Here is a 143,658-nt window from a genome sequence, read left to right as displayed (position 1 = left end):
CTTTCTAAAGTTGGTCATACTGACAAAACCAAGGCTTGTTTAATACAGAAATGTTCCTGATAAATTCTGGAACTCCCTACAGAGCAAAAGCTTTGTATAATCCCTTAATAAGGAGCAGAAGAGCAACCCAGGATGGACGCTACCCAACTGCAAAGTTGATACAATTCAGGGATCACCCATCACGAGCGTGAAAACATGTCCGACACATTTTCCTCGCAGGAGCTCAGTGAGCACAGATGGCACCAACAACCTCTTCAACTGTTTTAAGTACGTGGAGAAAGAAACACTCCAATTTGGATAAATCCCATCAGCAGCCCAGCTGTTCAGGAAAAGCCATCGGTAGCCCCCCCCGAAAAACAGGCGGCCAAAGTCGGCGTTGACGGAAGCGATGCAGTAAGGTAGTCAGAAGGTAAGCGTGGATGTTAAAAGCTGCTACTATAAACTGCTCCACTGTGAAATCTAGTAGATGTACAGCCTGTAATTGGTTTCATAATGCTCTGCTTGCATCACGTCGAAGAAAGTAGCGGAGAATATGTAAAACCAAGTGAGGAGATGTTGGTTTCACAGTTAAATTGCTGAATTTGGTAAGATACATGTACCTCAGTCCCCTTAATATGTTAGCAAAGCAAATTTTTACACTTACTGAATCAAATTGTACACACTACACCACTTTATCCCTCAAGCTCATTTTCTGACTATGTTATGTTCACCACGAAATGCATCCCAGTTTTTCATTCACGTTTGCACTGGCATATAGCAAATATGAATTCGGGCCACACTTTGTTGTCCTTGTCATGCCTAAAACCTCACTGAAATGCACAGCACGAGTACAAGGTTTTCTATTTTAATCATGCATATTTTGTTGTAAAAAATATGAATCAGAGGTAGAGAGTATTTGGAAAAAATTGGAGTACATGATCAACACTATATAAAATGATCCATAAGAAGCTGCAAAAGTCAAAAAAGACAACATCTTCCTAATTCTGGTAAGAATATTTAGTTATTAATCCACACAACAACAACAACAAAAATCATGAATGTTAAAGAACCTTCTACACCAGTAACGTTTAGTTCATACTTTGTTAAAATCCCTATTTCTCACTCCTGTAACATTTTCTTTGGGACGTTCTCAAACTACATCATAACATGCCCGTGAAATACATTGCTTATCTACTTTACAGATGAGAAAATCAAGCAAAGCATAATTAAGTCATTCTTCTAAAGTTGCAATCATCCCTCATACAGGTATCAAAGTTACTCTACTGTAATTCTAGGAGTAAGGGAGCAAAATAGAGAAGCAAAGTTAACGTGAGTCTCCCAATCCCATAGTAGATCAGGGATAAACCTCCTTCTTGCAGGGTGCTAAGAAACTGATTTAAGATTTATCTATCAAATATGCCCACCTCTCACAAGGTTTTAGGCAGAAGGATGCGCAACTAAGACAAACGACGAGTTGCCGTCCTACAATGACGCTGGCTTCGGCACTTGCAATCAGAATGGCTAGAAAATGGTACTTAACTGCTAACTTAAGTCTGCAGAGAGAGGACAAAGGTTGTACGAGGCAGATCTGGCATTGAAGATAAGATTGTGTGACGGTGGGAAAAATCTGTTCCTTCCCAAATACTGAGCTTCTCCAATAAGATGGAGGTTAAAAACAATGCTGCAAAATAACCGATGGAGTCCGGATTGCTGCAGCAACAGACTGAAGAGATGGAACAGAACACGAAAGACAGCCAGAAAGCTGAGGAGCAGCAGCTCTGCTGAACATCTGTCGTGAACAAGATGGGAAATAGCAGGCTTAAACAGCAGCAAGGATGCTTCAGGTTAGACCTTAGGAAAAACTTCCTAGTGTAAAGGCTGGTGAAGCACTGGCAGAGGGTGCTTAAATGAGAGGTGGAGACTTTTTAAGAAGATTAAAACATCTTGCAAGAAGAACACGAGTACACGTGACCCTGCCTGAGGCCAGGAGGCAAGACGAACTGACGGCCCACAGCCCCGTCCAAGCCTACGGAGATGCGTGTGGCAGCCCTGAGCCTCTCCATGGGGCCATGCAGAAGACACTGCAGAAGAACGGAGCTCACCTAGCTGACGTAGGACAATAAAGCAGACACGCACCCAGGACACATCTGGGTACAATGACAAAATTCTAAGGCCACATAAACCTCAAAACCAGAAGCTTACTGAATTTTTCTCTCCCTTCTTTTTTACTTCCCCCCCCCCCCCCATCATTTTAATATAACTCCAGGAAATTGAAATATATATAAAATATTTTCTTACAGCTACTATATCCATACTACAGGTTTGACACTGAACTCTACAATGCCTTAAAACTCTGAAATAACTTGTCATCAGCTCCATCCACTTGTACATTTCATTTTTCTTCTTACTAGCCTTCCCACCCTGCTCCCACATTCTTGTTTTCTTTCTTTTTTTTTTTTTTCCTACACTATGGAATTATAGCAAAAAGCAAGATAAACAAAGATGATTAGATGAAAGCCACAAGCTGAAGTATGAGAGATTTACTTTATCCTTGGTATCAGCAGAGTTAAATACATCAGGGAGGAATGAGGTATATTGATAGCTGAAAGGTTTGTTCACTTCTACAGCAAATTTTCTGCTAGATCCACTTTTGAGAAAGTCAGAATGTAATAAACAGAGTTAGTCTCTGTAGGGTTATTGACAAGAAAAAGAAGAGTTATAAGTAGTATTGATTTGGGGTGAAATGTTAGAACGTGACAATCAATAGAGCTTAGTCAGGTATAAAATAGAAGGAGTCAAACAAGTCATGACAGGATTATTACAGGAGCCAAATCCTGATATCAGCTAAGGAAGAGAGGAAGCTCTAAATGGGATCCAAAATGTAAGCCGTGGATTGCTTTATAGAAAAAAATAAAAATCCTAAACTATTCATTTTCATTTTTTAATATATGAGATAGTTTTTATTTCAGCATATTGTCACTGCTGTTTTTCTAAAGCTTTTGAAACAAATTCTTTCCACCTCCATAGTATTTTCATTAAATGTCATCAAAGCTCTTTTCAAATCTCTGAGAGAAGTATGATTATCCTTATTTAACAGATAATGAGAAGATAGAAAGAGATTTGGGCTACATTTTCCAAAGCAGTCAAGTAATGCCGGGTGCCTTCTCTCTGGATACGCAAATCCATAAAACGAGAGTCCTACAGACACGAGATTTTCAAAAGTCCTGGGAAGCCACAACTTTGGTCGATGTCAACAGCTGCTTACAAGTTCTCAAACTCTGGGTCACAGGCTGGGGAGCCAAAAGCTGAGCCTTCACGGCAAGCGGTGTAAGCACAGTAAGCTCGCTCACAGATACAACAGAGCCTAAAATAGGAGGGATCCTAATTTACAGTCCTCTGTTCTAATTACAAAGCTCGTTATTTTTACCACTTGAATGTCTCAGGGTGAAAAAAAAACGAACCACCATATATTCTACCACATGAAAGATCTGTACATTTACCAGTATTTATATAGTACCTAACTTCCGAGTGCAGCCACACTGGGAAATAACAGCAATAATAACTGAGGAACAGCAATGAATATTTTTCACTGGTTATTTTAACCATGCACAATTGTTCAGTGCATTACCTTTCTGCTAGACTCTGGACCAAAAAAAAAAAAAAACCAACCCTCCTGAAAGATCCTAAAATGCCTTACAAATGGAATTTGATCTAGAATTAGTTACACTACCAAGGTGAAAGGCAGCGGTGTTAATAACGATCAACATCACACACGAATTTATTGCAGGCTGTGATGAAAACTACTACATGCAAGGGAGACATAAACCATATTTTGAAGAACCTCTTGCACTAATCAGCTAAACTAAATGCCGACAATCAAACTGCAGGATATACACGGCCTCGGGGAGGAGGGGGCCTTGGAACAGTCACATTTTTATGAATGGAGGCGTAAGAAGGAGGTTAGAGAAGGACAGGAGCTCACACAACTCTGATGGCGAGGAACGCACAGGACAGGCAGAACGGCATCGCCACGCTGAAACGGGAGCTGGCCAGGAAACCAAGGGTAACGCAGTTGCAGGGAAAAAAGCCATTGATTTCTAAAGAGGGATTCGTAGAGACTGCAACAGTTTAAAAGCTTGTTTGGCTGGATCACATTTGCAGTCACGGGATTTCTATTGGAAAATGGCATTACGGCCTCGAGACCGAAAATTAGGACTGAATCACAACAGGAGGAGGATGGACAAGACGACCTCTCGAGGTCCTCTTCAGCTGCATTTCTGCAAGTCTATGTCCAGTGACGGAAAACACGTCTGGATCGGAGCTGCTTGGGCTTAGGCATTCAAGTTAGCAAATTCTGGCGTAAGTCTTTGGCATGAGAAGAAGCCCTTGCAATTTTTATATTGGACTCTGTCTGCCATTAGTGATGCGATTCAATCATAAAATGGCTTATTCCCCCAACACAAATACATAAGACCATGCCGGAGCAGAAATGTGAAGCTGCTCTCGTTATCACAGCTAAGTTCATTTTACAGCAAAGCAGTTTACTTCAAGACTTTTCCAGCAATCCAAGTCTAATTATGGAATCAATTTAAAGCAATTTTGTAATTAAATGTACCTGCTGAAAATATCTCCCAGGCTCAATAATTTAAAACGATAGTGTAAAAATGTAATTAAAATGAAAACGGCCAAACAAGGCTGGGTCGCTCCTCCGCGAGGAGAGTGCTGAAGGACGTTGCCTTTTCAGCCCCAAATCGCCTGCTTCCTCCCACAATTTCGGCTTTCCCCAGCTGCGCGGGGACTTGGCACCGAGAGTCACCTGAGCGATGTCCGAGCGGGGCCGGCGGCGGGGGATTATTTTTAAATTAAAAAAAAAAAAAAAAAAAAAATACAACGCTGTTTGAAAACCACGCTGTACTTACACGGAGCTACTGCTCCCTAGCAGGGGCCGGGGGGGGGCTCCCCCCTCCCGGGGGTCCCCACGCCGGGTGCCGGAGGCTGCGCGCCCCGGCGGCGGGCGGGGGGGCCGGAGCGGAGCGGAGCGGCGCTGCGCGCCCCGCGGAGGGCGCCGGGCGCGGGGGGAGCAAGTTTCCCCGCTCCCCCCTCCCCGGGGCCGGGGCTGCGGGGGCGGCAGGGGGAGAGGGTGGCTGGGCCCGGGTGCCGGGCGGAGGAGGAGGAGGAGGAGGAGGGGGCCGGGGCCGCTCACTCACCGCCCGCCGCCGGCCCCGGGCCGAGGCTCAGCGCCAGCTGCAGCCACAGCGCCGCGGCCAGCGCCCGCCGCCGCGCCGCCGGGAGGGCACCGCCGCCGCTCGCCTGCTTCCCATGACACATCTTCTGCCCGCCAAAGGCATCCGGTTCGCCGCCGCCTGCAACGAGAGAGAGCCGCTCCGCCTCGCCGCCGTGCCCGGAGCTCAGCGCCGGCTCCGCGGGTCCCCCCCCCCGCCGCCCCCGCAACCCGCGGGGCCAGCCCCCGCCCCGGGGCAGGCACCCGCCCGGCCCCGCAGCTCCCCCGGCCGTGCGCCCTCGCCCTGCCCCGCCGCACCCCCCCCGCCGCCGCTGCTACCTGCGGGGCCCCCCCCCCCGCCAGCTCCGGCGGGCACCTCCGCGGCTCCTGCCGCCGCCTCCGCCGCTGCGGCTCGGCAGCCTGCCGGGGCCGGGCGGGCGCGCAGAGCCAGGCACAGCCGCGGCGCACACGCACGCAGCGGCACCGCGCAGGCACGGCTGGCCCTACCTGGGAGGGGGGCAGCGGGGAGCCGCAGCGCGCACCTGCCCGGCCCGCCCGCGGCCGCGGAGCCGAGCGGAGCCGAGCAGCGCCGCGGGGAGCCCTGCGCTGCGGGACCGCCGGCGCCCAGCGGCAGCGCGGGCAGCCCCGCCGCCGCGCACACGCATGGCAGCCGCGGGAAGGGCGGCGGCGCGGCGCGGCGCGGCTCGACACGGCACGGCACGGCACGGCACGGGTGTCCCGCCGGCTGGCAGCCGGGGCGGGGGGCTGCCGGTGGGGAGCACAGGCAGGCGCGGCGGGGCGGGGGGGGGGTGGCGTGGAGGCTCGCACTGCCCAGCTCCGTGGGAGCCGAAGCACTTCCACGAGTGGAGAAACGCGAAGTTACGGCTTGCGGGACTGGTGGCTTCTGGTCGTTTTCACTTCAAGAAAGGGGTTCACGGTGGGCAGCTCTGAGGGAGCGTCTTTACGATGCCCTCTGCTTCATGGGGTGGGTATAACGTTAGAGATGAGAGAGGGGGTTCATCGGTGCCGATGCCAGTGCCGCATCGTGCACAGGTCGCGGGAGGGGGAAGGTGTATTACAGAGCGCTCTCGCCCGTCAGCTGCCGCTGGGGAAAGGCAGTACGCCCAGGCCTGCCGGCTGAAGCAATTTGCCTGTTGGGAAGCAGCACCCGGCTGGATTTAGTCAATCTGCGAAATTCACTGCCACGAATCACTCAATCGGACACTGTCTCGTGGCTTAAACAGCTACTGTATAATTCCGTGTTTCCTGGTGCCATCCTACAGTGTGCTGAGTTAGGGGTATCGCCCCTTTACCCTCAGCCGGGCATTGCAGGCCTTCCCTTGCTCAGAGGTAGCGGGGGGTGTCCTTTAACTGAGGAGGTTGCAGAGGTGGTGGTTGTGAAGGAGATTAAGGCGTGCGGCACGCTCCTGGGACACCGCGAGGGGAAGAAAACGAGGGACAAAAGAAGGCACGTTTGTGACAAAACATACCTGGGCTCAATACAAAACCGTACCCAAAGAGACATGGGCTCCTACTAACAGCGTGTGGCAACAGCACATCCTGATGCTTCAAAGTTAATAGTCAATATTGGTAGAGGTATACATACAGCTGGAGTTGCTTTCAAGTGCCTCAGCTACCTGATGCTGTCTCCCCCGAGTTAAAACTTAAGGCTGTTCAAGAGGGATTTTAGCTCAAATCGGTGCATCATGTATCAGTTCAAAGAGCAGTGTAAGAAGCGTAGTTCTTTATCTCTTTATTCTCCCCGGGAGAAAATGGGCATCTCCACGTGAAATACAGGTCTTCCGTTAAGAAAGGAAAAGTATGTGGCTGATTTTCAGCTAAGAGAGTGTTTTATCTCTGAGATACCCTTTCTGCTCCTTTTAAACAGGAAAATCTGGAAACTATAGAGCCTTTTCACCCAAGCATCGTTTCCTCAGCAGGTGAGTTTTCACCTCCCCAGTCCAGCCCAAAGAGAGAGTTCAGGTTAGTAACAGCTCTTTCAAGCAGAGCAAATACAACACAGGCACAATTACATGATAGAGATGGTTCTTTTGAGGCAATAACCTGTTGGCTACTACAAGTGGCGGGACAGAGCAATAATGCAGCAATTGCTATTATCCATATGTAATAAGAGGATCTTTTTTTTATGTCACTGGTTTGGTAGCCTTAATTTTTGAAATCAAAATAGCAAAAGATACTGTCCCTAGTGAGCTAGTACTATTCCTGTTCTGCACCGATTAAAATGCAAGGTGCTGGCTGCTAAGTCTGTGTTCGGTGTGGATGGAGGCACTACACCCAGATGCATACTGGCCTTCAGAGGAGGAAGAGACAAATGAAATAACGTCTGTCAGTGTTAATAGGTACTACTTAACCCTGGTTACTGTAGTTTGCTCCTTTCCCCACATGTGTGTGGCTGTGCTCCTGACGCCATTCAGCCTGAGAAAGGATAACCAAGCGCTCTGGGCGTCCGTCAGCTACCCAGGGTGAGTGGGAGCACCACCGCTCCAAACAGCACCAGGAAATCAACGTTCGCTTGTGCAGCGGCTCTTCTTCAAAATCGTAATGCATTGTAAAAATTCACCTCTTGCCGAGCAGCGCGTGGATGTAGGATGTAAGATGGAGACGGCAGCCGAAGGGCTGGGGGGGCTGGTCCCCAGGGGGTAAAGGACTTTGGCAGGCATCCTTGTCAGCCAAGAGCAGGGAAGGACTCCTGCAGCCCAGGAAAGCCCAAACTGAGTCAGGAGCAGCAAAAGGTGGAGGAGGATGGAGCCTGAGGCAAGCCCGACTGCAGAGAGGCAGAGGGGAAGGCATGGCTCTGCTTCAGCTTGGACTGGTTTTTCTGGAAGGGGTAGATTGCCTGAAGGACTACAACAGCTCAGTGACCAGAACTGACATCTGTAATCAATTTTAGTGCATCCTCCTGAGCTGAAGTGGGGCCAGAGCAATGATCAACGGGCTGGACCTGAAGCTCCGAGCTGCTGTTACACGGCACAGACTGTAAAATACAGGAGGATTTGTCCCCTGACGATCCCCCCGCAGTGTTTCACAGTCACAGATTTTGTGATTTTGTGCCTTCCCACACTTGGTCGCCCCTCCGCTATTTATTTTAAGCAAGTTTACAGCCGTGCCTCAAACCTGCAGGGAATAACCCTGAACTGCCTCCAGTGGGGATAACCCCTCACCAGCACTGGCACAGATGGCCTGGAAACAAGGCAGAGAGATGATGTGACATTTTTTTTTTCTCCATATGTCCTCACAGAGCTGCCTCCATCTCCCCGCACTGCCTCTGCAGCTAAAATTGCCTCTTGTTCGCAGCCATCCCGCAGAACGAAGACGAAAAGCACCAGTGCTTATCTGCACCCACCAGAAGCAGGTTCCTGTTGTTCGGGCACATAAACACCGAGGCGGTACTGCTTCCTTGCAGCAGGTTGTGGGTGCTGCCATGTGGTCAGAGGCATTTCTGGCTGGCTTTGCCCTCGTCGAGGGAGAGGGCTTCAGCTCCCCTCCAGCTGGTGCGCACAGCAGGCTCCTGGCTGCTTCTAGCAAGTGTAGGGTGGGCATCCCAGCCAGATTTTCGCTGTTTGTGGGTTTACAGCTTATCTTTTCCCAGAGCTTCGTAAACTTCTCCACTAGTAAAACATCGTGCATATATTTGAAGTTACAGGACTTTATTTTTATCTTGCCGTACACACTCATCTATTTAATTTTTTTATTTTTATCTTCCCATGTGCACTCATTCATTTGATTATCTTATGCTGAGATCTGTGCCGGACAAAAGGCTAGATTAAAAAATGCAGCTAAATGCATCCAACCCAAAAAGTGGTTCCTCACTCCAGGCCAAGTGACAAGAGTAGTCACATTGCCTCTGCTCAGGACTAGAGGATGTGAAGACCATGCCCACCCTACGCAGCATTTGACCCCAAGTCCTTAATACAATACAATCATTTTCTCTGTGTGTGTGTGAAGGTGTAGGAAGTGCTGTTCAAAGCATCCAAGACAACACGAGAGCCTGTGCCATCGCCAGTCCACGCGGTGCTCCTGCAGTGTGAACCTGGTGGTTGGTGTTGCACGGTTGGTGCCACGGCACGGAAAAATGCTTGAGGATGCAAAGCCAGGACAAAAAGGGGACAGGGGGAGCCAAATCTGGTGTAGTCTCATTCACACTGCTTATTGGGAAGGTTTCTGGATGAAATTATTTCCAGGACTGCAGACAGGTATTGTTTCAAAGGGAACAAATTCGTTCACTCCAAAAAAGAGCTAAGGAATGAATTAACATGAGCACAGTGTGGACAATGCGGGACCAAGACCTGTGAGTGAAAATAGAGTAGACACACCCAAAGAGCTGCTCAGTATCTAAGGTAGGAGTCAGATGGAAGCAAGGCTTTTAAGTCCAAATTTGCAATACAGCTCTCCTCCCATGACTGAAGCAGCTATTTCTTAGCCTGGGATATGCCAAAATTCATTCATTCTTTTCACCTGAAGCCTTTGGACACCCAGTATTGCAGTTATTCCAGCAGTGTCCCATGCTCAGCAGCTCAAGATCCTGAGCCTGTCCTGGACCAGGAGACGCACGTGGGGCTGCGTGTGACCTGCACCGTGAGGGCACTCCTCGATGCCAGCCAGCTCAGGCTTTCCCTGAAGCAAACTGTGTGCAAACTAGGTCACAGTAATGTGGTTCTGCCCACATTTGCTGGACAATGTAACAGTTAGAGCTCTCATCCAGCAACAGGGAAACCAAATTCCTTGGTCTCAAGGAGCCTTTAATTTTCTAGCAAAAATGTAACCCAAAATGTTGGGCACTGTGTCTTTGTGTGATTAAGTATTTTTTAATTTTGTTTTACCTAGTAAGATATTTCTTCTCCATATTTTACCTGCACAAAAACAAGGTCAGAAGGAATTGTCCTACTGATGTGGCTGTTGGGTAGGTAAGTTCATCCTTTAGTTAGATTCCGGCAAGGGTGAAAAGGGTGTAGTGGTGATTGTAGCTGAGGGTAATGAGAGAATTTATTTGTGGCAGTGCGAGACTGTAAAAAAGCCATCAGGGCAGGTTAGTTGCAGTTGAATGAGTATAGGGGTGGTTGGTCCATGGGGAAAAGAACAGCTTAACGCAGAAGTCTGCAATTAATTATTTTAAAATATAAAATGGCAATGACTAGCACTGAGATTTGGCTGGCAGAACATCATTCCAGGCTGTAAGTACATATTGTTGCAATACATCCTCCAGACCTCCTGGCCACAGACCAGCTTCCTTTTTCATCAGCCACAAGGAAGAACTATTCCTTCCCAGCCCCCCAGCCCATAGGTATTGTGTTGCTAAAGACAATTCTGCATGTACAAATAAGAAAAATAATTCAAGCATCATCCAACAAAATGCAGGGGTGTGCTAAGGGGAGTTCTGCCTGCTTCGTAAGGCACAAAACTGTTAAGGGCTAAGATTTAATAACAACCTTGTCATGTCTTTATGGCAGATAATAGCCTAAGATATGTGATATTTCTTGTATTCTTAACAGGCTCAAGTTTTCAAACATTTTCGAACAAACATGTCACTCTGCTTATTTTACCCCTCTATAAATGAGATAAGCCATTCAAGCAATTTCTTCATGCCTAGAGTATGCTATATTTCAGTTTAAATTTAGAAATATTAATGAGCCTAGATTTCACAAAAATAAGGTGTGCATGGGTGACCTGGGGAGGTGTACATTATTAAACCATGTAAGAATACACAGATGCTTTTCAAAGAAAGGTTTTATCTTCTTAGGTGTTAATGTTGATGTCTTATTGTTAATATTCAGGAGAGAATGAGTTCCTGAGTATTTTCCAATCTATTTCCAAGTGTGCTTTGGTCCCTACCAGAGCACACCTGGAGACCCTCCTCTTCATTGTGACATTGCCTTTGCTTGACTCTGCAAGAGGCCACCCCCCCACACCTCTCTGGGTAGATTTGTATTGGAAATCTTGATTTCATCACTTCAGTTCATCACTGTCTAAAAAGGGCAGCTTTCTCACCTACATCTGCCTGAAGAACATGATTGCCGTCCATTCAGTAATTGCAGGGATTGCAGGAAAGCAATTATTCTAAACAGAATGCTTTAAGGTGATTGCTTAGAAGAGAGGCTTGCTTCGTAAGTGTGCTTTCAAGAACAGGTATACAATTAGACGGATAATTACTTTGATAAATTCTGAACGACTGACAATTATGATGGCTCAAGAAAAACAGCCCTAAAATAGTTGAGTCCTGATTCTGCAAATGCTAAGTGCTGGCTGCTTTCAACTCCTACCGAATTCAAATGAGAATTGAAGGCATTCTGTTTCTCACAAAGTCAGGATTTAAGAGGTGACTTTCCCTTCCTTAAACGTAATCACTCTTGTTCGAAGGGCGGGGGGGGGGGGCACTCTGAAGAAAATGACAGGAATATGGAAGAAGAACTCTTTTTCCTTCACTGAGCCATTAACACTGACAGACATAAAACGACATCTGGGACCAATACACAAACATTAATAAGCAGCCATCAGTATAGTTTTACCAGTTAGTGCTAATTACATTTCATTAGAAAAACTGGCAGCATAGGGAAGGTGGAGTTTGAACTACTTTTTTGTTTCTTACTGACCTATATAATTAATGAAAAGTTTTAATTAACGTAAAACTATACTTTGTTTTTATTTCCATCAACATAGTTTAGAGGAGATTACAGGAAAAAAATGATACCTGACTAATTGGAGAACTGGACTATACAGCACTTACTGGGAGGTCTGTTCTTCAGCTCAACACATGGAGATTTTTGTATTTTTCTGGTTATAGCCAAGTTGTACCTGCGACTAGTCCTGTGACTACATTTGGCCCTTGCTTTCCATTAGACAGTAATTTCCAGCAGAAGAATGTGAAATGAAACAATTCCAGTACCTGAAACAATTTAAATCAGTTATGAGTGCTTTTCTTTTCATCCCACTGGACTGGAAGAGGCTAGCGAATACGAGGTGCAATATGTGGTGTTTGATTTGCAAAACCAGTCTGAGCATGAATAGTATTCATCACCCTTAAGTATAAACTCATGATTAATTTTTCTATGCCCACAGCACGCTTGACACAGTTAATTTTCTTTGTATTATGACACCTGAAGTTCTGCATAAGAGGACCCAGTGTCTTTCACCTCCAGCTCACAAATTCATTACTCACTGAAGGCTGGTCTGTATAAATTAAGGTGCCTAGCCCCATCAATTTTTCCACTGGAAAAGTTCCCAAATCACAATTCCCAGCCCTTTTCACCAATTTGGCAGAGGCAGCCAACAGCAGAATGAGGAGGCACACATTTGACTTCCACCGCACCTTTGGGATGGGCAGCACAGCCCATTACATAGGGAACCACTCCGGGACAGCAAGATGCAAATTCCTTCCTACCACTGCCTGAACTTACAGCTACAAACAAGTCCCCTGGACTCAGCTCCCCCAAAGGGCACTTAAATTCAAAATTGCAATCTCCAGACCCCTGCTCAGCTGCAATTTAACTCAAAGGCACCTCACTATTTCTTAGAAAAATTTCCCAGGGGTTTGGGGGTGTGTTTCTGGGTGTGGTCTCAGCCTCAGCATCAGGGATCTTGTGCTGGCCTGGGAAGTGGTGTACCTCCGTGTGCTGGGTTGACAGGAGCATGTAAGCTAGCAAGATGCTTCCGATAAGAAGGGCCTCTTGCAAACTGGAAGGGATGTGCTTTCCCTTGTCCAAATCGAGCAGCTGAGCTTTCCACCCAGGTGCAGAAGGAATCTGCTTCCACAGCCCAGGGGAATTCAGGCTCTTGTGTCTCATGTCTCTGCAGAGTTTGTGTAGACACACTGTGTCTGCCTAGGAGCATTTAATTAACCATGTAGAAAAGTAAAAAAAATGTGCGCTACCTTTTTCCTCGCACAAAGAGCAGCTTTATACATTCCTTCAGGACGCAAGGAAAGAAGAAGGAGGAATCGGAGTGGAGTCCCCAGGAGAGAGGAGAATGAAGGAGCTGAAGCAGATGTGCTCGCACATATTCTTTGAAAGGCTATAGCATGAATAGAGCTGCTGTTTGAGAACCCTTCCAGTGCAAATACCCATACCTTTACAAATCTGAAAGCAGAATAACAGAAAAGGGTAAAATGTCACAATTCCATAACACTATACAATGGCTTTCTACGTTGTTGAGATTTTTTATATTGGGTCCTAACCAAATGCCATGCAAAGCCTTAACTTCATAACACATGGTCAAATATGAATCTGGTAAGAACTGATTTACATGCATCTTATATATTCCATATCTATGCATTTTAATGTTTCTTGATAGAGGTACAGCAGTTTGTGTTAACTTCATTTCATAGCAAAGCCATGCAAAAGCTATAAGAGGATAGTTGTGTCATTGTTACACTAGAATTTTTGTAACTTTCTTTGGCATCTGTTCTGATGCACATATTAAAAACCACAGTATCAAGTTCCTAAACTTTTAGAAAAATCCACAATGTAAAGCAACAGCCATGTAGTGTGAATTAATGCAGCCAGAAGAAAGGGACTGGAAAGAAAAACCTACTAGACAGCGCTCAGCATTAGCAGACTTTGAAGAAGCAGAGATTTGGATCTGGGCTGTTCTCATCTCTAATTTCCATGTTTATATTCTGCTTTCTTCATGCAGCCACAAAAATAACTTGATTCAGCTACAGCCACATTACCTCTGAGTTGTGCCAATTGTAACAGCTGTTCATTTGGCTCTGAGTACAGGCAACAGTTCAGGTTTGTTCAGGTTTCTCCCTGCATGTGATCCTTTTTTCCTTTTTGGTGCTGCATTTTTGTAGTTGAATATCTGTCAGCTCTTATCAGGTGAGATGATAACAAATCTAAAGCTGTCTAGAAAAACCATGATCACCATTACTGCATACTGTTGCCACCCTGAAATTCATAGCAACAACAAGATTAGCTTGAACTGAAGAGAAGACTAAATGAGATTAGGGTGGATTAGCTCTTCTCCTTTAGCAAAAAAAAAACCACAAAACAAAACAAAACAAAAAAAAAACCCAAACAAAAAGAACATCAGCAGTTCTTAAAAGGCAGGGTGCAAGAAAGTCAGGATAAGTCCACACCAGCCCTGCTGGTATGTGTCAGGGTGTGTGACTTTGGTGGTGATCCCTCCCCTCTGTAGTCCACAGAGGGGAAGCTGTGGGTTGAGAGCCACGGCAACAAAAGGCAGGAGAGGGGGGTGAGAAAAAAGGGCAGGGTTGGAACTGGGGTGAGTTACCCTGTGACAATCTGTTTGGGAAGAGAAGACATGAGAGAGAGAGAGCAAGCCCTCTATATCCTGGAGAAGGGGAGGGCAGAAGTCTGCCAATGACACTTTGTATGTGGCAACAGCATGGATTGGAAAAGCCTCTGAAACGATGCTGCCTTCCTCTTTTCTTCAGTTCCTGCCTTCTCCGCAGAAGGTCTACTGCACCCTCCAGGGACACCAGCTCCCCAGAGCAAGGGCTGAAACCCTACTTAGCTACACAGAGGAAGGAGTTCTGTCTTTTTTCTGAGTAAGATGAGTTTCAGGTATTTGGATCCTCATGGGAGTTGTCTAATTCTTCATGCTTGCTAATGAAAAGTAAATCCATCCAGGTCTAGTCTTCATCAACAGGTTAGTTGTCATAATATTAATTATTCCTTTTTATTAAGCTTTGCCCTTCTTTGTAATTAGGTGTTAAGGTTATATTATTTATATGAGGTGATTGCTTTCTTTAAAGTGTAGAACAGGAACTGAAACATAAACTAATTTCTCTGGTATAGCAATGTCAACACATTTTTGGTGCATAAAGCATCACGTATTATATACATGGATGGGACCATGTATGGTGGTGATGATGACAAGAGTTTCAGATGACAGGCTTTCAAAATCTAGTGCTAATTAGATCTTCATATGATCAGACCTTCTAGATGTCCCTGACCATTTCATTTCTCACAGTTGCCCCAGTATATTCTGTATGCTGAAGTGTATTAGTGTTTGGTCAAACCTAAGTTTCCAGAAGGGCATCCAGTTGTCTTGCGGCAGTTTGTTCAGTTAGTTACTTCCCATGTGAAAATAAGATCCACAACTATCCAACTTGAATTTGTCAACTTCAGCTCCCAAACAACGATTTCTCAGAGCCTTTTTCATCTGGACTTAAGAGTCCCTTCATAACTGTACTTTTTCCCATGAAAATACTTCACTACCACATTCGAACCACTTCATGAGATTCTTTAAGGCAAGCTCAGCAGACCAAGCTCTTTACATTTCTCACTCCAAGAGTGTAAAACAGGAGCTTGTTTGAGCAGCTCCAGGGCCACCTGGCACATGGAGAGTCTGAGCAGGGGCAGGACCCCCAGATGACAGGGACATTCCAGGCTGCCCGGTCCCAGCTGCCTGAGCTGGTGGTCCATGTGATCTGGACCTGCTCAAGCCACCACTGTGCTCCCCACTGCTGCAGCAGTAAGCAAAAAGCACTCCTGGGCAAAGATGACCTTGGCTGAGCTTGCTCCTGCCCAGGAGCAGCAAGGAGATGGGGGCTTTTGAGTCCCCACCTTTGCTAGCCACTGCCACTGACTCGGCTCTGCTGAGCTCCTGTGCAAGGGAGGGAGAAGCCTGCTCTGGGGTACAAAAGGCTTCGCTCAGTCCTGGGAGAAACGGCAGGGAGAAATGGACAGTCCTCTCTTGGAAGGTGGTTCCTTCTCTGCTTTGGAGCAACAAACTTCAGGCTTGCTTTCACTGTTGAGAAGATTGTAGTAGCCTACAACCCTTTTCAAAGGGATTACTCCATGCTGGGTGATGACAGCCACCAACCCCAGTGCTGGCTTTGTAGGGGGCTACCAGCGTCCTGCACAGTGGTAGCTCCCTACAGAGCTTCTAGTGAAAAGCCCAAACTGCCTTGTGCCCAGCCAGAAAGGAACTGAAAGAATTCACTGTCATGTTGTTTTGTCCCCTCTCCCTTCCTCACACTTCACAAATTCTCATCTATAATTGATTGTTATATGTTACCCTTTTTTATTGATTGTACATCACTGCTTATTCCTAATTGCTGCTGTCATTTTTTCACAGAGTCTGGATGGCCTTTCAGGCAACACTGTCATCTTTCTTCACACTGGAATCACAGGTTTTTGGCTATTTAATGAGCTCTTCTTGAAAGAGCTCACAGTTCTCCATCACATTTGCTCCTTCTGATCTCTTTTTTTCTCACTAGCAGTCTCACCGTTTTTTCTTCATCTTTGGGAAACTGGTCCTTCTGAAACACTAAAAATGTGTAAAAGTCTGTTCTCTTTTTGCGCATTTTGAATATTAGCAAGCAGTGAATACCGTTCCCTGGTCACCACTTAGCTTTATCTGTCACAGAATGGTCCGCAATAGATTTGGTGTGTCCACAATAGATTTTGGGTGTTCTAGGTTAGGAAGTTACCCTTGTAACTTTTAGAAAAAATGCCTTCAAAATAGTCTCAGAGGATATTGAAGTTCTTTCCATACACAAAGCTTGTGAAGAAAAGAGGAATTGTATATGTGAAATTTTGTTGCAACTGATTTGAATCCAGGAGTTCTTGTTCGGTCCATCATAGTCAAGTCAGAAATTATTTTCCTAACATTTGAGACTGTTTGGGTAGCAGGTTGTATTTCAACTAATGATTTATTATGAGTCCAAGGAAAAAAAAATATTTATGACTGCAAATGTGAGATAAATTGCAAAATTTTACCTATACCCAAAACTGAGTCACAAAACTTCAGCCTATATTTTATTCATAAGCTTCCTTCCTAATATATTATTTAGCAAACACAACATTGTCTCATTATATGTGGTCTTTGCCCCAAAGAGTGTGCAGTCTCATTTAGGCACCAAAGAATTTTTAGCAGAGGAAAGCATAACAAAGTAATTAGTTTTGAAATAAACAGACATCATTTCAGATTAGAGAGGACGCACTTTAATTAAGGCATCATCCAGAAACCTTCATCTGCAAGGCACACATTCTGCACCAGCGATGGCAAAAGATGTTATGTGAAGGGCTTCACTGAAAGCAAAAACCAGTCCTCTTAGACTGTGACAGTGAAATAATTTTACCTATGCCTAGGTCATAGGTCCATCAACAAAACACAAAGGATAGTGATTTCAAAAGCCATATGTTATGTTTAATCCTCCTTACAATATACTCAGCGCACTTCCCTGCAGTTTGATTTTGCTGGGAACTGAAACCATTAAGGTGCACGGTCCTCAGGCAGAGTTACAGCGCTGAGAATTATTCCACCACAGTTCAGTGCAATTTATCACTTCTCGTAATGCCTGAATACAGGCAGCCCATGAATGCAAATGGGAAGAATAATTTCATTAAATTATTTTTTAACTGCATAATTTTAGTAATTAAAACCTTTACTTATACTGATTCAGGAGCAAGCAGAATATTATACTAATGCACTGCACTTACTAAATTTTTAAGGTTGACTAGTAAATTTGTGGGCGATGCAAGTTGTAGTTAAAAAGCTTTGAGGAGAAAAATGGTTGAACAGCATTTTGATTAGTACAAATATATTTATGGGAATTGTCTCCCCACATTCAGTTTGGTAGGAACAGATGGGCTCTTTCACGTACCTGATTCTATGGTTATTTTGCTGTGCTTCAGATGTTTCTGAGGCACAGGTGTTTCTAGGCAACATTTACTGAATTCCCCAAGGAAAAATACCAGCATAGAAAAAGCAAAACTAAAAGCTGCCTGACCTAGGAGCTGTACTGAGTTAGCCCGTTGTCTAGTCCCTCCGTTATTCAAGGCCGAAGAAATATGCTTATTTATTTCTTTGGGCTTTTAGGTTACAATTTGCAAAAACAGTGAGAAACCCAAACTAAGCAAAGCCCAAGAGATATGTAAGGGAGCATTGAAAATAAGTTGCTCATCAAATACTAATAATCATTCAGTCATCTCCATAAGCATGCACAGGGCATGGAAAACAAATGCAACAAAGCACATGCATTACATGAAAATCCTGCTTTTATATATATTTTATCCTGCCAAAAAACCTGCATATCCCACAAAAAATACAAGTAAGGGAGCAGGGCTCTGTACAGATTTAATCACAGTGTCTGGTCCCAGGTTAGCTTAAAGGAAAAAGAGAGAAGTCATCTCTGCTTTCATAATTCATTAGAAATGTCAGTTAGACACTACAATTGGTTCAGAAGAGTGCATGACACTTTTTTCATTGCCTCTTCTCTATTTCTCTGCCAGAATGTGCTTATATCTCAGGTTCTTACAAGATTGTTAAGTTACTAGTCAGAAGAACAAACCTTTTAAAAGATTTAGAGGTTTTACCTTCTGGATTATATACCATGGTGATTTAATGCTAACATGCTGCAGTGCTGACTAGGGCAATTTCATTCATACAAATTTATGGGCTCCTCAGAATATATCCCGAATGATGATTATAATTACCTGACAAGTTGTTCTGTGAGCAGAGGACCTGATGTTGCATCTGTGTCCCTCAAGCTTCCTCCCACCCCAGGCATCCCATCTCTCTGCCTCCTGCCTGTGGCTGGGGCAGAGCTGCAAACCTCCCAGCCATTGCTGCTGGGGCCACACAAAACCTGCAATGATTTCTACGAGTAAAACCAGCATGCACAAAAGAAGAAACAACTGGTTAATTGTCCTGGTAGAGAAAGGCTTTCTTTTCCTGATGCCTTCGGAAGTCTGTTCATTCTCACTGCTATCCAAGCAAAGGCAGGTTTGCCTCAACAGCTTTAGGCACCTGTTGGAAATCAAGATCACAGGTCCTTTGTAATTCATAGGGATTTGCCTTTGACCTCAGTAGCTGAAGGATCATTATTGAAACCTTTAGGCTCTCTGCTTGCTCCTGTTTGTACTTGCACAGGTCATGTTGATGATTATACCTCCTATGCCTGATCACATATCAACATTACAAACAGAAAAGTCCCGGCTGAGAATATATAATTGACAGTTTCACTTTATCTGTGCTCTGCTGTGACTACGAGGTAACAAATGGTAAAGAAAAAGACATAACAGCAAACAGGGAGTACAGCAGGGAGGAATTCTGTTTTCTCACCCTGGAATCACTCTCTGGAGCTATGCAGCTGAAGTAAGTGGATTTACACTCAAGTAGATTAGAGCAGATTTAGTTCCTAGACTGTCACTCATATCTGCCTCTTATCTCATCATTGTCATGGTTGCACTATACTGTTTAAAGCTGTCAAGGAATGATACCTCCATTTACCACTGCCCACAGATCTGTAATTTCAGCTGTACAACAGTGAGGTTTTAGCTGCTACTGAATTTGGCATCTACTTTGGTTCTTTAAGAAAAAAGGTGTTCATAGCCCTAGCATTTTCCTAAGCAGCATCCATAGTGCTGCTCACTCACGTTAGCACTGATTTCACTTCAACTCTGATCAAGCAATATCTTGAATGGCTTTAAAGAAGGAGACATACAAAGTTGCTTCTGATCTTCCTAATAGGAGAGCAAATCAGGAACCTCTCTGTAAATGCTTAGAGTTACTCCAATGGAAAACTACCATCAAGCCAACTCCTAAGATGGGAAAGAGTAGCTAATTGCACACTACTGATGGGAAAGAGGATGATCTCACACACCTGCATGTTGCTTCTAGCAATCATAGAAAATAGGGCTGGAAAAAGCCCCAAGAGGTCCTCTGCGACATTTCTGGATCATTGATATGTGATTCTGTGATTTCAGACAGAAGCTCATGCCATTCACTGCGGATGTGGAAAACAGATTATTCCCACCATCTTTGCAGCTGCTCTCTATGTAGTAGCTGAAGACTGTTACCATGTCTTACTTCAATCTTCTCCAGAGTAACATCCCCGGTTCCTTCAGTATTTTCTTATATGTCATTTTTTTCTAGATCTTTGATCATTGTCTTTGCCACAGGTTCTAAGCTCTCACCAGTCAGTTTAGATCTTTTTGAACTATGGTGCGAGAATACAGAATACAGAATTCTGAATACAGAAACTTGAAAGCAAAATGCCAGTATACCCTACTAGGTGTGGGTGCCTTTGTAGGGAGCACGGTCCTAGGCATGTGTCTGGAAGACAGCATCATAGGTCTTCTGATCTAAGCAGCTTTCTTTTCAGCCCCTGCAGTATCTCTATCACCTCTGGTTATTACATTAAATATGCACCTGTGATAATCATTCTGGAGTCATCATAAGCTCTTATTTCTTGGTTTTCAGGTGCAATTTTTATCAATAATTCTAAAATAGAAGAGTTCCTGCACTCTGAGAAGCTAAACTGGTTAATGCACTGAGACTGTCTTTCCTTCTGGCTGAATTCTCTTGGTATTTAGACTGGCCTTGCTCTCCATTGTAAAGTTTGCTGCCAACTTTGTTTATCAGAGACTGCAATAATTAATTTCCTATTACTTTCCTGTGACAATGGCTTAACCTATTTAAGGATCTGAGGGAAGAGTCCAGCTGTGAAGAGAAAAGCAGAACCACAGTGGGCATTGCCGTTGCGGGTACCAAGGAAGTCTGAGAGTCTGCTGCCTGCTCAGAGAATCCATGACTGGGCACTTCTGTGTAAAGTGCATCTAAAAACCAAGGCTTCATGCCATGCTCAATTGCCTAGAATTACAGATTGGAAAGTTAAAGGCTGTGCATAGCCACCAGTAAAATAGAGGTTTCTATGCATAACAGAAGAAATACTTCACTACTGTACAGTATTTGTAGGAGAAATAATCTGCAATCCCATTCAAACTGCAGAAGGAGGAAATCCATTAAAAACAAATCACATTATAACGTTTATGCTTATGTCTTGCATAAATGTCTTTCTCTCTATAAAGTTTGACTCTGATGAGAAGGAAAGCTGTGGGAGGAATGATTATGTGCTTATTTTCATAGAAATGATCCACCAGTTTCTGATGAAAACAACTGAGAAGCATGCTTGAAAGATACTAGCTATGACATCAGCTTGCTACACTCATTTTTTTCTACAAATACCTAAATCTTGAGATAAATCTGAAAGTGCTTTAATCTCTTAGGAAAATGAACAAACTCAACTGTGGAATGGTAAGTTTGATACTGAAAACTCAACAAGCTATGGAACGGCACCCTTTTGTGGCAGTATTTGGGTTTATGTCTTGTTTGGGGTGCAGTCACTGAAGAATCTGATCTATCACAGCAAAGTAGATATGTCATCTTCTGCAAAGCAGTCTGACATGCATTCAGTGTGGGAGAGAAGCCAGCAAGCTGCTGATTCTCTCTCTTCACTCTCTCCCTGCTGTCTAAAACACATAGTAGCAAAAGACCCTAGCCCAAGCCCCAAAACCAAACAAAACGTGGATGTAGTTCTACATTTAACTTAAATAAGGATTTGTTTAAAACCTTACAAGGTGTCATATCCAGCAGCACTAAAAAGCCTAAAGCAGAAAACACACAAAAAAGAAATCATAACTCACATCCAGATACAAAAGGATGCTGTTATGTGTGTGCAGTTCACTAACACTTGTTCAAATAACTTCTGAAAATGCTGCCCCACATTCTACTGTGAATCCCAGCACAAAGAGTAAAAAGGTTACTTCACATATATCTCAACAATCTCATCTAGTTGGGCTTGAAGAGAATAAGGTATTTTCTAGGTATCTTGGACAGAATACCCAAAATTTAAGCCCATACAGTGTTATTAGTCATCTTGGAATATTTTAACTTTTTCCATCTTCATCTTTAATATTTTGTCTACGGTAAATAATGAAGACCTCATCCTCCCTAGTGCTGAGATCTTGGTCTTCTCCTAGATAATGCCCTGCAGATTTGCTGGACTGGGAGATAAGTCTCCAGCTTCCCATGGTGTGTATCACTGTTCCCACTGCTATGAAGATACTCACTGTGTACATGAATATTTTTGTGTGTTGTAGCAGGGAATCTGAATAGCTCAATACTCAGACCATTTCTTTCCTTTCAAAATCTGTATGGCTGAATTATATGGCACAGAACAAATCTTTTATATTTAAATAGAGTAAACAGGGAATGCCACAGTGGTATGGTGAAATGAATTTGTTTTTATAACAGGAACATTGTTTGTTACAACCATTTCAATAGAAGGATAACTGGATGAGCTTGCATGTTATTAATTCCTTTTCATTGTGGAAAAGCCTAGTGTATCAATTGATAATGTATTTCACTTTGCCTTTATATAATGAGCTTGAGTTTTCTGTAGTTGAATCCCTAAACAGCAGGGGAACTCAGTTCAGCTGAACTGGCCATGCTGAGTCATAACAATTCAAAAGTTGAGCAGGCAGAAATCTTATTATCCCCTGGCCCTCGCCATAGATAAGTCTCTCTGGGCAAAGGCTGATGAGTATGACTAAATGACAATGGAAATCATATCCCTTCAGATCCTTCTAGCTAGTTACTGCTCTAGGGATCAAGTAATGGTCCCAAACTCCAGTTTTCACATTGCCTCCTGCAATTTCAAAGCAACTAGATGTAATCTGAATGGGTAGCCCTTTTACATCATGGCATCGTGCAAATTACATCTGCTTTATCCAAGAAATTTGAAACCAGGAGGAATCATGTACTTAAAACTATCAGATTAGTGTGGCTGCATCTTCAAGGGTCATGTAGCTAACATGCAAGGCAAATTACATCAGTGGAGAAGTTCACTGTAAACCAAACACTTCAAAGTGCTCATGCCTCCTTGTGGGTGCTCAACAGGGGGGATCGGGCTCGTCTGCAGAAATCCTCTCTCCTCTCCCTTCGACACTGATCACCAGACCTAGCATGCAACCCAGCACTTATAGCAAGACTGATGTACTCCCAATGGCTTCCTTGTGGTCTGGACACTTCTATAAGCAAAACCCTAAGAAAAAAGAATCATTGACCTTGCGAAACTTCAGACACTGTGGTTGACATGTCTGGAAGATGTGGAGTAAGAGGCAGCTTTGAATAGAGTCTGGGAACAGAATCAAGTAAACCACCATCTGAACTACTCTTTATTAAGTTGGCCTACTCAAGAAGACAGGTGGCTGTTTCTAAAGGTGGGACTCTTGGGTCACATTACTCAACCCAGCAGCCTGGATGCTGCCTCTGTCACATGAAAGAGCAGAGTGGAGCACCAGCAGCTATGGACAATGGCCTGGTGTACTGGGAGAGGTCTGTACAGTACATCGTTGCAGTCCTCGCTTAGTCAGGAGTGAACCCACTCTACTCATGCTCCAAGCTGGCATAGAGGCATAGTGTTTTCTCTCAGCAGAATTTAATAATACGGGCCTATTTCATTAACCCAGGCTTCCAGACAGATCTGAACACCAGAGAAGTTATCTCATACCCACCCACACAAGAACAACTAGACATATTCTGGCCACATCAAAAGTAAGGAAAATGCTAACTCCCTCTGAAAAAGGACCTTGATCCAACACACTTATTTACCACAGAAACTAATGGTAGTTTCCTGGGCATCTGGGGTTTCACTAGGAGTCTGATTCAAGAAGTAGCCAAGAACTGCTCTTCACTTGGACATGTAATGGCAAGAGATCATGACAAAATGATATAAACATCTTTAGGAGAGGAGCTAAAGGTGTTGCTTACTAACTTTGTCTGCAAAGTGATTTTATGCTCATATCCAAGATACACAGGCATACAGAAACAGTAGAGTATTAGCAAGATCATCATTCAAACCTAATAGCTTCATGAAGCTCAGTGCAGAAGAGTAATTTCTGTGACTGAAATTTTAGATGACACAAAATGGAAGGATATGAGCAAGAAAAGAAAAGCGTAAGATTAAAAACTTCCTCCTGCTTAGCTATGCCCTCAGATTCCTCTCTGTTTAACCTTAATTAGTTGGTTAACTTCTCGTGAGTGTTCTGGGACAAGTAAGGCTAGAGGACAGATTTGGAGACTCAGATCAATCTACATTGGGGGACAATCCAAGCATCCTGATGTGGTCTGCTGAAGTTCTGAGAAGGTGTTAAGACTTTTGAGAGAAAAGAAGGTAAAAAACATTTCAAGTCTGAAGTAGACCACTGAAATCTAATTAGAAAAATGTCCCACTTCAGAAAAAGGTATTTGCCAACGCTCCAGCAGTTTCCTAAGATATCTGTGATGTCTGGCATAGTACATAGATTGCTATGCCTTGCTCCTAAAGGTCAATGACCGTTAATTAAAATTTCACTGTACACCCATCTTTTGAAGGATGTCTCCTCAGCTTGCCATCTGGAAGGTTAATAACAGACAGATTTGCAGGCCGTGCTGCAACACTCAGATCCAAAGATGAATTTCAAACACTTCTGACTGCAGCAGCTGTTCAGGTCTGTGTTTTGGGATGGTTCACAGAGAAAGGGCCCCTTCTGAAAGTTTGGGTTTAGTGTCAAGCCTTTAACAGGGACTGATTCCAGTGCTGGAGACGTTAATGTTGACGACACTAATGCTGGGCATGTAAATAATAACCAAGGGTAACATGAAAGCATAACAAGAGATTCTCTGTGGCCATCTGGGTGGAGAGAGAAACTGAGTCTCCTGGATGGACACCACCCAAGGCCGCTTTGACAAGCAAAGAGCTTCAGCCAATATTTGCTACCATCTTCCCTTACATGATGTTGAGCCTCAGGCTTGGAATTCAGGTACAAGTAATAACACAGGCAGGTTACAGCTTCTCTTTTAGCATTAGAGAGAGAAAGATTAGCCAAAGCTTCCTGAACTAGGAACTTCTGTAGCTTCTCTGTGACTCTTTCGAACGTTTTGTGGGAATTGCTGATGATACATTCACAGCTATGACACTGTAAATATGTAACCCCTGGGATGGTGTTCATAAACATGCTTAACCCAGACTCCTTTGGTGGTCTCATCTCTCTCTTTTCCAAAGAACATCCCACTTCATTATATCTTTTGGTATTAAATAACTGGTGTTTGCTTGTGCCTGGCATTTGTAAAGGCCTCAGAACCAACAAATCCTGTGCCTTAATATTGGTGTGTGGCTTTGGCTTCCTCTTACGACCTCAAAATATTTGACCATTCTTTGCATCCAAGCCACTGCCTAAGAGGTGCAGAGCAGATCAAGGACATATAACCCAGGAATGCTGTTCATGCTTGTAAAATGATGTTACATTCTGGACCCTATAATCCATGCAGGGCTGTAGTCTTTTACCACACACAGATCATCAGCCACTGAAGGGCAAAGATGCTTGATCAAGCTGAGCTGTCCCATGTGCATGGAATCTTGTTTCCTGGTAACATGTTGCAGCCCACATAATAGAAAAACAGCATCTGAAACTGTAGGCAGTGTCCCCTGGAGAGGAAAAATTTGCAGCTAGAGAAAAGGCTGTTATTTGGTACAATATTCTGGCACTGCTTAGCATTTTGATCTAGTTCTGTTTGGGAAAACATCTTGCAATGGAGAATGTCTCACCTTATCAGCAACGGACAGCAGCTGCTGCACAGGGACGGAAGGTCGTTTGGTGATCAGCTGCACTGGGAATAATTTGAAGAGATGAGACTTAATTAGTTCAGGGTAAACCAAGAAGGGATCTGATTAGCCAGAGTACTAAAAGCCAATTACTTCCAGAACACAGCTAAATGGCTTTACAAAGCTAAGAAAAGAAAGCATCTGATAGCTTTTCCAACACATGAGCTCTGATCACTAAAAAAAAGACCTCTTCTTGCCTTCCCCCAGAAAATTTAGTTCTAGATGAAGGCAGATTTGGGAGGAGTTTTGCATTTTTTTCATAAATAATTTCTTCAAGGGCTTGTGAGATTCCTAGCTACTCATGAGCAGGCTTTAATGTGGAGAAAAACTCATCACCATGAAACAGGATTTTTTTGAGAACCACTGTTAGAAGCAAAGTGGTCTTCCTTGCAAAGTCAAGTTGTCCCTTCTTCAAGTGGAGTTTGCTCTCAGGCAATCTGGCCACCTTAAGAACAGCATCAGGTCAGCCTCCCACCAGCTGGCCCCCTCCTCTTTGACAAGAAGAAACTGTCCTCTATATAAGTAAGAACACAATGATTTCCTTCCCATGGGTTGCACATTAAAATATCTAGGAACCCTGCTTGCGGTCTTAGCCCATAGCTGAAACATTAAGAATTGCATTTCTGGACATTCAAACAATTCAATAGCTTGCACAACATTTGTATAAAAACAAGAGGATGCTCAAGGCAGTCAAAGCTAAGAATGAGAGCAAGAAGTGGACCATCTGTGAGCTGGTGTGTGGCTGCCTCTGCGGCTGCTAACGCTCAATTCCAGCTGGACCTGTCAGCTCCTTTCTTGTAGGCATGCTGTCAATGCAAATTGACAGGAATCTCTGGGATTCAAGCCTCCGAACGTATTCCCTTATGCAATGCTAATTGTTCACAACAGGACAGGTATCACAGGAGAGGATGTTTGACTAATTGCATATCAAATTGCACCCAAGCCAAAAACCAGTCACAGAAGAGGCAGTATGTAATTTCAGATAGGGTGAAATCGGATCATGTGAATGCATGAACTTGGCCACTTAGGTTCTGCTTACATTCTCACTGTAAATATTCAGCAGAACTTGCAAGGCCATAAGCCGATGCTCTGCATGAATGTGAATTGCATCCATAGCATGTATGGAACTGTGTCTTGTATAATTCATGAGACTAGACAGACGGGGTCATACCAAAGGTTCGTTTAGCCCAGCACCCTGTCTCTGAGTCTGAACAGTGAACAATGTGTAGGAAAAAAGCATAAGAAATGGGATAAGCATAGCATGCTCCTTCCCCTGCTGTAACCTCTATTTACTGACAGTCACTAGTTCAGGGATTTCAGGAGGCTGTTCACACTTCCCAGAGCTTAATGGCCCATGAGAGACCTTTTTTCCCTGATTCTGTCTAATTGCTTCTTCAGCCCATTCATACCTGTGATATCCAAAACATCCTGTGGCAAGGAGGTACACAATTTAATTATGTATTGTGTACTGATGTTCTTCCTTTCATTTATTGTGATTAATAATTTCATGTGTTGCCTGCTAATTCCTGCATTATAAGAAAAAGCAAACGATCTTTCCTTACTAATTTTTGCAGTTTTCACTTCCTCCCATAGATTTCTGTATATTATTTGGAGAAAATTAAACCTTGAACTGACTCATCTCAAATATTAAGTTGATGAGAGATCACATTTGTTCGTTAACTTCTGTACCTATCTTTATAGTGGGCCTCTTCCGAATTCCAGTTACAAGAAATGGTCTCTCTGTAGTGTTCAGGTTTTGCGTACAAATTACAGCATGAACCCGCCTCCAGCATTATTATCCATTGGGCTACTGGGATTTGGAAACTCTTTGTATCTTGTCTGGTTACTATGGCCATTCTCAAAGTCTGTTATTTCTATGCTTTGTACCAGATCTGTAAGTATAAGGCTATGCTTTGGGTTGCCTTCAAAGGTATACAGCATTTCAATGAAAATCTCTCGTTGTTCAGACACAGAGGTTTCTGCAGACCCCCGGCTGTGAAGACTAAAAAGAACCTAAAAACCTTGGATCTAACAGAAAGAGAAAAACAACCCTGTCCCCCACTTTCTCCTTGTCTTCACAGGTAACACCGTGCAAAATGCTGCTATGAAGATCTCCCTCTGCAACTGCTGCACCCATCACTGGGTTCTCCATCTTATTCAGTCTCACACATATGCAGTCTCATTTTATCCCATTTACCTGTCTCCTACTAATGTACGGGACACATCCTCCCGATTGCTTGCTGTGGGCAACAGTCATTTTTTCTTTCTCAGGGGAAAGCCATATTTATACATTAATTCTCCAGCTTCCTTCCAGATATTCCCTCCCTTGCTTCTTGTTTTCAAAGCCCCTCATATGAAATGCACAATCGGTACAAAATGACAGAAAATCAGAGCACCTGTATTTTGTATTCACCCAGCACTAGCTTGAGCAGCTGTGCAAAAACACAAGCCAGGAGTATTGAGGTCCCCAGCTCTCAGCACTCTCGCACCTCTGTTTCTGTTACATAATTTTTTCCCCTTGCCATGTCTGCATTTGACTGTAAGTTCTCAAAGGTAGGAAAGGAGTGGTATTTACAGTGCTTTGTTCCTTATTCCCAGTGTCTGGGACAATTAACAAGTAAGTGTACCCTGACAGTGGCTCACTTCAAGTATGGAGAGTTACCATTCTCGTCAAGGGGAAAGGACCCAGTGCAGTTCCCAAGAGCTCAGCTTTTATAAGCCCCTTTTTAAACTGACATTTCTGTAGACAACAGAAGATTATTTGAGTCATTCCATGCAAACTGAATGAAATCTTCCTGTTGCAATGCTGCGAGTAATAGGGGGTGCATCCTTTGAGAGGAGTATTTATACCGCCCAGTATGGAAGTTAGGTTTATACTGTTGCCATGAATTAGGGGGGTTCAAGGCAACTGCCCAACAATCAGTGTGCAAGGAGGATGGCTGCAGGGGACAGCAGGCTGCAGGGAACAGTGGCTGCATAAGGACCTGTTGCCCTTCCTGCCCACCGTGCCCTGCCTACGTCTTGTCCTCGCTCTGATCTCATGGCGCTGCCCCAAGGAGACACCCAAAACTCACCAGGACATGGTCCTGGGCAACCTGCTCTAGGTGAGCCTGCTTGAGGATCTCCACAAGTCCCTTCCAACCTGCGCCCTCCTGTCTGACTCTGTGCTCTGGTTTCACCCCTAAAGCACCTCAGCTCAGCCCTGATGCCCGCTGGAAAGGATGCTGGGACAAGGGACCATCCCTAACTCCTCCCCGAGGATTCATCACAAAGCAACAGCTCCCCACTCCAGAACATCCTATGGCAGACAGAGTCAGAAGAGAGAAATGATCATTTTATTGTGGACATAAGTGTGGGGGCCCAGGAGTCACAGCAGTTCAGCCGGTGAAAATGAATCAGCACCTGCAACAACAGAGGCAGAAAGCTCTGATAAATCCATAAAGGTGGGAGGAGGCAGGGTTTTGTTCCTCTTCCTTTGGGGAACACCGTTGATGAGGAATGGTTCATGGCCCAGAAGAGAGCGCAATTGCTGGCATCGACTATGGGCTGGCTCTGGCGCCTTGTCCCCACGGGTAATGCCCCCAGAGACCTGTGCACATGCAGAGATGCACGGTGCCCTGTGCCACGCAGCAGGGCTCCATCAGGAGCCCCCGGCGAGCTGCCATGGAGTTATTTGCAGACCCCGCGCAGCACCATCCCTCACCCTCCCTTGCCAGCGACTTGGACTGACTTGGAGCAGTGTTGAGAGTTGGGAAAGATGGGCAGCAGAGCCTGGTACACACCTGCGCTTCCTGACCTTCTGCGTCTTCCTGTGTGTTTTCGTTGGGCCATCCCCAAAACCTTTTTCTCTCTTCCTCCTCTTCTTTTCCACACGGCTTTTGATCTCCTCTCCCCAGGCCTCTTTTCTCTTGTGGTTTCCCTTTGCCTCCTTGTCCTGGGGAGAGCCTGCAAACCTTTCCATCCCACAGTGGTATTAGATAGGGAAAGCCACGATGCACTGGAGTCTGTTCTGAGTTTTACTAAAGCGAGCTCATTTTACCTTCTGTCCTCTGAAAGGCTCGCCAGTTCTTCTGGGCACCCCAGGGAGTCTGCCGCACTCTCCGGGGTGGTTGGAGGCAAAGCCAGAGGTGCCTACAACAGAAATGTTGGATTAGAGGGTGGCAAGAGACGACCTGGAGTAGTAAGCGACTGTTTGCCAAATGGCTACCTTAGCTCCCCAGAGGAGATCCCTTGGGCTGGTTTGCATCAGACACATTTCACACAATCCCATCCCCCTGCCCCACCCAAAACAGTCTTGATGAAGCTCTGACGAAGCAGGACCTGAGCAAAACCCCTCGGAACTTGGCAGCTACTCCCCTCTGTCTTTTTGCAGGTGTTTTGTGGGCATTTTGTTTGATTAAGCACATGCTTGTGTGCTAGAGTGTTTGAGAAACAGCCTTGCCAGTTTTCCTTATGATGTATCATGCCAGTGGGTGGAGGAATAACCCAAATGCACACCAGCTCTGCTGCCAGGCAGAAGCACAGCAGTGACTTGGCCTCATCAGAAACTCCCCTCCTACACCAGGCACGCTGTCACGGTGTTTGGGGACCTGACACACCTCTCCCGTTTCAGACTCCACCACCATATCTCCTCCAGCTTCTTTGAGGACACTGAGCAGAGAGGGGGGTGCATGCAGCAAGGCTTCTGCCTGATGCTGGCTGTCTGCTGTGACTGCAGGGACACTTTGCTCTTCCAAACGCAGATCTAGAAAGAAAAAAACATGTGCAGCAAAGTGACTTCTTGGAAGTAATAACACGAGTTGCCTTCTTGACATTGAGGTTTCCGGTGTCCCTCACCCCAGCCTGTGACAACCCTCAGTCAGTCCCTCCTCTTACATTCAGATGTCTCTGTGGGGGCTGGCGACTCCTCGGCTGGTGGGCTCAAAAGGTCGGTTGTCTCCTCTCCAAAGAGTTCCCTGCAGTTCTCCATCAGAAACTCCACCAGCACCTTTACCTGCACACATCAGACCCTCAGTCTTAATACTGCTACCAGAAAATGGACCAAGCAGCCTTTCCCATTCCTGACCCTTGCTTCTGCACAGAAGGCTGTGGCTGTGGGGCTGCTCTTCCAGGCAGCCACCCCACGGGCATTTGCTCAAGGGAGGAGGCATGCAGAGACCCCGGAGCAGCCAAGCTCTGGTGGCCCAGGAAGGCTGCAGCCGGCCACTCAATGGAGCACACCTTGTCAGTCACCTCCAGCATGGCCTCCAGAGGGAGCAGGTCCTCGTTGGGTGGGCTCAGTAGGTTAGGCCCAATGCAGATGGCCAGGTTGCTGCAGGTCACCAAGCTGGTGGCTGCATTGTGGCCCATGTGCTGGAGGAGGGACAGCAGCCGCTTCAGGAGGAGGAGGTTGGCCGCAGGCAACTTCTCGGCCACCCTGAGGGAACAGGAGCACGACGCTAATGAAGCAGATGCTGCCCACAGGCGTCCCCCAGGCTTGGCCAAGGCCGGTGGGTGGGAGGCAGCGGCTGTGTCGCGCAGCTTTCCAGGTGCTCGCAGCCAGCGGTCAGGGCTCCTGCTCAACAGGCAGGCTGCTGCCCACACTTACACTTTCAGCTCTGAGATCTTCTCCTCCTTGCTGCTCTTCTGCATCGCTGCCATCCAGTCCTCATAGAGGTTGTTCACAAGGAGCTTGGAGGGGATGCTTCGGAGGAAGTCCTGCAATGCCAAGGGCTCCAGGTGAGCCTTTGAGCACTCCAGGCCAGCCAGGAGCTCCTCCAGCTGCAGGGCAGAAGCGCTCACCTTCAGGACGACAGCCAGCAGCAGCGCAGGCTGGCTTCCCAGGTCGACGTCTGCACCATGATCCAGGGCCTCCTGCAGCTCCCGAAGTGCTCTCCCACTGGCAGCTCTGAGGAATATGCCCTCCGTCGACGGCCCTTCCTGCTGCAGGACAGCCAGCAGCTCCAGCAGGAGAGGCAGGAGGACAGTTGCTTGGCCGAGGAGCTGCCTTCCAATGGCGCTGGCCAGAGCACTGCCCCAGACCTGGCTCCTTGCTGGGGGTGAAGAGCCCAGTCCCCCATCCCTGGAGCCCCTGGGGACACGCACCGCCTCTACAGAGCAGCTGCAGGGCTGGGGACCCCCTATCCAAGCTGGCTTACCTGGATGGGCCGGGGCAGCGTGCCATCCTCCCCACAGAGGGCTGCCAGGGGCTGCCCAAAGAGCGCCCTGCTGCAGCTGGAGCCCACCTGGCCTGGTGCCAGGAGAAAGAGTGTCAGGCCCTGCTGCCCCCCAGCCCGTGGGCAGAGGCAGGCACCTGCACAGCCCTGCCCCGTGGGGCAGGACGAAGCCCCGTGGGGTGGGACAGAGGTGCTTGCCCAAGCCCTGGCTCCCTCTGTCCTGCCAGAGCAGCTGCTTTTGCCCTTCCCTTTCTGGTGACCAAAAGGTGACGAGGGGATGCCGGACGTGGAAATGTCCCCCCATCCCTCCCTGCCAGCTCGCTGCTGGCTCACTGCCGGCTCCCTGCCCAGGCTCTGCACGGAGGGCAGAGGCCATTCATGCGATGGTGTGGGCATGGTCGGGAACCTCTCCTGCCTGGCCACAGGACATGGCAGCACGACTCACCCGAAAGTGGCAATGCAGGAGCCGGTGGGCCAGATGAAGATGAGGGAGGTGCTGTCCTCATCGTGGCCTTCCTCCTCCTCCTCCTCCTCCCCTGCTGCTTCCTTCCTGCCACTCAGCACCCACAGCTGGTCCAGGGCCAGGCGGAGCTGTGGGCGCACAGTGGTGCCCCGTCTGCAGAGAGGAGAGGCAGGCAGTGGGCCGGAGGTGGCCTCCCTGGGGTCCCCCCGGGCAGAGCCCTGTCCCCCACCTGCCCTTGGGACGGACATGGGTGCCTGCAGCACCAAGGTCCCGGGGCCTGGGGCTGGTGCCAGGCTGTGCCCTGCTCCCAGGGCCAGGGGTGGGGGAAAGGCAGCTGGGCTCTGAGGGTCTTACTGCAACTTGGCGATGAGCAGTTCCTCCGGGAGGAGGAGAAGGCGCCTCTCGCTCCTCCTGCGGCCCCAGGTCAGCCGCACGTCCGCGCTCAGCACCGGCTCGGTGTCGGTGAGAGCCTCCCTGCCGAGCAGAGAGCGGCGGGCATGAGCAAGGCCGCTGCTGCGGGGCCCGGCCGTGCCCGCGTGTCCCCGAGCCGCAGGGGGAGCCCACCTGGAGCCGCAGCAGCAGCTGGCCTGGCCCATCCCGCCCGGGACAGGAGGACCCTGGCCGGGCACCAAGGAGGCGGCCCAGCCGGCGACAGCGAGGACTGGAAGCGGGGTGCTGGTGCTGGTGCTGGTGCCGGTGCCCGTGTCGGTGCTGGGTCAGTGCTGCTCGGCCAGAGCCTGCCTCCTCCCAGCGCTGCTCCGTGCCAGCACGGCTCCGTCCTGCCGGCTCCGGTGGCTGTTGGCTCCAACTGGCCAACATTCCGACCCAACGGAAAGTGGGGGGGCCGGGGGGCACTGGGCTGGGGGTTGTCTCCAGTATGGCCACCTCTGCCTTGCCCTGGGGAGCCCAGAGCAGGACACAGCCGAGGGGAAGGGCCACCTGCCTCCACCCGCGGGCAGTGCCCCTTGCCTGGGGCTTCACCGCTGGCTCCGGGCCTCCAGCCGGACTTGGTGCCACTGGTCACTGCCCTCTGGGCCCAGCCTTTTAGCCAGTTTTCAATCCACATCCCTGTCTGCTCAGGCAGCGTATGCTTCTTCAGCTGCTCTGTGAGGCTAATGTGGCAGACGGTGCGGACAGCCTTCCTGAAGTCTAGGTGGACAATGGCCCTCATCTCCCAAGCCAGTCCTTTCAACACAGAGGGTTATCAGGTTGGGCAAGCAGGTTTTCCCTTGCTGAGTCCATGCTGACTCCTAGCTCCAATCACCTTCATGTCCTTCATGTTTTCTGGATATGCTGTAGCATTCCCAACACCTCCATGAACTTAGTGTCATGGTTTAACCCCAGCTGGCAACTAAGCACCACGCAGCCGCTCGCCCGCTCCCCCTGCCCCGGTGGGATGGGGGAGAGAATCAGAAGTGTAACAGTGAGAAAACTCCTGGGTTGAGATAAGAACAGTTTAATAATTAAAATAAAGTAAAATAGAAGTAGTAGTAGTAGTAGTAGTAATAATAATAATAATAATAATAGTAGTAATAATAATAATAGTAATAATAATAATATAAAAAGCAAGTGATGCACAATGCAATTGCTCACCACCCACCAACTGATACCCAGCCAGTCCCCGAGCAGTGATCCCTGACCTCCGGCCAGCTCCCCGCAGCTTATAAACTAAGCATGATGTCATATGGTATGGAATGCCCCTTTGGTCAGTTTGGATCAACTATCCTGGCTGTGCCCCATCGCAGTTTCTTGTGCACCTGGTAGAGCATGGGAAGCTGAAAAGTCCTTGACTAGTGTAAGCACTACTTAGCAACAATTAAAACATCAGTGTGTTATCAACATTATTCTCATACTAAATCCAAAACACAGCACTATGCCAGCTACTAGGAAGAAAATCAGCTCTGTCCCAGCCAAAAACAGGACAGTTAGGGTCCCCTTTTATTATCAAATATAATAATAAGTTCAGGGTACCTGGTCATATCTAAAACTGTTATGGAAATGTTATGGAAATTGTCTTTTTTTTTTTTTTCAAGCCTCTCCAAGAATGTGACTCTGAACACTACAGCAAATATTTAACAAGATGTGCGGTCTCTGTCCTCATTAATCTAAACAATAGAGGAGAAGCAGCAGATGCAAGCAGAGCGGGCATTGCTGAACGACGTGAAGTTAATTTGAGCTTGGATGAAGGGAGCCTTTGACTGGCAGTCAGCCCTGCATACTAAAGGACACTGATGTGAACCAGCACGTGCGCGCCCTCAGACACATTGTGTTGCATATTGCTTGTCCTTCATTGGAATCTGATTTTGAAGCACCCCAAAAAGCCAAGGGCAACTGAAACAGAAATTTTAGATCTACCTGTCGTTGTAGCCATTTTAAACCTGAATTGACCTTGTGTTTAAGAGCATATTTCCTTAAGCTGTATTCACAATGCCCACTATGATAATGTTCATCCAGGGCATTTTTTTTCTTGCAGGCTTGCTGTACTATCATCACCCACATTTTGCAGAAGGGAACAGAGATACAGGGGGAAACTTGCTCAAGGTCAGAGTAGGCTGGTGTGGTGGAAACGACAAAAGCACAGAAACAATGTGGAAAAGGTGGGTCTGGTTCAGACAGGAGGGACTAGAATGAGAGTGGTATTGCAAGTATTTATACCAAGTCTGAAATGAAAACACAGTGTCAAGACTATTTACATCATCTCTTCTTTTTATTCTTAATACTGGCAATGATGTGGCTTGAAACTAGAATTACTCTGACCTTAAATATTGCGCCATACTTCAGATACACTGAAGTTGATATTTTCCTTAGGGATTTTTAATTTCTGATTATTATTCCTTAGACTTTCTCATCTCCTCTTTCTCCTTCCCAATTTAACTGCCATTGATCTATGACATTACCCACCTCTGAGCAACCAGGATGTTTCCTCTGAGCAATACTCCCAAAGTAAATTCCATTGAGGTTTAGGAGGACACCTCTTCCTTAATCTAGCCACAACTGCCTCTCTTTACTACAAGAAGATCCAAATACAGTCACTATTTTCAGACAAGCTCATGAACCCTAAGAGGTTGCATGCAACATTTTGTACAAAACTATTAAAATAGACAGCCTCCTCCACCTGCGTGTTGTTTAGCTTGGAGGTAGGTTGAAGTCAGTCCCATACACAAGGCTCTGCAACATACCACAGTTCTCTCCAGCATAACAGGACTTCCCAAGGAGTACCCAGGGCTAGCTAGCACTGTTGCACATAACAGTCTGATACACAGTGGGGAAAGAAAACCCATTTTGCTGAAAAAGAACCAAAGATACAGGCATCAACTGTGAGGTGCTTTTAGTACCCCTGCGAGGCACTACCTCATGCCACCGCTGACATGTCCGGAGCCAACAGTGGTGCATGTATTACCCTCAGACCCTTCCTAAGACCATGGAGATTTGAATACAGACTCCAGATCCAAGCTGCAAGACTGAAACTGTCTCTGCTCGCTTGGGTAGATCTGTCTCAGCCAAGGATGATATGACAAAAATTGCATATGAAAAAAGATAAAAACACATGAAAACTATGTGGCCCAGGGAGGAGAAGAATGAGAAAGACCCTTTGTAATGCTACAGACAAGACCAGTGTGCCTGTGTGGAGCAGCTGAGAAAAAACACACCTTTTAAATTAGACCCTTGGCAAATGTATGGTTCTTGTTCAGTCCTACTGCACAGGACACAAAGCATCGGCCTGGGCCCTGTAGTTCCTTCAACGCACTCTGTAAAAGAGCCATTTGGCAAATGTCCCAAACGGATGTTAGCAGCTAGACAGAAGATAACAGAACTGAGGGTCACAGCATCTCTGTTTCAGTTCTTTTCCTGATGCAGAAAACCTGTGGGATTACATGAGCTAGACACAAGTTAGAGCAGCTCCTAGCACCATTTCAGTTTCCAATTTGGACTGTTCAGGCCTCCTGTGAGCTCAAAAATCAATGTGATATAAGTGTTGAGAGTTTGTTGATTTGCGTAACTTCAGGGGCTTTGGTAAAAGTATGTTATCTTGAAAATCCTTCCCCAACCTTGAAGTAAAAGTAGTCTTTATTACAGTGTAGGCTTAGCCAACCGTGCAATGCCTCTGTGGATGTGTCTCTTAACTAAGGCAATACACAGAGGTGAAATAAGTGTACAGAGACCTTGCCTGGAGAAACTCAGTCTTATTAAAAAGAAACCCAAAAGCAAACACTTCCTTTTGGCAATACTTCCTTGTCATGGGACATGTCCCTCTATTAGGTCTGTGTAAGACACAGAGTTTTCATACTTGGTCTAGGCAATAAAGATAGCAATTTAATTCTGATGGTAAATAACCATTTTCCCCCCCATAAGCAGTCTTTCATCAACTGTTATACTGCCCTGTTCACATTAATCATAATGAAGTTCCTTCTGGGGAGACACTGAAGCCTATTTCCTTCAACCAGAGACTCAAGTCTATAATTCACTCCTGCCACTATCAACCTTGAATTCAGATCAAACTTTTTGAGAACATCTAATAGCAGTTGTCAATTACATCATTAGGCTCAGTTATCTTAAATAGATGCAAATTTTACTGAGAAAAAATATAAAGTAAACAGCTGTTGAGAGAGGAGATCTCTTATACAAGAAGTGATAAAATATTGCTAATTGGGCAATGTTTCATTTTCCTAGGGTGAAAATATGACTGCTGGGAGGATACAAATCTTGAGGAACCTGGGTGTGATTCCTGCAGCACCTCCTGAACTACTATGTCTCTTGAGCTCTGCCACTCTCTCTCTTCAAAGAAAAACATCTGCAAAAGGGGGCAACATTAGTTAACACTGTGTTTCTCTTAGAGCCCATCAGCAAGCATGATTAGTGGTCTGAAGGGAGAAAATCCTTCTTAGCATGGGCCCAAAGAATGACTTGAAGGATTGATGTAATGTAGTGTCTCATACACAGTTGGTGATGGCATCTACTTGCCCCCATTTGTACTTACAGATATAGTTTCAACACTAGCTAAAGACTGATAATTTTTTTCATAATAGCATAGTTCAGCACCTCACAGGGCATTTAGGGATTGTCTTTTCTTCTTGCCTGCATGCAGGACACACTGCCTTAGAGAACACCATATACTGGGGGAGAAAATTCTGCATACTGTGTCTGGTGGTGAGTGGCACCCTGTAATTCCCCCAGAGAAGGCAAGTGCTTGTCTAACTCCGGAGGCTTAGCCGTGGCAGCCTGGTTAGACCACTTGTGGGAGTATGATGTGCTCTTACACACGTTCCTCAGCTCCCACCTAACAGCTGTGGATTCTCAGCCCAGCTTTTTGCTTTCTTGTGCTTGACTTCATGGGTTTGTCTTTTTCCTTCCCAGGAACCCAGCTTCTCATTTACCTGCCTTTCATCTTCCCAAGCACAGGTTGACTATAAATGTAGAGTGAAATTTGCAGCACAATTAGTAATCCCAGATTCACCCTGTAAGTATCACTCTCCTTAGGTCTTACTAAACTACTCCAGATCAGGTGGCATCCTGATCTGCCATATAAGTCCCTGAACACATTTTCTTTGAAGTATTGGATAATGGTTTCAACAAAAGCAGGACTTGGTCTCATTGCTATTCTCCCCCTTAGCAAATCCTACTATTTAGGAGCCACCATTTGTTAGCACTCACTGATGCACATTAAAAAGAACATTGCATAGATGGACTGGGAATGCAGTAACGCTCTGCACCTCCATTCCCTCATCCTTTCCTTCACCCTGGATGTCTGGATTGTAGTGCTTCATCCTAGAAAACAGAGCAGAGATGAACAAGGCTGGAGGAGGTCACATGCCTTTGGCTCAGAAGTCTCTGAAGGCTGGACCTTTCATGGACCAGGAGGATCTCTAAGGTGAATATTCGACTAGACTATTGAAACTAGTTCCAAAATTGAAATTTATGGCCAGTCTGTAGCATGCCAGGCCATAATCAGTGGGGAATTTTTTGCTGCCCCAAGAGAATTACCATTACTTTGAATATCCCTGCTTCTCCTTTATTCTAAATCAAGGTTTAAAAGCCAAAACCATGAGGGTTTTTTGCTTGAGGATGATATTACAATCATGTCAATGTTTTGATTTCAAACACTTTTCCTGTAAATTAAAATTCTGAGGGAAAAAATTCGAATCAATTAATTGATATTCCCATCCTGCTTCAGTTCTGCTCTGAGACTGAAAATGCCATAGACCTGATTTGTTTCAACACAGAGGCACTTTCTGACAAAAAGAGCATTTTGAAGAAATGTTTCTCAAGTAGCTGTTACAGAGGCAGGCTGAGAGCTTTCCAAGATCTCCCTCTGCCCGCTCTGCTACCTGCTCATTACTCCAACCCTCCTCTCTGCAGCTTGCCAGTACTGTTCATATCATTGGGATATCAAATAAAGGGGCTATTTACCAACTGGCAGACTCTGGGCTTATCAAAATGGTCAAGGGAGCTGCTTTGAGGTATAGTAGGAGATAGCAGCACATGTAGGAGAGCTGAGTTGCAAGCTCCAGGCTTGTATTTGGATTGCAGTCCTTTATGCCTTGAGATAAACTGGCATAGCTGAGATGACTGTAACAAAAACCTCAACGGGAGGTGTGTGCAGCTGTGGGGTGGCATCATGCAGCACTAAATGGGAAGAGAAAAATTCCCTGGCTTTCCCTGCCCCGTGAGTCATGTTTGTGAGGATTTCAAGAGGCCAGAGAGGTGCAGATAGTAGGCAACACAGAGAGACACTCAGCATCAGCTGGTGTGCAAGCACACACAGCTTTATCTGTAGAATTAATATATTCAGTCCTGACAAAGTAATCCAAGCAAGGAGTCAACCAGAGCTGGTATTATTAGGATGCAATATAATTAATTTAAAATTACTTATTTAGTGAAATTGTGATGATCAGTGTTGTGTTATCTCTCCAGATGACAAGGTTATTAGCTTCAGGCTGCCTGAGGGTCTGAAGTAGGAATGAACTGTAGTTAAAAAGCAGGCATGTACATGCCACATGCAACACATTAATACACCCTCCCTGTTTTCTCCCTGTCATGCTCCCTGGCCATACCTCCTTGGTCTTTTACTTGTTTGACCCCTGGCATGTATTAAAAAACTACTGACTATCAAAGGTCAGTACAGTCACTTACTACTGGTTGTGAACAATATTAATCAGAATTTAATTTCGGCTGCTGCAACACAGTGTGAAATACAAGCACTTTCTTCAAACACCTCCTGATTTTCTCTCCCAACCTTCCAGATTTCATTAAAATTACCCAGCTGAACTTCATCTTGCGTGTTCAGGTCACATACACAAAATGTTTATCAAATAAGCAAAAAAAAGACCCAAACCAACCCAAAATAAAAACAGACTAAGAAATGAGTATAATAAGGACATGAAATGTCAGCCTTGGAGCACTGCAAAGGCATAGAGAGGGATTCAAATCAGCAATAAAAAAGATTCTGTTTATTCTTCAAAATGTAAACATTTTACATAGTGACACCCAGCTGCTTATAAAAAACAATACTACAATCCTAAGATTTAGTCTAATGATGCTCCTTAGTACTCCCTCACCCTGAATTTCTGAATTTCTAGTGGCTCGTCCGTCTCCATGCACCATGGTACCTTGCCCCATAGGATGACAGATTCTTCCAAGAAGGACCTCGGCTGACACGTCTCAGACTCTGGCTCACTGCCACGGGGTGCAGAGCTGGAGGACACAGCCGGGGGACCAGCATTGCCCACACCACAGGAGAGAGGACACGCAGGCTCAGTCCTTGCTTCCTCTCCCCCAGCCATGTGCCAGGGCTCGCCCGAAGCCTGTGCCTGGGCACAGGTTTGCGTCAAAGCAGTTGATGTGAGTTGGGATTGGGCTCAAGCCCGTGCTGACAGTTTGATTCTTCACTGAAGCATCTCCGTAAAACAGTTCCAGCAGGGCAGGCACAGGTGGAAGTCACTGGCAGTGCGGCTGTACTGAATACAAAGTTAGGGGCACCCCTTTCTAGCTGGAAATAAAGGATACAGCCACCTGGAAAGCCAGGGGCAAATCTTTATTCTAATTGACTCTTTAGGTATCATTGATCCCCCTGTCATTTTACATATTTTTTTTCTAAAGAGAAAGAGATGCAACTCTATAATATTCAAATTTGGTTATCATAAGCTTTATGTTATTATTTTAAACGGTACCTACCAATTTTAGTATGTTTCAATGGAGTTCTTTTAAAACAAATTCACAACATTACATGTGCTCAGAAATTAGCTCTAATTTAAAGTTCAGTGTCAACAAAATCAATACCTAGTAGCTTTTGCAATCTGTCCATGTCTCTTTAGAGACAGAAAGTACTGCATTCAGGATAGAAATGGACATAATAAATTCCACATGTAAAAAAGAAATAGAGATAATTAGCATTTCAACAACCAAAACAAGACCATTTCAGCAAGGATAGATCAGACAGTCACTCAGAATTCTCTCTGGGAGAGGAGATACTTGCAACACCTCTCCATCATTCATACATCTTTGGCTAATTCTGGCCATGTTTCTTCAACAGGTTTCTCAGCAGAGGACCTTTAAAAATGGGGTGGACATTTATGTGAGGATCTTTGGCCTTGAGTCTCCTCTGATACAGCTTGTTCTGAACTCCAAGGCAGCCCATAACTCTTCAGTGCCACCATGCACCAGCCAGCCGAGAGTACCCAGCAGCATGATAGAGCAGAACTCAAGGGGAGCTGAAGTTTTCCTCTGCTTGTGAGCAACTAAGCTGGAAAGAAAACTTCCAGAAAAGCTCTGCTTAAAAATGTCCAGGCCCTGCCAAAAGGAGCTGGCATGTTATCATTTCAATAGTCCTGCCATGCACAAGTACTCACTGGATCTCTGCAGTTAAACAGTTCCAGCCTTGAAATTGCTTTTGAAAACAAGTGATACTAACTCCTTCATCTGAGTATGAACTGGTGATATCCCCTTGACTCTTCCCCATATAGTGAGTCATGATCCTCATAGTTCAACTCATGTCCAAAACTGAAATGAATCATGCTTATTATTTTTAGAGCTAGCCACAGGCACTGGCATATGTGAGTATATTCAACAAGGATGTTTTGAGGATTAAAGCACCCTCCTAATCTGAACTGGAAAGAATGAACTGTTTTATTAGCTGATCTGACCTTTGCTTGTGTTAGAGTCAAACTTGTGACTTCAGTGATAACTCATGTTTTATTGCCTTTTATTCCTGTTACTCCTATAAACCCTGAAAATTGTGGTCCAGATTTTATTTCACTTCTATATCACCAGGGGAATCGTGTACTGAGTTCCCAAACACTTATACCTTGCAAATTCACTTAAAGCAAAGATGCCACTCAGGGTCCAGGCTGAAAAAAATATCAGGGCCTATTTTGTTTGGTGGAACCTGCATTCATCATGATGGTCAACCAATCCAGGTTGATTGGTGTCACTGAGAAAGTTAACAACTCTTTTGCTTGGAAACTGAGCATCTAATTTTGTATGGATGTCATGGGTGACAGAAGACACAGGGCTCTGCCAACCTGCATGCAGAGGAACTTTCCATTTTTAAAAGACGACTTGCACAGTTGGCATGGTGTTGCATTTCTAGTATAGCAGACTGTCATACATAGAGAAAGATCCCAACATGATGATTGAATCACAATGCTAGTGCAGAAACACAGGCTGAGCAGCAGTTTACGTCTAGTTCATGTAGATGGAAGCGCCAACCTGTTGAAGAAAGGACAGCAAATAGGGGAAATGGAGACCGCAAGAGAGATGAAATTACTTTCTCAAAATCACACAAGTCATTTGCGACACAACTGAATGTCCAACCCAAATCTCCCAAGTCCCAGTCTAATAGCAACCGTGTAACCATCCCTTGCTTTCACAGCCTGCCATCCTCCATTTATACTCTTAGAAAGCATGATGGTGGGAAAGCCTCTGGCAGTGCAGTCTGAAGGGCATTGCAGAGGGCAAGCGGTGAGATGGATCCTGAGGCTCAGGCAGCCCTCGCTGCTGTTTTATACTGGTTCTAATCAGGCTGTGCTGAAAGGCATTTTTTGGATTTCATTGTTTGTGCAGTGCTCATGGATACGGCACCTGGTACATGTCTTATCCAATTTTAAAGCAGATCTGTCTCACAGATCTTGGTTGCTGGAATGGATGACAGGGGAAAACTCAGGCCGAAGCCATGTGTTGCTGTAATTGTGTTAAAAGGGCTAGATGAAAAGGAAGCATTACAGCTTGTATATCATCATCACTAAGAAGCACGTTTGCAGACAGAAATATTTGTCCCTTTGGGTACCCAGATGCTTCCCCTCGGGGACTGATCTCTATCAGGGCAGCTACCTAAAATTCTAGTGGGTTTTTATTCAATCCCACAAGTAATTTTCTAGAGCTGTTAGAAAACAGGAATTATGAAGGGATGATTTCAGGTGATCCAGGGACTATAGTCACCATTATCATCAGATCTGGAAATCAGAGTCATGGGTTGTCCCCATGCTGCACTTCCTGAGGAAGCCCTAGGGACCCAGAGAGGTTTTTCACAATTGGCAGAGATCAAGATTATGTGAAATATTTTTAATACATGTCTTAGTGCCCTCAAGTCCACACACTGTAAGTTATTTTTATCGAAAAAGACAATTACACTTCTATAGGTTGTCCTCTGCTTTAGAGTAATTGTTACTGGTCAAACATATTTCAGCCAATTCAATAATTGGCCAGAACTGTGCTTTGCAAATACCTTTCACTGTCTCCATTGCCTTATAGGTCTATAAATAAAGAATAAACATATAACTTACCACTCAGCTGCATTTATTTAGGATGCAGTAAAAGCAGCAAAGGAAGGAGGAGGAAAGATGAAATCTTTCTGAGAGGGCACATGTTCCTTCTGCTCTGTGACATGTCAACTCCTTTTTGCTCAGCAAAGCAGAAGCTGACATTAGGCTCCTGGCAACGCAGAGGGGTGAAGTACAAAGCACCGGTGGTAACTGCACAGCAAATTAGTGCAAGTCTATTTGATATAACATGAAGCAAACACTGGTCTCCTGGAAGTGATTTGTGGCCCATCCAGTGGACCATCCTGTCTCAAGTGTCCAAGATCAAGTGTTTCAGAGTAGCCACACAGATGGAGGGATATTTTAAACTTCACAGCAGGTTTGCTCTCAATCTCTAATATTAGAGGTTAGCTCAAAGCCTGAAATCATGAGGCTTCATAATTTTCCAAAAGAAATTTTAGCAATAATTATTAAAACACTGATAAACCTTTTTATCCATACAGATGTCTGATCCCTTTTCTCACCTTGCCAAAAACTGTAGACCAACAACATCCAGTGATAATAAGCTCTGCATTTTAGTTAGCATTTTGTAAAATATATTTCCTTTGATCAGATTTAAATGTATTACTTTGATATTATATTGAACATCTTCTCCTGGAGTGAAACAGATGTTTTTTTGGAGAGCTCCTGGTAAACCTATTGGCTAAAAAGTCAGGTTTTACAAAATTTGAAAACACAGGAGGAAAATAAATACAAAATCTACCAAGCATTATTACAAAATCTTTGGTTGGCTTTAGCAAAATAGGGGGACAGGGCAAAAAGGATCCAGACTCCAGCTGCTTCCCGGTAGTGCTGGAAACCCAGAGGCACCAATGCTGTGTCAAAGCACATCAGTGCCATTGAAAAATGTGGAATACACTTCAGGTATTTAACCTCAGTCATGTGCATAGCCAAGTGAAACAAAAAGTGCACTACTGCCTGGCACATCTATCTGACAGTACCAGGATATGTGTTGCTTCGAAACCAGACTCCTCACACTGGGATTTTGGTTTGCCTGTCTTTTTACTGCTTGGTTGTAATTACTCTTGCATGGTTTTATTACATACCTGCCTATACCGTTGCGTATTCCAGTTACAATGACTGGACAAATGGAGGTATCTGGGGGTATGGGTTCCTCATTTCTGTCAGCATCATGAGAAAATGGCTAATTTGCGGGCTGATTGTGCCCCGTGTTTCAGGAGCATGCCATCTGTTGATAAGGACTTAGTTACTCCCCAAATTAGATGGCAGTGAAGAACACATAGTCTAGCCCCTGGGTATTGTAGGACCAATAAAACTGTGGATGTGCACTGCAAATGACTTCCTCTGGCTGTTGTTTATAGGAGCTCTTAACAAAACCCTTACATCAAACAGTGAGTGTCTCCACAGTAGTCCCATTGATTTCAATGGCACTTCTCAAGTAGTAACTCAGTGTGAATAAGGGTATCCATCTGGTCCTTGGAGATGTAGCTGCATCAGTTGAAGGATCTGCCAAGCGTTCCCCAAGCAGTCTGTGCTCATAGACATACGGGCTAGCACAAAATTAGGCCAGGGAGTATGCTGATAGAGTGACAGCCAGAATAATCTGAGCAATAGATAAAGACCCTGTTACAATCCAAGAGTGGTTCCCCAGTGTAATTAGGCAGTGCACTGTTATGCAATTAAGAAAATTAATTAGAAGTAAATGTTTAGGGAACGCAGGTTGAAGACGTGTTGCAGCACAGTCTCGTCTAGCTCTGTGGTACTTTTAAGATCTGCTGGTGGGATAATTGGTTTTACAGTGTCTCTGAATGAGCTGTATTCCCAGATTTCTCTATTGACCGCTCCAGTGGCATGGAGCTTAATTTACTACATACAGCAGAGTACTTCAACCTACCAAAACCAAAATCAAAATATACTGTTCACTTTTTGCTCAATGCAGTGAACCTCTTTGGTCCAGCCAGGTTCATTCATCTTCTAAGTTCTGATTTAGCTGTCTCCATCCATCCATGCAATGAGGTTGAATTTAGGGGTGGAAACATTTCCTCACGAAGTATCCTCAAGCCAGTTATCACTATGTTGCCAGCTACTTTTAAATGAAATAAAGGAGACCTGGCCAACAGAATTTCACTTACCTTTTTTCCCAGAAATCCCAAACCAGAAGTGTTCATTCAGAGTAAAACAAAGTTGTAACAACAACCACAACAAAATCATACTCCTGGTATTTGAGGAAATTTCATCTGTTCTATGTGTAGGAATTCAGAGAAATAACATCCTGATTTGACAAATACCATGATTTTTCAAGACATGCTCATGTATATGCCATTCTCAAAATGCACCTTGTCTTAAAAAAAAGTCCATACATCCCTATTGACAATAGGACATCACCATTACATAGCTCCATTGCATCACAGAACGGTGATAGGACATCAAGTACTGAAGGTAGATATCCTTTAAACTAGAAAAAATATATGCACAGGGCTGGCGCAAGGATTCTTATGAGGACAGGCAAAATTAATCTGTCAGTGGGGGACTCCCTGGGATGCAAGAGTCATAAGACCTTTGCCAATGAGTCCTCTGTGTTGAGCTCCCACCCAAGAGCAGCACTTCTTTTGGGGGTCAGACCTCAGGCTACACTGCTCCATGGAAGAGATCTACCCCTCAGAGTGCTCCACCTCACCCAGGCTTTCTGTATTCCTGGCATGTAGATATTTGAATTTATTTTGTATAATGGCATAACTTCCAGAGGAAGAATGGAGAGGCACCTCCCCTCCAATATCACCCCTGGGCTAGGTGGTAGAGCCTCTCCTGGGGACAGGAGGTGCTGACTTGCATCATCTAAAGAGAAAGGGGGCTTGAAGCAGAGCTTCTCACATCCATCCTAGTTAAGAGCTTAAACAACTGCACCACCATGTATGGGAGGAGAGTGAAAGTGGCAGGGAAACAACTGCTCTGTAGACAGATTTCAGATGAAAGCAGTGTTATCACTATGTTTCAAAAAGAAATGGATCCTCCTGAGGTGCTTTAGGCATCCTCAGAGATGCCTCTTGGACTGAGTCTCTCAGAGGACTCTTTCCTAGAGAAACATCTAGTACTTGGAACCTGGTTAGCCTTGAGTCTGAGCTAGATGCCCAAAACTGAAAACTGTCAAAACTGAAATATTTATGGACATTTAGAGAAATGCAGCTTTCAGGGACCTCAGCAGCTCCAGTACAAAATCTGCAGCACCTCTGAGTGGAGGTATCTCCACAGGCAGGCAGCAACTGAACACAAGCAAGTCCGAGCAGTGCAGCTTTGGAGTCAGGGTCTAAATGCAGGTGGGAGGCAGTTTAAATGAATGCCCCAAGGATACCCTGGAAGTCACTGGTGAAGAGAAGTGAACCTCAAGCTCCCAATTCAGAAGGCTGCACTTAACCTTTCTACTAACTTGACAGAACACACAGGAAATCCCTGGTGTGACCCGCATAATTTTTAAAGTCATGATTTTTTCTTGTTACTCATGTTACTGATATCACCATACAATGCGAGGCATGAACTGTGAAATTAATTTTATTTTCTCTCTCCATAAAGCTTGTTCATTGTTTATGCTCTAGTCAGCTTGGACACTAAAATTTGGTTAGATAATTTCTCGTTCAAGCTTTCATGCACCAGACCAGCATATCTGAAATTCAAACTTTATCAGCATGTATAAAAGCACACACACACACAAAATCCCAACCCAAAACTGAGAGGACTTCAAATTAAATTAACATGTAGAAGGCTGGCACTCTCTGCTGGAATCAACTTCGTTATTATTAAGTTCACAACTGCTGCTTCAGATAGCTCCTTCTCTCAGGATTTTGACTAAAGGTGCTTTACAAATTAGAGGTCAGGTTGGTACTTTATCATTTTCTCATTTTTCCTTTAATCTCCTTTCTTCTGTTTAATTAATTCCATGCTGACTCTTTCTGAAACTGAAAATATTTTCCTACTTTTCTGTATTCACGGTTACCATCTCCCAGGTGAGGATTCCCCAGCAGAATGTGCTACTCAAGGCAGAGGGGCATCCTTCATGTGACACAACCTGCACGCTGGAACAGCCCTGGGGATGCCTCTGCCCTGCAGCACAGAGGCCCTGCGGGATGCCCCACTGCCTGCCATAACACCAGCCACCACCATTAATCACCCCTGTGTTTGACGAGCACAGCATTTCCTGAGCTCCAACTCCCTGCAAATTAATGAGCAAATATGATGAGCTTTTAAAACGTAGCAAAACACAATTTGCCATAAACTGTGTTGGTCACAAAGCCCCTTCAAAATCCCAAGAGATCATACCTGCTTCGGCATGTGCGCTGGGTAAATTTACACAGCAGTCAAAGGGTGTGATTACAGCTTGGGAAAACATATACAGTTTTACAAACACATACAGTTTTAAACTAGCTAGCTTAGTGGCTGTGCCAGATATCTTACTGATATCAATTATCAAATAAATCTCTTTAAATAAAAGGAAAGATTTTCTTTTCCAGTCAAGCCTACATGGATGGCATTAGAGATGGATGACATTAAACCCCAAGTATCTAGAGAGCTGTGCCCAAGAACTGGCCCAGGAGTGCTGGCTAATTAGGCAGTTAAGGTGTGCAGAGAAAATAAGACACACAAGTGAAAAATCTCTGGAAACCCCAAATCCTGTGCTATCTGCAGCTAAGCTGTGGCAAAAGGATTGCATTCATTATTAAACAGAGCACTGATGATTTTATAATTAAAGCAATGTCACACTGCCCTGGTCTACTCTATTTTTCCTTTAAAAGCTTCCGCAGACAAAGAAGTAACCTGACTTCTTGCAGAGGTGTGAGAGGCAATGAGAGCTATGGGTACCTTGTAATAAATCACTTTCTTTGCTTCTGTGTCTAAATACAGGCCCTCTACAGCATGGAGGTCAGTTGCTTATTTTCTCTTCACAGGCTGTGCTGCCACTGCCAGGGCAGCAACATTCATGGTGGGAAGTTCTGTAGCGTCCCCATGGAGCTACAGGGTTGAGTAAAGACACAGAGAAAACACCCATACATAGTGAAATGTCTTTAATGTACTCATGTGTTTATGACACAGTGAAGACACATCTTTGGAGAGATTTGTGGTGCTTTCTATATGGACAGCCTAGCAGTTTTCTTGGGGACTCTGCATCCCACATACCTGTGATACACGAGCTGCTTCAAAGTGGTGTGTGGCCTCAGCAGAGCACATGGGTGATGTTCCCCTTGTCAGTGACTGCAGCTATTCCTGCTGCTCCACCTCAGCAACTGATGGTGATGTACCAGGTCTGGAGCACCAATGTAGACCCTGTTATCTGGGTATGCCTTGAGTCTTGGCTGACAGGGAGTGAACAGCTGAGGAGGATAATGGAAATTCCCCTTCAAAACCAGCTTCAGTGGCTTTTTTACATATAACAGAGGAACACTGAAACATTTTACCATATCAGCTGACAAGAAGCATACAGCAGAGATAAAAATGTGACCATCTGTGCAGTTAGGAGAATAAGAGAGAAAATATCAAAAAGGATGTGAGAATGCAGGGACACCTGAAATGCTTTCAGACATTGGAAGAAATCCCTCACTGTTATCTTCAGTAAAAGAGCTAGATGAAGCGACTCCATTTAAACTAGCCTAGGCAAACCTAATTTGGTGAGGCATCATACTGAGGAGCGGACCAGCTAGTTTGAACTTAAAGAAAGCATCACTGGTTTTGTCTGTTCTTTTTTTTAAATAAATAGGAGGTGGGTTAGAAGAAATACATGAATGACCCCTTGAGCCAACAATGTAGTTTTTACATATTTAGAGGTGAGCAAATAGACAAAACTAGCGATGTTTTGCAGAGTTTTCCAAATAAGAGAAGAGCATTTGTTTTTCTAAGTCAACCCTGTGTATTATGAAGAGAGTGCACATGCCGTCTTCCCTGAAAGCAGCAAGCGTCAAAGAAGAAATAATTTTCTCCAGTTCCTGACATTGTTCAGCTCCTACACAGATAAAACACTGATTCATTCATCTCCTTCCCGGCTGTTATCCCATTTGTTCAGGTGCTTCTTTAGTCCATCTCCAGGATCCATTCCTACAGATTATTTTCTGCTTCATGCTCTTTCTCTTCCAACACCCCCCCGCCAAGAACCACACGGGCTAAGCCCTCCCGCCCACACAGGCAGGTGATGCTGCACTGATGGGGGCCTGCACTTCAGGTGAGAGCTGCATCAAAGATTTCAAAGACAGAGGAAGGAGTTAATGAGCGGCCAACAGTAACAAGTGAAGTAATTTGCTCTATTAAAGAAAGAAAGGATTTTATGCTGTACGTGCCAGTTATACAGAGAGAGACAGACACCATGGCAACAAGCTTGTCAGGCAGTAGCAGGGCGCTACTTTAAGATTAACTATCACTGGGGACATCATTAGTAGTGGAGAAACTTCAAAAAGCTTTGGAATTTGGGTTCCTTCAAAAGCTTTGGAATTTGGGTTCCTTTCGCACCCAGAATCTCACTTGCTTTTATGGACTTTATTTGAATCGCCAGTCTATAAGCTTAGGCTGAGATAACAACAGCAGCAGCAGGCTGGGATTTTGGATGCATCCTCAATAAGATGGAAAGGAAAAACGTGCTCACAGTATCTCAGCGCTTCCAGGCCTGCCAACTTGTCTGAACTGTATGGAAATGAAGAGCTAAAACATACCATTGAGTCAGGTTCAGCGGGGTTGTCTGAAGTAAAGAACAAAAAGGAGTTTGAAAGGGACTGCTCCTTCTGTGCTTACTCGTAAGCTATGGATCTGATCATTAGCCTGCAATGATGTGAAAGGAGAAATCCCTCTGTAAATCTCCTATTCTGGGAGGATGAGCAGGTGACAGATAATTGCATGTATGAGGTTGATTCTTTTTATCCTTCTAGCTCATAGGCAGAATCCCAAATTCCTGTGATTGTCTTGCACCTCATGTAGACATATAATCTGGTGCAAAGCTAGTGTCAGATGCTAATGTGGTAGGATTTATACCCACGGGAAGTCCCTCTGTAGGCAACCACAAGACAATTAGTGCACAAGGAGGTTGGAACTCTGAACGCTGTCTATATATGAATCACATTTTACAGGACCAATGTACAGAATGGAAGTTTTCAGTTCACAAGGCTGCAGCACAAATGACAACATTTCTACGGGAAAGTGGAGAGGGAAAGGAAAGATCTGAAGAGCCATTGCAGAGTTTCCATGGGGGGTCTCTTTTGCCCCACCTTATTTATAAAGTGCTGAGAATGCCATGCAGCACGGTTTTCATAGTGACAGGGAACGTATCACAAATTCATGAACCTTTGTGACTTGCCTGCATTATAATTCCCCATGACCAAGCTACTCAAATCTAACGGGAGATAGCAGTGCTTCACAGCTCCAAAAATGTATCACAGACAGCATGCAGGGTATGACAGAGCAGGGAGTCCAGATGACCAAGCCTGGGCTCAGCCCACCATGCCCCACTGCTTCCACCGGAGCTGCTGCAGGCATTTTAGTCAACAGGCATTTTAGCCCCATCAGGACTAACTGGGAGAACTGATGAGCACAGGCATTTGTTCCGCTTGCAGCACAAGGAAGGAAAATAATATGGACGTTAATCATCTTTTTGCAGATGTGTCAAGTAAGAAGGAGAAGTGCATTCAATCCCATGAAAAGGCTTATTTTTGAGCACTTGTTCTCTGAAACCTGATAGCCACGTGCTGTGCTCAAAGAACAAATGAAAGAGGAGGTGTCTCCTCTGGAGCTGCCTGCTTCCCAAAGATAAAGGAAGATGGAGTGCAGCACTCTGCCCATCCTGTACAGGAGGGTGAAAGTCATTGAGATAACTGTGAGAATTATTGTGGTGGGGGCATCTTGCTTGATGTAAAGGGAGAAGAACTGGGAGCATGCAATGGATTTCTGTGTATATTTGAATTTTCCCAGTCCTGTTGAGAGATGCCTCTCTGTGATCATAATTGGAATGAACTCATGAATAGCACATGTGAGCAGAAAGCAAATCCGAAGCTGCAAGCAGTTAGCTAACCCTGCTGCATGGTTAGTAAGGAGATGTGTTGCATACTCAAGATCCAGGGCAGGGAAGGACATGTTCTGCCTGTGAACAGGCAAAGCATTCACTAGAAAATTCTCAAGGTTTTGGAGACCTCAGCTTGCCCCAGGTAGCTCTGTCTTCCAGGAAGGTGGAGGTACTTAGACATCTGTTGTTGGCCAGCAGGCAAATGTCTGCTATGAGAAACTGGTGGTAACCTACGGCAGCTGTGTGCATGTCACGACCAGTGGTAGGTGCCCAGCGACAGCAGGGGAAAGCCTACAGTTCCCCCGCTGGCTGTTTTTATCATGCAATCTGAACTAAAAAGTATATATTTCTCTTTTACTGGGAGAGGACCTCTAAATGAGAGCAGTGAATACCATCTATTAGGAAGGCAGACGCACGCACTGAAACAGGTCATACATCCCTTTTAGTCGGACAGCTGTAGCCAGCACCAAGAAGAAATGCTGAGAGATGTCAAGCAGAGACGTGGGGGCTGTCACAAGGCATTCTGTTTGGAGATGGGAACCAAACAGCAGCTTTCTTCCTGCTTAAAGAGTGAGCTTAGGAACAAGCAGGCATGGAGAAAGGTCCCTCTCAAACACAGCACTAAAGAGAGAGGGGGACAGAGCCTTGGCCCCACATCTGCCTTGGGGACACAGATGTCTGCCTGCACTCCTTCCACTCCCAGGGAGAAGTGTCAAAGACATGTCACCTCATCAGATCATTACTGCAAGTTACAGAAATATTTTCTGATTGCTAAAAAAGACTGTTAGATTATCTTGCCTGCATTGCTGTGCTATTACTCTTTATAATACTCTGAAATTAAATGCAGGGTTTTTTTTTTTTAAAGGACAAATGTTTTACAAGATCTTAGGAAAGCATAGCACTGTTAGCCAGTGACTATTAGCTTCAGTTTCCTCTTTAAATCGTGATCCACATTAGCACATCCCTCGAACATTCAAGCTCCTGGACTGCCTACACATGCATTTTATGTTTCTCCTCTCACACTTGCCTTCATGAGCTTCTGGCCTCCAATCACTCACCTCCTAAAACTCCAAACCCCACCTTTGGGCACTGAAGTACACATATGGACAAGCATTCATAGGAGAAAACCTCAGCTGAAATAACTGCAGCAACTTCCACCCTTGCTCCTTTTCCTGGAAGAGCAAGCCAAGACTTGCAGACAAGTGCCATCATGTTTGCCTAATTCCATGTTCATCCTTGGGGCTGTGTCCATGCCTGATTCCCCTGTGCTCTCAGCAGCTCATTGCCTGCCTCCAAGCTCCTCACCCCCAGCTTCTGCAGGCGCTTGGCACAGCCAAAGTGGACAATTGGCTGGGAAGGGAGGTAGCCAGAACAGCAACACAAATTTTGCCCAGGTTCCAAGCATGGGTTTCTCTCTGTGAAACATATGCTGGATGTTGCAGGCAATGGAGATCCTTTCCAGGATTTTGAACACTGCTGAACTCTGATGCACAGTCAGAAGTCAAACCAAAGCCACCTGGGCCCATCTGCAGTAAGTAAAAATTTGTGACATTTCAGCATGATACACAGAAATACTCTTTGGACAGGAAAAGTAAAGGAGGTTAGGTTTGGGTTTGGGTGTTTTATTTGTTTGTTTATCTTTTTTGGTTCAAGAGTGTATTTCTTTTCTAACTGACAAGAGATCACTTCATTTTTACTGGGCTTAAAATAACTTGCCAATAATAAAAACAAGTTTCTCACTCTGCTTTCCATAACAAGGAGAAACCAAACAAGTGGTTCCGTGTTCAGAAGAGCCTCAGAGGTCTCTGCTGAATCCATCAACCATGGTTCAAACCAGTGTGCAGCACAGCCACTAAGGGAGAAACAGAACAAGGAGTCAGACCATCTGGAAGGTCCACAGGATGCCACCAGGGCACTATAGCATGGCTCTGGGAGAACAAGCTGGGAAAGGCTGGAGCTGCATTTTAATATGTTGTACATGTAGGATCCATCTGCTCTGGAACTTTGGGGAAATTTATTGCCAGGATCAGCTTCAGACATTGCAAGTGGGGTCTATTCTGAGGGAAGACCAAGTTCTCCAGGGCAAGCTGTGTGATCTTTGAAAAAAATCTAGGGTTGGAGTATGCAATGTACAATTTCAGCTAGATTTAAATAACTGTGACTGAGGGTCACAGGGCTTCCTAGCCATCCTCCTCCCTTTGAGCCAGTCTTCAGCTGAGAGGACTAATTGGATGGACCTCTTGGGGCCCCTTCCAGCTGTTTCCTGAGATATATTTGTATTCTGCAAAGGGAAGTCTCAAGCTGATTGCTTTTATTACAGCTTCAACAGGAGAAATTTGCATTAAAAATAACGTGGGGGAAAAAGACCTGGCATCTTAAAAGGTCTCTTCTATTTCTGTCAGGTTGATCAGTACATTCTCTGCCAGACAAGAACAGTTCCCTGCTGTGTGTTTTCTAATGAATTGACCACTGCCCCCTGAAAGCAGACAGTGAAACACACTGTGTAAGCATCGTCTCAAGCAACCTTAGGGGTTTTGAACGTATCTTTACTTTTTTGTTCATATAAGGTAAATGTTCATTCTACTAATTATAGAATCATAGAATCATAGAATTGTTCAGGTTGGAAAAGACCTTTAAGATCATCCAGTCCAACCATTAAGCTAACACTACCAAGTCCACCACTAAACCAGTTCAGGGTAGAGTCATAATTAATTTCATGTTTCCTGGCTTGGTGGCTGGATTATTTTTTAATGGAAGTAAAACTAGGAATCATTAAGGTTGGAAAGGACCTCTAAGATCATCAGTCCAACCATCAACCCAACACCACCATGCCCACTAAACCATGTCCCAAAGTGCCACATCTACCCATTCTTTGAACACTTCCAGGGATGGTGACTCCACCACCTCTCTGGGCAGCCTGTTACAATGCTTGACTACTCTTCCCATGAAGAAATTCTTCCTAATATCCAATCTAAACCTCCCCTGAAGCAACTTGAGCCCATTTCCTCTCATCCTATCGCTAACTACTTGGGAGAAGAGACCAACACCCACCTCACTACAACCTCCTTTCAGGTAGTTGCAGAGAGCGATAAGGTCTCCCCCTCAGCCTCCTCTTCTCTAGGCTAAACAACCCCAGTTCCCTCAGCTGCTCCTCATAACAGTTGTTCTCTAGACCCTTCACCAGCTTCATTGTCCTTCTCTGAACACGCTCCAGCAACTCAATGTCCCTCTTATACTGAGGGGCCCAAAACTGGACACAGTATTCCAGGTGTGGCCTCCCCAGTGCTGAGTGCAGGGGGACAATCACTTCCCTGCTCCTGCTGGCCATAGTATACAAGCTGGGATGCTGTTGGCCTTCAACAGCAATTCAGACAAGCCTTCCAAGCTGAAGAGCCTTTTCACATAAAGAAACTTTCCCTTTGAATCTTCTGAAAAGTAGAAGAGGGGGGGAAATACTGGATATAAACCACAGAGTTTGGCGTGTAGAGAATCAGTCTGACAAAATGTAGGAGTCTGGCTTTTTGCCATGATCTACTGGAAGTCTAGACTGGTTCTGTAAAAGAATATTACAGCTGTTCTTCTTTCCTCTTACAAGTCATTTCTAAGCTGCTTCATGGGGTGGAATAGTCAGATCTACAGCAGCAAACTGAGAGTTGGCAGCAGGACAACTATAAAATCTGATGCAGTAGCATCTGGTATGATCCAGGGATAAACCTGTAAATCAGGTCTGAGTAAGGACTGTAAATGATAAATTGTACCATATATACGAGATGGGACAACTTGGGGGCCAGAGCACTGACCATGAAGTGTAGATGACTCTAAAGCGGAAGAGCGTGGTAGGTTATGAAAACAGGTCCCCCACGCTCCATGGTCATTCAGACAGAAAAGCTTTTGCTATTTCTCTGCTGCTTTCTCCAACAATTTTGCTGGCACCCTCACATTTCCATGCAATTTGCTACGTTCACAGTTAAAAGACACCAAATACGTAATGAAACTGCAAAGTTTTCAGGAACTCCCCTTGGCTGATGAATGGAGGCACTTACTGAACAGGGTCTCCAAGCGGATCATACAGGCTACAAAGCCATCGAAATCAATGGTCAGCTTGCTGCTGGCATAGCAGGTGACAATGCTGTGCTGCATCTGATCATTGAGCATGAAACCTGAAGGGATGGGAAGCACAGGAATCACTGACACAGCAGGTTAATATGCTGTCTTTGATGTGACTTAAACATGGACTGCTGCAGCTGCAGGCAGACCTGGGTGAAGAATTAAGGACTCTTCCTCCCAGAAGGTCTGTTGGACTGCATCACCCACCTCTGCTGTGGGTCCTTTCCAAAGCCCATTGTGCTGGGTGAAGAGAGGCATAAAGTTCTCCCACAGAATTTTGTCAGACTGCATCTTTCACATTGTTTCACAGCATAACCAATCCTATGTTCCCCGGATAAACCCCTAATTAGTGAGTCTTGGTGCTGCAGCTGAATAGCAGTGATTACAGTGCAGCCAATTGCTCACATAACACATTGGGCTCTATTCAGGCCCATATTAGTGCTATTTCTGTCTCTGGATCATTCACATAGACTCCACTGAGCACAAGACAGATCAAAAACACAGTGCTTCTCTAGATGCCCCTGAGCACTGCTCCAAAAGTGAATAGCACATATCAGAGAGGATATCACTGGGGCACGTCTTGATCAGGCTTGCACTTTCTCTAGTATAGAGGAAGGTGGTGGGAGGAAATGAAGGAAAAAGAGGATTTGGACATAGCTCTGAAAGAGGACAATTAGATTAGGAAATAATGAGGCCAAAAATAGAGCAAATAATAATAAAGTGGGTAAGCAATGGTCACAGCATGGACAAAAGTATCAGTGGTTCATAATGCAGAACAGAGGATGGGTTTTGATGTATATAACAGCAAAAGAACATAGCAGTATGTGACTGTCAGGAATGGAGAACAGCACTGGCAATGCTGCGATATAGGAGACAGGAGGGAAGCAAAGCCATTAAAGGCTCCACTGTTCTTCTGATGTTTGGTGGGGGGACTGCAGTGATCTGACGGTGTCCCCGAGCAGCATACTCACCTGCCTCTCTGAGGGCATTTCGCATCTCACGGGCATTGATGGTCCCAGAGTAGTCACTGTCCACTTTCTTATAGATCGCCTGCAGCAGAGGAATGAGGGAATGTGGAAATGGCTTTTCAATGTCTGCCCGCGCAGCAATGTGGCGGTGCAAGCATGGGCAGGTGGGCTTTGGCTTTCATGGCTGGGTAACAACGGTAATGAAGACATGGTAACACAAGGCTCGACAGGAGGTAGCAGCCAGAATGAAATAACCAGAGATCCTCTAGGGTTTAACCTTGGTTTGCTAGCCCACTCTGCAGACCATGCCCTGCCATCCTCCCTGCTCCTGTAGCTAGATTAAAGCCAGGACATTCATGCCTACCTCTGCCGAATCCACACCATCACTCTGCTGTGCAGACATAGCCTCTGGTTTCTGATGGCTGAGACAGGGGCTGCCCCTACCAGCCCAAGCTCCTACTCTTTGAAATGTTAATGAGCAAGGGAAACGTGGCCGGTAGCTACTGGCAAGCAAGGCAGCCTGCGAAACACATTCCCAAGGGCTGGCAGCCTGCCTGCCTTCATGTTACACTGTGGCAGACAGGCCATGGAGGAAAATATCCTATCATTTGGTAAACACTACAACAGATGAAGTCCATTTTGCTTAGTATTTCAGATGAGGTGCTAGATGCTTCCTACTGCCAGCAGGTTTATTGTCCAGAATTAGAAGCCACACAGACCTACAGCTCGGACTGGAATTGGCTTTCAGGGCTTGCTCTGCCAACATCAGCCTCAGGACAGAGCCAGTGCCTCTGGCTGAAGGAGAGCTGAATATCTTGTCATGAACCTCCAGGACAGATGCTCTGTGCTGACCAGCATCAAGCACAGTAGCAGCAGACTTGCCCAAAAGTGATATTGTCAAACAAAGCAGGTCCCGATTTGACCTTCCTTTAGACTGCTTGATTCTGGGTGCACTTCTTGGCATATTAAATCCTCTGTCAGAAAAATAATTCAGTGCTTCTACAAGATTTAAAAAATACAAAGCCAGGTTTTTGTAGGTCCTAAAAAATAATTGTTTCTTGTGTTTGCTGGCACTCAGCTGGCAATGCAACGTATCGCAACAGCAGAGACATGTTCATATGAGCTTTAAAACAGCAGGCAGCAGAGAGCTGTCTTTGCCAGCGATGAAAGACGGTTAATCTGGCTTTCCATAAGGTATTGCAAATTATGGAGAGTGGTGGGGCCAAGGTGAAAGAGGATCTGCTTGTGTCCTTTTAAATCAGAGGTGTTTCTGAGCCCTGGAAGAAACTCCAGCCATGAGAAGGAAGGGTTCCAAGTGTATCTGCCTGTAGTGGCTTAACCCTATCTCAGTTCTGGATCTGTACTTCAGAGCTGAGCGAGAAAGGGAGACAGTCAGAAATATTATGTTACCAAATATTTTTGAATCTTCATCCAATGTGTCTTGAATTCTACAAGTCCCAAGGCGCTGGTCCCATTGGTCTGAGGATGTTAAGGCATGGTTCAAAAATCAGGATTCCTCTATCCTTAGCAAAACTGAAGAGCAACCAGTTCTGATAAAAACAAAGCACCCATCACAGTGTCATCTTAATTGCCATATTAATTCCATTCTCATTTGTAATGCATCTCCATCTCACACAGACATGCCCACAGCTTTACATTTGCTTAGTTAAAGGCATGCCAAGAATTTCTAGGCTATCTGCCCTCTCAAGGAATAATATATGGGATTTCTAAATATATAAGCATGATTAGATCCACTCACATTTGTACAGTTAACAGTAGATTAAAGCCCTTAGGGAAACAAAGGACTGGCCTTGCAGCAGACAAGCGTTAGAAAACAGAGGCAGGAACTGTGAGTGAACAGAAAGAGTAAGCTACACAGTCTTCCCCCATGTCCTTCAGGGCCTTGAACATCCCTTCCTCTGGAAAATTATGCAGAAACAAGGAGTTGGCACCCACAATGCTGTGCTTATTGAGTTGCCCTGTTGGTTTTGGGAGGCTGTGGAGTGTAGGGCAAAGGCATCACTTCTCCTAACAGCTGGTGATCTGCAAGATCCACAGCTAATCCCTGCTGACCTCAACATGACCACATCATGAGACCAACATTAGTGTAATCCTGGCAGCATGATTCATGACCCTCCCAGTGCACCAGCTACCTTCCCAGGCCATCAAAGGAGTACTGGGCAGATGTGCTGACCTCTCCTTTCCCCTCAGCTACACAAAGCTTATTGGTACCCATGTGTCCTACACGCTGTGCAGAAGGGAGGGAGGCACAGCATGTACTCATAGCCATTCCCCTCTGACCAGGCTCTCCAGCCTGTCTCTGCTGCTTTGAGCTCTGTGCTCTATAAGCAGTACCTGACTTAGAGATGGAAGTTGAGGTTGTGCTTAAAACCTGCCTCCTGCTAAGCACGCTGTGTATGCATCTGAAACTGCACAGGTACATCCAGGCAGAAGGTCCCTGCTTCTCCTCTCTGCTATTCTTAGGGAAAATTTTAAGCAGTAAGAGATGCAGAGGAGGTGAGAGAAGTAGCTGATGATTAAGTGGTTCAAATTTCTGCCACCCTGAGCTGATAGAGTTGCTTGGCTGAATTTTATGCCTCCAGCCATGCACCTGGACAACAGAAATGCAAACAGCCTGTCTCATCAGGAATTTTTGCAAAGGAGATGCAGAAACTTTAAAGGTGATGAAATGCTGTTCAAAGGATACATCTAAAAGGCTGGTCATCTCTCCGCAAGTGTTAATGTCAAATTCACCACTTTCAATATTCTTTCCTGTATAAAAAGGAAGTAAAAGTCCAAGTCAGAAATACTTTTACACAAATATTTTTCTGCAGACAACCTTAGAGATGTCAGCCACCTTAAAATCTTGTTAGCAAAGTAAATGCTCTGCCATTTCTTCTGTTATTTCCCTTCAGCTGATTAACATGGCTTTTTTGGCACTGGAGCCAAAAAAGGGGATGCTATTGGTCTTGGGGGTGGTAAGCCTCTATCTGTCCACAGAAGTTACACGGCAGCATAATAATATCTTCCCATGGTGGTCCTCCCAAGAAGGTCCAGGGAATATAGTGCCTCTGCGGGACATAGGCTGGCAGCTCTTGGAAGAGGAGCACCAGGTGAATTTCTCCGCCTGTATTAGAGGTTCAACAAGCCAGGAGAAACTCAGCTGGGGGTGGACCAAAACTCAGTTTTTCATCACCCTTAGCTGACAGAGCTGGGTTTTGCTAGCACAGATCCCATCTGAGTGCTGATGGACCCAGGCACAGACATTCACTCTGACAAAAGAGCAATTTTGTCTCACCATTTCAGCACGTGCCTCTCAGCTGCATTCAATGGGAACTATATAACGTTATTCACTCTTTGCCAAAACCTGGTTTAGGATAGTTTGAAGCCCATTTGCAGTCACTGCACAGTCCTGGGCAGAAAATATATTTTAGGTGTTAACCCAACAATTATTTGAAACAAACGATATTCATTTGCTGTCAGACATCCAGGGACTATTTTCCTTCCAACCCTTATCTAAGGCATATAAACCTTTCATGTTTTTCTAACACTTTACATTTACTATCAGACATCACATGGAGGAGAACTTCAGAAACCATGAATATATCCTAGCCTTTCAAATGGGAAATAAGTGGTTTGTTAGGTGCCATGGTGACATGACCCAGTAAATGCTAACTTTTTAAAACATTTGACTGAATTGGATGACTGCCGCCTTTCTCAGCTGAAGAGGTTGAGGAGAGCATTTGAGATTTTCCAGGCTTATGGAAACTACAACCAAACAATACTAAAATTACCCTCTCAAAACTCAGAAAGGTCTTTCTAACTAACAAGATGTTTTCTCTATTCAGTGCCAGTGGCCACCTGTTCACTAAGAGCAAATCTGATGTGATAGCCACAGGCTAGTGCACCAGGGCTTTGTAGATACTGAGGTTTGTCAAATAGAAGAAATAGTGAGAAAGTTCAGCCAAGAGTTTTTCCGATTCCCAGGGCTTCTAAACAAAAAGGAAGGAATTGGCCAACTAGGCAATTGTTAAAATTATATGCTAACTCCACAGGTAATTTGTTTCACCATGGGATAATATTTTCACAGTCCTCACTCCCATCACCCCTATTTTCAAAGTTATTCCATACCATGCATTACTGAGGGAACAAATCACATTTTGCACCAGTAAGAGGAACAATGTAGTAAAACTGTTCTATTGTAAAATAAATTGAACTGAAACTGTGAGTTAATAAAAGGGGAGAAGTGCTCGGTTTTTTGAAGACTAGACAGTAAAAGAAACTAGAAAGTCAAATATTTGCATAATCATAACAGAGAGGTCCCAGTCTTTTTCTTTCACTTTAATCCACTTACCTCTCCAGAGACCTTTTGAAACAGAGTCTTGAACTCATCATCTATATCTTTGTTATCAACATGAGGCTAGAGGAAACAGAAGATGAGTGTGGTTTACAAGGTGTTTCTAGAAAGCGTGCTGTGGATATCGTAAAGCAGCTTTACAGGGGACTATTTACAGCAATGGAAAATGAGCACTTTCTCTGCAGCAATGGCAAAACAGTGGTACTACTTAAATCATGAACAGCCAGGGGCTGGTTTCATTTGAGAGTAAATACTTTCTAAGACTGACGAAAAAGTTTTCTTCTGCTACCAAAATAGTTTTATAAAATAGCTGCAGTGAAAATGCTGCTGCACCTGGCCATAGCAATTCAGCAGTTCTTTGGAAGTCTGCTTTTGCAATTTCTCTTGGGCTTCAGGAATACTGTTTGTTTCTATGAAAAGGATCATTCAGTGCCCTCCCTGCCTTCTCCTACCTGTACTAGGAAGGACAATTTAATGTGTTCAAGCCCAGTCAACAAGGGTGCAGTTTCTGACCCACATGGGCCCAGGTACCTGAAAATGCCTGTGAAACTAAGCCACAGAGATATGTAAAGAATCCCCATAACCAATTAATATTTTCCGTGAGCACAGACACATACTGTGATCCCAGATCAGGGGAAAAAAAAAATCTCACCCCTGTTTTGCCCCCACGTTATGAAAGAAAAGTCTGTTAAAAAAAAAAAAAAAAAACCAACAACAATTTGCCCAGTTAAGACATTTACCTCGTATGGTTTTGCAGCCACCACATCACCAATCATCCTAAGGAAAGACAGAAGAAAAAAAAAAAAACCACCACCAACATGAAATGACAAGTCTATCATTTGCCCTTAAAATAATTAGAAAAACAAGCTGTTTTAATATAAGCTGTTACCAAATGCATAGAACAAGCCCCCACATTTCCTGCTTCCTACACTTCTGTCTGTCCCACCTCTTTGAAGATACTTTCCTTGGGAAATCCAGCCATGTTGTTCTTGCCTTGTATCCAGACTCCTGTTTTTTCATTCAATGGCTGCTATTGATACAACCCTTTTTAAAACCACCTCCTCATCATCATACTCTCAAATCCCGCACTCTTCAATTGTGGGAACTTCCACTTCGCAGACCCGAGGGATCTAGTTAGCACTTGAGCGCTTGCTGGAGGCCATCTGAAGAGCCATGACTCTCTACCACCATGTGTGTGTGTCACATACGGTAGGCTACATAAGAGAACCCATCCTAGAAATGGGCCTGTATTGCTGGTTAAAGGAAAAGATAGAGCATGGGATGTGGGTGCAACAACTGACCTTTTCCTTTATGTGCTTCACCAGCAGAAGAGGAAGCTTTACAGAGGAGATACACACTCCATTTTAGCCTGTTTCTCAGAAAAAACTCGCAAGCAGAACTCTCCATTTTTGTAAGGCTCAAAAGTGGATGGCACAACAAGGTACTCTCCCCAGGGCAACTTCATGCGGCTGGAGACTTCACGCAGGTTGACATAACGATTGGACTGGGCTGCTGGTCATTTCTTTGTGAAGAAAGCACGGTTCACATGAATATCTGTGTTATTTTCCAGCTGTGGGAAATGTGGTTTTGTTAGAAACAATTTGACAATTCACTGGTAATCCAGCCACCCTTTTTCAATTTCAGTGCTTTAAAGCCTTCTCAATTTTTTTCTTAGCATAAAATAATAAATCCATGAGTGATGGCGTAAAAGATAACCACCAGGGTTCTGTCATGGGAAACAGTCAGGCAGATAATTAGAAGGTGAAAGTATCTTCCTTTATAAAGATTATGTTTTCACATGCCTCTTTACAGTCTGTGATATAAAATAAATAAAAAGATCATAATGTGTGCTCATATCTGGTCAAATTAGTACCTGTTGTACTTAAGTCGTCCATCTATTGAGCATGTTTTGCTTTCACAGGCTGCTCATGAACAAATTTCAATTTCAGAATGTTTTTGAGCAATTTGTGGTACGTGATAGATCTCCTAATTGCATAGGATTTGTAGTCTCTGATTTATTTAAGCAGACAGAAAATAATAGAACACAGTAGTAGTCACAAGGGTGAGACTTTTGGGGCCACATTAGATGATTTACCCAACTTCTATTAGTAATACTAAGGCTATTCCTTTGGATTATGTGGAAAATAGTACTTAACTTTTCCTTGATACAAATAAAGGAAACAAATAAAACATTGCATAGCTCACAAAAGAAAACACCAATGTAAGAAGAAACAGTAGTGTAAGAATAACGTCTCTGCTTTAAGCCTCATATTCATGACTTTTGCTCCACAGGGACGTCTTTCAAAAAGTGTGATTCAATGATCCACAAAAAGTGTGGGGAACATTGCGTATGGATAAGATTTCTGGCTCTCTAAGATCAGAGCATACAAAGATGTTATCAAGTATTTTATAATAATTCAGTTTTTCTGTTGTAAACTGTAGAAAAATATGGGATTTTTTTCCTCTTTTGTTTGGAAGATAATATTGGATTTGGTATTTATTCAAGAATCCCATACTTTCTCCCCACTCAACTTTAAGCTAAGTGGGACTGCAAAGATTAAGCAGCCAGATCCATATCTTTTTCGATATATAAAGTTCATTTTCCCTTTGCTTCTGCAAGGCTGTTAAAAGAACACAGTTAATTGCTGCAGGACCACACATTCATTTACTGAGAGAGAAGAAAAGGGCTGAAAAGCCAAGGGACAATTGGGAGCGCAGGCTGATGGACCTCAGTAATGAGTATAGGCTATTCCTACTGCCAAACACCCCTGGGGTCTCTTTCTTCAGGAATGAAAAGTCTCTTTACCTCAGTATTGACATCCGGGAGGATTAGGAAAGGTTGAGCGGGGTTTGTTCATTACCAGGAGCCCCAGCTCAGGACTATAAAAGGAATGGATCCACAGAGTTTGGCATTTCTTCAAAACATTAGCTACATTTTCTCAGTTTTAGAGTCCAGAGGCCCTATTCTGCCTTGACCTTTACTAAATAGCCAAATTCTGACCTCTGTTACACAAACTTAGTGGAAGCCAAATTTCAACAAGTATAAATGAAGTCTAGATTGGGACTCGGATGTCTGTAAGAAAGCCTTGTGCCCCAGTCCCTTGGAAATGGTTATTCAGAACTTGAGAAAATGGTCCAATGATCCAAGAACAAAGCCCTCCAGAAGAGCTGTCATTAGTAAGGAAGAAGTCTTCCTGGTAGCTAAATTCTCCAGTGCAAAAGGAGGCACCCATCTAGAGGCTAGAAGTCTTCAGCAGAGACTACATACATCCTGAGGAATCTGAAAGGAAGAGAAAGAGACAATGTTAAAGGGCTGCTACATACCTGCATCTATCATTAGAGGGGGAAAAAAAAAATCAGAAAAAGCCTCCTTCAGACACTTTTTTTTTCCATTTTCATTTACAACCACATATTGTAGTATCAGTTATACATGAAGTTCTAGCTTGTGCTAGAGCTGTTCCAAAGGAAAAACAGGATCTTCATCCAGAGGAATCTATACAACATTTAATTGCTTTCCTCCTGATACAGTGTTGTGAATGATACTATTGGTTGGAAATATTCGGGTAAGCCTTGAAATGTTCAGTCAGGAAAGTCAACAAGTTAGCCCCACTTTGCTAACCAGAAACAAACTGAGAATTTATTACAGCAGACCTAAAATCTACTAGTCTACTATTACTGGAATAAGATGAAAATATAAGGCTACCGTCACTAGCAATCAGCCTGAGGATGATGAGATTGTTGTAAGGCAATTATAACAAGTAACAAATTTCAAGATTTGGCCTTTCCTAAAGTAACTAAATTGCTATGTTAATTTGTACCTCCAAATATGAGGTAGCTTTTCCAAAAGCAATTAGTTGTCTTGAGAGCACAGATTCCAGTGACAGCCAAAGAGAGTGTCCTCCCAAGTCCCAAAACAGCTTTTGAAAATATCACCCATACAATGATTCTGGGGCCTGAGATGGCCCCTTGAGACCTCCAGGTCTTGTTCCTTATAACCAGCATACTAGAAGGCCAGGAGCTCAATGATGGACATATTTAGTTATTGTCAGTAGGCAGTGTGAGCTACATGACTTACAAAAGCTCTGCAGAGCAGGTAGACTTGAGCATACACCTTTTCACCTCCTGCATAGAGATCTGCTTTAGGTCACCATCTATGATGTCCTAGCTGGACCTCCTCAGGCACAGCATCAGCTGCAATGATGTAAATCTACAACAGTGCATGACCCAAATAACTTGGATCATAGTTGGATGTCTACCTGAAGTAGCTTAGTAGCCATGTCTTTCAACAGAAAATCTTCAGCTTGTTGAGAGTCACCAAGTCTACCCTGCTATGGAAAAGATCACAGAGGAGGCAGATGGGATGAAATAGGTATAAAGCACAAAAGCTCTGCTAACTTCTCCAGGGTTGTACTCAGTGACATGAGCAGACAAACATCCTTAATGTGCAAATTCAGGATGCCAATAGGCCAGGGTGCTCGGCACCACACAGGTGGTAACTCAGAAATGTGCTCATTGAGAACCATTTGTGTACACAGACACTTAGGCACTAGGGAAAACCTTTGCTAGTTTTGAACCATCCTGCACAATATATATTGGCAAAAGTCAGCCATTCCCATCTGCTCCCACCTGTGCTGGTTAATGATCTTCATCCAGTGGAATCTATACAACATTTAATTGCTTTTCTCCAGATATGATATTGGGAATTATAATACTGGTTGGAAATTTTTATATTTGCTTCTCTCCCCTCACATCACAGAAATTAGAGGTGACGCTGTAGATTTTTTTCCCTACATTACATTTTTAGAGAGAGAATCAACACTGGAAGAATCAGAAGAAGAAAAAAAAAATTACTAAACCAGAACAACAGCACGGTAGACAATGAACCAAATCAATTTTCAAATGCAAGGGAAAAATAATAATAAAAAAAGAAAGTGACTACTGAGCGCTAACGATAGGCTGTAATCAGAAACACTTAACTGGAATTACCAGGCACCCTGAGCCTGCCCCCATTCAGATTTTGTAAGAGAAAGCTTTCAATGAGACTGTTGCTAAATTATTGCCTCTAGTTTTACATTGCTGTCCTGTTAAAGTGGGACAAAAACTGAGCCTAAATTTATCTGAATCTTCCCATGTTATGTGGGTCAGGAAGAAACAAGAGAAGGATTTGAATCATCTTGCAAAATCCAGTTCTTATTGAAGTGTAGTGCTGAATGTCAAGATGTAGCACATGGCTAATTTTTTCCAGCATAACAGAACAGGGAATAAAGCCTTTAATCAGGAACAAACTTTATGTGATAGAGCAAAAAGCTAATACTAAGCAGAGCTTCTCCATTTTCTTCTGTCTCCTGTGGTTCTTCTGCATCAAGCCCACCAGTATAGTACAGCATGGCTCATTCAAACTCCCTTCATGGTCATCATCTGGTTCATCCAACTGGATTTTAAACTGGGGATTGGTCCAGTATGTTGCTAAGAATTCCCAAGGTGAGACAAAAAGGAGGAGATTTTGCTGTCATTGTAGCCAAGATGGCTGTCACTAGAACTACAGAAAATATCTCTTTGGAAGGACTTTTGCCTGGAGTTTTTCCAGTCCTTTCCATTACATTATATGTTTTTATCTTTTCACAACTATGCTGAATATCAGATGGGGCCATGGCAAATCAGAGCACCAAGGTATTTCCTGAGGAGTAATGACCAACAGGGAGGAGCTGATAGTGTTAATTCCAGCCAGTCATTTATCTCTAGGAAACGTCCTTGGCCAAGGCTGTTATTGTTGCAAGAGGACCAAATGCCAGAAAGCCTCTCTAGAGGTCTAACCTGAAAATGAATGGGAAACAACACTGCCACTGAACTGTGACACTTTCCTGGCCTACCCAACCCTTTAGAGGATTACTCCAGTCAGTAGCAAAAGCCCTGTAAGCAGGAAAAGCAGACAGAACAAAAAAACTAATACAGCCATGAATTAATTGCTTAGTGGGTTGGTAATCCCTGACATGGAAGTAAGTGCGAATTAGATCTTGGTTTAGGCTGCCAAGCTTTTGCTTACTATCTAAACCATGCAGAAAGAGCTGCACCTCCAAGCCCTTCCCACCAAAGCCCCCTCTGGTTCACAAGCATTTATTCTGATTGTTGTGTTGGTATTTCTCTAAGTGCCCACTTGGCTGGGTCTCCACCTTGGTAGTTCAAGCAGCCCCCAGCAGTCGAACCCCGTCTCCACTGTTCATTAAACAGGGTCACGTCCCATTTATGGACCTTGTTGCTTGTCAGCATGTTGGAAGTCAAGTTGCAGATCTCAAGGCGGGTGAACTGCCTTCAAAAATCTGAAAATGCCATCCTGATGCACAAAAAGACCAGGGTTAATCCATCAGCCTGCAACAGTCGAGGCAAGTGCGAATGGATGTCTCTCCCAACAGGGCAGCAAACCTTGGTACTACAGAGCTGCCCAAAGACCCATTTAATTGAACTCTGAAGTTAGGAACTGGCTTTTGGGAAACAAAATTTCCCACTCCCTGAAAGAGCTGTATCTCCTGGAGGCAGTTCTTCTCAACAGTTGTTACACATTATGGGCTCAGTCATACCATTTTCTGTCATCCCCAGCCGTGGGCAATCCCTCATGGATCATATTTCATAAGTAAATTCACTAAAATTGGTGGAACAAAATGTGCAAGGAGATGCCATTTAATGGAAATAAAGTTGGCCCTTATGAAAGAGTCACTCTGTAGAAAAACAGTCTCAGTTTGTGTTTTGCTTTAATTCTATCGTTAATGTTTGTTTTTACCATTCCTAGTAGGTTTGCATGCGTGACAGCCCTTGATCACTTCATGCCGCAAGCAGAGGTCTGTTCTCATTTCTCAGTGCCTTATGGCCCATATAGCTAATTGCACTGAAAGACAGTGGGCATTTATCTTTCCAGTCTAGGACAGAGTGACATGGATTCAGACTGATCCATATAATCAGCTAACTGGGATGAGCTTTCCATTAGGTCTGGGTAAACAGACTCTTCCCAAGCTGGTAATCTGAACTTTTTCATTAGTGTGTAGCATTCAGGCAAAAAAACAAACCTCAAAATATAGAGCAGCTGAGGTTCATTCTTGCCACCTCATTAATTTTATTACCATCTGGTCTCTATATTTTGGAAAAGCTCTGAGTTATACAAGCTCCACTAAAAGGTAATATTTGAATGGGAAGGGAGATAAACAAGAGGCTAACAACACACACATGTCATTATTAACCCCCTTGGTGCTGGCACTTTCTCTCCATCCAACTGAAAAGACTGCTTAAAAAGCATACATGCACATAAAATGTCCAAAAGATTAACCTGGCTGAATGATTCTCACCAAAACTCTCCATCATCTACTTGCTTATCCAGCGCCTGGTTTAGTTTGGGATCAATGTAATTCCATTCAGGAGCACTGCAGACAAAGCACAGAAGCAAGCTGTTCAGTTGTATTTTATTCTACAAGATCAGAGAGTTAGGCTCTATCTTTGGTAACAGATGATAAAGGAGTATGTATTTCTTCAACAACTAGACCTTCTGCCCCTCACAATGGTGGTACGCACTGCAACCTGTCTATACAAGGCTGGAATCAGACTGCAACCATATTTGCAACAAATAAGCCTTAAATTGAATCATCACTGCCAGGTGCCAGAATGTACAAATATCGCAGACTGGCTGGATTAGGTAACACAGAGCCTGAAAGTTGGGCAGAGCTTCTCCATTGTAAGATCTGTTGGGATGCCTGATAATCTCCCTAGGGAAATGATATAAGCTCCACTGTTGGGATCACCAAAGAACAAGAAAGCAAAAAAGGTGGGATTAGAAAATGTACTGCAGGTAACAGTATCGCTCCTTTTCCATTCTGATGTTACTGTGCAACAAGGGGGATTGTGCTCTGATCTGCTCCCACATGACAGTGCAGCTCTGCACCTGCCTCAGCAGGGCTGTGCCATGGTAAAACAGCTGCAAGAAAACCAGGACATGGCATGTGTGCCTGAAGCACCTTATCTTGGGGCTGGGCAAAGCAGCTCTGATAAAGGTAAGAATAATTCCAATGTTTATCTCTGTTATACAACATCAGCACCAGTATTGCAGTCAGTCAGGACAGGAAACTGAAATCTCAAAGCATTGTGTGAAAAAACATCATGGCCCAAATGAAAGGAAAATTTATGCCATTCTAAATATAAAAATGAAAGAGGTGTTGTCACTGCCATTTTCATGAGATTCCAAGGTAGTTGAAGCCCAGACAGTTTCTGAAGAATTTTCACTTCTGGATCCTTAGCTTAGTCAATATCCCCATTTTTTCAAGATTCTCTAGTAAAAACCAAATACTGGTCTGATTTAGAGCACAGCAGCCTTAGAGTTGAAGCAGAGGCACAACGGTTTAGTCCTGCTGTACTCTCAGGAATGGGATTGGTTTGCATATCCTACAAAGGTCCTGGCACCATCAGTAGGGTCAATATGAGAAAAGTTGTCTTGTAAAATAACGTGGATATGGCTTGCATTGGGCTGCTCACAATTAAAATGTGGGCTGTTCTCTCTTATTAGAAAGCTCTGCCTCAGGTAGGGAAGAATGTCCGCTGGGCAGAGCAGATCAATATCTAACCTTGCTAATAAATTAATAGTGTTTTATTCCAACTGATTTAGTATCTCTCGTAAATGCACTTCATGATTGGATTAACTGCATAGTCCCAATTTTATTTATAAGATACCAAAATACACTGAAGAGAGAGAAGCAGGGGCATATAAAAACCTACTTATCACTCCAAGCTCCAGTCCATTCCACTTCACCCCAGGGATTTCTAAGCCTTATTAGTTTCTCTGGCTGTCCTCGGTAATATACCTAAAAGATCCACAACAAACAGAGCCTGAGCACTTCCATTATTCCAATCATCACAGGGCAATTGCTTTTCAGAAGGATAAAACATGATTTGTACTTGAGTGATGCAGTCTATTACAATTTGCAATAGTTAAAAGACACCTAGATACCTTCCACCCTTATTTTACATTATCCTGTGCCACCAAGTGAGCCATTAGCTGCAGCACTCACCATTTCATATAATGACAGCAACCTGCAAGGAAAAACATCAGCTACAAAACAGCAGAATATCTACGTCCTCAAAAGCAGGAGACGTCGCACAACACAGTAAGGTTGGAAAGACGTTATTTGGCATGGACTCCTCTGTAATGATTCCAGTTTCAGAGCAGCAGGAGTATCCAGGGCTCACTGTGAAGGTGAGACTAATGGAGGAGTTCATGAAAGAGGCTTTTATTCCTTTCCCATTAGTGCTGATTGGCAAAGTACACGCTCCCACCTCATGCAGTAGGAACACATGGGGAAATGGCTGCCTCCTCTCCTGTTTCTCCTTTCCGTACCCTCCATTTGCAGCAACAGCTTGGCCCACCTTTACATTTTGTATTCCAGTCTGATGGTACAACACAAGTTGCAGACTGCACAGTGTACTCTATATAACTACCAGTACAGGGATTTCAACCTGTCTAAGTACTACAGATACTTTCTTTTTCTGTAAGAGGGTCCATAAGATAGCACCATTTTTATTTGGTCAGTCACAGAAAGACATCAGAAAGTTGAAGGCACTGCAGTACTGCAACCCCAAGCTGTTTTGTATGATGGCCCTGGAGAGGCTGGCTTACCTCTTCTGCTCCAGTGACAGAATAAGCATGTCCCTTTACCAGCTTCAGACATGTGATTGCTTCTATTTCAGCTGCAGGAATTCTCTGGGGCAATAAAAGTATACACATTTAGGACTATATATTGTGTACAAACACAGCTTTCATGAGCAAATTAATATGGGGGAAGATATCCAAAGTGGTATGCACAATGAATTTCAATATTCCTGATGCAAAGTATATTAAACAGAGGTGAGATCCACAGCAAAAGTTCACCTCTACAGTTTCATGCCCCTAAATATGCAGTCCTAGCACAGCAGAGATTCAAGAATATATAATGAAATCTAAATCTAAATCCAGTTCCCAGCTCAGGTAACAGATCCAGTCACCTGCGAAGAAGTGTTCATGTGAATTCGGCTCTAGCCTGCCTCAGTTGAGATCCAGCACACCAAAATTTCAACTCTGGTAATCCTATATGCCATAAACCAAGATTTCAAACAAGATAATGAAATGGGATGTGAAAGGTGTGGAGTTTCAAAAACATGTACAAACATCATTACTGCGTCCAGCTCTGGGGCCCTCAGCACAAGGACATGGACCTGTTGGAGCATGTGATCAAAAATGATCCGAGGGCTGGAGCACCTCTCCTACGAGGACAGACTGAGGGAGTTGGGGTTGTTCAGCCTGGAGAAGAGAAGGCTGCGAGGACACCTTATTGCGGCCTTCCAGTACTTAAAGGGGGCCTACAGGAAGGATGGGGAGAATCTTTTTAGCAAGGCCTGCTGTGACAGAACAAGGAATAATGGATTTAAACTAAAGAAGAATAGATTTAGACTAGACATAAGAAAGAAATTTTTTACAATGAGGGTGGTGAAGCACTGGAACAGGTTGCCCAGAGAGGTGGTAGAGGCCCCATCCCTGGAAACATTCCAGGTCAAGTTGGACGGGGCTCTGAGCAACCTGATCTGGTTAAAGCTGTCCCTGCTCACTGCAGGGGGGTTGGGCTAGATGACCTCTAAAGGTCCCTTCCAACCCAAAGCATTCTACGATTCTATGATTCTATGATCATCTGTAACTTGAGAGAATTTGTATTACAGGTGTCAATAATCTTTAGGATTGAAAACCAAAGCCAGAATCAGACTACAGGCTACAACAAAATATCTCAAAGAGTTTGTCTCTGGCAGTTGCATGTCTAGAGCTGAAATTACACAGAACTTGAATGAGAAAAGATACTCAGAGAATGAAAACAGAGTTTGGGAAGACCACTTCCCAGTTCATGGATGCAAGTATTATCACAGGCTGTCTTGTAAAAAGGGAGGCATGACAAGAGTTGGTTATTTAGAAGTTCATCCAAAGTTTTTTATAGCTGAAATCAACAAAAGTCTAAAAGTCTCCCATTAATTGTAGTATGCTGTTAATTCAGACCTTCCTACCTACTTCTAACATTGGTCTGAGCTTTTGTTACAATATGGTCCAGAGCCCTGAGAAGAAGAGTGAGAAGAGTAAAGCGGTGGCAGTCTCTTACACCAATGGAACAGCCAAGCAACGACCCAGCTCTCAGAGCCTTCTGGATGATTTGGTAGAGGTTTGAAGGAGCCTTCTGCAGCTCACAGGACTCGGAAATGCCTCCAGTAAAATCCTCAAAGCCCTCCATAGTGGACCCTCCTGCAAGAGCTTCATAAGAGCCGTTCAACCTGTAGGGGAGATGACAAAAGCTATATAAGGGGTCATCTCCACTTGCAAGCATTGGCACTGCAGAAAGAAGGGTTCTAATTTAGTATCCCTCAGCCTGTGTGATCACCAGTGTGACCTGGGGCACCAGAAGTAAAGCCCCTTGAAACAGATGGTTAGCAATACCCTTTATGGACCTAGAGGAAACTGTAAATAATGGGTGGAATGGAGGCGCATTTGAGTGAAGTGTGTTGTGTCTAACGCCACAACCACCTGGGCAGTCAACATCTGCAAACCCAGGAGCACTGCCTCCTGCTTAGCCACCACACTTGGCATAGGCTTTCTCCAGCAGCGTGCTCCAGAACTTGTTGCCTTCCTCTGAGTGCACAAAGAGCAGTTTCCTGTTCTTGGTGGGCAGCCTGTCGTCCACCACGACGTCCACCCACTCCCCATACTGCCAGAACTGATGAAAAGAAGAAAGGAAAACATGATGAGGGCTGGTGTGCACATAATAGCTCCACACTACCATCTTTCTACCCCTTCACCTGTCATCAGTTCCCCCTGGATAAGTCACTGTAAGGTTTCATTCCCATGTTGGACTCCTCTCCCTTGTAATAGAGGCAAACTCTTCCCAGCCCTGTGAAGTGCTGAGCAGGCTTCTTAGCACTGTATTAAATTTTGCTGATAGGTAATATTAACAGCAACTTGTTGCACATAACATTTGGAACACTGTCTGTGCTCCACACAGAGCTTACATGGTGGAGAGTCTAGAAAGCTAGCATGTAGACAGGATACTCTAAACTCTCTTTTCTTTTCACCTCTTTTCTTGTCTACTCTTTTAAGGCCCAATCCACTGGAAAAAAAACCCCAATGCCCCTGTAAAAATTCTGCAAGGAGAGGTCACCCAAAGGGGAAGCACTCAATAGTGCTAATCCCCTCTGAAGATACTGGGAAACACATGAAACATTGCTAATGTTGATTTTTTGCCTGAACGCTAGAACCACTTACTCCATAATTTGATTCAGTGCTGAAAGGAAAGAAGATAATTCACACAATAACCCCTCTGCTGACATGAGCTGGTGGAATGGATAGGTATGTGCTCTATAACATCTGTCCTCACCAAAACACCTCCTTTAGCTTTGCAGAGTGAATCCATACTGCTCACACCTGAGCCTAACCTCTAGTCAAAGCAGGCTGGCTCAGTTCCAAGACACTGGGTCTGCAGGCAAGGAAATTCAGGCAAAGGCACAGGGAGGGAAGGGAAGGAGGAGAAACCACATCAGCCTGAATCCACTCTCAACAGTCGGCGGTGACAGAGCTTGGCTTGACTCACGTGGCATGATGGTTTGGCTCAGTTTAAAAAACCTGTGTAACTCACCAGAGCCCTATCAGCTGTAAGACAGCAGAACCTAGCCGGTGAGCAGGTGTCACTTAATGTTATTTAACTCTGTTCTTTTCTTCTCCCCATCTCCCCCACCAATTTCACTTACATGCTGTAATTCTTGAATATTTAGCCTGGGCCAAACACAAAAAAAAAATCTGCTTTTAGCTAAATACTAGCTAGCATTTTCCTCTTTTATTCTCAATACTCTGATCATATAGATACCTGGAAATGAAAGATCCCAGCATAGTCCTTCTGGAAACTCTGAGCCTTGGGAACAACACGGTACAGAACATCTGGATTCAAAGTGAGAGATGCAATGGCAGCTAGGAGCCACCAATCACCTAAAAACACATACATTACAAGGCAGAAAAGTTAATTAATAAATAGGGGTTTGCCAAGTTGATCCTTACAACATTATGTCACACTCCCATCTAGAATAAAATGCCAGCATTAAGTGCTTTGCAAGGTCCTGCCAGACTCAGTATTTGTTCAGCAATCCCTTCTTGTTTTGTTGTGTTATTTATCTCTTTTGCTTATTTTCCACTCACCCAGACTGCATAGGTATCTTGGGGCCTCTAAGGCTGATCTTGGTGGTAATTTCAGTGGTCTAGTTTGGACTTTGCTATTGCAATTTTTAATGAAGCTATGAAAGCAGGTTGCTTTATCTAAGCTTGTTAATGCCCTCAGGACACCAAGAACATAGCCAGAGAGAGAAGGCATTTGAGGTATGTGGCTTGCAAAGCCTGGCTGGGCAGTACAGAGTTAATGACCTGGGGTACTTTAACTAGACCCAAGCCAGCACACCTGGGAGAGGCAAGGTCTTAGAAGGTGTCCAGAAGAGGGCAAAAGCTCTGGGTTGATAGAAGGGTGGTGGGACTTCCATTCATATCTTTTGGAGAAGATTCAATGGATAGCAGGAACATTCATGTGGCTATTCCTTCTTAGCCCTTTCTTTGAAGGTCTGAATTTGAACCAGCATATAGGGCTATTGCTACAGATTTGCCTGTGAGTCTAATGGGAACTGAAGTCTCCTGGGAACTCTGCAAGGAGGTGAGTCCTTTCTCTGGCCCACTCCTTATCCTGGAAAGGATGGGAATACCTAGCCCTTGCTGGAGGCTGGCTATCTCGCAGCTCGAGCTGTTTGCTGGGTTACCTGCTTGTTGTGGATTGGAGGTTGGGTAAGTGGAAGCCTCTGTCACACCAAAGGTGGTGCACCTGGGAAACTCAGTGACTCACGGGTTTCTTACAGCATTTGCATACTGCAAACAGTAGGAAGAACTTTTGTGGTTCTGTGTTATTTCTGAGGTGTGCAGAAAGTCTAGGAAAACAAAGCTGCTCTGAAGGTACTAACATTTTCCTCATTACCTGTGGATTATCTGTGCCAAGACATAGTTTCTTTGTGCAGGTGTATATTCTGCAGAAGGGATTGGTGTAACAGCTCTTGCTTCAGTGGAAATAAGCTAACAGAGAAACCAAGGAAAGAGTTTAATCTGTAGCATGATTTGCTATCTTAGAGCAGCAGTTAACTTCTTATATTGACTTGAGCTTTATGATTTAGTGCCATGACTAATATAACTGTAAAGGTAAGATATGGGGACTTGCCTGGTGCTGTGTGCTCCCTGCTGCCTGTTCCCCCCTGGGAAGTACTCAGATGCCTCCTACAAGCTGAGCAAGAAAGAGCTGTTCCCAGTTAGGCAAGCAGTGACTTGAGAAATGCCTATGAATTGCCCCTGGTGTGGTGACCTGTAACCACCTGAGCTGGCTGATCTGGTCTGGGTGCAAAACTGTGATCCACTCAGTGTGCCAGCCCAGGCATTTCCAATGAGAAGGGAAAACCTAGTATTAGTATGTGAGGTGTCACTTGAGCCTTCCTTGAGGATTGCTCTTTGTCATCCTGGCTGTCACATTCAGGAAAGAGCATTCAGGCTGGAAGAGGGTAGAAAATGGCTGGGTTACCTGCTTCTTGCATTTCCATCTACTTGAATTTCTTATGAGAAGAGGTTAAAAAAAGCTTGTCCTATGCAAGTGAAGTTTGAAGAGGAAGTATGAGGCAGATTAAATGCTACTTTGCAGAAAAGCTGTTTGAGCCAAGAGCTCTTACTTGAAAGGTAAGATTTCCCTTGCAGAAGAGACAACAAATTAAAATAAAAGGGTTGTGAGATGTTTAAACTGGAAATAGGAAAAAGTTGCTGCTGTGTGTATAGAAGAGAAAGTCCAAAAACCTCAGCCTGTAGAACAACTATGAGCAAAAAATCTTCTCAAGCTCGTCTTCAGCCTAGCTCTTTTACAAATTATTTTGCATTCTGTGGAAGAGGGCTCAACTCACTGGCCTGGAAGGTTCCTCCCAGCCTTAGGTACCTATGTGTAAAATAAGCAAAATCCGGGAGAGCACAAGGCAGGGGGAAAAAAGGCTTTAAGAACCTCCTCTTCCAAGAAAATGTAGATGCAGGAAAAAATGAGACTGAAAACAATCAGACCTGCTTTGTATCTATTTTTTTTTGAGGCTTTCCTTGGTATGGGTGTGTACCTTATGCTGTTATAACTTCTGCTTTTGCTTGGAGAGTTAAAAATAATGGTGATAAGTCTGGGGAATGGCTCTTCAGAGAAGGAAGATGAAAAGCCTTATAAAGGTGGAACTGAAGCCCTCATTTTTTTTTCAACCACCCCAGATGTTCTTGCTGCCCTGGCTGTTCCTGGCATGCTGTGAAGCGCAGAAGACTATTTCTGAAAAGGTGGCAGGGTGGGGGTCCTGGTGTCCCTGTTGTGTCCCACCACCCCAGGTGAGACCAGAGAAGGTCTGTAGCAGTGACGAGTTGGTGCTCTCCCAGTGTGCAACATCTGGAAGGGTTTCCCCTTCCTGGTCCAGGCCAGGTTTTTAGAGCCAGTGAAGGGGAAACTACTCTGGGCTTTGCTGAGGGTGGTGTATGTTTGGTGCACAATTAGGCAGAAGAATCAGTGAAATGAAAGGGGTGTCCTTAAATGTTATTTATTTTCCTGACTCAGAACTAAACAATTTCAGAATCTCATCCCCATAAGATGCCAAATGCAGCGTGAAATCCTTTACAGCTATCTTACGGTATGAATTAACTTCTTAGCATCTAGGAGAGTGAGTGGCATTGGCGCTTCTGCCTCCCACAAACGTACCATGCAATCTAACCTCCCGGGGAAGCATTAGGAGCAAGTCTGCTCAAAGCATGAGTGGAAAGAATTCTATTGGAAGAATTTCAGTGGTGAACTTGGCCTTAAAAATAGCTATGCCTGCCTTGAGCAATGCAGAGTCTTGTCTCTAAACCTTACTTGGGGGCCTAATATATCTGGCTAAGCTTGTGGCTGAACAAATATTAACCGTGCCCTCCAAAAGGAATCAGGTGGGAATTGGCTGCTGAGCAGTAACTTGATAAAGAGGAAGGTTTGTATGGGGTGCCTAGATGCAGATGGTTTGGGGTCATCTTTTATATACAAGTGATGTGCTATGTTCAGATTCTTATACCAGCTTTAAGACAAATTAAAGAGGATGCAGGAATCTGTCCATACCAAGGAGCTTCCAGGATGGAGCCTAAACTGCACAGGTTGCCTCTTACCTTCTTGTACACCACAATGGGATCCTGTCCTGTTAATAAGGTTTCTCAGCCCTACTGGGTAATATATTACTAGTTCTAAAAAAGTACAAGTTGACAGTACATGTTCCATTTTTCAAAGTTCAGTATCATTTTGCCGGCAGCAAATTTCAGTTTTGTTTGTGGTTGTGCCTACAGTATAGTGCAGCAGCACAAGCTCCCTAGAAAGGCAGCTTATGTAGGACCACTCAAACTTGTCCTGATTCAGCTGCGGGTTATGAGTCATCTTTCAAACTGTGAGGAAACTATTTGAGTCCCTTCCTAAAAAGTGAATTTTTGGAGGGAGAGGAAATGAGGCCAACTGGCCAATGAATTAAATATTTAATTAGAAGGTATTTCCAATACAGTTATAGTCAGAAAAATTACAATATCAGAAAGCATTTCTGCTCACTGTATGCATTTGAAGTTGTAGCCTTTTAGCTAATAAAAAGAAACTTAAAAAAAAAAAAGTCTTCTCAACATTAGTCTTGCAAGGCTAAATTACCTACGGGCACATACACTGCTTTGTGCTTAGTGTCATATTTCATGAACAAAAGTTTCAGACAAGTGCCAATTACAGTGTTTACTGCTGCTGCTGAATGTGCTAAAAAGAAGCCAGCTTGATTCCTGGATCTTTAATTCCTGGATTTTTAATATTGGTAAAGTCCAATTTTTTTTTTTTTTAATTTGAAATAAGCAATTCTGACCTTGAGTTTGTGGTGGAAAGGGTAAACATGAAGTCTAGCTGTGTGTGTACCTACAAATACACACATATATATATGTACACACACACATGATCTTGGAGAATTACTTTGCCTGTTAGTGTACTTGAAATACGATCACTCGCTGCTCACAGATGTACTGAGATGGCTCGTGTTCTCAGTGCTACACAGGTGCCTCCTGGTTTTCAGAGATAATCGAATTGCTGCAGAGAATGCCGAATCCTTGGTGACCTGGGAGCTGAGCAACTCCTCTATATTGATGATGTTTACCCAAGCGTGCTGCACTCACAGAGGCTATAAAATAAATGAGAAATTTGATTAGTTTCAGTTGCCACAGAGCAGTGCTCAGTTTCTGTTTAGACGTGAAAGCGTCTAGACGGAGAGCATCTAAACTATTCATTGACCTAGTGATGGTGAGTTTAAGCCAAAAGTCCAAGTGTCTGATTCCAAGATCTAACTGGATGGTACAGAGGCATTTTTTCCTGACTGTGCTCTGGCTTGTTGCTATTTCAGCAATGCCTGGTGTTCAGAAGGGATCCAAATACAATGCTGTGGCTCTTGCTTCCCAATTTGTCAAGCAGATTTGACTCTCAGCTTTAGTCTCTGCTGGAAGCCCTTCTTCAGATCTCGCAGTACCTGGGGCATCCTACCAGACATCAAGGAAGCATTGACCTGCTAGCTTTATAATTTCTGGCAGTGCAGGCTGTTCCTGCTTTGAGATTTCTAAAGAAGGCTTCCTAAAATTTTTTATGGAAAAGAATTAAGTTCTGCAGCTGTGTACAGAAAGGCAAAGGAGCACCCAGCAAAGGAATGGGCTTTCTTTTCTTTGAGGTCTCAGAGTTGTCAGTGAATGTATTTTTTGAGATGTAGGGGATCTATCTCCTAGAACAAGAATCTCAAGTATCCCTGGGCCCATGGGACTGAACATCAGAAGGGACATATATTAATATCTGTAGCAAAATAAGTGAACAAACCCAGTACTATTAAGCACTCTCCTGCCTACAGGAGCTCCAAAGGCTCCCTCAACAGATCTATCTCAGTGCTGTCAGGCTTTGGCATGTTCTCCAAACTCCCCGTAACCTTCTCAAATCTGCCCGTAAGACAAAATGCACACAGAGCCCGGGTGGGGTGGGTGGGCTCCTCAGCTGGTATGAACTAGTGCAGCTGCACTGGCTTCAGGGGACTTCTCCGGCTGACAGCCCAGGCCAAGGGACGGGAAGTGCCTGGAGTATCCTCTGAGCCTTCATAACAAAAGGCACCCCATGAATATCCATGGTGTGGATCTGGAAAGCTAATATTAAACTGAGAGGGTTTGAGTATGTTTTATATTCTTTGAATTAAATTGATGCCACTTGCTTCTTAAAACCCTCTGCAAACAATTCTGAGTTTAACTTATTCAGAGAGCTGCAAGAAAACTTCGTAAGTCACCTTTAATAACTAAGACTATGTGATTGCATTTCAAGTTGTTACTAGGCTATCAAAAAAGATATGGTTCAAAGAACATTTAAAATATTTCAAGTCTTTCAAGTTCCCATCAAACTTCCCAAGCTGATATTCATCTAGCTTACGCTGTTGTCAAAGAAATAAGTTTAATGGAGTGAGACTAACTCTGGGGTTTCTTGTTCCTTTTGTTCACACAAACCCAGACCTGCAGTGTTATTTCTAAAAGAAAGGAAACATGTCAGAGAAGATTATTAAAAATAGGCTCTATTTCCCTAAAAGACTTGTTAATGGGTCACATACATGGCTTATGTAAATATGTAATCAAGGTCTGTTTCAAGAGAAGTGTTTTACATGAGGGCTTTAGTAACAAGGGCTTTGATATTCAAGGTATTGGATCAAATACCAAAAAAGCATAGTATGCCTCAGAGATGTAAAGCAAATACCTGAACGCTAAAAGGGAAGTCCCATGCCTATATTCGGAAGTTCATTTTTATGAAGGGTCAGTGTGTGTAGAAGTGATTGTAAGCAGCTTGCAGAAACAAATTGGATTATCTTTGATCATTTTTTTTCTTAGAGAGAGAAAAGGAAGCTCCTAACAAAACCAGAGTCAGATGTTGGGGCTTTTCTTCCAGGTTTAGGGGTCGCTTTCAGTACCAGCACTTGGGGTACTGCCCACCGAAGCTTGGGAAAGCCCGGAGGCAGGCACCGTCCCCAGATTCACAGGAGGCTTTTGGGCCCAGTTCTGTTGTTTGATGGATTTTGGCACTGCTCTGTAATGAAAGCCCATTTAGCACAAAGGACTGGGACTCTGCAGAGACATTGAGGAGGTGGCAGAAATAAAAAGGGGCTGAGGGTATTTGCATTCTGTTTCTAGGCTTAACACAAATAATGCATTGACCTCTTCTAGTTTAAGAGCAGGTAATATTCTTCAGTCCTTTAGCTTGTAAACTATCAAGAAAAAAAGAGGTTTTACTTCAGGCATGTGATCTTTGGGGTTTTTTTATGCTATTATAGAAACTTCCTAAATTGAAGGTGACAAGAAATGTTGTTTTTATTACTTATTTGAACCATTTTCCTAAAATACAGTAAGTGATTTCCCCATACTATGTTCCAGCATCCACTGAATAAATATCCTGGAGCAAGTATATGATTGGGCATCTTATTTTTAGCATTTGGAGCACAGGCCCACACACCAGGGAATTTTTTAGCAATTGCTTTAATGGTGTTGTGTTTACAGGACCAGCATTGGTATTATTTATTGCCAATGACTTGCAGAAATTGTTTGAATCTCATTTGCACAATGGATGGGCTAGAAGACCGGTAAGGTCAGGAGTACTGCGGTAAGCAGTGCAGGAGGGAGAAAGGCTGATTTCTCTGTGTCTAATCTATCAAATTCTCATTACAAGAGTTTCATCCTTCTCGCCTCTGTAGTAGTCAGGAGAGGTTGCTGCTGCGGTCTTCTGGAGCTGGATCTTATCAACAAGGCAGGCAGGGAAGAAGGCTGCTGCTGCAGCTATTCAAAGTGGGAATAAAGCCTACTTACAGCTCCCTTCTGCCTCCTTGCATAGGATCTCTGCTTAGACAATGCCAAGCATTGGAGAAAAACGGGTAAGAAAGTTTTGCTATGATGGATCTCCAGGAAAGGACAAGTGCTGTCTGAGAGACATCTCATCAGTGTCAGCCCCTAATTTGGGGAGCTGAGCAACGCTGCCTTTTTTGGCTGTGTTTGCACAGTGTGCCCAGTGCCTGCTCACTCCTGCCTCTGCTGGCAGCTCTACACCAAACGCCATACAAGCAGAAGGAGCATTCAGCATGAAGGGCTTGGAACAATTTCCTTGTTGTGATTGGTATTACAAAGTTTACATGCTCTGTTCATTTTTTTTTTTTTTTTTTCTTTACAATGTGGTCCTTGTTTCTAACTCATGCCTGCAAGTAGATGGGCCACCCTGCTTGGTGTGAAACAGCGCATCATAGCCCCCGCACTAAACCAGTTCCTGCTCTGCTCCTTGGTTATTGTGTACTTGTTTTGTGTGAAACTGTAGCTAGGACTTGCTCCACCTCCCAAATAAAAATCCCTAATGACTAGGCTACTGGGTGAAACTTCCCTGGTGTCCCTTGTCCCCTGAGTCTTTGGAGCCACTCTTGCTGGGATGGGCATGAAGCCTGCTCTCTTGCTTCAAGGCAAGTGCTCTCATGATAAGGTTGGTGCACAGCTCTGTCTCAAGAGGTGAAAAGCAAGCCAGTCTTCTCCTCCACAAAGGGATAATTAGCTTCCTACCTCCAAGAGACAGTTTGGTGTCTCCCAGGTTTGATAATGCTCTTACAAGCCTGTATACACCCTGTCCCAGGCAGCAATGCTGGTGCATGAGTCCCCTTCTTGGGTGTCTGCCTCTCTCCATGCTGTGTCTGGGAGCTAGCCAATAAAATGGTCTGTGTTTGAGAAATTTTTAAATTAAGTTTAATTTTTTTTTCTTCCAAAACAGAATTCAGAAGCGCCGTATGTACCCAGCTTTCCTTGGCAGACATCTGTTCAAGTAGCTCCTCCAGTTATAAACTGAGTGTTGGCACATAACTCCTGAAAAGACACATTTTCAAAGTATGCATCACCCTTTCTGGTCTGAAAAGTCGCCATTTCTCGTTCATTGTTTCAATGTAAAGGTTCAAAAAGTATTAAACACTTTCAACATTTCTTAAAAAATACATCCTTTGTCCTTGATCTGGTTAACATGGTATCAGAACAACGTTGCCTTATTAAGTTGAAACCTGCACGTTTTTTGAGGCAAAACCTGAAGCCCTTTGCTATTTGAGGCTCAGTGATATTGGTGAGAATTTTTGCTACAGTGGGGACAGAGGTGAAAATTCAACCTTGGAATTTATGTCTTATTTTATCTTGCTGTGGTTTTGGCTCAAGCAGTGCAAATGAGTTTGTGGCCATCGCTGCTGGCTCTGACACTGGAGCTGTGTGGAGCTTCCACTGCAACCAGCGTGGAGGATGTTCCCCCACCCTGACCCTGCTTCCTGGGAGGCCAACCACACAAATGCTTTTACTAGTGACACGCACACCCCCTTTTCCTTCCTGGCCCTTTTGGACCATCCGAGTAGGTTATGGCAATGGCTGTCCCTCCTATCCCAACTCTGAGCCCTCCAACAATTCATGCCCTATATTAGGAAGTTAATAAAGCCTTCCCTTCCTCCTGAGAGTTTTCCATGTGCTTCTGGATGGAAGCAAGGGGCAGTTTATAGGAAGCCCAGCTTGGTGGCCAGTGTTGAGGCTTAGGCAGTTTCCCGCTCTCCCAGGGAGCGTCTGTTGACAGCTCTGAGCATCCCCATGTTACTGAGCTGCAGAGACAGGGACAACCCAGGACTTCTTGTGTGTGTGATGAAGAGCCAGTTTGTGAATCTCCTCTCGCAATAGGTGTGATCTCAGCTATGTCCTTTTTGCTTCTGTGGTTATCCAGCTGGTTGGTCTCAGTGGATAGGAGTCAGGAGCAGGTTACCTACCGCACAGAAAAGGTTTTGTGGTGTTTTTTTCTCCCCTCCCTCCAACTTGGTGCACCCGGTGGCAGTCAGCTGTGTCTGACTTATTACTCACCTAGACACCTGTCTGTTCTGAGCCACTGCCAAGTGCTACACAAACCTTTCTCAGAACTGCATTTCCACCTTCTCTCTTTCTATAAACCCACTGTTGAAATCAGAAGATAAGTCTTTGATGGCAGAGTGTCTAACACTCGCTGTCTCCAAACCAGCAGACACAAACCAAGGGGAAATGACCTTAGCAGTGGCTATTTATTTTGCAGGGCACATTTCTCCAGCAGGTCTCTTCCAGATCACCCATTGGGTCCTGCTGCCTGTTTCAAATACAGGCAGGTAAGTGAACAGTGATCCCATCAGCCTGCAATTGTGGGCAGTTTGCAGATGGAAACTTGTTGGCTGTTTGAAAAAGTCCAAGCAATGAATAGGGCTATGATCTCTGACAGGAGTCATCTGCAACCCACAGATGTAGGTCAGACCCAGGTTCCTCAACAGGAAAGCAAAGCAGAAGGTTTGTCCCCAACACGTGAGCTTGTGCCGCCTTGCAGCGGGGTTGGACTCTGCCCCATGCATAGCAATAAGCCAGTGGGTCCAGGTACTTGTGGGTTAAGTGTCCATAAACTGCTTGTGTCTCTGCTGAGTGCGGGAGGGCAGAGGGGTCCCACTTGGGCAGGTCTCTTGCAAGCAGGGCCGGGATGTTTAACCCTGCTGGATTTCAGCCCTCAGTCATTCCTGACAGCGCTACACTTGTGACTGTGCTTCTGCCTGCACCCGGCACAATGTTGTTCTTGCATGAGGAACCACAGTATAATTTAATGAATTTTTTAAGGCTGCTGGTCTCCCAGAGTAGGCAAAGGCAAGAGATACATCCACAGTACTTGCTGCTGAAACATTCAGGTGTCAGAGCAAAGTGCTGATGGACAAATGGGTTTGCCAGGGTAAAAACTTGGAGTTATTAAACCTGCAAGTTTCCATTTCTCACTTTTCGGGGGGGGGGGGGGGGGGGGCAGATCTAAGCCTTGACATTTTCCTTTCTTCTCTCCTCCTTTCCCCCATCAGAGGAAGGTAAGTTGTTTGGAGTTTTTCCCTTCCTTCCCTTTTATCAGTTGTTCTTGATGTTGCAAGCAGGGGCAAAATGACAACGGAGGAGCAAAGTAGGGACAGAAAAAAATGGCTGAAAAATGAAAATGAAAAAAAATCTCTGAAGCCCTGATTTTGTGGTTTTAAAAACATGCAGCATCTAAGCTTCTCTGATGAAAATAACTTTTTTTTTTTTTTAAATGGAAGGCCAGTTATAGGATATATGTATTTTGGTAACAACAGTTCCAGTCAGTTGCTCTTTAACTGTTATATGTGGCTCCAAGTGAGGCAGAGGATTTTATTTAAGTATTAGCCTGAGTTTCTGAGGTGTACAGTGGCAGGACCATGATGTGGGTACTGTTACAACTGATGGTTGATATCTCCTGAACCCAGTAAAACAGGCAGTTATAAAGCACTCTTACCGTGGGGCGCTTCCAGATTATCCCCTGGGTTTTGCTGGAATATGGTCTCAGGTCCTGGTAGCCCAGCGCAGAAGGACAGGCTGGGAACTCCTCGTCCTTGAACAGGGTGCCAGCCTGCAGACACTGCTGCTTCAGGGCTTCGTAGTCCTGCTTCAAATACCTGATGGCATTCCTGTTGGATCCAAGCCCGTCTGCAGCCCCTCTTTCTTGGCACAGCCTGGCCACGACACTGGACACGCCTGCCCACGCAGCGTGCTGCGTGGCTGGCTCTGTCGTCGCCTCCTGGGCAAGAGGAGGTGAATAAGGGCAGGTAGCAGGCTCGGGTGGAGCCGGGGGCTGCCCTACGCACTCCAACAACCCTGGAGGGAGGAGGCACCAGAAGTGCAAATACATACCTGAGGGACATGGGCAGGGGCTGCAGCTGGCACTGTTGGGACTGTGGGCACCGCCTTGTACTAATCCCCCATTATTTGCTTAAAAGCTTCTGAATTCCCTGCCCCTTTTAAAAATATACTTTTAACAAGGAACAAGGGAACCCAGTGTTTTTGCAGACGCACCTATTTACACATGGAAAGTGATTGTGTGCGTTCAGCGTGCTGAAAGTCAGATTTGAGGACCAGCACTTTAAAAATCCAGATGAAGATGGTTTAAAGCTCCTTTCCTTCCTTCTCAGATGGGGCTCTATACTGTTGGAGGGTAAAACAGCCACAAAACCTAGGGCTGGATATCTACTGCTACAGCTTACATGGCTATGGAGATGTCAGTGAGTTTTAAAGCCAGGAAAATGTTGAAAAGATGAACCCCCTTCTGGCATAAGTGATCTTTTTTTAAAAAAAAAAAAAAAATTGTCTTTGGTACTTCCAGAGCAGTGTGGTTTTTTATGAATTAATTAATAAGCAATAAAAGGTGTGAACTTGACAGAGCTGGAGATGGCCACTTGGCTGTATGACCTGCAGAGGGCAAGGATACGATGCAGGAGCACGACCCAGGCCAAAAGCGGAAAATTATCTCACCAAATAGGAGGCAAACTGGTAACCCCTGCTCCAGTGTGACCTTGGGCAAAGGTCACTGTACCTTCCCCATTTATAAAAACTGGGTCTTAGCTAGTGAGAAGTTAACTATCATATTTACAGCCTTTTGGTAGTGCTTCCTGCATGTAAGATGTTCACAAGCAACAACAACAACAAAAAAGCCTTGGGCGCAGAAGGCTTTTTAGACCTTAAAAAATAGTGGTTCCTGTTCTTGTAGTAGAAAAACTCCAAGTTTCTACCCATTTTGTACTGACACGGGGGTGCGCACCTCCCTGGCTACAAATGTCTGTAGGTTCAAGAACTGAAGCAGGAGCAAATTTCCACCGAGCACAACTGCTCTCTGCTGTCTTCTATTTAACGCCCAGGTTTCCCCAGCAAAGCCCACTACGTGCCCAGCTGAGAGCTGGGTAAACAGTAACTTTGTTTGCCAGACAGCATGTTTGATGACTGTCCCTCAGGAAGTTTAGACAGGAGGTGTGGGGAAGGGGGAGAATTTTTAAGGAACCTCTTGAGATAAAGAGCCCAAACAGAGGCTCGCCGGATTGCTTGTCTGCAAATACTTGAAGAGCATGAACGCAAAAGAGGAAACAAAATTATTTGCTTGGTTCTGGGTGGACACAGGTAGAAAAGGCTGGGCTGAGGAAACTTCTATACTGGTTATCTAAAAATTATATTGATATTTTTAAAATTGAGTGAAGGAAAACGACAGCCAGAATTCCATACTTCTAGGTGGGTCTGTGTACTTAATCAGAATAGAGAGTGTCATAATAAAGGGTTAGGGGAGGGTTTTTTCTTTCCAGGATGGGTTTTTTTCCTGACAAAAAGACCCATTCAGAGGTACTCACTTTCTCTGCTCATGAGGCAGAATACCCATTTCTTTCCCTCCCTGCACCAGACTCTTATGCTGTAATTTCCTCTGCTCTTGCAGCCCAGAGACACGCTCCCATTTTGCTGTGCTTGCTTGTAAGCTGCAAGCTTTGGCAATGCTGTTTGTGGAAAAGCATGGTGATCTGGCATTTGGGAAATGCCATTTTGATCAGGAATCTTTTGTTTCCCATGTATTTTTTTGGACATACATTTGATAGGCTGTGTGCTCTGTAACTCCAGTTGCTACTGGACACGAGTGTGCACGTAAGGGGTGAACCCTTGTGCATCACCAGTGTGTTAAGGTGCAATACAGAGGGAATACAATCAGATTTTTAATCTTCATAAATTCCAGTAAAATGTGCCACAGGATTTTTTCTGTCCTGTATCTCACATTTGGGAAGAGGCTGAGGACAACCAACAGAGGCTTGGACTAGGTAACGACCCAGCATGTCCACCACAAACCTCTGCTCCTAGTGACCTGTAGCACAGCGCTTCAAATCCATTTCCAAGCTTGATTAGCGGCAGAATGATTTATTTTGTGTAGAAAGCGATACCCAAGCACCATCTAGAGGATATAAAGAAGATATAAAGAAGAGGAAAAGATGATGATTGTATAGATGCCTACAGCAACAACTGACAGTTACAGAATAGAATCATAGAATCGTTTAGGTTGGAAAAGACCTTTAAGATCATCCAGTCCAACCATTAACCTAACATTACCAAGTCAATTACATTATGGGGGAAAAAATTTTCAGGTTCTCCATGACTCAAAAACTGCTGCTGAAGTGGCATTAACCCCTAGGGAAACAGCAACCAGAAAAAAAAAATTATTAAAATTATTCTGATTTCTGTTCCTTCTGGGATTTGCATATTTCTGTCTGGCTCTTCCTGTTTTCCTTCCCCTCTTCCCTTTCTTGTTGATAGCAAGAGGGTAAGAGATATGGGGAAGAACAGAATAAACCAGGAAAATGCATCATCTTGGTTTCAAAGAAGAATCTGCAAATTCCATGAAATCAAAACTGTTCTGTATCTGTGAAAATCTTTAGGAGAAAATAACTGCCAATTACCTAATGGTTCTAGATACATTTTTGCTGTAGTGCATAAGAGGGAAATGAAATGGCTCTTCTGTACTGCAGCACTTTGCTAATGAGAATTAAAGCTGCTTAGTTGTATTGTAGACCCTACAGCGTGAAAATGGATTAGCTTGATTTAGAGAGCTTGCCTTCTCCTGTTCTATATGTATGGGCTCCCACCCACCCTATTACTGTGAAAATGAAGTGATATTAATAGGCAGACTTGTGTGAGCTATGAAAGGTCCTAAATGTTTGTCTGTAAGATTATTCTTTTAGAGGATGAAATATTTCACTAAACGATTGGGGTGGGGGAGTGCTGCTACAAGCTGCAGCCTAGTGGGCTCCCTATAGGGAAATGCATGTGAAATTAGCAGTGATCCTGCTCATTTGTTTTATAAAAGCCAGAAAATTGTTGGTGCCTGAGGAGGAGGCAGATGATGTGCTGCAGCAGTAACACCTGCACCCCAGGTGTGAAGCTCCACAACACAACCACGCTGATCCAGGGGAGGTGTTTCAGCACTGTAAGGAGCTGGGAAGGGCGGCTGCATTTTGCAGGATGACTCAGGTCTTTCCGCCACCTCCCACTGCGTTGGCCAGGGCTGCAGCCAGTCTTGTGCTGACAAGGAAAGCTTAGTCCCTCTCCAGACCCCAGCTCCAGAGGGGAAAGCAATTCCCTTCCTTGTGAAACATCACCACTGCTGCTGCAAGCCGCCGCCTCCTCCGGGAAGCCACCCTCATCCTGGTGAGGGCAGGGCAGCTCCTGGGGAGGAGAGCAAGAGCCCAGCGGGTGCATAGCCCCGTTTCCCCCTTCCTGGGCAGTTGGCCAGTTGCTCCCCATTGTTCCCCCAATATCTGTGTATAATGGAAGGCAGATGCGCAAAAGGGAGGAGGGATGTTGCAAGGCAGAGCAGCACTTGGGCATAGAAAAGGAGAAGCCCATCCTGCCTGGGACTCCAGGCTGCAAGTGGCACCTGGATGCTCCTTATCAGCAATCAGTATGAGCTGCTGCAGCAACAGCTGAAACCACTTTACTTGCAAAATATGAGTTAGTGATTTTTTTTAAGAGCTGCAGGTGTGCAGAGAGCTTAAGAAAAAAGCAAAATTTATTTTTCTTTTTAAAGTTGCCTAGTTTTAAGGGGATACGAGTGGGTAACTATTCTTGGGGCTGCTGTTTTACCTGGGAGCATTACACTGGTCTCACAATCAAGTGGAAATCACCCCTTTCTTTAGAGAAAATGGGCATATTGTGTGAGTATGTAGAAGATCAAGGGACTGGCTCGCGTAGTGCTCAAAAGAGCTTCCTTCCCTCTAACTGTGGACTCACACCCACATCTGTTGCTGGGCTGGAAGCAGCTGACTTGTTGACTTACCTGGCTGCAGATGACTTTGTAGGTAGGCTGTTCAGGTGGCTGCTGGTATGGCCAACTTCCCATATAATAAGCAAAATCCTGTATTACACCAGCATATCCTTGTCTATTTTCAAACCACCTGGGACAGTACAGCCCCTGTATGTTTGAGACCAGTCTAACAAGCCATGGTGGCAAATATACCTCTTCTCTGTGTTGCCCCAGCTCCTTCTCCCACTGCGTACTTGAATCCTCGTTGGCTCAATTTCCTTCTGGCTTTGCTGCCTTCTGTCCCTCTCCTTTTCTATTTGGCTCTGTCTCAAACCCCATCCCACAGCAGAGACTCTAAGAAAACTCTGGTAACTCTGACTGCACAGTGCAGCCATATAACATGCTTGTACACACTTGATCTTCTTGATCGTTGTCCAAGCAGAGGCTGTGGGCACCCGGCCAGCAGACCCTAGAGTGGTCTGTGAATATCATCTGTGGGACGCAGGGGAGATGTCTAAGAAAAGCAAAGTGATTATATGACAAACTTCAACCCAGCTTAAACTTCTGCATCTACTGGAAAGTGGGTAGAGGAGTTCACAAACCAAAACCGGTTTTGTGGGCCAGTGAAAACCACTGCCTTAAACAGACACTGGTTTCCTTTTACCGTGACTCTTGAAAAATCAGAGGTCTGATCTGTGGCAGCTGTACAGATTTGAACCACTGTGTGGAGCCAAACAAACGCCTTTTGAGCAGCTCTACAGCTCCTGGATCTGTCACATTAAGATTCAGCATGGCTTGTTGTTAGTTAAACTCTGAGGTGGTGAGGTGCTGTTGTCTCTTAGTCTCCTGGTTCAGTAGATAGCCTTCTTGCCTGTGAGATAATTCAGCAGTGCTTAATGAATCGGAACAGTCGAGCAAAACCATCCTCTGGTGTCATACTGTGTCCTGCTAGAGCTTCAGCACAGCCATGCTGGAGACCTTGGCTAATGGCGTACCTGTAATTGAGTGCACACAGCACGTACCGGCTCTGTTCAGAGAGCACTGACGGCACGTAACATTACTTGATCCGCTTCCAGTTCTCCACGTGTGACTGGTTTCCCACATGCCTCAATATTCAGCTTGAAGAAGAATGCCACTATTCTCTTCATTAAGAGAGCCTCCCTGACCTGTAAGGAAGAACTGACACCTTCAAAGCAGAGCGAAGTCAGTCAGTGCCTGGCCCTGTTTGGACAACCTCACAGGCAGCATCAGGACTGCTCCCTTGGATGGCCATGATCTACGTAGATGTTGCTGGCTGGTATGGCTCATACCACTCATACCTAACTTGAAAAAGGTTTTGGGGGCCTCCTCTACTATACTGTGAATTGAATGGGCAATGCTTACCTTGTTTTCCTATTCAATAGCAATGGTTTCCCACATAGCTGTGTAAGTAGGACCTATGCTGAGTATAAGCAGAGGAATCATAAGTGATTGAAGTCCAAAGCCACCAAGCAAATGGACAGTGTCTCCAAGGACATTGAGGCACCATTTATCAGCAATGAAGAAAACTTCTGATTTATAATTTTCAAGGAAAACTTCCCACCACATCTCAGCAAATGGTACAGCCGGATATTTTATGGTTCTTTAGACATTTTTCAAACAACAGTGTTCATTTTAGTTGGGTAGGATGGCTCCAAACAAGTGTTTAGGGCATCCAGAGCTTGGGATATGACCCACAGAAGGAGGTGCCTCTCCTTCGAAGGCAGCCGGGCAGCCAGCGCAGGCGGTGGGTGCAGCACTAAGGGCTATCAGCCCCTGCGCTACCGCCCCCCCGGGGAATGCTGCCTGGCATCCAGCACGTCCTGAGTCAGACCTAAAATATGAAACAAATGGTTTCAATTCTCCCTTGGAGGGTTGCCGTACTACGCGGGTGCCAGCAGCAGCATTTCAGCCACCCTTGGCAGCAGCACGCCGCCGAAACGGAGACACTCCTTTTCCCCCACTGCACGGCAGAGGTGCGCGTTTGGGGGCAACTCGCTGCCTGCGGTTTGGGCTGCACAGCGGGGTGCGGATGGATTCATGCCAGCGGTGACGGCAACACACGCTTTGGTTACCACCAGCAAGTCAAGCTGTAAACGATTCCTGTTGTGTGCAGCGTTCAAAATTGCAACAGGATGACACACGGTACATACGTACCGTATTAGGTTTTGAGCTGTATTAGTTTTTTCCCCTCCCTTTGGCTTTTTTTCTAAGCTTTCAGATTTGGACATGGGTACTTCTGGGTTTTACGCAGGAAATGTGGTTTGGTTTTTTTTTTTTTTTTAATTGATGAATACGTGTGGCAATACGGGAGCCAGGGCTGGCACAGGTGCGGGGCCGGTGAGGTGTGGGCTGCGAGGGAGAGGCGCTTCCCTTCAGGTCCAGGGGGAACAGAGATGGAGACCTGCGGCGGGGGGGGGGGGGGGGGGGGGGGAGTTTCTTCATCCGTGACTCGGAGAGGGTGCCGGTGACTCCCGGGGGGGGCTCGAGCAAACCGGGGGATGCCGCGGGGCTGAGCCCTGGCGGCAGTCGCGACAGCCGCGGGCGGGGGTGGTCAGAGCGGGGCGGGCGGGGCCGTGGCGGGGCGGGGCGGCGGCGGCGGCGGCCGGGGCGATGGCGGGGATGGCGGCGGCGGTGGCGAAGGAGCGGGCGGCGGCGGCGGGCGCGGGGCGGCACGGCCACGCCGTCCCCTACCTGGGCCAGGACTTCGGGGCGCTGCGGCAGGAGTGCCTGCAGGAGGGGCGGCTCTTCCAGGACCCCTCTTTCCCCGCCGGCCCCACCGCCCTCGGCTACCGAGAGCTGGGGCCCAGCTCCTACAAGACGCAGGGCGTCGTCTGGCGCAGACCCACGGTAAGGGGGTGGCGGCGGCGGGGACCGGGTCCGGTAGCATCCTTGCGCGGCACCACCGCGCCTCTTCACCCCACTCTTCTCTCCCACCCACCCACCCACCCCTTAAATTGGGTTTGATTTAATTCTGCGGGGGCTGCGCGTCTGCTGTTCGCGCTCCCCCTGCTCCCGCTCGGCCCAGCCGGAGCCGCATTTCTCCGGCCCCTGGCACCGGGCTGAGACCCGCGGCCGCCCCGAAATCCCAGTGCGCCCATCTGGTGAGGCTGCGGCCGCTCAGAGCCCTGGGGGTGCCCCTTCGGCCGGGGTGCAGGCCGGGATGCGTGCTCCATCTGGAAACCACAACAACCAAAAAGCCGTCCGCCTCTCCGGCCTGAACTCTCCGTGTGGATAAACCACTTCTTTTGGGTAGCGCTCGGGGCTGTCGCTTCAGATAACTCTTTTCCCCTAGCAGAGAGATGAGCTGACCACGATGCGGCGGTTCCCCTTATGAGCCCTCGCTCAGCCCGCGCCTCTGGCTACCGAAGCAGCCCCATCTGGCCACGAGAGCCATCGGGTCAGATGGACTCCAGGGTGCCTAGGCGTTTCTGAAAGACCCTGACATAATCAGTGGCGGGGAGGTAATAGCGGAGCGGTGCGTGCATGTGTGTAAAAACGCAGTGGACCTCCTGGCACGTGCTGTGAAGTGAGATGGCTGCCCACAGCTTTGGTCACCAGCTCCCGTTCTCACCGCACTTAGCGTGTCTGGTGCCCGCGCTTGTTCCTGACCTGCTCCATCTCTGTGGCGTTCATCTGCTGTGTGCAACCGCTTGTTTTAAATTTGCTGCAAGCGGGGCCTCGTTCCCTCCCTTACCTGCGGATATGTGTAATGCAAGGCTTGTTTTGTTCCCAGGAGCTGTGTTCCAGCCCGCGGTTTATAGCTGGTGGAGCCACTCGCACAGACATCTGCCAAGGGGCCTTAGGTAAGGCGGAAGCAGAAAGCTGAGTTTTCCATGCAGGTGCTGCCCCAGGACACCACAGTTTATACTAGGCTGTAACTTACTATTTAAATACATCCTTTTGCATCCTACCACCTCCCTTCATATCAAATCAGATCTTTCCTGCCCTTCCTCCGCAGCTGCAGGTAGGGACCATGTGTCAGCCACTGAGCGGTGCCCTGCGGTGTGCACCGAGCACAGATGACACAGACTGGTTTCCTGATGGCTTTTCTGATCGCTGCCAGTTCCTTTCATGCCCGCATCCTTGTGCGTGAGAGTAGCTTGACTAACTTCTGCTTTTAACAGTCTGCTTAAGAGAGCAGTTGAGTGCATAGTAGGGTGTTTCTTTCCGCAGTGGGAGAGAGTGCTGCCGAGCAGGAGGGGAGCCCCTGAAACCTGGAAAGATGCAGTACAGGGAAAACAAATTATACAGAGGGATTCCCCAGCTGCTCACCAGCTCTCGAGGAAAACAAAACTGGGGTATTTCAGGAGGGATGGGCCAGCCTGTGAGCCCTCTGCTTTTGCCATGGCTGCCACTGAGTTTGTGCAATGCAGCCCCTGGGTCAGCCGCTCCGGAGGAGCCCTGGGAGCTGCGGGGAAGCCCCAGGGGACAGTGGGAAGTGAGTGGCTTAACCTGGCTGTGCATGCACAGCCATCCCAGTCTCGAAGCCTCTCTCCTGCCTTGCCCTCCAGAAGGGGTTTTAGGTGAGTGCCTGCATGCCTCTCCTCCCAGAAGGCAGGATGGAGACTGGTGAGGAGGACAGCTGTGGGGATGTGAGAGGAAATAAGCTGAAGTGGAAGTAGTGAGGGTTCTACTTATTCCATAACTGTAGGGAGAGGGTTTTAGATTAGACTGATAGCATGGTTGAGGGAAAGCCCTCGGTATAGGAAAACATGACTAATGTGTGCCGTGTGTTGTGCTTTCGCAGCACGGTTGGCAAAGGAACGAAGTTCGGTTTGCTTTCAGTCAGCATAATATTAGCTGCTTAGTTTCTAGTCCCACTGCTGCTATTTGTGTTTTCATGTCCAAAAATATAACAGATAGGGAAGCTTATTTCACCTGCTCCATGCTTGTGTTTTCTTTCAGAAGTTATTCAAGTTGGTGCTTTAACAACTAGATACAATTTGTGTAAAAAGCCCTGACAATAAAAAATACTTAGATTGTGAATTTAGTTCTCCTCATGCCCCAATATCATCTGTGCGTGGATTAGGCTTCACATCAGTGAAGTCCTTGGCATGTCACCAGCTTCCTTCATGTGCTCTCTCTGCCCGATATTGTGTCTCCCACCACAACTGTTTTGGCATAAAGCACATCGCAGTGCTTAACACGCGTGCCAGACATTTGTCCTTTTTTTTTTTTTTTTTTTTTTTTTTTTTAATTGTGAAACTTCACAGCTAAGGAGTAGTTCAACATGAAATGACAGTGTATTGTAATGCCATTTCAACAGCTGGCACTTTGCATAGTTGCTCATTTCTGAAGGCACTTAGTTGCTTTCTGCCTTCTGCAGGCTTCCAGCTTTTCTACCCAGATGTTGTGGCAGTGAGAGCACCGTAATGAAAGACTTGTAACTTAGTTTTCAAGTTGTGGAGTTGCTGTTGCTAATGCCAAACCTTGTTTTAAATTGATGAAAGCATTTGTTGTCTTAACGGTTTTTGGACCAGTCAGATGTTCTCATGAGGTTATAAGGTACCACCAAAGGATATGAAGTGGCTCACAGCTTGTATTATTTTATCTCCTGAAACAATAGTTGAATAAGAGGTTGTTAGTGTTCTTGTTTTTATTACTCTTTTCACCGTGACTAACTACTGTTATGACTCACCCCACTATCTTCTTATGAATCTGGGTAGGATTTTGGTATTGTGTGACAGTTTAGTGGTTGACTAAAAATGAGATGCTATTGATCTTTTCTCTGTATAGCCATTGAGTTGCTAAAAGCCTGTATAGAGTCTCTGCTTTTTCATGCAATAAGGCTAGCAGATGTGCTGTACAAATGCGCTTTTTTTTTTGCCACTGCTTTAACTGACGCCAGCATTTGTATCAATACATTTGCTTAAGCTGTCATTTACTTGAACTTTGTGTGCTGACGCTGATGTCCCATCATGTTTTAAGATATCACAAAGATTACACTGGAAGATGTCAGGTGCTCTTGGAAACCTGTACTTTTTATTATGTTGCTTTTTTTTGTAGGAAGCTTTTGTAGTCTATTTATCACCCAAAAGGCTTGATCACAAAGCAACAGACCTGTGCCTGTGTGGAGTTTTATTGCTGTTGCTAAGCCATTCAGAACATTTTGGAGTACCGCAGGGACAGATGAGGCATCCAAAGCCATGCACCCATCACTGCTGCAACAGGCTTCTTGGCAGGGGATGTGTAACTGAACAGCTCGGCTAATGAGCGGTAGTACAGATGTTCCTTTTAGCGCAAGAGTCTTTGATCTGTGGGCCAGATGCAGCCTATAAATTCATTTCATTGTTTTTGACCTGGACTGTACAACAGTGCGATGCATAAAAGCTGATCATCAATGCAGAAAAGGTGGTCCCTCACCAAGGTGGCAGTTTGTTAGGTTCTCCAGACACCAAAGTTCTGCCCCTTGGGCTTTGGATTATCCTTTATCCTGTTTTTGTTGCTTTTTAGAAGAAACTTTTAAAGGCGAGTATTTGGAGTTAGTTTTGGAATATCAGATCTGCAGTCAAGGATGGTATTTGGCTAAGAATGGCAGCGCATGGGATGTGGTGACTCATTACAGCGGAGGGGAGGAACCACAGCCACTGGGGAGAGGAAGCTTATTCACCCTTAACCGCCTTCTTTGGAGTGGATGTCACCATGGTATCACAACACTGGGGCGTACACAGCGCAGTATCTCTTGTCTGCTGTTTAGACACAGGTATCTCCTCCTTGAACAAAAATGTGTGGAAAAATAATGAATTGGGTAGGATGAATTTAGAAAATTAGTTGCATGGTTTTCCTGTGCTGGCAACTGCTGTACTGCAAGCGGATGGCCACAGCCTCATGTTTCTAGCCAGAAAACTTCCTGGAGTCCCATGGTATTAATATAAATATGTTCAGCCCTTGACATAGTTGTTAATCTGTAACTGTGAGTGTTTTAAAATAATGACAGGAAAAAATAGTACTTCTTGTTAATATGAACAAACTCACAGCCTGATAATATTCCCTTTTCTGATAACCTTGTTCTGCCTGTTGTATTGTCCATTTACAAAAATTCTCCATAATTAACCTAGCCTCGCTAGCACTCTTTTCAAATTCTTCATGTAAGTACCCTGTCTGTTAGCCTTCTCATAGAATCATAGAATCGTTTAGGTTGGAAAAGACCTTTAAGATCATCCAGTCCAACCATTAACCTAACATTACCAAGTCCACACTAAACCACTTAAAGGTAGACTAGACTAAACCATGTCCCAAAGTGCCACGTCTACCCATTCTTTGAACACTTCCAGGGATGGTGACTCCACCACCTCTCTGGGCAGCCTGTTACAATGCTTGACTACCCTTCCCATGAAGAAATTTTTCCTAATACCCAATCTAAACCTCCCCTGGCGCAGCTTGAGCCCATTTCCTCTTGTCCTATTGCTAACTACATGGGAGAAGAGACCAACACCCACCTCACTACAACCTCCTTTCAGGTAGTTGTAGAGAGCCATAAGGTCTCCCCTCAGCCTCCTCTTCTCCAGGCTAAACAACCCCAGTTCCCTCAGATGCTCCTCATAAGACCTGTGCTTGTTGCCCTTCTCTGGACACGCTCCAGCACCTCAATGTCTTTCTTGTATTGAGGGGCCCAAAACTGGACACAGTATTCCAGGTGTGGCCTCACCAGTGCCGAGTACAGGGGGACAATCACCTCCCTGCTCCTGCTAGCCACACCATTCCTGATACAAGCCAGGATGCTGTTGGCCTTCTTGGCCACCTGGGCACACTGCTGGCTCATGTTCAGCCAGCTGTCTACCAAGACCCCCAGGTCCTTTTCGGCCAGGCAGCTTTCCAGCCACTCTTCCCCAAGGCTGTAGTTTTGCATGGGGTTGTTGTGACCGAAGTGCAGGACCCGGCACTTGGCTCAAGTCTCTCAGACTTTCTTTGTCTATCAAAGGAAAGTCACTGTCAAGAGCTTTACAAAAGTACCTGTTCTTTTAGTTAAGACTGTTTGGTAAAGACCCTGCTCAGGTTTACTAAGTGCAGGCTTAAACTCCAGGTACTGTCACAAGATCTGTTCTCATCCAGGCTTTGAATTATCAGGTCTACTTTTAGTGATGACTGTTGAGAGAGGGAGAGGTGATAATCCTGACTGTGGAGCACTTTTACATGTGGAAACCAAGGGGTAGTGTGTCTCCCATATATGCTGCATCTGCCTTTTAACCTCAAGAAGGCCTTGCCCAGAGTTGTCCGAGTTAAGATCTATCTTTGTCTGACTCCAAATTCTCCTTAGAAACCAGTATAAAGTTCAACAGAGGGGTTTTACAACAAAGTCTGCTGTTTCTTTCTCTTCACATCTGCCTTGATGGGACAGCTAGAAAGTAAAGGAAGTTCTTTATAAACTCTGCCTATGGGATTAGAGATCCTCTGGGGGGAGTTTCTCTTCCGTGAACTTCAGTGCTTCTTGTCTACAGAGGAAACCTGACTCAAAGATGTATTGTAGCATTGAAGGGTGTTTGCTCTTCATCTAGATGCCTGACCAGCTTCATAACCAAGGCTTCCTGAGCTACTGTGGTCATGTTGAGTTGTTCACTTACTCTTTCTGTGCTGCTTTCTGCCTGCCCAGCCCCTGCCTTGTTTATGGAATAGAAATGCTTATGTTTCTTTGGAAGAGTGATGGGACAGCTGCTCTCTGAGCCAGTATTGTTACTATTTTATAGCAGCACAGTTTTTCTGAGGGTAGTAACCCAATGTCAAATACTCTGTGGGTCTCTTGGAGCAGTCGAGCTTGCCTGATCGAGTAAGGCCATGCCACGTGAACTCTGGTTTATGCTGCAGGTTGAGCAATTGAGAGGAAAAACACCTTCACAGCTGACTGCGAACAAGTAGGACATGCCTGCAGCTGTTTCCACCCACCCGATAAAGCATGCACAAAGTGCCTTCAGCTCTGCCTGCATCTTCGTCGTAGAGCCCAGGAGCTGCCTGGTTTTACCCAGCTGTGCCCTAGGACTAGCACAGCGGTGCTGAGCAGGCTGAGTTGCTCTCTCTCTCTGGGTTTATCTAATTTAGTCTGAATAAGAGCATGTATCTGCCTAACCACGTGAAGGCATCCTAGTAGTCTAGGTAAGCATACCTGTGCTGGCTTTAGTCTAGCTAGCGTAGGTCTTAAGATGCCAGAGACTCACTTCACCTCTGAGTTGTGCATGTCTGTCTGTAAAAGCCTTGCAGAGCCTGGGATGTGTGCCAGGGTTGTTCTGCTCTGGGTTATCAGTTATTTGGCCTCTGGCTGAGATCAGACCGGTTAACCTATCAATTTGTGTATTTGTGACTTCTTTCATGCCTGTTCCTAATGTCCAGGATGCTTTGAGATTGCCTGTTTGTTAGAAGTTAAAAGTCTTATTAAGGCTTGCTAACTTTTCCTGGGTGTGAATGATTGCTCCTGCTGGAGGGATGGTAGCACAGCAGGGAGAATGGAGATCCCCACTCTTTTCCTTCTTTTAGGATTTTGTTGATCTTAAAAACACCTATGAGCCAGTGGCTCATGGGTGCTAGAAGAATATTTGTGGGGGAGGCCAAGGGTTATCTGCCCATGTGCAGTGCTGGGGTGTTGATGGAGAGCACTCAGCTCTCCTGTGCTGGTCCAGTGCACATATATATTTACATTCATACTCTTCTCCCACAAAGTTTCTGGCATTTGATATTTCTGCTGCCAAATACTTAATAACCTACTGCTCTCCTGATCCATAAGAACCCTGTCACAAGCTGTAGCCTCCTTTAACTCAGTAAGACAACAGAAAGACTGTTTTGTTAATGAACTAACTTGCTGTGGGATGAGTACCAGTGGGAGAAAAACAAGTTAAGGAGGAAGGAGTGGAGACTATAAGATATTAATTCAGCCTTACCCCACAAGAGCTCCGGTCAAAGTGCCAGGGCTGTTCTCTAGAAGGGAGTTGTCCCTTGGACTTGAAGAACCTCAACTCTTGTTCAGAAACTACCTGTTTTGGAGATTTAATAAAAACAGGGATCCTCAGCAAGAGGGATCTATGGGCAGTCTCTCCCAAGTGCTTACCATGTTGCCAGGTTTGTCTGAAGTCTCCTTTGGTAAAAAAAAACAAAAACAAAAACACCCCCAAAAAACCCCACCAAAAAAAACCCACAAAAATGACTTTGTGCAGGCAGGCTGTGTATGGGAGAGCACAGATCTAAGCTGAGCTGAAGTTGAATCTAAAAATGTCTCTTAGTATCTTCTGACCGCCGTCTCTTTCCCAGCAAGCACGTTTGCTGTGCTTGGTGGTGCCTCTGAATGCACCACGACATCAGAGGGTGCACAGCTCCCAGGGAAGAGAGTCTCAATGCTACAAGGGAGGCTGTAAGAAGAGTTGCCATTTTGCAGGGTGAGATGGATGCGTTGTTGCAGAGGAGGGAGGGGAACATCCTTGTTTTCTTCATAATCTGTCACAGGAGAATGAGAAGGTGACTTTCCTATTTGAAAAATTTCTCTGACATGACGGTTTCTCCATTGGAGTGCAAGCAGCCAGAGGCAGGGCTGAAGGGAAAGGTTTATGTTCGGTTCTTCCCCTCTGGGTTATGAAATAGTAAAAGCATCTCAGGTTTGGAAATTATTCTGAAATTCCACATCTTCCACCTTTCATGAGATGTGAAAAGGACCATGGGACAAATGTCATTCACAGAGCTGCTGCTGGGCATCAGCTGTGAAAAGCGATGGGCGCCCTGGAGGGAGCTGCAGGTTGCCTGGGTTCCTCCTTGCGCTCAGTGGTGCTGGGTTTGAGCTTGAGGGTGACCAGGAGCTGCTTCTCCCTGACGCTTCTCCCAGCTGCCCGTTTGAACTCCAGCTTCTCACCTGTGAGCTTTTGACCCTTTTCCTCTAGGAGAGAGCTGGCTGTATAGAGACCGCTACTTTGCTGGCCTCTGGCTTGCTAGCAGCTGTGGCTGGTTCATGTTTCTTGAACCTACGATCCTACACACGCTGCAGGACCGTTCTGTGGGACCTGGTGTGTAATACCGACTTTCCTGTGTTCACAAAGCAAGGCAACAGCAGATCTGGTAATGGTAACAAGGAGTTTTGTGTTGGGTTGTGGGAGTCAGGGGGTCAGCTGGGTCTTTAAATCTCTAATCACTTTGCTAATGGGCTGCAGAAAACGCATGGCTGAGCAGTAAGGTAACCACTCTGTTAAAGTAACACCGGTTTCTGAAAATAATTACAAAAAATAGAGGTAATGTTTATATAGTTGTGGTCGTCTCATCCTTCTGCTTGGTAGGATGGTGTGGAAAAATCCTATCCAGGCAACCTGGGCCCTGGGACTCTGGCGTGCCGGCTCGGTGTATGTTGGCTCCATCCCAGGAAGGGTGAAGAGGTGTGCGGGACTGGGGAACAGTGCCTGCCTTCAGACCTTTCCTGACCGTCTGGTGACTAGCGCCAGAGACGAGATCTGGGACTAAACAGAGAGGCCTCTAGCAAGAGCCTCCAGAGATGGAAGGTGAAAGGAGCTCCTGTTTGGTAGGAGGCCGGCAAGAGACCTTAAAGGCAGCTCGTCCGTAGGGTAGGCCTCTGGAGGGCAAGCCAACAGGCGTTTATTAAACATGGAGGAGGGTAAGGAAAACAGCCTATGCTTGAGAAAACACTGGCCTTTTGAGGAGAAACTGCACCCCTGAGTACCTGCGTGTGCCCTTTTTGCCTTTTCCCTGTGTTGCTTCCTAACCTGTAGAGACTCAGTTGACTATTAAGTTTTCTTTCAGATTGTCCCAGCATGGATGATAATTGTGCTGGTAGATCATAAAAAGCCTGCTTTTACTTTTCTTTTATTACTTTGGTCTTGAGGAAATGCAACACCTGCCTGGAAATGGTATGTGTTCATGTACATGCATTTGATCTGCCTTAGAGGTAAAGTGATGGGAGGGACTATCTCATCACAGCTGAGGTGATTATCAGTTATAATGCACAATCCCTATGCAGTACAAAATATAAAGAGCAAAGTTTCAATAATGAACTACTTTTTTTTTAACAGGGGACTGTTGGCTCTTGGCCGCTATTGCCTCTCTCACCCTGAATGAAGAAATTCTGGCCCGTGTTGTTCCCAAAGACCAGAGCTTCCAGGATAAATATGCAGGAATTTTCCACTTCCAGGTAGGTGGAAAACAGCCTTCCCCCCAGTGCTGTTGGCCAGGAGCCAGCGTGGCTGGCCATTTCTAGATGTGTGGTTCTTCCTGGAACGCTTTGAGGGATGTCAAAGAGCCAGGCAGAAAAACAGAAACATCCAAGAAGGGTGATGGTGGTGGAAGGAAAAAGACCGCTAACCAAAGAGCTGGGAGCAGGGGCTGTCTTTGTGGTCCTTCCTCCATCAGCAGATCCAGCTGAGGATGTCCCTGACTGCGAGGGGGATTGCTTTTCCTCTAGGAAACTGGTGTTAGCAGATAAACGTCCTGGTGACCTGCATGCACAGCATGGGGCGGTGACAAGGTGTTCATGCTCTCTTTCCAGTTCTGGCAGTATGGGGAGTGGGTGGACGTTGTGGTGGACGACAGGCTGCCCACCAAGAATGGGGAGCTGCTCTTCGTGCACTCGGCGGAGGGCAGTGAGTTCTGGAGCGCGCTGCTGGAAAAGGCCTATGCCAAGTGAGTCGAGGCCAGGGCAACCCTCCTAGGACAAGAGAGACTGCTTTTACCCCACTCAAATCTCCTCATGCCTCTCCTTCCCCATAGCATCCTCAACTGCATGGATACTACACATTTAAAATGTCAGTCTAATAATGAGCTTTTACAAATTCTAGGGTATCCCACAGTGACAGCTTTCGCAAAGCTTTGCCGACAGGTGCTTAAGTAGCCAAAAGTACTGTCTTTGCTGCTAGCCAAGAAAAATAGCCCTTGCATCTCATGGCAAGGCTGTTCCTAGAGTGCTGTCTCCTGTCACCGAGGCCTGGGAAGTTCCGTTTCATGTGCTCTATGCACTTGTGAGGGCTTGCAGCTGCAGTGCTTCAGTCCACACACCCAGGTCTCTGTTCAAGGTGAAGATGCTCAAATCTGAATTTCCAGTTTGGTGATGGCCAGGGAGGAATTCTGCCATCTAACATTACTATTTTCAATTGAAATTGAAGAAATTGAGCTAATGTAGGTCAGCTGAAAATTAGACCTGTAATTGTTAAAAGAATTGAAAGACTGTGTGGAACTAGAGAGGCAAATTGTTGCGTCTTGATTTCCACGCACACCCCTTCCCCCTGCCTCTTCAAATAGTGTCCATGACTTTTGTCATTGCTGTGACTGGACCTGCAACCTGTATACGTGATCATATTAGATTTTATGCTGGGCTTTCTTAGTGCAGAGGTGTAAGAAGCAAACCTGAATGGGGTGTGTTTGTAGTAGTGGTTCTGCTGTGATTGTTCTGCTGTGGTGCTGTTGAAAGCAGAAACGCTGTGGCAGTTGGCACAACTCAGTGCCTCTCTCCAAGAGAAGGAGGAGAATAGGGACCCTGATGGTTGTGTGTGTCCTCTTGTGCAGGCTGAACGGCTCGTACGAGTGTCTCTCCGGTGGCACCACCACTGAAGGCTTTGAGGACTTCACCGGTGGAATTGCAGAATGGTATGAGCTGCAGAAGGCACCACCTAACCTCTTCAAAATCATCCAGAAGGCACTTCAGAAAGGCTCTCTCCTTGGCTGCTCCATTGATGTGAGTTAGCAGGCTTATTGCTAGACACTCGGCTCTCGCTATGTGGGCAGGCAGCTGGGGGATGGACCTGTGCTCCATCCACAGGAGGTGCACAAAGGATGTTGGTCCCCTCTGCCTACAGTTCTCTGCTCTGCCTTGTGCCTGGAGAATTTGACCCAAGAGTGTGACACAGGTGGATGCTCTTCTTGGGGGGTTATGTCTGAGAACAGGTTGAAATGTAGACTTCATTAGTTCACGTGTAAAAGCTCATTGCCTCCCTTGGTTTCTTTTCTTCAAGACCTAGAGCTTTTGCTGTTTCATAGATTAATGGTAACAAATCGTACAGAGAACTCATTAGGGGTCCTGATCTATATCTTTGTTCTTAAGAAAACCCGTAGCTTGGCAGCAGGTTGGTACAGGCTGAGTGGGTTTGGACAGAAAGCTGCTGCTAATAGCTGCTGCTGTCAAATGCTCGAGGTGGCAGCCTCCATTCTTGCTATAGCCTGTTTGTCACACAAATCGTACCAAACCCCCCCCCAAAATCTGGGCTCTATTTTTGAAGCAGGGAGGCTCAGACTGTTGCCAGGCCTTTAAAACGCTTTATTGGAAAACACGTTGCCAAAAGCTGAACCTGCACAAAAAGGAAAAGAGGAGCTTTGGCCCTGCCTGCAGGGGTTCAGCATTGCTTTTGGCCTTACTGAAATGAGTCTGGTTATTGTATGTATATAAAGTATGGTTATTGTGATAATCGCCCTGCTGCCAAAGGAGATTACATCTTAGTTATGTCTAAAGGGAAGGTAAACCATTTACAAGGACCCTGTTCATAATATAAACTCAAGTGTTTCCTCCCATTTTTAAAATTAAATCAGAGTCTCAGGAGAGGGAAGCTTCACAGCAGGAAAAGTACTTGGTTAATGTCAGCGTGCGGCTTCGCAGCACTTTCGAGGCCTGTTTTACTTGTTTCCATTTACATAAGAATCTGACGTCTGGATTTTTGCCCCAGAATGATACAGATCTTGTCAGGGGTGGGGGGGAGTAAATATATTCCTTTGTTGGTAAGTGCTGACACTTTCTGTATTATAAACTAATTATTAGTGAGTGTAGGCTTTGAAAAGTCCTGTAAAATCTTTTCTTCTCTTCTGTCAGAGAAATGGGGACACAGAGGTTAAACATTACATGGGGAGCGCACTGCAGGTAGTAATAGGGCATGAATTGACAGCAGGCATCCTGCCTGCTTGATCCCACCCTCTTTTTATTTTAAGCTTCAAATATGCTTGTTTAAAGGTCGCATACTTTCTGAAATGGTGGGAAGGCAATGGCAACCATACATTTCATAGAGGTTTAAGCATCTTTAGACCAAAAAACGGGTAGACGTGGCACTTTGGGACATGGTTTAGTAGGCATGGTGGTGTTGGGTTGATGGTTGGACTGATGATCTTAGAGATCCTTTCCAAACTTAATGATTCCTAGTTTTTACTTTCATTAAAAAATAATCCAGCCACCAAACCAGGAAACATGAAATTACTACTCTACCCTCAACTGGTTTAGTGGTGGCTTTGGTAGTGTTAGCTTAATGGTTGGACTGAATGATCTTAAAGGTCTTTTCCAACCTAAACAATTCTATGATTCTAAGATGTTGAGCAGTCACTTTCTAGCAAGTGTTTTTTCTCTGCAGTGTTTATAGGCCAGACTGCCCGAGTATTGCAGTGGCCATGAAAAAGTGAGAGGGTGATATGCCTTCAGGTACAAATGGCATCCAAAGTGCAGCCTTTTCCCTTGCCCTCCTGCATGGCAGGTCCTAGGGTGGTGGTGCTGGGGAAAGGAAGGGGAACCTTCTACCCTACTGTGGAGCTGAAGGGGGTGTTTTGACCTCAAAGCAAAGCACTGGGGTTGCTGGGTGTGATCCTTGGTGATAGCCTGGGCAACCTCAGGCCAGTCATCCCCTGTGTTCCTCCTGGTCCCTTGAGAACATGGAGTTCATTGTGTGTACTCCCTTTGTACAGCATTTGGAGATGCGCAAGAGGTGGTGCGCTGCACCAAGCGTTTCGGAGCCAGGAGGGAGCTTTGCTGCGGTGCAGGGCTTCTGGCATGCACCCTGTGCCACGAACTCGGGCTCCGGGGGCTCCAGTACTGCCACATGTGCTGCCGTCCCCCCTCCCCGCTCTGTCACACAGATCTCTCTTGTTGCCTCTGTGCAGCAGCTAAACCACCCCTGCAGCCTCCCAGCCAGACTAAAGCTCCATTAGAAGGGGAAGTTTTGCTCTGTTGGATCCCCTGCCACATGGGAAGCCATGCTCACCAAGCTGCTTTGCTCCTCCAGATCACTAGTGCGGCAGAGACGGAGGCAGTCACTTCCCAGAAGCTGGTAAAGGGACACGCATACTCGGTCACCGGGGCAGAGGAGGTAGGTACGCCATGAAATGCAGCGAGCTTTGTGTGTGGCCTGGGCCGTGGCAGCTGCAAATTCATCTTCAGTGTTGCAAATTCTCCAGTCTCACCCATTTTGCCGAGTCAGGTTTTGAATCCTTCCTTTCTGAAGAAATACTGAATTAGTTGCTGTGTTTTGGATAAACACAAACTTGACTTCTTGGGGTTTTGACCAAAAAAACCTTTTTTTTTTTCCATAAGCACTGCTCTTTCCCAGTGAGTGGGTGGTGGGAAGCCCTGTGCAAAGGGCACACTACCCTCTGCTGGTGACCAGGCCCTCAACACATTTCTATATAGCAGGCAGCACTGTACCTTAAATACAGACCAAGATGTGCGAGAGACGTGTGCCAAGCCAAAAAAAAAAAAATTATTGTCCCTTAAATGCCTGCCAAACAGCGCCTTTCAGCAGGGTGCAGTGTTCAAACGCAAGGTGCGTGTCCAAGAGCAGGTGACTGGCGAAGGTAAGGCAGGTGAAGACAAAAGAAGCAGATCATGGCATCCTTCCAGGTGTGTAATGGACTTTCGGTCACTTCACTGATAATTTATTTCTGAAATAATCTCTGAAACTCCAGAGTGAGGTGTAGAGAGCTGCTGACATGCTGTGCTGAGGTGGACGCTGCTAACTGGCAGGTTTATGTGCTTGTATTTGGTCCTTCTCTTACAGCAAAAGCAGTGAAGAGGGAGTTTGACCTTAATTGACAAATAGGCACGATTTAGCCAGGCATTTCCTTTGGAGATATGTGCAGGCTTTGTAAGGACAGTTCATCTTCAGAACTGGAGCATCATTTCTGGACTCTGTGCTGCTGATGCTCTGTGCAGTTTTCTTGGCTTCGGGCTCTAGAGGTGCACCAGCTCCTTCCTCAAATTAGTGCCGTGTGTTCCCCATAAATACTTGGTGTTCCCATTGAAACTTGTACAGTTTTGCTTGGCCTGGACTCTGCGTACACAGAGATCAGCAGAGAAAAAGCCAGGGCCTCGGGGCAGTGCAAGGAGGTGCTGTCGTGGCAGGGCTGACGCTGCTGCGCCGCAGGGCATTCGTGTGGTCAAAAGGCTTGCGGCCAGACTGAGTATCCCGTCTCTTGTAATACATGCAGTTCAGTATATATATAGGGAGGGGAAAAAGGCATTTGAATGTGAAAGGGCAGTTTATACATAGATGACAGCTTTAGAGAAATATCCCCTCGTACCTGCTTTTTGGCAGCCCTGTGCCAGCTCTACGTTCCCTTTGTGTGAAATCCTATCAGTGGTAACTTTTTTAGCGGCACAAAACAGACATTTTGGTTATTGTGAGCTTTGATTCCACAGAAGCCTTCTCTGGACAAATTTGGGTGCATGGAGCTCATTCAAAATCAGTTTGACTTCATGTCTTTTGGACCAGATGATGCATGTTTTTGTGTATATACATTTTAGTGTTTGTGGGGCACTGAGATACTTACTCTGTCGTGTCCTTTAATTCCCATAGAAAAGGTGGAAGGGAGCACAGTGCTGACTCCCTGGGTAACTCTCCATACAATTCTGATCCCATCAGGTGAACTTCCGAGGAACAGTGCAGAAGCTGATCAGAATCCGAAATCCCTGGGGGGAAGTGGAGTGGACCGGAAGGTGGAATGACAAGTGAGTCGATGGCTTGTGTTTTGCCTTGTAGGCTTTCACTGCAGGGGTATGATCGTGTTTCTGCTCTCGCCTGTCTTCTCCCTACCTCAAATTCTTCTCTAAGTCACATCTGGATGTGGTGCTTGCTCTGAGCTGTTTAAAACAAGCATCCCTCCACTGTCATCTCCCACATAGGTGTCACAGTATGCAGTGTCCTTCATACAAACACCTGCCTTTGTGTAAGGTGCAGTGATTTGGTTGGTGGTTCCTACAAGTCTCTCTGTAGTTTCTGCTTCTTTAACAGCCCAGGTTCAGTGGTGAGCTTCTGAAAACTCACTTTCTAAAAGGGCTTTAAAAATCTGTTTCTGTTGTTAGCAATGAAACTAGCTTTCTGTTTTCTTCCTGGTAAACAGTTTACTCACTTCTGTGGCTGGGCAGTATTTATTCTAGGTCTTGCTTTTTCTAAAATAGAGCTCTGTCTCAGTCAAGGCGTTAGCACTTTCTGCAAATAAAACTCTGTTTCTGATACTTACCTTGAATATTTAAGAAGTGAGGTATCCCAGGTCCCTGTGTTTTAATTCTGTTATGGTTTGAGAGCCTTGGAGCTGCTATCAGCTAAATATTGTGGAGTATTGCAATTGTGTGGAGCTGTAAGAAAGTGAAATCGTTGTGCCAGAACAGCTACATGAGGGTTTAACCTTTACTATAACCTGTATTTGATGTGGGGTTATCTTTCAGCTGCCCAAACTGGAGTGGTGTTGACCCTGAGGTGCGGGAGCGCCTGACCAGGAGGCATGAAGATGGGGAATTTTGGTAAGTATCCACTGGGTTTCCATTCAGGCTGAAGGGAATGTCTTCTCTGCTTTTTTCACACAAAGTAACCTCTCCCAGTACACTCTCCAAGGTGAGTGAGCAAATTCGCCCCAGATCCTAGTGCTAAATTGCAGAGGGAGAGAGGGAGGAGGATAGACAAGGTGGTTATATAGAAAACCCATCTGTTCTGAGGAGACATTGTCTGCGGCATTGCTTCCCACAGGATGGCGTTCAATGACTTCTTGAGACATTACTCCCGCCTGGAGATCTGCAACCTGACTCCAGACACACTGGCAAGTGACAGGTACAAGAAGTGGAGCCTGCTGAAGCTGGATGGGAACTGGAGGCGAGGAGCCACTGCAGGGGGCTGCAGGAATTACCCAAGTAAGAGAAACTGGAGAAACCCTTTACTTGTCCACTTGCACTTTCTCTGGGAGCTTCTTCTGGAAGCTGGTTTGGGGTAGCCTATGGAGGAGGAGGATGTACCTGGGATATCCAAGACTGATATCCAAAAAGTGCAAGTGTTTGGGAAGTGTGGTTCCCCAATGAGGGTCTAGTTGTGCTTGTAAAGGCTGGGAGGGAGTGTTAGCTTTTCCTTCTTACAGCTGATTTTCGGAAGTCAGAGACGCATCTGTCCTAGCTGACATGTATGTATCAGCATGGCTGCTTTCAAAAGAAGCCTCTGAGCGGTTTGCATAAATCCAATTCCCAGACACTTTCTGGACGAATCCACAGTATTTAATCAAGCTGGAGGAAGATGATGAGGATCCTGATGATCCTGAGAGGGGCTGCACTTTCCTCGTTGGCCTGATTCAGAAGCACCGGCGGAAGCAGAGGAAGATGGGAGAGGACATGCACACCATCGGCTTTGCGATTTATGAGGCAAGTAAGGCAGTAGGGGTGCATGGGAGGAAAAGGAAAACTCATGCGCCCTATAAATGGGGTCATGCAGCTCTCAGACTGGGCTTTCTGTCAAAACTCAGCTGGGTTGAGTGAGACACCAGCAGCAGCAAGGAAAATTCCACTTAGATGTTTAGAAAATTATCCTCCACAAAAACAGTGGTCAAGCACAGGGACAGGTACTTGGAGAGATGATGGAATCTGCGTTCCTGGAGATATTCAGACCTAGGCTGGATGAGGTCCTGAGCAACCTCATTAACTTTGATATTGGCCTTGCTTTGATTAGGGGGTTGGACCAGATGACCTACAGAGGTCCCTTCCCACCGATAGTATTCTGTGCTTCTGGATGGAGGAGCAGAAGAAGTATTTAAAAATAAAACAAAATAAAAGGGCAGAAATCCAGTCTGACCTTTGTTTGTCAGGCTGTGGTGAAAGGCAGCAGAATGAGAGCAGCTGTGGTAGGGGGGTCACGCCAGCTGGGACACCTGCACTAGCTTGGGGAGTGTAAACCCAGCAGCAGAACCAGCCAAAACACCTGCAAAACGCATTCTGCTGAATAAAGGGTCAGAGATGTGGCTATGGTAACTCCTTAAGCAGGACATTTTGTTCAGAGCTGCAAAGCATGGTGGTTAACTGGCAGTGAAAACAGGAATAATAGTCTTGCCTGCGGGTTGCTCTGTAACCACAGGCAATATGTGCAACTGCTTGCTTTCTCAATAATCCCAGATTTGGAAAAGGTTGTCAAAGAATCTGGTCCCTGTAGGCAAATAAGTTTTAAAGCAGAGCTAGGTCCCTTGAACCCATAAGGAAACAGAAAACTGCATTATTGTCTTGCTCAGCCCCTGCCTCCTCTCCTGATAGTGGGAGAGGTCAGAGGGGTGGGAGGGTGAAGGAGAGGTGGAAAGAAATAGAGAAACTGAGTCTACAAAAAATATCACAGTAGGCAGGAGGGTAGAGGGCCAGCAGGAAACCACGACCAGCCTGGCTGCGTCTGTGCCAGGCTGTGCTGGTGCTGCTCGGGGTGAGCCCCACCTGTCTCCAGGATGGAGTCCAGACCTGAGCCAGCAGTCAGCGTTGGGTGACGTGGGCTCGATGCTCACCTTCCCCCTTGAGCTGAGCCAGCAGTCAGCGTTGGGTGACGTGGGCTCGATGCTCACCTTCCCCCTTGAGCTGAGCCAGCAGTCAGTGTTGGGTGACGTGGGCTCGACGCTCACCTTCCCCCTTGAGCTGACTCTTTTTTTTTTCCAAAAGTATGGATGTACCTGCTAACTAGTGGTGAAAAGAAATAGCCCTGGAGCTGCCATTCAACAAGCAAATAATTCTCTTCTTTTCTCCTTGCAGGTGCCCCCAGAGGTATGTAGCATTCATTGGTGGTCAAGGTGCAGAGTTGGGACTGAATGGCTTGTGAGAAGAAATGGTTCAGAGGATCCTCCTTCATTGCAGGACAATATTGACTGTCCAGAGTCTAAAGTTAGAGGCCATTTATTCTGGAAGGGGCCTTGAGCCCATATTGCATTTCCAGAGCATCTTGGGTTGGGATAAGAGCTCTCTGTACTGCAGAAACTCACCAAAGCTGCCCTGCCATGGGTCTTCTCCCACACCTGTTCCCCCAGAGCACAGCTGCTTTTCTCAGGTTTGCACAGAGTTCATGTTTGACACACAACTAATATTCCAGGGAGGTGTTTATTTTCATTTCCCTAAGCACCATCTTTATTGGTTTCTCTCTGTTTCTACCTGCAGGTAGCTAATAGCATGCCCCGGGGATCAGAGAGGGGTGTGCAATGCGGTGATGCCTATGCAATACGAGGCAGGGCTGCAGATGCCTCTGAGCTGTTGCTCCTCAGAGGAAGGAGTGAGGTTGAGCAAAATGCCAGGGTAACCTCGTTATGGGGCTTGCTGTACCTGCAAGGGTGCATGCAAAGCAGCCAGCGCACCTCGCGGCTCCTGAGACTACGCTCAAACCAGCTGCTGCTATGTAAAACTTGGTTTCGTCGGGAAGGAAATGGTGCTGACAGTTAATTAAATTTCTACGTGCCTTTTGCGTGCTCTAGCAGTACTCTGTCAGCTGCTTAGCTCTTGCCCTAGTGGTCCAAAAATCTGATTTCCATAAAAAAGAGACTCTAGCTACAGTCCCGTGACTTTCCGTTCCCCCAAAATGTAGAATTTTATCTTCCACCATAGCAGCAGGTCTGGCAGGTTTTGCATTCTTAAAAATCTGGGGGAACGGGAAGGGGGAGGTTTCTGAACCATGCACATTCCTGATGTTTGCTTCTAGAGCTGAGCTAGCCTACCTGTAAGACCCTGCGCAGAATAGTTTATTCTGGAAGATGTTACACTCCAAATATGCTTTTATAACATGCAACATTTATTTTGTTCTTGGAGGCCTCCTGAAGTGGGCTCTCTGCTTTAAGGCAGCCTGACCTCAGAGGCAGAGCTGAGCTGCAGTACCCTGGTGGCACCAGCTCTGGAGACCAGAGGGACGTCAGTCTTAAGCCATCTCACTTTAAAGAAAAATAGTTGGTGGAAGAATTTGCCAAAACTCTTCACACACCCATCATCATCTGCAAAACATAAGCATGACCCGAATGATTTATTGAGGTGATCTGCAAAGTATGTTTGCACCCACAGCTCAGGAGTACTGTGGTGGGATGCACCCACCCCCTTTCTTTTCTCTCTTTTGGTTCTGTTGAATGGGCATCTTTTTTTTTTTTTTTCTTTTTTTTTTTCCCCCATACGTAACAGTTGTCATATCTATTATATTTTTAATTTGTAAATGCAAATACATGCAAACTGTTGGTTTTTTTCCTTCTTTCTTTGCTTTTCATAAGTTTTCTGGCCAGACAAATATTCATCTCAGCAAAAACTTTTTCCTGACCAACAAAGCAAGAGAAAGATCAAACACCTTCATCAACCTCCGAGAAGTGCTGAACCGGTTCAAGCTCCCTGCAGGAGAATATATCATTGTGCCCTCGACCTTTGAACCCAACAAGAATGGGGATTTCTGTCTGCGAGTCTTCTCTGAAAAAAATGCAAACTCCACGTATGTAGCTTTTTTGTAACCATGGAAGAGCAGTATGGGCACATGGGCGATCTTGGGCCCCTCTCGCAGGCATGGAAGGATGGAGCAGCCCAGGGCTGGGGGACATTGGCTTCCCGCAGGGCGCGGGAAGGGGGGATGTGCAACTTCCCTGTGTGGATGGGGTCATGGCAGTTCTTGTTTGTCCCCAGTTTCCCCATGTGCAACTGAGGAAAGTTTGAGTAAACTTAGCAGGAAGTAATGGTAGAATAATAATAATAATAATAATAATAATATATTATACTTTATTATTATTACCACCAGCCCTACCTGGGCAGATATTTTTAGTTATTAGGCTGTAGGCAGCTGGGTGCCACAGCACAGGTTGGTCTATGGAGAGAAGAAAACCCCAGAGAGCAGCAGGTCAGGCTCTCTGCTTGGGAGACAGAAATGTGTGTGCTTTCTGCTGTCTGGGAAAACACTGATTGCAACAAATGATCTCACACCTTTGTGATCAGGCTGGAAAAAAAGCCTAAGATATTTCCTCAACCAAATGATACCTTTGATAAAATGAAAATGGGTTTTAATGGAACTGGCTCAAACCACACAGTAGCTGTAACGCCATGAAAAATTTAGACATGTCGCATCTTAAAGAGCAGCTGGGCTAAGGCCTTGGGTGGGGGTATGGGATCTTCCATATTGAGTTCCTTAATTCAGAGCAAGCAAAAACCTTTCTACTATTCTGTGATCTTTTGTTGCATGTTTCTGTAGTGGTGAGAAAACTGGGACATCAGTTGTGTGAAGGCACATTCAGCTTTTGACGGGCCCTTAGCAGTGCTTATGCACCATCTGTAGGTGTGATGCTCCCACAGCAGCTGGGAGACAGCGTGAAAAGAAACACTCCTCCTCCCACTCTGTCACATCCGAATGACTTTAAGTCTCTCGCTTTTGCTGTTTCAAAGGGAAAAAATATATTACTAGGTAGAAGTTTGATTTACACCCGAGAGCCTGGTCCTGGGCCTCTGAGGTCTGTAGGCAGTAGCACTAAGTGACTCAAAGGGTTACGTCTGACCCCAGATCCTGTCTGTGACTCTGCAGGACGTTGCACAGTTTGTAATGTGTTTCAAAACTCTTGTTGCCATAGCTGGAAAATACTGCTTTCACTGGTGGTATGCAGTGTCTGTGGTTGACTTAATCCAGTAACCTCTGAGCTTTGAACATTCATTGTTATTCCCATAATTTAAAGAAATCCTCTTTAACTGAAACTTGAAGCAAGGGCATCAGAAAAGTGACTTGTTTTGTTTTTAATATTGATTTCTTTATCTTTCTAGGGTTATAGATGATGAAATTGAGGCCAATTTTGAAGAGGTATATCTTAAGTTAAATGTTTTAAACTGAGATAATTTTGTCGTAAATAAGTGGGGTTGGAGTGCCTGTTCCCTGTGCAGGGCAGCATTTTTCTATAGGCATTGTCAAGAACTGTTGTCCCACTTTGGAAACAGATCTTTCAATATCCGTAGTTGAATGTCCAGCAAATGGAAACATGTGTTGTCCCTTATCCAGAGTGGTGAGCTTGGGCTTGCCAGGTAGAGGAGATGAGGTACTCTGCAGAGGTAACTGGAGCCACGGGAAATTCCTTGTGCTCTCCAGGAGTCTGGGAGTACAGTGCGTTAGCCATAGGGGTGTTTTTGCCTGTGGTGTTATTTCCATGAGTAAGAAGTGGCTCACCATATGTTTAGTCTTGCTGGAGCTGGGGGTGTTTCGCCTACTAATGCATCTACCACTCTGTGTGTGTGTTTTTTTCTTTTCTTTTTCTTTTTTTTTCTTTTTTTTTTTTTTAAGCATGAGAACTACATTTTGCTTGCTTTTCTTTAATGAAGACATCTAGTCCAACAGTAGTAGCAGCAGCAGCAGCAACAGTGAAGTTCTGAATTTGGTAGTGATTTTTTTTAAATAAAATAAAGACTTTTTTACATTTTAAATTTTGGTTTTTAGTAAAAGTCATTGCGAAAGTTCTTAATTCCTGCAGTGTTTGCAATGCCAGCATTTTGAGGTGCCCTGAAGATAAAACTGGTTAAAGTCAAAGTAAAAGCACTCTGTACCTTCAACTTTGCTATTTAAATTGTGTTCTACTAGGGGCAAGGAAATGCATTAAGTCCTTCTCAGGCAGAAAAGTTCCTCCTTTCCATATTCTCTATTTCTCTTTTCTAGACTGAGATCAGTGAAGATGACATTGAACCCAGCTTTAAAAAGCTTTTTGGACAGCTAGCGGGAAGTGTGAGTATTTTTCTGTTAACATCTCACTGGTAACATGGGTGAGTGGGTAAGAGAGATGCCTCCCCCAGGATGGAGTTTAATTCTTGAGCTGAGTCAGGTCTTGAGCATGTGCATAATTGTGCATGCAAAAATCTGTGTAGTTACCCATCTGCTTACACAGTGGATTTGTGAGCGCTCCTGGCGAACAATCTCTGCTCTCTTTGAACTGCAGGCTCAACTTTTATCTCTGCAGGTCCCTAATTTTGTTCTTCAGGCAGAGCATTTGGTGCCAGGTGCATGGGTCCGTCCAGGAGATGATGAGGGCTGGGCTGTGCCTTCTCCCCAGGCTGCTCTCGCCTGCCTGAGGGCTCAGGCAAACCCCACAGCCCGGCCTGCTAACATGCACGGCAGGGCTGTGCTACTGGGACTTGGTGGTACTACTGGGAATGGGGGGAAGTTTACCACTTGCATTTCCATCCAAGGGAAACTTGAACTCCAAGGGATGTTTGGACGTGGCCAACTGACCCAAAGGCGTTGGAGGCTGCTTATGAGATGGTGTCTGCAGCTCACAGTGAAGAACTTGTTTTTTCCTCTTTACCACAGGATGCAGAGATCTCCGCCTTCGAACTGCGCAACATCTTGAATAAAGTCATGGCTAAACGTAAGTACCTTCCTCCAACTGCGTCTTCATTTGGCCACCAGCAGGTTTCCAGCATGGCCGTGAGAGCACAGAGCGCAGCACTGACCTGGGCAGAATCAAACCCCTCGGCTCTGCCCCAGACCTGCGGCTTGGCTCTCCGTACGGCCACGTGCTATCTCTGCTCCTTCAGGGGCTGCGGAAGCTGGGGCTGTGACTGCGCTGAAGGCGTGTTTCACAGGATATGCGCTTTGGCAGGGTGCATATGGGTGCCTTTTAGCCCAGCATCTGCTAATGGGAATTGGCTGCCAGGAAGATGGATGGATTTGATTAATGCTTGACAATAATCAAGAGAAGGTATTGCTGCTGCTTTAGTATTGAACCATTCAGGATTCAAACAGTAGCCGAGCCAATGGTCTGGGGTGTCCCTGAGGAGGAGGAGAAACTCTGAAACTCTGGGCTTCTTTTCCTGTGAAGTGATTCAGAGCTTGGCTCTGCATTATTTTCCTTTCCATTAAACAGTGCTCAAGAAATAAGTGCTTGGAGAAGTAAGTGTCTTTCTAATTTCCAAAGTGAAATCTTAGCCAGGTAGCCAGGACTGTATTGTATGTATGTGTGCACCAGCCGGTTGGCAATGGTGTATTGCTGGTTACCAAGCTTGATTTGATGTTCTTCCCTTGCATGAAGCTACCTACCACTGAGCTCCATAGGTCAGAAGTCCATGTTGTCTCCAAAAGTCCACCCTTGTCTTTGCAGGCAGACAATAAGGGCAGGAAAGCTTTATCTCTGTCTCTTGCTTCTGTAGCACACCTACAAACGAGACTAACTGGGCTGTTTGCTTGGGGAAACATCACAGCGAATTTTCACCCTCTTTGTTAGGAAGTCAGAGGGCTGCTTATTAGCATCCATTTGCCTGCCTCGGTGCTGCGTCCCTCTCCTGTGCAAAACAAGGACCATCTTATGGCCCTTGCCAAGAGCCTTGTAATTCTTGCTCATGTGTCCTCCCACCTGAAGCTCTCCCTTGCTGGCAAGTCCTGACCCCACTGACCACACCTTTAAGCGAGCATTGCCTCCGGCTCTGCTGGGTGCAAAGTTGTTGTCACAAGTCATAGCTTACCTCAGCAGGGGTACCTAAGCAACATAAGGCAATGGTTTCCCATCCAGCGTTTGAGGGAACTGTAGGGTTATCTGTACGCAGGTATCCTGACTACAGCTCTACAGGCACCACATCCTCCACAGTCTGCATTGCGTTAGGTACTTGCCAGATCCCAAAGGCTTCAGATAATATTAATTCCCAGAGCAGGAGGCAGGTGTCCCCCGCTGCTCACTGCGCTCATCTGGCCCAGACTGTGGCAGCGATACAGCTGGACACCTATTCCCAGGGGAGGATTTGAAGTAGGCAGCAGATTGTCACTGAATAACTAGCAGGTATAGAGCACTAAACACACATTATGTAGAAGCAAAAACCACACCAAAATAAAAAAAGTCATCTTGCGAGTTGCAAAGGAAGCCACCAGTGACACAGAAGCAAATAAGGGTTGAGGTGTATATGCTGGTTACAGTGCTCATGAGCTATTTTGGAAGGTGCTGTGGTATAGCATGTGATGATAATCCTGTCTTTTGCTTTTTCTTTACAGGCAAAGATATTAAATCTGATGGCTTTAGTATTGAGACGTGCAAAATAATGGTTGACCTGTTAGATGTATCCTTTAAGGCTGTTCCTAGACGATATTCTGTCTGTGCTGGAGTAGGTGAGCTGCTGCCTTTGCAGTGGCGGGTTCCATACTGATGTACTAGTGACTCCTGAGGTGGAGAAGCTGGTTTTACCCTGGTTCCCCTGAATAAAAATGGTAGCCCTTGCGATTGCTGCTCACCCTGGCACATGCCTTCTCCAAGGCAGCAGGGAAAATCCATTTTCAGACAGGATGATCTGCTTTGAAGTCTTCCCAGCTGTTGCATGTTTGGTTTAGCTGGGGACAAAGTGATGTTTGTGTTGGGAAAAGGCACCTGGCTCTCAGCATGGTGCGGATAGCCTTGGCTGTAGAGTTTGAACATTGCATTTCAGTGCTTTGTTATCTGGCTGGAGTTGGTGAGGGCATTGTAAAGCCATGAGGACTTAGCAAATAGAAAATGAGGGAAACAAATACAGGAGCCCGAGAGTATGCTGGCTTTTAGGAGCTTCTACTCCTAAGAATAAGGGCAGAGGCGTAGGATGAAGGATTTGAGTCTAAGAATAGTTGCGTTCCGCTTCTTTGTGCAGTGGGAGTTGAATTGCATAGTCAGAAAAAGGGAAAATTACCAAAATGGAATGATGCTCTGCTATAATTTGGTGTAAAATACAGCAGTCTGTAGGGACTCCTTAGCGGTTTTTGGGAGCAGTGCAATGACCAGGTTCTTTTGTTAGCTGTTTGTGCAAGAACTTAAGTTCTCCAAATAGCAGGCTTGGTTGTGGCTTTTCCTGTTTATAATCCAGACTTAGGACTCATGCTCCTGTAACTGCAGGTGTTGAACCAGCTATGCAGAACAAAATGGCATCATCTCGGCTGTTTTATACATGTGTTGAAAAGAGAGAGAGCTGCTAAAGGAGGAGCAGAAAGAGCTTGTGAACTGATCACAGTTTAAATGAATCGATCATCTTACTGATTTAGAAAGACATCTTGGATAATTGTATATTCAACAGGATGAGTCCTTCAGAGAGGACTTGCATCCTTTTCTTAATTGCAATCTTTTTTTTTTTTTTAAGTATTAAGTCACAACTGCCTGTGAAAGTAAACCCAGCACAGGGAGGGGAAACCCCTTTTACTTCCCTTCAAATTCCCTTAACTCAAAGAAGAATGATGGGAGTGGTAAACTGGGATTGAAGGAGTTCCACACCCTCTGGACAAAGATTCAGAAATACCAGGTAAGATGCAACCTTTTTGGGAGAATGCGCAATCAAATGTAGAGGTGGCTGTAGGCTCGTTTGCCTCATACAGTGTGTACAATCACACTTCCCAAAGCAGGGACTCTCACCAGCTCACGATGCATTTGTGTCCTCAGTCCCCCAGGTTTTGTCCCTTGAAGTCCAGGGGGATGACTGCTTGTCCTTTGGGTGCTTGGGTGAAGGGCTGAAGGAGAGGCTGCCTCTCCTGCCTTACTCTCGGAGGGGTTTCTGTTTTGTTTTGACTCGCATCCAAATATGTTTAGCCTTCCCACTTAACAGTGCAAGTTTGGTGTCGGTCTTCCTGCTTGCTCTGGTGGCAATAGTGCAATTTTGCATGGGTGTTCAAGGAATTCTCCGGAGTCTTTATCTGCTCTGGCTGTTGCATTAAAAAGACTTACGTTCTAAAGCCGCTTTTAGATGAACTGGAGTATAAGGACTTAGTCCTTCAGACAGATGTTGCAAACGGTCCTGAACAGTATGCAGGCTGCATTTCAAAATGTTTGACTTCAGACTGAAGCCAAAACACGCTCTGAATTATTGACAAATTTTGACTTTGGGTTTTGTGTTCTACAGAAAATTTACAGGGAAATTGATGTGGATCGATCTGGTACCATGAATTCATATGAGATGAGGAGAGCGCTGGAAACAGCAGGTATTTGTATTGGTCTGTCTCTTTTTAGGATTATGTCAGTTTCAAGCTAGGTTGATAGATGCTCACTAGTCTCCTGTATATCACTTTTAAGCTGAAAAATCCTGTGTTCCCAGACCTGAAACGCCTAGATGTTCAGCCTGGGCTCTTGTCTTCATGCAGCAGTGCCTTGCCACGCAAGCACCCTAAAAGCATCTCAAAGGAGTGACAGGTTTGCAGTTATTTTCTTTAGTGACCAGCTCTTGGAGAAGCACAAATAACTGCAACAATCTGGTCTCATAACAGCATACTGTTGTTTTTCGATGAGTCTCTCTGGGTATATGTGGGTTTGGCATAAGCCGGTAAAACCAGGATGCTGTGATCTAGGGAATGGAGGTGGCTTGACCACGGAGTGATGTTCACAAGAGTCTTAAAAGAAGACTCAGTATGCTACTGCAACCACTGAAAAGCAAATCTGAGTTACGACAGTGAGTGAGATTTGAGAATTTGACCAAAAGTAGCTAACTGAATTTCTGGCAGTGTATAAGGCTGGGGTTTTTTTGTTGGTTGGAGCTTTTTGCATTTTTTTTTTCTTCCTCTCTTTTTTTAAATCCTCGATACTGTATTTTTAGGGTTCAAACTGAACGGCCAGTTACATCAAGTCATTGTGGCTCGTTTTGCTGATGAAGACCTCATCATTGACTTTGATAACTTTGTCCGGTGTTTGATTCGGCTGGAAACCTTGTTCAGTGAGTACGCGCTTAATAACTAGACAAACTCTGTTGCTTTGTGTTCTCAAGTCCAGGATAAGTTATTCAGAAAACTTTGTACTGGAACCAAAGTGACTTCAGAGCTGAGCTATAAATCTGGCAACCCAGTCTGCATGTTCCTCCTAGATCTAGGAACCAGCCTTTTAGGTCAGACTGCTGAACTAGAGCCAGTCAGTCTTCCATGCAAACAACTAAATGTTGATTTTTTTTTTTTAAAAAAAAGTAAACCCTTATAGATTGACAAATAGTGTTAGTATGACAGACTGAACCATTAAAAATGTTCAGTCTTGTTCTTGCACACGAGCATGCAGTGACTTTGGAGTGGCACTTTCCGGTTTGGGGTGTAGACCGTTGTCATGAATTTTAGACTGTGGGACTAAATTCCTTTTTGATTCTGAAGCACAAAGAAGGGGAAGGCTTTCCAATTAGTTCCTATATTCATCCTTGCCTGTCATCTTTCTCCTACCACAGAAATGTTTAGAAAACTGGATACTGAGAAAACTGGAACGATAGAATTGAACCTTGTTAATGTAAGTTTGTTTATCTCCAAAAGGGTTTTTTTAATCTTTTTTTGGAGAGGGAAAGGGATTAACAGGAAACTGTCCGGCTCCATTTTGACTGATTATGGCTGGTTAAAAGTATTCACATATATGCTGGATTTATATAGCTTGTGTATTTATAAGCAGTCTTAAGAAAGGTTACCCTTTTTAAAAATGTACATACATCACATTGTATTCTCTAACAAACAGACAAGGTTACTTAAACCTTACTGGCAGTAATTTTGGCTGATACGTATGCAAGGCTTCTTCCCTGCCTCTTCTGTCAACAATAGGGTAAAATGTAGGTGCAGTAGTGACTCATGGTATTGACCGTGTCTGCTTCTTTCTGCTCTGTGTGTGTCCTGTAGAAAGGACTTAAGTTCAGAGAAAGCTACCCTCCTACGTGTGTTCAACTTGCTTATTGCCCAAGCATAACTTATTTCTGGACCTAAATGAGGAATGCGCAAATCATCCCCAAACTCTTCTGACTTGAATGATTTAAATTTATATCTCATTTAAGACAGATCCTAAAATTACTTCTGTAACAATAGACTTTCTTCCTCATGCTAGAAATGGGAACATGCATACTTGCTACAAGTATTTTTACTAAACTTAACCTTGGGCCATTTTCCTCTCTCTCTCTCTCTCTCTCTCTCTCATTATAGTGGCTGTGCTTTACTGTCATTTGAGCCACTGACATCAGCTCAAGCGACCTCAAAAAGACCAGATCATGTGAAGATAATCGAGCATACATGTAATATCCTAACAACATGAATGTGCCTTAACTTATGTATGGCAAACTTTGCACACAGTTACAAGAAGGAAAACATTCTACTTCAACAACAGAAGAATCTGCAACCTCAATTTTATGGGTCTAATAGTCTTTACTACTATATATCCTCTGTACAAAAGCTTTAATTTAGTATAAATCCTCAGTGCAACTTTGAAAATACTGCTTTGCTAATCTTTGTATTTAAGGTGTTTTACATTGACTTCTGGAAGAAAGTTCATTATGGCTTGACAGGCTGGTTTAATAAGTGCTTTTTTTGACTAACAACAGCTCCACTCCATCCTGTGTAGCTGAAACTACAAAAGGGATGGTATTGCTTATCTCTGAATACAGGTGTTTAGGTAAGATGTGGGTCCCTTGTATGCTTTCTGTCAAGCCCCAGCATTATTCTGGTTAAATATTCTTTGAGTAGCAAGTACATGGTTGACCAAACTGAAGGACGAGTCTCTCCATCCTGACCATTGATGTGCCTGTAGCAGGAGGCTGTTGGCAACCAGACTCTTCCAAGAGCAAGCATGTGCTCTCAGGTGGACTCTTGATTTCCTGTATCTTATTTATCTTCCTTTGAAATTCAAGAAAGTATTTAAATAAAACCAGTAGAAATAAAGTTTGTAAGACTTATTCCTTCTGCAAATAAGCACATTTTTTTTCCTTAGAGCATCTGCAGAGCTTTTGTTGTCAGGAACAGAGTATGCTGCCTTTTAAAGGGGAAAAAACAGCATTCTGGTGCCAAGTAGGCACTGACAGACAAACTCTGGCTCTGTGTCAGTTAGTGAAATGTTAATAGTCTGATACTTTATCTGATGCTTTAAAAGATCAATGCTCAAAAAACTGAAGGTTTCCAAGAAAGGTAATTGATACTATATACTCCATACCCAACCTATTAAAATCATGAGGCTGTGAACACGAGCAGATTGCTGCTTCTACAGCAGACTTACTGCCCCCTCCTGAGGAATTGTGTCTTCCTTCCTACAATTTCTTGTATTTATGGCCACCTTTTCAGAAAGCAGTAAGGACTTACCTAGTAGGAAAACACGAGCCTGAAGGGTAAGGCACTTCATAAATAGCCTTAAGGAAGGATTTGATTCTCTCTATTAAACAGTGTTCATTATCAAAATACTATCCTTTATACTATCTATTTGGGAATACTTCCATGGGAAAGGCTTTATTTGGAAAATACCTGTCCAAGTTTTTCTCATATGTCCCTTAGCTTTTAATGTTAACAAAGGTTACATGCAACTAACCAATCGGGCTTAGTTTTAAATGTAGAAAGACTGTCTTCAACAAAGGAGGGGAGGAAGGGTTCAATTTAATACAGAAAGTAGTTGCATGTTAATGTTAAGTGTTCTACATTACACTCTCACATGGTCTAATAAAAACTTGACACTAAAATACCCAGAGTTAAAGCTTAAGAGGAGACAAAAGTTTAATGGTATCACAGTCAAGTAAAAACAAGTAAGTTGTCAAGGACTACAGAAAGTTTCTACACTTAGTTTTCAAAGTACAAAATACAATAAATACATGAGGCTCTTTGTAAAAAGAGGAATCTAAAAACTACATTGTCTGTTACAGCACATACGTAATATTTCGAGTACATGGAATTCCTAAGATGCTACAGCATTTTTAAAAGTTATTGCTAATGGATTGGTCACATGGTTGTCACTGTTCAGATGCACTTCAGCTTAGCTTCTTTAACAAACGTTCTGCTTCCAGCAATAAGCATTTGGGTGCTGTGCACGTACTTTATTTTAATTTCTCCCATCTGGAAAAAAGCCTCAGGATAAATTTGGACAAAACCAAGTTGTCTGTTTCATGATGATTTCTGCAATGTAAATTGAAAAGGTCCTTGTATTTAACGCAGAAAAATGTGAAATTCTTTTCTGCCATGTTTGAAGAAATCAGAGTGGGTACTTGAACATAATGGCTCGCTTAAACCAAAGGCAGCAGAATTTCATTTGCTTGCAAGCATTATTTCATCTTGTAGAATGCCCTCATCCATTTGCTAATGCATCAATCCTTCATTTGTTTTCAAAGCACATTCTTCATAGCTTTCAAATTACATTGTCATTGAAATAAGTCTCATGATGTTGGAACCAACACAAAATAAATTTTTTTTTTGTAAGTCATCCATGATTAGTACTTCGAGAATCTGGCTTCTGTACTACTTCATGCCAAGCTTCTTTGTCTAGGTTTAATCCTTGGATACAGCTGGGGGTAAAATAGAAATGAGATTTAAAATTTTAGTGCTTTAAAAGGTTACTTTTTTAAAAAAAAAAAAACAACAACAACAAAAAACCCAACTCTCTTTGGTGCTACAATTCTACTGTAATCTCTAGTAGCAAAAGCGTGGTTATTAAAAAACCACCCAGAGCACTAACAAATATAAATTTAGCATTCTCAGGCAAGCTTAAAAAATACTAGCCATGTCAGTACAAAAGGAAGGCACTGAACAGCACATAATTCAGTACCTTCTTCAGCTCTACCCAGAGAGGTGGGCTAGGAAAAGCATGCGGCTTTGTAAGTCAAGAGACTTTTGTGTTCAGTGAACTATAAGATTTTTCCCTGTTTTATAAATGGAAAGAGAGAGGTATTAAAGTCTGTTTTGCTTTCTCTCTCTCAGTGCCTATCAGCCTTTACATATCTATAGCTTTGGGCAAGCTGGAAACACCTGGCTGCATAAGGACCACGGAACTGTAGGAGCTGCGCTTTAGTTAGTGGGTGGCCAGTTAAACTCATTTAACCGCCCGGCAGTAAATCAGTAGCTGCCACCCTGTGGGCCTTGAGCTATGCGCTATTCACACATTCTGGCTACGCACACAGAGGTACAGAGACTGCCTCGGCTGCAGGGTGACGACCGATGGGACACAGCTTGACACAGCGCACAGCAGTGCCAAGAGGCTTGGGAAGCTCTTGGCTCGCACTTGCAAAGGGCTTTGGGAACAACTACTGTTCTGCAAAGCACAGCTACTGGCATATAAAAAAATAGAAGGATACACTTCACACAATTAGGAAAGGTGAGTCCTCTATGCTCTGAACAGCAATGCATGTCTACATTACATCCTGGGTTTTTTTCCAGCTAAAGTTCTCATTAAAGATGCCCTCTTCTCTCTTCGACCAGACTCTGGCTTTCTTCTTTTTCATAGTCAGCTAATGATTAAGAGAAGACCAACAACTTCACCCACAAGGTTTGTCTCAGCCTGCTATGATTTCACCACTAGCAGAGATGAAGTCAGTCAGTCAGTTACAGTAGCATAACACCTGACAGTGTTCAAACAATTTTGTTTGGTACTAAGAAGTCAGTATTTTGACATTATTATCTGACTTGCATTCAGTTTTAGAGCTCTCACACGGCTTAGTGAGTCACTAAGAAGGGCAGAACGCTGATGCAGATAATTTCATCCTTTGGGTTTTTTTCAGTGCACCTAGCTCCAAAAGGATAAAGCAGCTGTGATAAAAGTACAACTTAATATAAGAATATATTACACTACCAAACATTTGCCTCTGTGCTGAACATCTTAGCCTAGATTTCAGCTGCTATATTAAGAATCCAGTAATTGCTTTTGAGAATAACCACAGCATACTTCAGTAGCAGCACTAGAACAACTGAACAGACACCAGAGCGTAACAGTTAATACTGGGCTTGGGTAATTTTCCCCAAAGGTTCTGTTCGGATTGTGTTGTGCTTAGAAGGATGAGTTGTGATCCCCAGTCTAAGCTGTGTTGCCTTGTGCTTTTTATTACAGAAGCACAGATGCTCCTCATGTTCTTACACACCTGTGCTCAGGCTGAGTGTGCAAGCTTATGCAGAAGCAGCACATGCACAATTCACCCTGGGGCAGGGGGAAGGAAAAAAAAAACCAAAAACACCCTGCCATTTCTGACCTTTCTGACCTGATTGTGCAGGACTGATGGCTGCTCTCAATTTAGAAATGTTTGCGTCTGGAGATAAAAAAAACTGAGCAGAAGTACTATATTAGGGAGAATTTTACAGTACATTGTGAGCAGGCCTGACCTGAAAGTGGTACAGAAATGAAAACTGATTTTGTGTTAGATATAGTCACCTTGCAAAATCTAACCAGTTTAAGAGTAAGGATTATCTGCATGAGGAATGAGGTTCAGCCTCTTTCAAGCATCATACATCAATCAGCTAAAATTCACAGTGGTTAATCTTTAGCATTGGCAAAACCTCTTATCTCCAGCAGCTGGGAAACTGGATATGTAGAAAAAAGCTTAATAGAATTTTTAAACTTGTGTCCATCTGCTATAGTTTTCTAGCAACTAAGCCATGAGAAGAAATATGGGGACATAACTGAAAATATCTATTATTTGTATATAGTTCTTTTTAACAGAAGAGGTAGTACAGAAGGTGATGAGGAAAGGAGAGGCCATTAATGCAAGGCCTTTGACATATGGTTAAATATTACGTAAAGAGCATAGGAGAAAACAAAGATCTGCCTTTATTTGGCAATCTGATCTCCTTTTCAACACTAGAAAAAGAAGATAACCATAGAATTTTACAGTGTTTGTCTCAAAACTCTCTGTGAAACGATCTCGGATCACAAGGTGCACTGTGTACACCCTGACAGGGAAGGACTTGTGACTCATTCTTCATACAAGTTTCAGATCTTAAGGTCCTTTGTGCCAGTCTACTCGCTTTCTAAAGGAAGAGAAACCCAGCTCTGTTCACATGCTCAACAAAACCTTATGCACACATCATGTTCACACAAAAGGGTTTTTTTCCTCTAAGATGGTGAGACAAGGTTAGTATTAGAACCTGCTGTGTATAGCAGGGTGGTGATACATGTTGTTCTTTTATGCACACATTAATATAATCTGTGTTAGGTATCTAAATGGAGGGTGTTAACCCACTCTGCCAAGGCATTCAACTCCCCAGATGAATAAATAGAGAACTTCAGCTCCTTCCTCTTGACTTCTGAAATTGCACCTGACCTAGATGCATGAGAATAATGCTGTGTATACTCCACAAAGTGCGGTGGGGTTTTTTTGATTCTGGAAATATCAAGGACTCACCCCTAGAAGGTTGCGGGGAACATAGCCTTCCTTGTCATTCAGCCGTGCCCACCACCACTCAATTTCATCTTCATCTTCCCGGCGCAGGATTGTCATGCAGTCTCCCTCTTTCATCGAGAGCTCATCATCATTCTGAGCCTCATAATCCCAGAGTCCATAAATCACTCCTTTGTTCATAATTCCCATTTTCTCCTGGACTCCTGCAACATTAAAAACACAGAGCAGCTCAATACAAAAGTTTAAAAAAGACGGACAAAAAGCCACACCCAACCACAACCACACAACCTTGATTCCTATCACACTTAGCACCTTGTTGCCATCAGCCTACTTAAAGTCAGTCCTGGAACAGGTGGCATTGTGAAGTTAGCCCTTGCACACAGCAGACAGATTCCGTCCTTACATGTGTTCAAAAACTATGAGGTAAATAGGGAGAAGAGCACTGATTGATAAAAGGTTATATTTTCATGCTAGTGTTCACACTTCCTACACCTAAGTGATGAGCAAGAAACACTTGTTTGTACTCTTGGTTCACCAGTAATCTCTTCCTGTCAAAGGGAGATAGCAATACCTGCTTATGTTGACCTCCATTGTAATTTTGCTGCTTGAGGTGTCATTTGCCACTCTTGTCACTTTATTTCAGAACTTTAAAACAGGGTGCATCTCAGACCTATAACTGAAAGATTTGTCTGCTATCCGCCAGCTGCTTTCAGTTAACTCACTTTTATCTTAGCAGTTCTTGAGTTCTACAATATTTTAATTTTTTTTTTAAGCACTGACACAGAAACACAATTCTGTTAAATTGCTTCTGGACAAAGGTGTTTTGGAGTACATGCATACACCTTGCAGATGTTATTTAGAACTTGCTCATCTTTGTAACCAAAGATGAAACACTATTCTTTCTGTACAAATTCCTCAGCTTCTAAGCAGCAAACCAGAAGAGGTATCTTAATCAACTGTTACACAAACTTTCTCTTAGGTAATTATTCCCTTTTAAAATACTGAACCCTACTGGGTTTTTTGTTTAGTTTTGGTATTGCCAGGAGCAAAGAGTACATTGCACTTCATATCACAAAACTTGTCGTTTCCATCTCTTACCTATTACAACCTATTGTATAGAACTCTTACCTAAGTCTGCTTAAGGAAGCATCTGCTCAAATCAAGTTCTTTATTTTTGCATACCAGCTCATCATGTAAAATTAAATTACTTGCACTGCATGCTTAGTTCTGCTCAGAGAAACTCTTCCCTTGCTTTGCATTCTGTATAATTAAAGGTTTGGTGAAAGCTGTGCTCTGCACCCATGTGGAAGGTAAGACTGAACATCAAAGCAGACAAAGAGAAGATTCACACAATGGATCTGGTCTTCTAAAAAAGTGTTAACAGTCACACCAGGGTAGCAGTACAAACATGGTCTTAGAGAACAGCACAGGCATTAAATCTTAGAAAGTGAAAAATTACATACTTAAGCAGCATCAGACTTGTCATTTAATCAATGCTAAAGGACTAGTGGTTTTATTTAAACCTATCCGTACTTGATATTCAATACTGTGCATCATTTACAACAAAAAGGAATTAGGTGAATCAATGAATTACACTAAGGTTTCTCACCTTACAGATGAGTTTAGAGGGCCAGGTTTTAGTGCAGTATCTGTTCTGGAAACAGACAGATACATATCCCCAAACTTCTTTTACAGCAAGAAACAGATTTAGCCAGTGAACTAATTTCTTACTGTAACTGTTTCTGGTTGCCTACAGTCTTCGCAATAGGATTAATTCCTAATGGAACAATATGGAAATTTGATAGCTGAACAACCTATGTATCAAGAGATACCTTAGTTTCAGTGGTTTCAATGTGGAAAAGCGGGCAATAAGCCAAAGCCTTACAGTCCTTTCATAACCCATTGAAGTATCTCATAACACAAAAAAAAAAAAAAATCCCAAACCCAACAAAAAAATAGAGTATCAAGTGAGATCACCGGATGGTGGGTTCAAAAATCCCCACAAACAAAAAGAATGTGTTTCTTCATGCTGTATATAATAAAGCCATGGATTTCCTTCCCACAGGATCTTGTGGGCTATTTATCTGAATTTATGAATTAGTCCAATTCCTGAAAGAAGTCTCTCAAGATTAATTCAACACAAAGATACCATCTCTTAACTCATATCAGAGTTAAAACCAGTAAGAAATATTGGACAAGTATTACTATTTTTAATCTAGTCCTACAATCTTTCTTGCGCATTTGCTGTTGATGACCACCATTGGAGCCTGGATACAAAATAAATGGAATTTTGCTTAGCCCACAGAATTCAACGTTAGTTAAATAGGCTTCCTCCTTTCATAGGGAAAACTATATATTTGGCACCAAGAGAGGCAGTTTTCAAGCTTAGTGAGGACAGCTGGACAGACTGTTTTGAAATATGGTGGCTGAGCAGCTTACAGAAACTCAGATCTCGCATGTTCCACAAAACCAGAAAGGCTGTATTACAGCTTTTTACACTGCATTACATTGCTATTACTCTAACGTCTTATAGATAGATGACACTCCAGCTGGTAGGTGCCTAGGGGACAAGAACTACATAGAAAACATACAGAAAAGTAATTTAAAACCCTGTTACGTACAAAACGTAAAGTAATTTAAAACCTCATTGACTAATACTCATCACAACCTAGGGGGAATTCATCCTCTCCGTTAAAAGATGGTTTCCCTGTTGTCTTATTATTTGAATAAAATCTAAATTTAATATGGGATTTCTTTTTAAATGCAAGAGAAGAAAGAGGCCAGAAAGAAAGTCAAATTCAGTGCCTACTAACCTCCATTAAGGCAGAAACTTGGCAATACCTTTCTTGGTTCTAAAGTACACACTAAGAAATGTTCGTCATTTAAAGACACTATGTAGCAAATATGAACTGCCTACTAAGATATTCATACCACTTTTGGTTTTATGTAAAGAAGTACTTAGTGGTAAGATTCACCTAATCGTCATCTCACACTACCATATTTGTCAATGCACATGCTTAACTCATTTCAAGGTTTCTAGTGTAGGGAAACCTTTTGTTACTCAGATTTCTTCAAATATTCAAGCTAGTTGAATATTATGAAGTTAGTCTCAATGGACCTCGCTCTGTGACAAGAAGCTGGCTAAAATCTGTCTCCTTCCAAGAGGAACCTGAGGCATGGGCACACAACCTAAGCATGGAACTTACCACCCCTCATCCAAAAACATACTGAAAAGCGCCAGGTGAGTCCCTAGCACGCTCCAGAACTCAGTTGTCATCACTTACCATATAAGAACTGGGAGCACTGTGTGTAGCCTTCCTCCATTTCCTCACACTTGTCTGCAGCTGTCTGCATGTCACTGTAGGTCATCGCAAATACAGCTGCACCTGACTCCACCAGGAACTTGCATACCTGCACATTATTGCAAGATGCTGCACAGTGTAATGGGGTCCTGCAAGCCAAGAAGAAAAAGACGACACATTACTTTTATTGCTCATAGCAGTACTTACAGACTCCTGGGGGCAAACCACTTTTGTATGCGACCTTCAGCAATCAGTACTGTATTGCTGAAGGCTTCCAACCAGAAGCACTTAACCCAGGATGTCAAGAGCAATTGCTTTTCACAGATAACAGAAGTTACCAAGAGCTGCTTGAGCCCGAAAGTGGGATTTCCATATGGACCTCTAGTTATGCTACCTTTTTATAATCCATTAGCATTTTAAGAACATTCATTAAGGCAATTAAAAAAAAAAATCTATAATAAAAAAACCACTCAGAAATCCTCCTGACATCAAGACCTGACTTGGTGACAAGTGCAGGTAATTGGGGTAACTACTGAGGTTTAGGGACAACAAGCATCTTTATTCAGTCTTGGACCTTAGACACTTTTGCTACAGGCAGAAATAGTAGTAAAATCACTGCCCCCCCCCCCCCCCCCCCCCCCCCGTCTTTTGTAAATAAGCTCCCTAGCTACCTGTAAGGATTTGTAACCCATTATCGGTTGCAAGCCTAGTTTGTAGGTTGTGGTTTTCTGCTTTGTTTTGAAGTTCTCCAAGTATTGGACAAAGAATGGAGGAGAGTTTGCAGAGCTAGATACTGCCCAGGGCATATGTAAACTATAGGCTATCACACAGAAAGGACCCTGGGAATTTCAGCAAATAGCTCATTATGCATAAGCTGTCTTCAATATCTCAAAGAAACAGATTTCCTGACAACTGTATCCACCCTCCTGGGCCTCAGACACACACTTTTTTCTTACAGGGAATATTAGTATAATTTGCCCATTTTCTCCTCTGCACATTCTCATGTGATGCTCCACAGAGAGCTGCTGTTGCTCTGCTGTGGAAAAGTCACTGCCAGCTCTATAGGAGCAAAGTGAGGGACCTCGTGAGGAACCTGTAGCAGCCCCCACGCTGCAGCTCTCTTGTGGAGAGCACCTATAAGGTACCACTTAAAGAAAACTTTACCATCCATCACTATCTGCAGCATTCACGTTCACGCCAAATTGCACCAGGAACTTCACGATTTCCGTATGTCCAGCACACACAGCGTTATGCAGCGCAGTAATCCCTTCATCATTGGGCATGCTAGGATCTTCAACCTAATTCAGCCGGAAAAGAAGCCATTCACATTCTGGTGAGAATCTCTACAATAAACACCTCTTCACATATAAAAATGAGTTGTCTTATGCTGAAATATGATCTTGAGCCATATTTCTATGAAGGACATGAGCAACAGGCAGAAAACTACAGCAGTAACCAATCTCACAAGACGACTCACATATAAGCTTGCAGCCTCCTTTTGACAGTGAGAACCTAAAGTGGTTTAGAGAAATAGCATCTTGCTAATTTAGTAAAAGCATTTATAACAGGTTTCTGATATTTGCCTATTTAACTGTAAGAAAAACTCACATAGATTTTTCTTATCAGATTATCTGATAACATGCCAGATAGGGGATGAAACACTACGTAAGAAATGAGGAAAAAGTTACGGTCTTGACGCTAAATGTGGATTTGAGACTGTTAAAATCAGCCTCCAAGTGGCCACGTCCTCTTAGGACTTATCTCCTCAAGGGCATATCTACGTTGTGCACTACTATTTTGGCTTCCCCAGTCCAGAAAAGTTGTGACTTCCCAGTTTGAACCAGGATCACTATTCCTTCTCTTACAAATTAGCATTTGTACCTCATAAATTATTCTCTGCACGAGGTCAAACTCCCCCTCCAAAGATGAATCCAGAAGCAATGCGAGGGGATTGAATTTCACTCTCATTCCATGCCCAATTCTCTCAGAGCCAGTTTTACGCAAGTTCGTCCTCTTCCCCTGTGAAAAGGTAACACAAGTTACAGGCTTTTTTTTCCCCCCGGGAAGAACAAGAATACAGAATTGCTTATTTGGGAATGACAGCAGAAATTACCAATTAAGGAAGTGTTTAATATGAAATTTAGACTATTTTCTACCAATTCCCCAATACGTTATGAATAGAGTAGATTAGGCATGTTATAAAAGATCTCTGCCTTCATCTCTAGACATGGTCACTATTCTACTCAAAACCAGAAACCACCTTGATCAAACACATCATAAAAATCATAAAACTCCCAAATCCCTAAAGATCAGGGAAAAAAATGCAATTTTTTTTTGTATGCAGACGATTTCACCATTAGCTATCAAAGTTGTTACACAAACCAAGAACCTTAAAAGACTCCACAAAGTATGCTACTTTTTAAGCACCCATGTTAAGTTCCTAACATTTTTCTAAGCTTAGCAGAGTTTAAGAGGAACAGAAATAGTTATGGAAAACAGTTTTGGAAAGAATATAGAACTGAGTGTAGAAAGCGCTTTAGATGCTCCCAGTGATAGTGGAAACCAAGTGTTTGTACTCTTTCCTTCAGAGAATATGCACCCATTAGCTCAGCGCTCTCCCCAGCTGGCTGTGCAGTAGCAATAAACACTATTCATAAGGGTATGTAAATTTCTGACAGATGTCCAGGCAAAGATGAATAGAAATGACTCATGTTTTGCAAGAGCAAACATGTGAAGATAAGATACATAAGAAGAGATTCCCAGAAAATACTCTTTTGCGTGTTGATTTATACATAATATCAAAAAGTACAGGCTTGTTAAAGAAAGAGCCTGTCAGCACAACCCAAGTATTTAAATATGAAATCAAGAAGCTGGGCCGGTTTCTTCCCATCATCGCAGAATTATTACAAAACCAACCAGAAATGAGTTCTTACAATTTAGAAAATCCTACCACTCAAGTTGCCTCGTAAAAGGGAGCAAGGACAAAGTCTTAAAAGCATGAAAACATGACATGACTACTCCATGAAGACATTAGAAGGCTAAAAAGCACACTTAAAGCTTTTAACTGCTCAGCACTGAAGTGATGGAGGAAGAAAAACACTTTCATGTGTCAAGTTATTAAAATTCTATTCATGATAGGTTTTAAAAGAAAACTCTTTGAGGAACTGAAAGCAGTAAGGATTTCTGTTCTACAACAGCAAGATAACACTGTACCACACACACAAACTTCCAAAACAAACAAGGTGCTAAAATGCTGCCCACCCTTAGCCCAAAGAGACTCCATTTTGATGCAACTTGAGAACTGACTGATGTTAAATCAGGTTCCAAAGAAAAATTCAGAAAACATTTCAGTAGAGGAAGTGCAAGCAGTTGATCTGTACAAATGAGTTTTTAAAGCAGAAACTAAAGAAGTCTATTTCTCCATGTTTTTCAAGCAAGGAACTTTCAGATAAACAAATGTAATCCAAGATTAGGATAATTAGTTTCCACCTCATAACAGCAATAGGGGGAAACACTTGTGAAGTCTGTATGTGCCTAAAAAAAAAAAAAAAAAAGAAAAAAAAAAGAAAAAAGAAGTTTGATTTCTCTTACAAAGGAAGTATAGTTTGGATGTAGTAGGCAGACTTCTGTATGGAATGGTCTTTACAGCCCAGAAGGGTTTTACTATTTGTGTATCATATTTCATTTGAAACTTTTTTCATTATCATTTCACTTCATTAATTCTAGAGACAACAGAGACTTTTCATTACTGTCACTCCCTCTGGAGATAAGAGCATCACACAAATAGAACAGATACCCACAGAGAGACTTCTAGCCTTTTTGTTCTCCCACATCTGCTTAAGCTCTACAAAACCACACGGGATTTATGGCAGAGCTTGAGATGACTTATTGACAGGGCACCCAAGCTGTAGGCTAACTAATACTTACAGGAGGCAAGGAAAACTGTCCAGTAACTTCAGGAGGCCTCATATTGAATGAGTCCTCTCCCAAACTCTCTGGTTCTCCTGATGGATAGGGAGGTGGTGGGTATGGAGGATATTCTTCCATGTATACCTCCAGTGGCAGTGATGCTTCTAGGCTTGGTTCTTCCATTTTTGGCTGTGTGAGTTCATCACTATCTGATGTTCCCTCAGGTACAGTGTCCAAAGCTACAGAGGGAAGAACAGCTTCACTCTGATCTGCTGGTGTGTTTTCTGCTTCCTCAGCAATAGCTGGTTCTGGCATAGAAGCAGCTGTTTCTTTTTCTGATTCTGTGCTTAGATAAGGATTTGGGATTTCTGCTGGGCTTTCAGGACTGGCAGCTGCTGCTGTCTGTTTAGAGGGATGTGACGGAGCTGAGATAGTCTCCATTGCAGCCAGAGTGGTCCTCTGATACAACAGCTTCTGAATATTTGGGCCATTAGGTCCTTCTGGCTCAGTAATGGAGCTACGTTTCTTCAGCGGTCTGGGTGCATTAGACAACTTTTTCCGTAGTGCTTCCAAATCAGCATCACTCTGGTTGCGGTATGGATTGGATAAGAAAGGCAGCAATTTGGTTGGGCTAAGGGGACGGGGTATTCGCTCTGTTTCATGATTCTCATGAGCAGAGGCTGTTGTTTCCATCTCAGGCTCTGGACTGCCGGGCTTGCCTTGGAGGTTTGAGTAGACGTTCTCCGTCTGCGGCAGCTGATTCTGTACACCAGCTCCTGCCATCACAGGCTTGCCATACACTGTGGAACAGTTCACAGAGGGGTGTAGAAAAAATAATGGTGAATATTTGACCAACAAACCTAAGAAGAACACAAAACCTGATTCATCTACCTAGGGTGAAGAAGCAGAATAATAAAATCAACCAAACAGAATTAACCTGGTAACCAGGCTTACTATGATTAGTTATTTTGCAAATCCAAAATAGATATTCTGCACTTCTTCATTAACGTTGATATACAACATGCTAGACCCACCTAAGATTCCTACAGCTGCACTAACCTGCTTAATTCCCCCAGGGAACAGCTTTGTACCCACAGACCAGGTGGAAAGTACATCTATCTGAGGTTTATGAAGACAGAAGATACACTTACCACTTGGGAAGTGCGGTCCTCTGGTCTGTGCCCTTGTCAAAGCACTCTGCACTGCTTGCTGGAAGTTCTTCCCAGGAGTCTGCTGTTGTGTGTACATGCTATAAATTGAACTTGCAGCCACAGTTTGAGGCTTTCGAAATGGTGGGAGTGAGGTCTCTTTGGACGGCTGAGGGGTAAACGGTCTCACAGCTGCTGCTGGGGGACTCTCCTGTTTGGAGGAGGGAAGAATTTGGTCCTGGCTAGAGGAAGGACCTGCAGGAGGTACAGAAATTCTTTGCTGTATCTGCTGAGAAGGATGGGAAGGCTGCTGTGCTGCTGGTTTTTGTTTGCTCCCCACAGTTACAATAGCCAAAGGCAGCTTCTGCAGGTTTCCATCCAGCTTAGTATCAGAAGGTTGCAGATGACTGGCTTGACCAAAGTAAGGCAAGTTTATCTGTTTTGGTTTAGTGGGGACAGGTGGTGGTACCTTTGTTACATTTTTATTGGCTGTCTGAAAGACAAAAAAAAGTTAATTAAGATTAAACAGCAAAACATGTTTTAGGAATACTGCTGTGAAGACCCAAAGATCCTCAAAGAACCACACAGTATCTTGCATTTCTACTGTTGCCGCAATGCTGTTTACAACATCATTGGAAACATGAAGAGACTTCTTGAAACATTTTTATCATCATAGTTGTTTATACTTTGAACCCATTCTCTTTAATTCTTTCTGTAGCAGCTATGTTTAAAACATCAAGCAATGGCAGGGCACAGTAATTTCTCTAGAGATAGCAGAGGCATTTAGCAGCATCTGTAGGCAAGCAGCTTGTTTTCCAATGGAGCACTTGTCATCCCCAGTTCTTCTATGCTACTTGACCCCTACCTAATCAAATTGTGCCCTTGTGCCAAGATTTAGGTGGGAAGTCTTGCTGCAATCAAACATCTGAAGGACACTGCTGCATTAAACAGTGAAACAAGTGTGTAAATGATGTAAAAAACCCCATGCAAATGCCTCTGTGCATATAATCTTGGGGAAAAAAAAAAAAAAAAAAAGATACGCATAACACTAGTACAAGTAACAGCCATTTTTATGTATTCAGTCATAACGTAGATTTTCATCATAGTGACTGTAGGGAACGATTTTGAGTTACCAACTGCCATTAAAAGCCTAAAAGACATTTTTCCTTAGAAGCAGTCTTTTAAAAGAAGACCTAGGTACTTTTCAAAGAGCTTCCTGACAGCAGTATTTGAAAAGCTGTGCAGTAATCCCTGTCAGATGGAATGCAGTAGTTCGAGTTTCCTGCATACCTGCGCTTCTCGCAGGAGATCTTCGCTGCTCTGGTTCTTTCTCAGTGTGCCCAGCCCAGTAGACTGGTCCACAGAATCAAACATTGAGAATGGACGCACTTTCTTCTCTTTGTCTCGTAAAAAAGTTTCTCCTTCAGCTGTTGTTAGAGAGAGGGGAAGACTTTTAAAAGGGACAACACAATTATAGGAATAAGAGTCCTGTTCTGTGCAATATTCAAGACACTGTATGCAAGTGATGCTTTTTGTATCCATCCCACCCCTGTGCTAAGGACCCAAGGGCCTGCCAAATGCTGTATCTTGCAAATTGAACAGGAGCACGTATGAAGCCATTAGTATCTACTCCGCCACCTGAAACAAGTTTTGTTTGTTTGTTTTAAAATCCCTGCAACACCATACTAAAGCTTATATGGCAATATTCTTTGATATTTTTTTTTGTGCTCTTAGATGAATTCTACATGTTTCCTGAAGCATTTAGAAGAGATAAATATCAGTAACTAGATTCTGTATATTTTAAGATTAGCCAAACACAGAAAAACATACCTTGTCCTTCACTAGTCACAATTCCTTTTCCTGAAGCCAAGGCTGATCCTTGACTAATGTGACTGTCTGCATTTGAACTACTCCAGTCAGTGGCAGATGGGGAAGGTTTTGCACTGGGGACCACAGAATCTAGGAGAGAACAAGTGGAACAGATTAAACTAAAGTAATGTTGTTATTGACTTATTTATTACAGGTAGGGTTTTTTTGTAAAAGTCAGGTCTAGACAGTGTACAAGTATCATATACAGGTTAACTGCTATAAATCCTGTCACTACATTTTTGCTCATTTGTTTGTTTTAAAAAGAGAATGCAAAACCAAGCTCAGAAACAACTATCAAAGCAGCAGCAAAACTATTTGTCCTAGCACATGTCTGCACTTAACAGCATTCAAACAAGAAACTTCTCCAGACTGCCTTCTTTCCATTTAGCAATAAACTTTCCTTGGATATTTACACCAAGTTAACAGTGACAGGATGGTAAGAAGGGATGAGAAAGATACATTGTACAAAGAAAAACATGCTGCTTTAAAGCATAAATAGATCCTGCCAGTGATATCGCAAACAGTAGAAAAGTCATCTGTATGTTCAGTGTGCATATAGGCACTGCATTAAAGCTGATCTTTACATTCACTGGAGTAGACATCCAGTCTGCTTCAAAAATAACTAAGAAAATGCTTGCAACTTGCTATTAGTTTAAATACTTCACCAAATTCTCTCTACTAAATTCTAAATTATCTAGTACAATCAGTGATATTAAATTCAAATAGTAATGCACCAGGAGAAAAGTTTCATTCTGACAAAGTATCAGATACTATCCCTCTAGGAAAGCAGTCATTTTGCCCAAATGCTAAAAAATACTGTGTGATGTTTTAGTTCAAATAGCACACCGCCACACATTCCTATAGCAAAAATTCAAATTTTATACGGACTAGAGCTAAAATTCCACTCCAGCAGTTTTAGGATCTGCAAAACAGATAAAATTAAACAGTTCCCATTGTCCAGTATAGCAAGAGATGCTTGGACTGGGTTTGTGTCATGGCTACTTTAATAATATCTGCCAGAACTGGGAAATGGAGGGAGGGAGATAAAAAATAAATAGAACTATTCTACAAGCTCAGCCTCCATTTTTTCTTTTTGGGAAGATCAGTGTTTCTCTTATGTCCCAGCTGAAAAGTGAGACTTCTCCTCCCAAGATAGCCCAGAAGAGTATTTGCAAGTCTCCAGTTTCTCCAGACTTCTACTCTCATGGAGCTGAACTGTATCTCGTAGGAGAAAGCCACAGAGAGAAGCCAGGCAAGTCTCCATTAACACTCCAAGCAGGAGAGGCCAAGCCTCGTGTCAGTTGTTGGACTTACACCTCTCCATAATTCCTATGCCATCAACGTGTCAGCAAGTTCATTGCTATTTCTGTGCTACAATCAACTGCCTCCTTTATGATATTTCTTGTAATGTTGGTTAATCCTTTCCACGCGTCATTTCCAAAATGCATAATCAGAAAACTTGGCTTTGTCAGTTTGTAAGTCCAGGCACGAGGTTGTTACCCTGTATGTCCAAAAAACTGCCTCTAGAAACTCAAACACTGCTGTATAGTTTTTAGGAGTATTTTAAAATAAATAAATAAATCACTAGTTTACAGAAAAATCCTCTGACATTCTACACTGTATAACAACTCAAATTGCTCACTAAGAGGATTACTTAATTTATAACACATTGAATCATATAGCCTCAGTGCTTACAAAATACATTCACTGGGGCAGGAAAATTGCCAAGTAGTAAGACTGACATCTGAAATAATACTTCTTTTTAACAAAAAAAAAAAAAAAAAAAAAAAAAAAAAAAAAAAAAAAAAACCCAAAAAAACGCCAAACCTCACACAGAGAACTGGTAGATAAGAAAACAAAACATTTCTGGAGAAGAAATATTAATCATAAGCTATTACCTGCAGACGCTTTAGCTTGTGAACTGCTCCCAGCTCTCATGTTGGGCAGAGTTTGTGTTTTCAGTGGACCATCAGGTACCTGCAAAGCTTGTGTCCCATCTGAAAATGCTGGTTTTACCAAAAGTTCAGGTCTGGAAGCAATACGTGGCATAGTAGAGGACTGGATATAAGGACCTACTGCTGCCACTCGACTTGGAGCAGAAGCCACTGGCTGGGGTAAATTCCCATCGGAAGAAGCCTTTGGAGGAAAAGAAAAAAAAAAAAAGAAAAAGAAAAGAAAATTTAAAGAATGTTATGCTGCAGTATCCATCCATCAGAGTTTGAAATAGAAGTCAAAAAGGATAAAACAAGTAGAAAATTATACTCCAATATTAAAAATGCCTTTTTAAAAAAGCTTTAAGAGATATAAACATGAGATAGTAAGAGGGAAAATAAAAATTATCTAAAAAAAAAATCCATGACAGCATAAGAAGAGTTCTTGTCCATAAAGAATAGGTAGGTAAACACCAATGTACCATGAAAAGTATTTTAATAATACAAGATTTCTACCATGTATGGATAAAAACAAGTCTAGCATCTGAACAGCCTTCCACACAAATAAGTTTTTACTTCAGACTGTGGGCCACAAATGAAATTAATTTTTTTGTTATTAAATATCCCACACTTACTGGTACATTTTCTTTCTGTTGCAGAGCTGCCTTTTTCTTCCACAGGCGCTCTCGCAGCTCATTAACACGCTTATCCATGACTGCCACCTCCGAGTTGCGCTTGTTCAAACACTCCCTCTGTTGCTGCAGCTTGGCATTCTGCTCCTGGTTCAGTTTGTTCCTCAACTGAATAAATTCACAAAGCAGGGGGGGAGGAAGGGAAAACAACAAAAATCCAAACAAATTAACTTTCAGGATGGTGGACAGGAAACAGTTACAAAGAGAAAAGCCTTCTAAAAAGTCAAGTCATGCTGGCAAACTCAGATTGTTTTCTCCAGAGAAAGTGTTGGTTAGTCTCCAAATTTTGCAGAAAGGAAAGGTGTATACACTGCATGCTCCTTCCCCTGTTTACCCTGAACCCAGTACAACTAACCCTCCATCCTCAGCACGCAGGCAACCACGCAGCTCTGTCAGGAACAGGAGCAATGGGATTTTTTTTCCACGGCGGTAAGAAACGACCCAACCAACTTTTAGCCCTTAAGAGTTGTAGGTCACGAGCTAGCTTTCCATTACCTGCAGCTCCTTGTACAGGCGGTCAAGCTCAGCTACAGCCGACTGGTTGTCGTGGTAACCATCAATTCGGCCGTTCTTCAGCATCTCCAGTTGCCTGGTGAGCTCCTCTACCTTTGACACTGCCAGCACCAGCTCGCGCTGCTTTTGCTGGAACAGGCTGTTCATCTGTTCAATCTCCTCCACTGGAGAGGACGAGAGAGCACAATAGCTGCCCTGAGGAACGGACGAGCGTGGGCTGCTTCCAAGGCAGCGGTTAAGGGGACAGGGAGCGCCCTGCCGGCCTCCGGAGCAGCGCTGCACAGAGGCTGCGGCCAGCTGCCGCAAGCTCATGGTCCCCGTCAAACCAGCTCTTCCTTGAAGCATTTGTAAAAGCAAAGGCGTTAGCAAGATTATGTAAATTTGGTCTACTTAGAGCACTAATGGGGAGGGGAAGAAGAACTTTTTTTTTTTTTTTTTTTTTTACTTTCTGAGGTATGGAAATGAACAAAACCACATTACCAGGCTGAATTTCATCTGCAGGAGCCTAAATTCACTTAATGCTGAATTCCGCAGGAAGACATTCACTCAACCACAAGGCATATTTATGATATTTAAAACTCTGAATTTAGGTCATAGGAACTCAATGACAAAACACTCAAGCTGTTATATTAAACAAAGACTCAGAGGGCTTTTTAGGGTCTCTACAAGCAGCTGTCATCAGCTGCTCCCACTGCCAAAACTGTTGCATTACAGAACAAAGTTTAAGGATCAGTAAGAGTTCAAGCAAGGACCAAGATCAGACCTGCTGGAGAGGGTGCAGTGAAACAGATACACATGCTCCAAGATCTTGTATTATTCTACCATCCTTCCATTCCCTTAAACTGATGTTTATTTTGTGCAACAGAAGCCAAACAGAAAATGCATTCTCCCCACAGAAAAACACTTTTGCTTTATCTGTAAAGCACAATGCTTCCTAATAAAAGAATGTATTTTGATTTTACCTTAATAAACCAATATATTTTCATTTGAGTCCAGCTGGAAGTTACAAGTTCTGTACAATATGTATAGAGGGAGGATGAAAAGGTAGGCAGAAGAATGTGTGTTGATATGAAGTCTGAAATATTTAATGTTGAAGCAACATGCTGAACTGCAAGCACCCAACTAGTACTGTAGCATGCCAGACACTAGTCGGATTTCCATAATTAAAAAGAAAATACTCAGCCACTTTGGCCATTAAATTACCTCTTGCATAAGAAACAACATGGGTATCAGGCCAAGAAAATAACACTCTAAATGTGCAAGGTATTAACATCAAGCATGGAAAAAGTTACTGTGGTACACAAAAGCATTCAAGTAAGGAAAAAGCCTACACTGTAATTAAAGAGCAGATACACTAGGCTCAAAACACAGGGTGCCCTTATGAGATATTTTAAAATACAGTGAGAAAATATACTTTGTTCTAGGTCATTCAGGAGATTTCTTGGTAAATACAAGATGTGAAATTGTTAAGATTAACATTTCGTGGAACACCATAAACACCTCCTCTGAATCACTGAAATCACCAGAAATTTTAGAGTTCCAAGAACCACACTTCATGAAAAATCACAGGCTACTTTCCCCAGGCAGCAACTCACCTAATTTCCCATTGCTGAGTCTTTTTTGTTCCACATGGCCTTTCAGTGCTCTCACTTTCTTAAGTTTGGCTTCCTGATTCTCAGCAATTTCCTTTAATCGCTTCAGCTTTTCCTGTTCAGCAGCTTGCTGTTGCTGTCGCTGATCTTGCTGTTTCAGGAATTTCAGGCGCTGTTCCTGCAGTCAAGACAAGGAATTTCTTTTTTCAAATTAACTTATGGTAAGGTACTGACTCAAAACTTAAAAACAATCACCACAGCAGCTCAGATCAGCTTTATCCCAGTATCCTGACTTCCCAGAGTGTCAAGTGAAGCCCGAGAGAACAGAGCAAACATGTACCGATTCTGCCCCAATACAATCCTCCAGGTACAACGATTCTGTAGTACAAGAACCTACTGAAACAGAGGTGGTATCCATACCTAACAGCCCTTAGTAAATTTTTCTTCCATGAAATTGCTCAAAACCCTTTGAAGGCCAAGAAGAATTTTAGCATTCACATTCCATGACATCTGCCGTTTCATTTAATCACTGCTTGGCTCTTGAGTTGTGAAAGGTAATGATTATTTCCTCTCTACCTTCTCCATGCTGCTTGTACTTTACAGATCTCTATCATACGTCACATTTTAATCAACTGTAAGTCATGCTGGAGAATATTACACGTTCTTTATACAGAAGGTATTCCATAAATTATTGATAATTTTCATCATTCTTTGTACTTTTACTAGTTCTGCTAGAACCTCCTTGAGATGGGGGACCACTGCACACCAAAGCTCTGCAATTTTACCATTTCCTGGTAATGATCACCTCTATCACAACGCAGGATGATTCAAGACACAAGAAAACCTTCACAGCAAGCTGTGCCCCATTTATACAACAGACATCATCTCAGTGGAGAGGATCCTTTTGCCTCTCCAAGAGTATAAGAGCAAAATGGTGCACTATCAGTTTCTATATACAGATGTCTGTATATAAAATATATATACTATATACATATATAATATATATGTATATAAAAGAAACCACTAGATCACCTACAGAGATTTCCTTTCAATCACTGGCCATTACCCACAGCTTCCAGTTCTGGAGATGATAGGCTGTTCCAGTGGTAGGAGAACTACTAAGACTTTCCCAAGCACCCACTAACAGCCAAGACTACCACTGCTTACTAACATTAGAACTCAACACTTCCTCCAAAAAAATCACCAGTCGTATTTAGAAACAGGGACTCTTGCGTACTTTGAATAAAAAAGGAAGAGCAAAAAGTGAGATTGCCTTCCAGAGAAAACCAGGCAGCCCCTACAGCATATGCGCTAGTTTAAGAGTCAATCCCACGCAGGAAAATGTCAAAAAATAGATACTACAGCTCATGTCTAAAAAGAAAGTGCATTTTCCCCCTCAGAATCTATTTTTAATACTGCATCTGATTTCAGAAGGCAGGAAAGAGGCAACGGAAAGCCTCTCTTTGAAAGGGTGTCTAGGAAAGCAGGTTTGTTCCAGAGAGGCATGTTAAATGAAAAATTCTCCTGGTGGAACACCCACAAGGCTACTCTTCTTCAAACCACAGGCAGCAAAACAACTACCTGACGGGTAGCTATCCAGACTCAAACTCTTTTTTTTTTTTTTTTTTTCCTTTTTAAATCTCGTATGACTCCCTTTCCAGTAAATATATTTAATGTTCCTATTTCTGGTTTCATATATATAGTGACTACAGTGTTATTTATAAGACCAAGGTCTATTACCATCACCTGTGAGTGAAATAGATAAAAGTCCTGAAAGTTCAGACTTCTCTTATATTTAACACGTCTCAGCTGGAACTGAGAAGAGGGCAACGTTCTGCCTTGGCAAATTAATCAGGGCAGAGTAGGTATTAACTGTGCTGCTAAACTTCAAGTGAAAACTCTTGGTTGATTGACTGATTTCTTATATTTGTAGTTGCACCTTCTTCATACCAGTTCTTACCATAAAACAGAAATAAAGTTTCATTGGCTATTTTGACAGGCCATAGTACCACTTCGCAGGTACTAGAAAGCCATGGTTTGAAGCACTTCCCTGAGATACAATTATTGAAAGCCAAGGGAACCGAACAAGATGCTAAACATATGGGGAGGGGGGGGAAACACAGCTGATCTCAAAAGGAGAGGGAAACAGGGCTTCTGACAGAGGAAGAGTAACAAGACAAGAGCCCCAGAGCAGCCTTCTTCCCCTGCAAGGCACATTCTGAAAGGCATGGGAACTCATCCACCTAGGCAGCCGAGCGCTCTTCAGGATGGGCTCGCATTTAACAATTCTCTGCCAAAAGCAGCATTTTCTGTGGTGTTTTCAAGAGTAGTGTGTACCAACAACACTTAAGTCAAATATGAAATCCATGCCACCATTCTGCAGATGCATTCAGGTATTTTTTTCCCCTAAATGATTCAGGAGCACCCTATGTGCTTTCATTAGCTTTTCTGTTATCGTTCAGTGAGCATTTTATAAATCACTCTCCTAGTTACTTTTATCACATACATGCCATCTTTTCCAGACAGCTGTCCCAGGAAACCAGGCACATTGAACTCTATCAGGAGAAAGCAAGATATCATTACAGGACAGCATTATGTCCAGAGACAAAAGCATTGTTCAGTGATGAAACCAGTGAATGGCTGGTCACCACAGAGAGTACAAATAGGACTGGCAGAGCCACCAGGATGAATGACGATATATTAATGCTATATGCTCTATCCTTTTAGTAAGCTATACAGTCACTTCTATCACTGGCATTATTTTAATGTTTTACTACCGGGTATTTGCACAGGTTGACTTTCAAATTTAAAGAGAGGGAGCCAAAGAAAGGGATCGCTTTGTTTATGGTGGGAGGCGGGGGGGACGGGGACGGACAAAACACCAATCAAATCCCCAACCCTCCCTCCACTTCATGTGACTCTTACTACCTTTGTTGCCAGCTGTAAACAATCTCATTCCAAACTCACCTTGTTAGCCAGCATTTGCTGTTGAGCCTCAATTTGCTGCTGCTGGCGTGATGCCATTTCCTGAAGTTCAGCCAGTGTCATATCCATCCTTGGAGCACTGACCTGCCAAAGAAAATCCAAAGCATGCTAAGTGTAGAATTTTTAATTTGGCTGGTGTGCAATTCAATAGAGCTACTGCAGAAAAGTATGCTAAAGGTCTTTTAAAAAAAAAAAAAACAACAACTGAGTATCCAATAAAATAAGTAGAAAGAAATGGCATATTTCCATGGTAAAAGAATAAATAGTTGTAAGCTCATACACATGCGTAGCCCAATCCAGCAACACACATGAGCTGACGTCTCTTGAAATGTTAATACTTCTAGCAAAATCCAAGCAGCATTTTAAAGAGGCGTTTCAGAGCCCTTTATAATTAAGCTCAGCATGAATCAGCTTTGACTGACTGAGCCCGGAATGCTCAGCACATGGCAGGATGGATCTGTGGTTGTAGGTGTATCGTTGCAATTCAAAGCACTTCAACGTAAGTTGAAGAAAATTAGAAGTTTAAATATAGAGGGTGGAAAAAACCACCACCACCACTCTCAAAAGGTAGCACTATTTATTACACTAGTTATCTGTTCACATGTTTCCTGAATCTAGATTCAATCTTATATCCATAATAATATCTTCTGGAGCAAGAATAAATGACAGACAATAGATTCAATGCTGAAACACTAACTGGTCTCAGTTTGAAATCTGGAACTAAGGGATCTCTGACACAAAACTGAACATGAAAATAATCAATGAACTGAAGGAAAATGAGACAATTTTCAATGGGAGTAGAAAAGGGAAAAGTATGCTGTGATCTCAGAGCAGCAAACACAGATAAGGCAGCCAATGGATCTCAGAGACATCTTAAGAACTGAAATCCAGGGTGATAATTGTTAGAGGCTTTGTGTCTGTTTTAGAGAAGTCATCAGAAATCTCTCCAAAACAGTGTCTTAGTTTCCAAGGTAGGATTTGCACCAGTTTCTCAAAGGAAGAGAAGCCTCCATTTTCACTATACTGGCCATTGCATCAAGCACTTACTCCATTCTCTATTCTTCGATCACCAGGCACTTTCACACCGTTTCTTTTTAAGGTTGGATCTTGAGACCTTTGTCCAGTCCCTAGATAGAAATACAGGATGGTCAAAGACTGTAAGGTATTTTAGTATTTTTCTTATCCCTCTAGACACAGCATTCAACACAAAAGGAGAAATGCTACAATCATTTTGGTTTAGCATCTGCATATCTGTCCTTCCCATGCTCTTACGACTAAGATAAACTTAACTGATGGCAAGATATTTTATGAAGAGGCTGCCATTCAATGTCAACATTTACTTTAAGATAGAAGACTGCTTAAAAGCAAACAAACAAAAAAGCTTAACCAACAGTAGGCTATTTCAATACTTCTCCTGCAATCAACAGGCCCTTAGTAAGTCTGCATTACAGATGAATAGTTACAAAAACATATTCCCCTCTGCAAATGACACAAGAATATCTGGTT

The 143,658-nt window shown here is 44.2% G+C and overlaps 3 protein-coding genes across 4 annotated transcripts; 1 reads left to right on the top strand and 2 right to left on the bottom strand.

Moving 5' to 3' along the window:
- Window positions 1-50,044: 50,044 nt before the first annotated feature.
- Window positions 50,045-87,747, bottom strand: LOC104031389 (calpain-8). Its single transcript, XM_009483413.2, is given in 21 exon segments — window positions 50,045-50,163; window positions 55,076-55,192; window positions 56,111-56,189; window positions 57,518-57,586; window positions 58,815-58,879; window positions 59,462-59,519; window positions 60,462-60,527; window positions 61,205-61,241; window positions 61,823-62,034; window positions 63,733-63,780; window positions 65,779-65,930; window positions 66,635-66,795; window positions 67,799-67,873; window positions 69,216-69,301; window positions 70,114-70,197; window positions 71,615-71,783; window positions 72,090-72,223; window positions 73,367-73,485; window positions 81,411-81,480; window positions 83,939-84,297; window positions 87,603-87,747. Coding segments are annotated over 21 exon segments (2,424 nt in total).
- Window positions 87,748-90,877: 3,130 nt separating this feature from the next.
- Window positions 90,878-119,082, top strand: LOC104030145 (calpain-2 catalytic subunit). 2 transcript variants are annotated; one of them, XM_075706768.1, is made up of 21 exons: window positions 90,878-91,114; window positions 92,001-92,070; window positions 100,258-100,376; window positions 100,731-100,864; window positions 101,744-101,912; window positions 104,212-104,295; window positions 105,847-105,932; window positions 106,650-106,724; window positions 106,948-107,108; window positions 107,437-107,606; window positions 108,966-108,977; window positions 110,453-110,664; window positions 111,972-112,008; window positions 112,852-112,917; window positions 113,500-113,557; window positions 115,171-115,235; window positions 116,367-116,435; window positions 117,030-117,108; window positions 117,717-117,833; window positions 118,326-118,384; window positions 119,059-119,082. In XM_075706768.1, the coding sequence occupies exons 1-21, from the start codon at window positions 90,878-90,880 to the stop codon at window positions 119,080-119,082; spliced, it is 2,103 nt and encodes a 700-aa protein (XP_075562883.1). The 2 variants fall into 2 exon arrangements, with proteins under 2 accessions (XP_075562883.1, XP_075562882.1); XM_075706767.1 differs by lacking the exon at window positions 108,966-108,977 and having other exon boundaries at window positions 107,437-107,618.
- Window positions 119,083-121,349: 2,267 nt separating this feature from the next.
- On the bottom strand, window positions 121,350-142,236 carry TP53BP2 (tumor protein p53 binding protein 2). The gene is made up of 14 exons (XM_075707565.1): window positions 142,135-142,236; window positions 139,171-139,345; window positions 137,558-137,739; window positions 137,006-137,170; window positions 136,338-136,575; window positions 134,401-134,529; window positions 133,861-133,997; window positions 132,574-133,063; window positions 131,441-132,222; window positions 129,395-129,532; window positions 128,678-128,811; window positions 127,496-127,662; window positions 124,215-124,414; window positions 121,350-121,391 (listed from the first exon to the last, which is right to left on the bottom strand). Exons 1-14 carry the CDS (start codon window positions 142,219-142,221, stop codon window positions 121,350-121,352), a joined length of 3,066 nt encoding a protein of 1,021 aa, XP_075563680.1. The 5' UTR covers window positions 142,222-142,236.
- Between the last annotated feature and the right edge of the window lie 1,422 nt (window positions 142,237-143,658).

The sequence above is a fragment of the Pelecanus crispus genome, chromosome 3 (assembly GCF_030463565.1).
Source record: "Pelecanus crispus isolate bPelCri1 chromosome 3, bPelCri1.pri, whole genome shotgun sequence".
Lineage (NCBI taxonomy): Eukaryota > Metazoa > Chordata > Aves > Pelecaniformes > Pelecanidae > Pelecanus > Pelecanus crispus.
This window is presented reverse-complemented; position numbering and strand designations above follow the sequence as displayed.

What these genes read in the sequence shown, in the direction of transcription:
- LOC104030145 (XM_075706768.1), top strand. Translation starts at nt 90,878, where the DNA reads ATGGCGGGGATGGCGGCGGCGGTGGCGAAGGAGCGGGCGGCGGCGGCG. An exon ending in CAGGAATTTTCCACTTCCAG is followed by an intron (nt 100,377 to 100,730) that starts GTAGGTGGAAAA and finishes CTCTCTTTCCAG; the next exon opens with TTCTGGCAGTATGGGGAGTG. An exon ending in TTGAGGCCAATTTTGAAGAG is followed by an intron (nt 112,009 to 112,851) that starts GTATATCTTAAG and finishes TCTCTTTTCTAG; the next exon opens with ACTGAGATCAGTGAAGATGA.
- TP53BP2 (XM_075707565.1), bottom strand. Translation starts at nt 142,221, where the DNA reads ATGGATATGACACTGGCTGAACTTCAGGAAATGGCATCACGCCAGCAG. An exon ending in AACAGAAAGAAAATGTACCA is followed by an intron (nt 136,576 to 137,005) that starts GTAAGTGTGGGA and finishes TTTCCTCCAAAG; the next exon opens with GCTTCTTCCGATGGGAATTT. An exon ending in TTCCCCGCAACCTTCTAGGG is followed by an intron (nt 121,392 to 124,214) that starts GTGAGTCCTTGA and finishes TTTTACCCCCAG; the next exon opens with CTGTATCCAAGGATTAAACC.